Genomic DNA, 144179 nt, shown 5'->3' with positions numbered 1-144179 from the left:
AGAAGGCAATTCTGCCATTTGCAGCAACATGAATGACTCTTGAAGACATTTTGCTAAATGAAATAAGCCAGACACAGAAAAACCACAGGATCTCACTTAAATATGAAATCAAAAGAATCCTCAAATGCATAGCAATAGAGAGTAGAAAGGTGGTTACCAAGAGCTGAGGGGTGGAGAGATTGGCAAAATGTTGGTAAAAGGGTAGAAACCTTCAGCTGTGAGACCAATAATTACTGGGGCCTGATCTTCAGCATGGTGAGTATAATCTAGTATGTACTTGAAATCTGCTAGAGAATGATCTTGAGTGTTTCTCTCTCTCTCTCTCTCTCTCTCTCTCTCTCTCTCTCTCACACACACACACACACACACACACACACACACACACAGAGCAAATCATCCCATTGTATACCTTAAATGTATATAATTTGCATTTGTCAACTATACTTCAATAAAGCTGGGGGAATAATAGTAATCTATCATTCTACATTTTTGTGCGTACAGAGAATTTTTTCCTAAAATATTTTATTTTTAAAAGGTGTTTTTTTAACCAAGAGTTTCTAGATAAAGCAATGCATCATAACTGGTTTTTTTGGATGCTTGGCTAAGGTATGCATGTATCGATACCCAGGAGCAATATTTTTAGTTTTAGATACTATTGTTTTCATAGCTTTTTGGTAAAATAAGCAAGCAAGTAAATGTGCAAGCCAATCGAGATCTCCTTTTCTAAGTGTTAAATAATCATGGAATTATAACTTGTAACTAAGGTAGAGTGGGGTCTGGGTGATGGGCTGAAGCCAATACATAATTGGTTGACAAAATCCAGTTGCATACATCCCCTTTCAATCCCTTTAGCAATAGAAAGCTGGAAGCGTCAAATTAGTCATAATAGGGAGTATTTACACCTCAGACATTGCTGAATGTTTGTGCTCCCTCTGCTCACTTCCCCAGAGATGGATGTTGAACATTTGCCAGCATACCACAAGTACAGCAGAATCATGGTCTAGCCTAGAACCCCAAGACTGGTAAAGACTATTTCTAGAATTCTAATCATCAAGAATCATTAAACACTTAATATTCTCATGCTCATTCCTTAAATAGATATGAATGAATGAGGCAATACAGAGAAGGGGAGAATTGCAAATGATTGTGCTTATTAAACTAGTTTTAATAAATCTATCTTTTCATTAAACATAAAAAAGAATACCATTACATAGGATAAATTGAATGTCACATGACAACTGATACCCAGAACCACTTGAGAAGTGTGGAAAAATGGACAGTAAGGAATCTTCTAAAAATAGCCTTCTTAAATCAAAGGAAAACTATCTCCACAACATGGGTTTGTTCTTTTTTTACTTCTGAAGAAAAAAATTACCTCACACATTAGGAAAATAAAAATAAACATCAAGAATTTTCTGGTATGTTTTCCATTAATAGACAACTTCCTCTCAGGAGAAGGTTGCTGAATAATGTAGGTTGAACTTTTCCTCCTCATTGTTGGGCCTGCCTCCTCCCTGTTTGGTAATTCTTGGCTTTCAGTCTGACACATGGTTCCAGAAGGGTTTAGTAGTAAAAATGGAGGGTGGAGAGGTGGGGGTGTTAGCTTTTATTGATTCTGAAAGAACAATATAACAAGATACTGACAATAATAAACAGATACCAAGTTGTTTCAGCCTGGAAACAATCGCAGCCATATAACACTTGGTGGCCTCTTTTATATGAACTTTCAATGACTAACACCCATCCAAGCCTGCAGCTTCTGTAGGTGCTCAGGAAACGGTTAAACTGCTGCAGGTCAGCCCGGTGACCTCGTGGAAATGCTTTGATTTGTCTCCCACATAAACCAATACGAGCCATTTATTTTACTAACAACTCCTGACAGAATCAAGGCACTGGACAAGTCTCTTTTTAAAAGAAAAAATGACCCTCACACTTAAGAGTGTCTTCTCAGAAGGATCCAGACTTCATGAAGTTTTGCAAAGTGTCTGTAGAGCTTTTATGTAATATTGAAGATATGCATGATTTAGCAAATTTTAAAAATTTCACACAATTTCAGTCTGGTTTAATCTAATCCTGTTTCTGACACATTAAAAAAAAGTTGACACAAAAATTCTCTGGGGGAAACAATTCAGATATAGCAGTTATTCCAGATGTTCTCAGCCTCAGAATGGGAGAATGTGTATCTCTGAGTCGTGCATCCAGTGGGTACCCAGTTAGTCAATAAATACATCACCCAACGGTCCTCTGGATAAATAATATTGAAATCAGTGATATATAATTTATTTTTATTTAATCATTGCAAATATTTCTAGATTTTGTTTTCTAAAAGAGTCTGTGAGAGTGGGGGAAGAAAACAGCAATAGTTCTCCAATACTGACTCCTGTTCCCAATATGGGTGATTCATGGTCAAGTCAGCTTCTGCTTGCTGGATGGTCATGGCTAGAGCTGCCCGTGGGGAGGTAAAAGCTCTGGTGATACCACTGCCCCCACCCCACCACCCTTAACCTCCACCCCAGGGTTATCCTGTAGCTAATTAACCACTGGAGTCACACCGTGCACATGTGAGTGTGCAAGATAATTTGGTGATAGTTGGAGAAGAGAAAGGAGGAGAAAAAAAATGGAAAAAGGCCAAGAAATTCCTGGACCTTGAGATAGAAAATAAATCATTTCTTTTGTATTCCAATTCCAAAGTGAACTAAGTTTGCCACAAGGCACCCTCAAATAGTAAAGCTTAAAGAACACCAGCCTGCATCAAGTCGTTAACCTTTTAGGACCTACTCAAGGCAATGTAGTGTGACTTTATTAATGAATGCTTTAATGTGGTCTATAAAAGCTAACAAACACAGACACTTGCTATGATTCATCAAATTTAATATTCCATCAAACCTTTCAGTTTAAAGACCAATGGTATTTTTTAATAGCAAAACCTCAAAGTGGAAGTCCTGTGCTCCAATTAAACTTAATGCATCAAAAAAATAAAGTGCACAAGAATTTAACGCTAGGTCAAAAATTTTGAATAAACAAACAATAAGATAAATATTGCTGTGCAACATGAATTATAACTCCAGAAAAATGTTTTATTGAAACTACAATCAAGAAATGTAGCTCTTGAAAACAGACTTACTATTTAAGGCACATGTAGTTTGCTGTGCTGTTAGGAGGCAAAAGACTGGATTGTCAACAGCTAGGCTTCTTGCTCTAGGCAAAGGCAAATTCCACAGCTCAAAATCTAATTAGAAACTTCTAGAAATTTTGCACTGCTTTATTTAATGACTTTCATACCTTGGAAATCTGTACTTATGGGCCTTTCTCTGTAAGATCTCTCCTTGTGTAATTACAACATATACATTTTTCCCATTGATATTTTATAAGCTGTCCTGCAAAGGAACAGCTCAGCTTGCTCACTCTCAGTGCCTATCTGCAAGGATTCTTGGGCAAAATTTTCAAAATATAATGCTTTGCAGTCACTCTTTTCTTATTCTGCTTTTTTTTAAAAAAAATTCTGTGCTGTGATATTTATCAAAAGAAAAAAAAATTAAGCCGGGGAAAATCTGGCTTCCCTCGATTTTGTGTTCAATATCTGGGTCATAGTCAGGTCCTGATACATGCCAAAAAAAAATTAGTACAATACCCTGGAAACACAATCATGGGTCTGTGATTCCATTGTGGACCAAGAAAGGGGCCTATAAATTATGTCACCAGGCCAATCCACTATGTCATCAAAGAATAATCCAAGTGGATTATTATCTTTTTCTCTTCAAATCATTCTGTACATGACTTAAGTGCTTTGCAAACTTTATTCTCTTTATCTGGCTGTCAGATAGGTTATCTCTCATTTTAGGAATGAAGGATCAGACACAATGAAGTTAACTGATGAGCTGGGATTCCGATTAAACTAAACCAGGAGGCTACTGGCATCAAGATTTTCCTATCGCTCAGAATGACATTTCTTAACTCCTAGAGAATACCATGTCATGGAAATTTTACCCAGCTCAGTTACTTTCTCACAAACACATTGTTAACAATGCAAAGTTCTCAAATGTACTCCAAAATGAATAAAATGTGTATATATTCACTAAAAATATCTTTTATGCAGAACATAGGATCTAGGAGATATTTTAACTGACTTGGGAAATGAAAAGTTGCTATGTTTCCACTGTGAAATGTGAATAATTCACTCCCATCATCTGAGATTTTTGCGGCAAATTGGCTCATGAATCACAGGGTAACCATAAAAAATAGTGTCCATATGACAAAAAGTAGATCAATTTTTAAATTTCAGCTATATGTCAATCTCTCTTAGAAAGAAATAAGAAGAATACATTTAATATTTTTAGTGAATATTAGACTCATGTACAGGGAGTCTGTTATGATTCAAAAGTCATAGAATTTATAGTTAACTTTCAAAGATATACATTATAAAACATCCATCTTAGGAGATAAAAATGCTAACTTCTAAGATGTTAGGCAACTTAACTTCTACAGTCCTAATCAGGGCCATGTTTGGCCTAGTCAGGTTCAACCCTCTCATTTCAACTGCAAAATGGGCCTCATTGAGGAGAAAGCATTTGCCTGACCACATTCTGAGGTCCATCCAACACTACTACCTAACAAATCATTCATTCTTCTCAGGGAATATCCAGGCCCCCATTCCCATTTGACGCTCTATCCACTCTCATCTCATTCCATGCACATTGGAAGAAATATATATGTCTATAGTGAGGCACCTCAAAGCCATGTTTTTGTGAACTCTGGGAGTTGTTGGTAGAGGGAACCAGGAGACCCTGAAAATCTAAAGCATGGCTCTAGTACCCAAACGGAAAATCCAAGGACCAAGGGAGCAGCCACTGGACAGCTCTGTGGAGCCTGATGACACAGTAGAGTGAGAGCACTGAACATTTCTGATAGCCCTGGGGACAAGTGTTCCTACTCAGTCTGCCCTGGGAATCAGAGCTGTGGTCCTGAATCCGTTAAGGACACCACTCCCTGTTTTCAACTATCAGTTAACACTTCCCTCTGTAAAGTTCACATTCATTCAACAATTATTTTTCCCCTTAAAAACACCAGACAGAAAAAAAGAAATTGTTTTATAACCCTATAATCACCAGCAGCCAGCAGACACTTCTAAAGCATGTCTATGTGTCTGACTCTTCTGAGCCCCAAGGTAACATGCCAGACCTGGATTTAAAGCACCATACACAAAAGGTCAAGGTTCAGTCGGAAATGTGGAGACTCCTTAGATTCACCCCAGGCTTCACTCCATGCAGCATTTTCTCAGCCCTAGCCCAGGCCCTACCGTACTTCCAACATCTTTAACTTATTCTCTCTGGGCATCAACATTGGACGATAAACTCCTGTGAACTCAGGGACAGTTTCCCAGAGATCACTGTATTCTCCCAAGCAGAGAGTCAGTAAATGTTTATTCAACACTATTTTTAAAAGGCTTAGTGCTATTTGTAAGAGAAAATTGAGAAGGCAAAACCTAGTCCCTGCAGAGAAAGCATGAAAAGTAATTTTAATTCCAAGCAGCAATGCAACAGGAGCATGAAGAAGAAAGTCATTTACCTGGGTGCATGGATGGTAAATGAAGGCTCTGAAGAAGATCGACACCTCAAATTATTCCTGAAAGTGAGTAAGACTTAGACAGGAAGAGGAATGGATGGGCATGCCAGGCAGGACAGTTGGTGTTAGTAATGATGGACATAGAAGGACTGGTTCAAGAGAGCACAGCATCAATGAAGAGAAATTAGAGAAGTAGATGGGAGAAGGTGTTTGAAGTCAAATGGTAGAGGGTCCTCCCTGCCAAGCTCAGGAGTTTGGAGGTTATCGTATATGGAAAAGGGAGCCATTGAAAGTTGTAGGTGAAAATTACAAATATATACTTTACAAATACCATTTGCTATACACTTTGCTGTGAAATCTGAATCTGTCATTGATAATAATGCCAGAGGCTCTACGGCCAGTCAGGAGATGATTGACAGTAAAATTGTCTGATTCAAAATTTCTATCTTCCTGGTGAATAGAAATAGACTGGAAGCCTTCCTATGTATGAACTATCATTTCCTGCTAACAATCATATTTGACTTGAAGGTAAAATTTTTCATTACTCTCCCAGAGATAGAAATTAAAATCATAGTCACTCTTTTATCTTTCCTTTTTGACCTCTGGGTCAGAGTCTATAATAATCCCACACCTCTTTTTATAGCACATCATCACATAACTCCACACACGACACGTCTAGTTTCATTATCTTTTTCTTGTTCACTTTCAGGTCCACATTTGTTTCACCCTTACATAAACATATTGATATTTTTGAAATATGCATATATTCTTGTATATGCACTATTGTTTTGCATTTAACAAGTTTAATTTGTGTTTAAAATGTGGAGAAATGGAATTTTGCTTTAAATCTCATTCTTTTTTTCTTTTAATGCATAAGGTGGCTTTCAGAATTAATTCATATTGCTACATATATATATGAAAATATTGCCTCCACATTCACTGTATGGTATGCCATAGAAAATACCCCCCAGTGCACTTATCAATTCCTCTAGTGGAAGGCATCAAGGATCGATTTCAATCCCCCATCATCATAAATAATGCTAAAAAGGCATTCTTGTATACAGTTCCTTTGTGAAAATTTCTCTGGGTTTGTGTTCAGAAGTGGGATTGCAGAAGTAGAGCAATTAAATAATTTATTCTCCCAAGGGTATTTGGGGACATGAAAGGAGCACTATTCATAATTATACCAGGACTTTAGGTTCCCCTGCTACCCTTGGTAAGAAGGCCTGTCACCTTAGTCTTGGGGCATACTCACACTTATTTTCATTAAGATTGTCAGATTGCTATGTAAAATGATCAGACTCATTTCCTCTCCCTCCATTGATTGAAAAAAAAAAAGATTCTTGCAAACACCTGGCATCATCCAGATTTCCAAATTTTCAGCATTCAGATGTGACTGAAGTAGTCTACGTTGCTGTGACTACCAGTGAGTTTGAGAATCTCTTCAGATTTGGACTTCACATCTTTTGTGTTTTTGGTTGTTTTTTTTTTTTTTCCTATGGAGTTTCCTGTCTTTTTCTGGTCCATTTGAAGGAATTCTTTATACATCCTAGATATTAATTTGGGTTCAGGTTTTTTGTTTGTTTTATACTCAGTTTTAAGTACTATGAATATCTCCTCCCAGTCTTCCATCAGTAAATTAATGTTATGATGTTTATACTTTAAAGTATAAACATCAGGGCCATCATTTTCTCTTTAAATAAACAGATAAAACAATTTTTAAAAACAGATAAGCAATTCTGCTTAAACAAACAAAAGACATGATTATCTTTTCCCCAGACTCTGGCTGACTCTAGCTCTTTGCATATTTTCTTAAAAACAATAGTATGATTTAAGGTTACTTTGGCCAAGCCACTGCCATCCCTCATGGTGTCGGTTCTTAAACTTCAGTGTGCTCCTGAACCACACTGTGTAGGGCCCCGACTCAGGATGTTTAACAAGCTCCTCAGGATTGCTGATACTGAAATCCAAGTGCCACCTATACAGAAACAGGGCGTAGGATCTAAGGAATATTGGGGATCACCTAATTCAACCCTCAGACCTACAGATATAACAGTCCAAGCCACCAGAGGACAATCACCATGACCAGTGTCAGGTAGGAAGACACAGGTCTCTGGCTGGGATTTCCAGCAGGAGACTGCTGTGATCACACCAGACAGGACAGGAAGAGAACTCTCAAGTGTTTTCCTCATTGGCAGCTTCTAATCTGGAATGACCCTTCCATTTTTTTTTTTAATGCAACTAAGTGAGCCCTGGTTTTGTTTCACAGTTGAATTTTTGTCCAAGGCTTGGGATGACAAAAAGATGAAATGCTTTCATTTTTGGATATCATTGTTATCAGCATGGTTGAATTAGGAGAGCAACATGTTTATTTCTTGCATTCTCAACATTTTGGAAGCTAAGAAAAGGATGCAGGAATCCCTCCCCGCCCTCCCACTATGGATAGCCTCCTCTGAAAATAGCCCTCACCAAACCTCCAGAGTCCAAAGCAAACAAAAACTACAAAACTCGGTTCCATGGCGTCTCCTGTTTCGTATTCACACGATGCAAAACACATGGGCCAAATTTATGTCGCTGCAATTTGCCTGGCAGCCGGCATTTAAATCACCAAGATTGCAGCTCCACGTTTTAGGGTGTCGTTTGCAATCCTGTAGCCAAGAGCTCTGAAGGAACAAGCTCACATGAAGGGTCCTTAGCCAACCGGATGTGATGGGACTCTCTAGCAGAGAACTAATTAGTATGCTGTGCCGTATCTGCATATCTCTCAAATAGACATTGTTTGTGTCTTTCCTCAGTGACAGGGGGAGATTGTTCCATAGAACACCTTACCTTTTAATATGCGGGGTTTGTTAGAAGAACAGCTCAATTCATATTTCCCCTGGTTTGATGGTAAGTGAACAGCAGTGGCAATATTAATCTGTAGTAACCTGTCAGTGAACTCTACAGCTAATATGATGTAGTTATGATTTTACCATCAATCAGGACTGAACAGGCTCTGGGCAATCCTTACAGCACAGCCTCAAAAAATCTAATTGTGCAAAAGCTTCATTGGTTTCCAACATTTCTTTTTTATCTGTCACAGGCTTTAGGCCTAGTACACAACCTTTTATTATTGGCCTTATTGCATTAGCTTGTCGGACAAAGAAGAAAAGGCTAGAGCAGAGGGTTCCCCTGCATTCCATCATTTGTTTGCATGCAGGATTTTATTTGACAGTCCTGTATTGTTTTAGATGTAGATAAAAATTATTAGGACATATGGCATCATATGAACTTTTGAACTGCCAATTGCCCATGTATCCTAAAGGACTAGAGGCATTTACAAATTCAACTCTACCTATGGAGATAGAGATGCTGCATGGACGAGCAAATAAGGTGTCCCTGGGGAATTGTATTTTCCAGTCAATGCAATCTAGCATGTTCTCCTTGACCAATTTTTATGCAGGGGAGGAGTAAAATCATTGGGAGATGGAATATTAATGGCTCAGATGATTTTTAGCCAAAACGAAGTTTGAATATGTGTGATAATAACAGAAAAACAGCCCACTTTCTCCAAGACCCTGCACACACAGTGTGAAGTGGCACAGGGCTACATGGTCTCCGTTCGCGTGCAGAACATGTCTCTGGGTGTGGGAGATGCAATCAGATTCAGTTCCAACGAAAGCATGTGTGTAAAACACAAATCCACATCAAAGTAGCTCCATCTCTTGAGTCCATAGGGTTGGAAGGAACTGTAAGACTTAAAGCATATACAAGCATTCAGGAAGATGAACTATTAACTTTATCTACTTAGGCACTTTAATCTTTTGCATCTTAAATGCAATTGGGTCTTTGGAACTGGGAAATTGCTAATCAGCATGTTGGGTAAATGTTTCTATTTTAAAATGTGCACATTTAGAAAATCACAGCTGGCCATAAAGTACATATTTATGTTTGTGATTTAATATATCACAAACTTTATATTTTATTTCACTTAGCGTCACAAAGAGACCATATCTTTTTTTTTTGTGAAAGCATTATGTAACTTCTACAACAACGTTATGACTCAAAAAACATATATGGTAATCAATCAGATATGTATATAATGCCTCTTTTTCAAATTTGAAAAGCCTTTTAATAAAAAATTTTAAGGATTATATCCATCTCTTACATTGTTCTAAGGCATTTAAAGATTCAATTGAAAAATTCCTATTCATTCATCAGGAAAAATCTGCATAGAATTACAGTGATTGTCTTTTGAAACACTGTACCCTTGCATCAAAGGAAACATATTGTGACTAAGGGCACATCAACAGCACAGCTGAGTGTTAACCCTTTCCTCACCAGCGTGCACATTGTTCACACCTAATAAAAATAGCTGCACAGAATGAGGAAATGGCCATGGCATCCTGCAATAAGCGTTCAGGAACGCGCCTTGGAACAACTGAGGTAGCTGCAGGAGGAGAAAGACAAAAACAGGATGTTAGAATTTTTGCAGCACTGGTGGTGGCTTTGAGAGCTCTCTGGCTACGTCATCATTTGTGAAATTTGCTTTTTAAAAAAGGTTGTCCCTAGAGGATTCCTTTTAGATATTTAAATCTAAATGGTCAGGAGGAAGAACAAACCTGAAAACAGCTCAGTTTTGTAAGGCCTCTTAGAAATTTATGGCTCCTAATGCCAGCCTTCCTGACAACGAGGCCACACACCACCAGCTCGAGCCTTTGTCATTATGGAAAAATATTTGTATTTGTCAGAGGAAGCTTAGTTCCAAAGAACCACAGCTAAAAGGAGTACTAGATCTTATTGTGTTGTTATTAACAAACAAGCCATGGCAGAGACTGTCCATATGAGCAGGCTGAAAGACCTAAACTAGGTAAGAATCCCACACTTGAAAATGACTGAAAAATTAGAAATCTGTTCAGTGTAAAACCCAGGCATTGTTCAAAATACATACAAACACATTGATGCAATTTTTTAAAATTAAAAATAAATAACTATAGAGACATGGGCGTTATAATAATAATGTCAAGTGATAGCAACAGTGAAAGTTTTCTTGAAAAGTAGAAAATGCCAAGCAAATGAAAAGTGATATTTCACTAATGTTCTTTTTGGGTGAGCTGGACAAAAGATAACTGGATTCATCATATAAATATTCCCATTGCTAGGAAGTAAGAAAAGATGTCTTTCAAAAAAGGATGCAAAATCAAGGGCATCTGGGCATGGTGGCATAAGCCTGTACTCCCAGCTACTCAGGAGTATGAAGCAGGAGGATCATGTGAACTCAAAAGTTCAAGGCTAGCCTGGGCAACAAAGTAAGACCCCCAGCTCCAGAAAGAAAAACAAAAGAAAAGAAAAACATGGCAAAGGGTTATAGAAGAGAATTGGAAGTGAAAACTTGGGGGGCAGAGGAATGAAGAAATTCTCTTAAAGGGGATCATCAGATCATAGACATAGAAAAAGATAGTTATTGGGAAGATAGGGAGAAAAGTTTACAAAACCCATACACTAATTAGCTGGAAATTTGAAACATAGATAATAAATATTACTATGCAAATTTCCATATATTCAAACATTAATTTATATATGTGATATGCTACATGGAATATATATTACCATTTTGTGCTAACAAAATGTATTTTTCCAATAAAATGTCTTCTAAAGCATATCTTAGGTACATATAAATGTAGGGTATTTTTGTCTCCATTGAGAATATTTTATAGATCCCAGAGAACTTAATATAATTAAATTCGTATAGCTTATGTTTTCTCAAAAATTATACTCATGTTTTGAAAGTATAAAGAGCAGTAATTACTCCAGTAATATTGCAGAGAGGAGAGTAGAAAGAACTGAGAGGTAATGTAAAATCACAGTGGCAAAATGTGTCACGGTCCAGCAACCAATCAGAGTAAAACACATTTATAAGCTCAGCAGGTCAGAACATAATAAAGCTGATAAGAGTACAAAGATTTTAAAATTATTAGAAAACATAAATGATACATAAATCATTGAGGTAGTATCCATCAGGATTTCCTGGTATTTTGCTGTAGAAAAATGAGTGAAATTGAATGGAAGTCTTCAAATAGATTTACTTGCATTCCTTTTTGGGTAGATTTATAGTATCCATACAAAAGTTTAGATCATCAGTGTAGTTGACTTACACTGTAGTTGACTTATATTGCTGATCTAAATTTTTGAAACATGTTATGGGTCAAATGAAAAGCTGTATTTAAAACCAATATTTTGTAAGGAAATGTTAGTTGAAACTTAGCTACTTCACGGGGCTCATCTGTTAAAATGTGTATTGTAATGTAGGCGACTTAGAATAGCTTCTGAAGTCCAGTGAACACATATGGATTCCATCTCAGTTCAACCACCTTACTGGCATTGAAACCTTAAGGCAATTTCATGCTTTAATCTTTCTCAGTTTTAGGGTCCTCTAATATGTCTATACTGTAATATCTACTATTATAGTTTTGTGTGGACCCAGATGAGAAACCACATAAAGTGCTGCAGGCAGGGCTTTGTACCCGTTAAATAAAAGGGCAGTTCCTCAAACATTCATTTTAGGTCAATACTTCAGAACTCACAAAGGAAGGACCCTGAGGTATTCCCAAACCTTCTGAAATTCTCCACGCTTTTAGGTGTTCTGGGCTTCTGTCACCTTCCAGGAAAACCACACCTAACATATGCCAGCTATCTGAATAAGTGAGGGCATCCCACCAGAATATCTCCTTTAAATTAACATCAGCTTTATCTTTGACATCTATCCTGAATCTTGTTTCTATACCTTATTCTGGAAGAGACCCTAGAATTTAAAATGACCAGGAAGACGCAGAGAATAATGCTTTGAAATTCAATAGCTGTTAAATTGGAGTGTGTGGGAGCTTACATCAAGTTCCTCCCTTCATAAGCAACCTGCTAATTCCTAATTGTCCATGGTATTATTCCCATTTGCTTTCCATAGGAGGGCTAATTTCCTTCATGGTATGCTTTCACACACCCCAACCAGCCAGAGAAGTAGGTGCTAAATTAACTCTGGAGGGTGCACACAGATGGTTTCTTCTCATTGGATTGATGATATTGAATACCCACGTTGCACTTCTCAAATAAGCCTGCAGAGCAGTACACTCTACTGTCTATAAGCTTTCTGAATAAAGAACATATATCTTTGAAAGTAGATCCAACAATATGCCGGGGCCTATAGAAATGCTTTCCATATAACATTTCATTCCATTCTTGCAAGGCTAAGGGAGTTACTATAGCCTTTCAGAGATGAGGAAACAAGCTCAGCCTTACCAAACACTAAGTAGCGGGGCATCTGAGTTCACAGAACTGGAGCTCACGCCACTACACTATTGTGTCTCAGAAATTCAAAAATGGCAGATGTATAGATATCTAATACAGAGGGGTTTTAGTTTCTTTTGAGTAGAATTTCTACATCAAATTATCAATTAAAGAGAGACTATTTCCTCATTACAGCTGCCAGCTCATTTCTACTCTCCTTCAAAATGGGTCAAAATCATCCTGTTGACCATCAATGCCTAAACAAGTGTCTTGTCTTCTCTTACATGAGTCCCACTATTTTACTTATCAAGCGAACTCTATGAACTGATGCATTGTTTTCAACTTCAGCATTTTCCCTTCCAATCCTATTTCTGGGTACCTTTCAACTTCAGCAACATTCCCCATACCAACAAGATTTCCTGGTGTTAAAAAAATTTTGGACTTCAGAACGTGGGCAAGCCCAGGATCCCCAGCACAAATCAATATTCAGCATTACAGAAATGCAGGAGTGAGCCAATAGAATTAGCAGAGTAATTTACTGTGCCTCAGCTGCAGCTGGCAGGGACTGCAGAGGGACGCAAGCAGATGTTTGTTTGTTAATGGTGACTTTCTCAGTAGTCAGAGCCCAACACTCCATCCCTCCATTAGCAGCTCTGTCCAGCTTAATAAAAAAGGATAAGGGATATTTTGGTTTTGTTCAGTTGGTAATGCTAATTGAGTTCTTTTTCTACCATTCATTGCAACATCCCATGTTTTTCATGATTATAATAGAGAATAATATTACATGACATTTTAGATGTGTTATAGTGGAAAGGGAAAAGAATTTTACTCAACTACATCAGAAACTGTTATTGGAGTCAAAATTTCATGTGTGTGTGTGTGTGTGCATGTTTTTTATGCCAATATATCTCACCACAAACTTGGTAGAAAATGAAATGGCAGCAAGAAATGCTTGAAAGAATATGCAAGTTTTTCTTTGTTACAGCAATTGGTAATTCTCTCTCTCTCTCTTTCTCTCTCTCTTCTCTCTCTAAAAATAAATAAATTGAATAGACTTGTAGCAAGACATAGAGTCAAGGAAAACAGTTTTCTCTGGACTAATTTCTTACCCTCCTTATACATGGAACCTTCTGGGAGAAAAACAAAGACTTCAAGGGTAAGGATGCCCTCTTTGAAGAGGCCACTGCCCAGATAGTATACTATGAACCCATTGTAAAGCTTGACATCTCCTTTGGTTTGTTTCCTCATCTGGATCTTATCTGTGACCTGGGTTTTCTTTTGTATCACAAAGTATTTATCCAAGATATATTTTCTGAAGGTTACTATGGCCAGTTTCTGAGCCAGATTTATGAGGGAGACAATTTCCTATAAACCATCCAGGAACATTGGCATAGACTAGGTAATGGAGTCAGGAAGGGTGTTTAAAACATGAAAAGATAAAACAGTTTCCTCAAGAGTACTAGTTCAACTTCAAATCTTAGAGGAATTTAGAAGTATGGAGGGAAAGCCTTTGAGGTAGAGGGAATGGCTCACCAAGGGCACAGAGGTGGTAAAGAATAAGATTGTTTATGCTCAGGGAATCAAGATGAGTCATTTTGGCTGGATGTCAGTGGGGAAGTAGTCAAAAATTGGCCTGGAAAAGAAAAGATTCCGCAGCTTGGAACACTTTAAGTATTGGAGGATTATGGACTCAGTATTATCTGCCTCCAAGGTCTACTTCTACTCTAGAGGTTTACCATCCATGTTCTGAAGATTTCTAGTGATCCTCACAAGCCTGAGGTTAATTTGGAGGAGCATGATGGAAGTCCCTGGGCTCAACCTGAAGTCATCTTGGCTTCAACCTGACTTAAGAATTTTTTTGATGGAGTTTTCCTTCTAGCAAAATTAGTAGTTCTACTCCACCCTCAGAAGAGAAGGGGCTTTCAGACATGCTGAATCTGGGGAGTAAATAGGACAAGCAGAGGTATCCAAGTGCTAATATGAAGAATTGATCTTGGGATGAAGATACAGGTTCAGCAGCATGTGTGTAGAAGAAATCAATGAAAGGGGCTGCCTACTTCTGTGTGGGTATTAGCTTTCCGGTATCAGTAACTTCATTCTAGTATGTCTAACATCAGTAATTAAATTCCACTGGCATGTGTATAAAGGCTAAAAGTTTCTAATTGCTCTGCAATGCTGGATGTCCACCCACCTCTGTACCCACCAGTTGTGTGTCCACTATTAAAGCACTTGTGTTTATTCTTGAGCCAGTTGTTGCAAGCTTCATTTGGTTTTGTGATTCATAATTTTATTGGATAATATATAAGCCAGTGTAATATGAATGCAAAAGGAAGTAAAGTTGTTGTTTCCATGAAAAATAAGTCGAATTGTTTGGAAAGACTAAGTCAAATCATTTGCCTTCCAATAAGGTGGGAATGAGACAGTGGTGGTGTATTAGAAGAAAATATACAAACTGGGCAGGTTTGGGCTTCAAGTTGTTTTCCAAGTGTCTTTAAATTCCTACAATTCAAAGAAATGGAAACTAGAAGCTGTAGGTGATAATTTTAAGAATGCAGTATATACAAGAACAGTAATATAGATTCTCAGCCTCAGATGTTGGCCCTATCTCAAAAGAGTGGGAGATTAATATATATGATGATTAACATTTACTTGTAAGTTTTAAGTGAAAAGAAAATGTTACATGGATTTGTCTGTATTGCTTTTTATGAGACTTCACTGTAAATGACATCTTTGTTAAACTATAGCCACTTGTTCTGACCAAAAGAAGTGATAATGTGCCTCCCATGTATCTCCAGTCCATGAACAGAAAAGGAATTCTTACCACTAGGAACAGAAATCAATCACTTTGGTCAAACCAACTAGAAAAATCTGGCAAGAAACAAAATGATTGTTGAACTTGGATAAAGCTTCCCAGAACTCATAAGTACAGAAGAGGGGAGAAGAGAGAGAGAGGGTTGAAATTCTGAATGAGTTGACTGTGATTTCCTTTGTAAAATCATGTGGGAAGAACTCTCTTCTTCCTACAAACACATGTACATTCAGTTATTACTAATACACACAATTCTGCCAATCCTTGTGATGACATTAAATAAGGTTTCCAGCTCCCAGGGCAAGGACTACTGTGAAGGTGCTTTAACTGTGTGTCAAGGTCAGATTTTACTTTGCTGCCCTGGAGAAATATGAGGAGCTTGGAGCAAGCAGAAGAGGCTGCCCTGCTCCCCAGCAGCTGCTGCACCGTGACCCGGAAGCCCTGAGTGCTTTGCATTCAGAGGCCTGCGTCTCTAATTGGCACTGCAGCCAGGACAGGCTCCTCCCTGAAAGAGAGAGAGAGAGAGAGAGAGAGAGAGAGAGAGAGAGAGAGAGAGAGAGAGAGAGAGAGAGAGAGAATTGTGTGTGTGTGTGTGTGAGTGTGTGTGCGAGGGCGCACACTCACCTGCTTCTCTTCTCTTGTTGCCATGGGTTACAGAGCCCACAGCCTGATAGTAGGGCCAAGCACTCAGGCTGGAAATAACAGTGTCAGCCTCTGAAAACAAGAATTAGAAATAGGGAGCAGGGAAACAATAGCAAAAGAACAAAAATCAGCATCCTGAAGCAGCCTGACTGTGAGCCTGGAAGCCAGGCAGTCTAAAGGAGAGCAGCTCTTCATAAATCTAGCCCTCACCAGACAGGCTGTTCTAAACAGCGATGAGGAGGAAAGAATGAGAGCAATCTCCACCACTGCCGTGCCTCCACCCGCCTGGGCCTAAGGTGTGGGTGGATGAGCCAACTTGGAGAAGAATAAGCAAGTGTGTTAAGAGTTAAGTCAAGAGCTGGCAGGGAGCCCAGGGTCTGCACGGCATTGCAGTGTACCAGGCACTGAGGGGCTGGATGCCACCAACAGGAAAGAGGCTGTGACCTTGAGGAGGTCACCATTGAATTAAGGATTTTGAGTCTAAAAGTCAGCCTTGTTGTGCACCCTGCATCCACATACTCATTATTCTCTTTATTGGATGGACCATCAGAGAAAACAGTGTGTGAAAATATTTTGTATGAAATGTGTAGAAGTAGCAGAGTATTTTGCAGGTGAGAAAAACAGGTTCAGATCAGATAGGTCATCTACTTGGTGTGCATTTGTTTATTTTCTTTTGTTGCAGAGTGAAAAAGAGGAGAAAGGAAAACTCAAATGAAATAGCTAATGTTTGCTGGTGTCCATCTCAGATTGAACGGCCAGAGGTGGTGAGAATCCCAGACGGAACTATCAAGAGAATTAATAACTAAGATGGCTGCTTTTCTGATGGGCCACACTCTGCCTTTGGATGGGAGTACAAGGGCTGGCTTCCCTGGGCCTCATGGATGGCAGTATATTTGGAATCATATTTGAAAGGACCCTGTTGTAGAGTATGTGTGTCCTGTAAGCACCAATGCGAGCTTCCAAGAGCAATTTCTTCCTTCTTTGACCCCCAACAAAATAAAGGTGAATGCCAGGTTCTTGCCTTGCATGTTGACCTTGACCATCTCCTCCCTGGATGTCACAAGACTATGTCCTGTGGTCACCATCTGTTATTGGCAGGAAAGGTTCCATTAGAGGTTGTGGCCTAAAGAAGATGAGTTTCTTGATGTCACTTACTGACTAGCTATCTGCTAGCTCCCTTTCCTCCTCTGTCTCCCACTTGCTAAACACATGGCGGCTGTTCTCCTTTTAACTCCCAGCATATCTCACCACTTCAAAAATTTCTGCTCACATTGAAACACATATGGGATGGTGTCACTTGTACACTTCAGGCGGCTTTTGTAAAACCTTACTCTTTATCCTACTCCAGTAGGACAGAAATGACAATTATGGCCACTTGCTTCCAGGACCCTCCTAGAGGAGACTAATGTCAGGGAGGGGTGAGCCTGTTTCCCTCACAGAGGTGTGGCAAGATTGTCAGCTCTCTTCTCCCCCCTGAGTTCCAAGGGCAGGACACAAAGAGGAGAGTTCAGGCCAAGTTTCTTAGAGGGCAATAAAATATTCCACATGTCTTTGTAAACCTCCATCAGGAAGCAGGAGGGAGCCCTGCATGCTGGAAACACACAGGGAGTTGTAGGCTGCACCTTGAAATGCAATCCGTCCCAGGAAACCCAAGAAACAGGTGTCCGGGCTCACAGCCCATCAGACGTACCACAGCTATTCCAAATGCTTTAGAAAGGAGTTAACCTCTCTCTGCTAAAGAAATTAATCCAGAGCCTAAATCCTACTGTTGTTAATGGCTAGATGACCTTGAGATGGATCCCGCAGCAAAGTCCTTTGATCTCAGCTTCACCCTCTGGGGCTGCAGATTTCTCTCTGTAATCAAAGTCCAAAGATCTTTTTTCTTCCTTCAGGGGGTCCATGTGCACTCCATGAGTTTTTCAGACATCACACCCTGTCCCTCTCTACCTCACGTTCTCCCTGTCTTCCTTTCTCCATATCACGCTTACATTTGTCTTTCACTTCTGACTCCCACTCAGAAATAATCATTTAGAGTGCCAGAATTCAAAGACACACCAACCAGAAATGCTCACAGAGCACCTGCCGAATACCAGCACAGGCCAGGGACATAACTGCAAACATTGCTGATGGGCTCCCATCCTCATTTGTACCCCTTTGCACCCCTTTGAGGGTGCAGCATGTATGAGAAACTTACGGGAGTTGGATAAGCTGGAATGCAGAGATGGAAGGAAAGGTAATAAAAGACAGTGTAAGAAGAGGCTGGCAGGAGCCAGGCCATGGAAGCCTGTCAAATCTTTAAACCACATCAAGGAAATAGACTATCCTTTGGGCAATGGGAGCCATTGAATGTTATAAACAGGAGGCAGGATAATCAGATGTGTATTATAAACAGATGGAACAAGATTGGAAGGGGCATGGGAAGGTCAACAGGGGACTAGTAAGAGAACAACTGAATAGAAGTAATCATGGCCTTGAGTACAGTAGTGGCCACAGGGACAAGGGAAACTGACCTGGATACTTATCTAGAAATTGAACTTAAGATCTGACAGCTATGTGGGCCTATGGATGAGTACAGCATGTGAGCTGCCTCCAGAGAACTCATTAATTATGGAGCAGGAGTGCAGTCACCTCAGATGTCTATCACTGGGCCTGCCCTGACCACAGCCTAGCTTAAAGGACAGGTCAAGAGGAGCTTGGGTTAAACAATGTAATCCTACTCCAATTGGTCACAGTTGATTAAACCAAGGGTAAGCACCTCACCCCAAGGCAGGCTGGCCACAGGCTGGCCGGCAACCAACAATGGGGCTTGGGCCACACCTGTACTCCAGACTCATTAAGTTTGCTCTCTTTAGGACAGGAACTATGAAAAATGCCAAGAGAGCAACATAGTTAGTAATGAGAGCTAAAGTTTAAAATGGATGATACAGAAAGAGGGTGGAGCAAACAGGAACACGGAGGGCCGAAACTGTAAGGAAGAAGAGGTTATGTCAGCAATAGAAGCCAGCCCAAAGTCAGCATGGAGCAGGTGACAAAAATAAGCATATCAACCAACAGGGGGCAAGGAAGAGCACAGGTGATTTTTAGAACTATCTCTGGCTCTGAGCATTTTCTATTTCTAATGCTGTTCCACAGCATCTTTGCAAATAAATCACTTGCATAGCTTGAGAGCCTATTCATTGCAACAAAAAAGGATAACCAAAATACTCACCTAATACTCAGCCCAGCATCACATGCTTATCTTTGCCCATCTGCTTGTGCCCACTGTGTTCATGATGCCAGCTGCGCTAGATTCCTCATAAGGAATTCTGCCCCCTCTGATGACTTACCGAGAAATGCCTTTGGCCACACTCGGTAGGTACCTTAAAATCAGAAAGAATGTAAGGCCTCATTCCAGAGATTCTGTTCTATGGCAGAATTTTAAACCCATGACTTGTTTCAGTGGGTTGAAAATGTCTTTGAACGTGTGCACCCATCTCCAGAGCTATGATTAATTACTGGCTGTGCTGCTGGTTATGCCTGCAGCTCTCAGCAAGAAAATGAGTAAAAAGTATTTGAGTTTTTATGTTCTCTAGCAAGAAGCCTTTTTTAGAGGAAGGAAGGAAGGGAGGGAGGGAGGGAGAGAAGGAGGGAGGGAGGGAGGGAGGGAAGAAGGGAGGAGAGAGGTAGAGCTGGAAGTAATTTGTAACAAGGTTCCTACGTTTTTTAAGTGTCTCTGGCCATTGTGGCATTGTCCTGAGCCACAACGCAGGCAGGTGAGGTGTGTTGCTTCTTCCCCACACACGAAGTTATCCTCATCACGCTCCGTGCACATTTCTGAATTAGTTCCAGCTAGTTAGTGTCACTGCAGGACAATTTAGACTGCCATTGTTTGAGAATTCAACATACTCTTCGATGATGGATTCCCAGAAAAGGCAAAATCCATTATTTACACACAGTAGGAAAATAAACCTTCTCCTCAGCCTAAGACATGAAGATCGAGAAAGCTTTTCATTTTAGACAGTTGGAAATTTCACATTCAAGTGGCTTTGTCAACTCCTTTAATCAATGTCCTTTGGAAAAACAAATTTAGCAATTCAGCTCCTGTGTTCGGTAGGGGTGAGATGTAACTAAGGATATTAGCTATCAATGGTTCATGGTCTGTTAGCCAGCACCAGCTTGCAATAAAGTACAGCTAAGCTAACTGACAGTTGTGCCTTGAGGTAACATCAAGCATCCCAGTTTAAAAAAAAAAAAAATCCCTCCAGATTTGAAAAATACAGGTAGGGCAGTTGGAAAAAAAAATGGTTCTCCCTAGTTATAAGAAAAATACTTTTTCCATTGGATCAAAGGTGCTTCTATAGTACAGTCATGGTTTCCAAGCCACTATTGCAGGGACAGTGAGGGGAAGAGGATGTGAGCAAAGTGTCCATGTACCCTGTGGATCTGGGAACTGGGAAGGGAAGAACTGTGCCTCATAGCAAGAGCTCTGCCAGGCACCACCTGAGTGGCCAAGGAGATTTCAGGTTTGGTGGTCAATGTAACCCGAAAGAGCTATAAAAGTGTGTTTCCCAAACTATGTTTCTAGAAACAGATTTGATGCAACATAAAGGAGGTAGTGGTGCAAGGTCTAATTAACCGGGGGAAAAAATGTGTTAAGTAAAGCTAAAGAGGTTTGTTTTTGTTTGTTGCAGGGCTCCTTGTTGCTTTTAATAGACTAATGAGTCTGTAGGAAGGGTATAGCTTACAGTCTTCTCAATTTCTTTTCAGCAGAGCTCTTGGGAACCTTCTGATGGAGCAGCTCACCTCCCAGGAGCCTGTGCAGTGGAAATGCTTTTGGAGAGGTGCCGTCCAGTTCTCAGTTCTGGGCTTGCCCAGGAGGTCCTGCTCACTCTCTGTCTGCCTCTAGATACCCTGTGCAAGCTGTTGCTCATAATTGCCTTGAAGTTCTGAATTCTTTTCTGACTCTGTTTTGACACTGACTCTTTGACACTGACATTCCTCTCAGTTGTTCTAAGTACTGCACTAACTGCATCTCACCTCCCCTGGTTCCTAGCTTATGCCGCCTGTTGTGTTCTTCTTCATTGCCTGGAACACAGTGGCCCTGGTTCTCCCAGGCACAAATCCTGGACCACAGTTCACTGAGCAATGCCCTGCTCAGTCCACCCCAGCTCCTCAGCAAGATTTGATTTTCCAGGGGTGGTAGCAAACACTCAGGCATGAACCTGCTTACCTCTGCCCCAAACTCCTGATGGAGAGTCCTTCTGAGCTGTCTCCACCTTCTCCAGAACTCTGAGATGTCCTGAGGGCTTACAGACTACAAGAAGATTCAGAGAAAGGGACAGGGGCAATGTTGCTCCCATCCCCCATATCTTCCCTTCCACAGTCTGTCGCCTTCTCCTCCAATTACAGTCCTGTCTTGTCTTGCATAGACAGGGTTAGCTTGGGGCACAGCAGTGCAGGAGGTGATGCTGTCTTTCCAACAAAAACTCATTCTATTTCTTATGCCCCATCCCCAGCCTCCTCCTTCTGAGTCTCTCCCCTCTCTCCCTCATCTCGCCACCACTGGGGACTTTTTCCCCAGCACAATTGCACTTATCTAATATCAGTCATTTATACATAAGTACAATTTAAAAATCAGGTTTTGCCTCTTTGGAGACTTTAAAAAAATATTAGGGAATTAGGGAATGGAATGAGTGGCCTCAGGAAGTAGGTTAGAGAGTTATACTCCCTGCATGCTAGAAATCATAGAGTGCCTTTGCTGAATGCTGCCACATTGAGTTGGAGAGCAAATGAGGGAGTCTCCAAGTTATTCTGTGCCTCTGGCTTGGCTTCCAGGTGGTAAAGTGGGAGTAAGCAGATCTCATACTTCAAAAAAAGTTCTACCTGGAGCTAACCATTTGGTATTGCAGTTATGCCTCTTACCAGCTGAATTTTCATTTCATTTTTATGTTTTTATTTCTTATACTACAAAATGGCATTATTATTATTTGGCATTGCAATATGAAAGAAGACAAGAAAATGACCCAGGGCTCTTATGATCCTTTTTCTCTTTTAACATTGATGGTCTGTCATTGATGGAGCAGAGAGATGCTAGGAGGTATTGCAGGAGGCGCCAGGGTCCTCTGCCTAGCAAGACTGAGAACTGTGATGAGTATGGTGAATGCAAGAAAGGCAACCGGCCAGCTAAGAGAAAGGCACTGCTGGTTGGGGAATACTCGGTTTTCTCAAAGTTGTAAAAACTCTTTTGTTAACTAAGTTATAAGCCTCTTTGGACCACTTGGTCTGTGGCATTCACCAGAGCTGCCCACAAAAGATGCTCATGGGAAGTCACATGAGCAGTCTCCCTTAATTGGCTAGTGCATACATACTAAGTGGTAGGAAAAAGGACTATTAGGTGTAGCACCATCTCCTTTCTGAGTCCAGTTCTAGGCACTTGATTCTCAGCATGAAACTTTCTTGGTATGGAAACAAAGTTGCATGTTAGGGAACTGGGATCCATCAGCCATCTTTGCATTTCAGACACATCACCCCTTCAGAGCCTCCCTGGACCTCTCCACATGAAACTGCATTCTCTCTCTCTCTCTCTCTCTCTCTCTCTCTCTCTCTCACACACACACACACACACACACACACACACACACACACACACACCCTTCTAATTAATTAACTAATTAACTAAACTTCTTTTTTACTGTTTATTTCTGTGTCCTCTACTCACCCCACAAAATATAAAGCCAAGAAGGCAGGGTTTTAAATATGTTTTGTTTCCTGCTATTTCCCCAATGCCTCTAACACAGTGCCTGGCACACAATATATGCTCGATTAAAATACAGTGGCTGATGGAATGAATCGATTAAAATTGTTAACCCTCTGGAAAGGCACATTATTCTCTCTTACAATGTGGAATCTGTTGTTCTACCCTTATACACCCACATTTCACATATTTTAGAAATGTATTACTCCAAAAGTAAGGCATTCTCAATATTACAATTTAAAAGTAGGTACTAACTTTTGTTGGATAAAATAAATACTTCCAAGTCATTAAGATTATTTTATTTTATGTGTACCATAAATAACACATTTGAGGTTTTTTTCCCTTTTGGGGGGTGTACTGGGCATTGAATTCAGGGGTACTTGACCACTGAGCCACATCCCCAACCTTATTTTGTATTTTATTTAGATACAGGGTCTCACTGAGTTGCTTAGTGCCTTGTTTTTGCTGAGGCTGAATTTGAACTGGTGATACTCGTGCCTCGGCCTCCCAAGCTGCTGGGATTATAGGCCTGTGCCACCATGCCCAGCTCCATGTATTTTTGAGGTAGAATCTGACTACAAAGCTCAGAACTACAAAGCATTTTCCTATATTTTCAACATGATAAGTTTCCTGAAAGATGTCTAATAAAATTTCAATAAATAGCAAACTGAGGTGAAGGAATGTGATTCAATCAGGTCAAGTGGCTCTCTAAGATCACACAGCTGAAAGGAGACAAATTTAAATCAGAAAACAAGGATCACAATTTCCTCACTAGTAAGATTTCTGCTCACCAGAAATATCATATTAGAATGATACCATATTTTAGCACATTATTTACCAATAAATAAAGACATGACGGGGCACGTTTACAAGAATCTCTAGCTCCTAAACCACCTGCTTGGAGATGGAAGCCCATTTTAAGTCCTATAGAACATTTCTAATGACATTTTTTTCTAGTTGTCAATAGACCTTTATTTTATTCAATTATATGTGGTGATAAGAATCCAACCCAGTGCCTCACAGATGCTAGGCAAGTGCTCTACCTCGGAGCTACAACCACGGCCCTCTCTAATGGACTTTTATTGCTTCCTCGATAATTAGGAGTGACTTTTGAGAAATATTTTACCATTTACTTTAGAAAGATAGCACTGAAAGTGGCTTTGGTCATCATCTGCTGAAGCCCCTTATCTTTACACAGGAAATATAACACTCCAAGTTCACATTATAGCCCAAGCAAGTTAGTGGCAAAGGCTGTCTCTGACTCCCAGGTACTCTCTTTATTTTAATGAGGTGCTTGGACAGATGACAGCAATCATCAAATTGCCTTCTAGATTTTCTTACTGTAGAGTAACTACTTCAAATCACATGGGTATTTCAGGATAAGTTAATTTCCCAGCATGTTTTTGCTCTCCAGATTTTAAGGTATTTGAAGATCTAAAATGCCTAAGAAAAAATGAGAAATGTGGAATTAAAAAGATATGTCCAGTTCCCTCTCCATCCTTGTTAGAAGTGAATCTGGGTGAAGTCATTCTGCATGAACAGACAGCAGGGTCTCAGGACAAAACCTGACCTGGGACTGAAGGCTGGAGCTGAGCTGTGCACTTCATGGAATACCCCCCAGTCCTATCACCCTGCTCAGTGACCAATGTTTGTTGAACTGAATCTATCAGATTTTAAACCATTGTTGAAGTAAATTCTATCCCATGTGCTAGAGGGAAAGACTCCAAATGAATTGTCATTTTTCTTTGCTTAATTCTATCCTTTTAAATGAATGCAGCTGTAAACCATAAATAAATAGCACCTACTGCATAAACAATAACACAACACAGACCATAGAGTTCAATAAATGTGTGATGATTATGATGATGACAATGATGGCATCCACATCTTCTGCCTACCATAGACAAGATTTCTGGGTTTAACAATACAGTTTAATATTGTAAAGGAGTAGCATAAGGTCTCTTTGTAGTGATGGAAGAATTTTCTATTTTGTTCGTGGTGATAGCTCATGCTTCTACACGAGTGATAAAATTGCATGAAACTATATACACAAATGAGTGCAAGTAAAACAGGTGAAATCTAAATATAGTCCATGCATTGTGCCAATGCTGATTTCCTGGTCTGACTTTATACTACAGTTCTGCAAGATGTTACCACTGGGAGAAACCAGATGAAGAGTGTACAGGACTTCTTTGTACTATTATGCAACATTTTGTGAATCTATAGTTATTTTCAAATTAAAAGTTAAGAAATGATGCAAGGTTTTCCCTTTTTTTGTAACTTTTAAAACATGTCATTAAAATGTAGATATTTTTAGACTTCCTCAGTTACTGAAAAAAATTCTTTATATAAAATTCTGAACACTTCCTATTCTTTAGATAAAATTCTGAACACTTGCTATTATTAAAATAGAAAGCACTCTTGCCAGTAAATGGGTATCAGAGTTAAAAACTGTTATGCAAATAGCTGATTTGTAGTATCACTCATTTTAAACTGGTACACTTTTAAACATATATTGTAGGTGCCAAAATTTAAAGTATTGACCAGAATATGGCAACTTTAAAAATTATAATAAAATAAAATAAAATTGGGCATTAAGAAAACTGAGCTTTAAGGTCTGTAGAAACTATAGAGAAAAAAATTAAAAGCTCCAGTATGTGCTTAAGAAAAATATATGCACTTACCTTCTCTCCAAAATAATGTATGCTACGTTTACGAGGAAATTTTTCTGAGTCTGCATGCAAAGAAAGAAAGCTCAGTCTTTCATACTCTTCTAGAGGAAATTTTATTTTATGTAAAAAGCTAGTCAACTCAGAATGAAGGAACTAATTTATATTTGACCACTAGGTGTCACTGTTGGTGGTGGCGTGGGCGATGAGGAGGGGGAGGGGAAATAGAAAGCAATCTCAGGGATTTATTTATTTATTTATTATTGTGGCTTTGAGGGTTTTGTTTTTCTATTTTTTTAAAAAAAATTATTATTGTAGTTTTTAGTCGTCAATGGACCTTTCTTTTATTTATTTATATGCAGTGCTGAGAATTGAATCCAGTGCCTCGCACATGCTAGGCAAGCGCTCTACCACCGAGCAATCACCTCAACCTCTATTTTTTTTAACACAAAATTCTCACATGACTGCATTTCTCCTTCTCTGCATTCAGAGGGACAACGTGGAAAGTAAATAGATAAATATGAAGGTACAGCTTTTGGAGATTCCGAACCCACCAACCATCAGAACACCTTAGGAAATGGGAAGTACGGAATACAGTGGAACTGTACTATCCCACAAAAATGGACTATTAAAGACAAGTCCATTTTAATAATTCCCTAATCACTAGCAGGAAAGCAGAAAACGTCAATTACATCGCCTTCAGAGAGGAAAGCATTCCTCAGCCACGTCTGCTTCGTGCTGAAGAAATTAGATGAATAATTTATATGACAAAGCAGACTGAGGGGTCAGCTTGTGTGTGAAGGGATTTGAGTAAGGGCACGTGGGAAACGTCATCCACCAGGCTGCAAACGGATCCCAAAGAGAAGAGTCTCGGCAAGTTGCATAGGGTCTCCCCGCGCCCCCCAGCAATTCTCCGTGAAGCTCAACTTCATCCTGGACTTGGCTATGAGAAACGGGAACTTTTTCAAAGCCCATGTACAATCAAACAATGAAAAAGCGATTTTCCGGGTGTTGTTCTTGGCACGATCGGCCAGGAGAGCAAGATGGGCGGCGCCTGCCTGGCCCGGGGAAGGGGAGCGCGCACACCTTGAGCAGCAGCGCCGGGGCGGGCCGCCCGCCTGGCGGGGAGGGGCTGGGAGGGCGCCCCGGCGTCCCGGGATCCGCGGCGGGCGGGGCGGGTTGGCAGAGCCCTGCAAAGGAGGACGCCGCATGCCAGTGCTATTTCCAGCAGGCGTCTCTAGCTGGAGCTGTTATTCTTTCACTTTCTTAAGTGGGGAAAAACAAAAAATTCTAAGAAAACCAAAGAGCTGTAGTGGAAGGAAGTTTGAAGGAGAAAGTCCAGACCAGGGATTGACACCCCCACCCCCATGAGTACCTAGAGGAGAAGCTTTTTAAACGGAGGGAGAAGTTGAACTAAATTATCCCCAATTTTTATATCTGAAGATATTTCCTTGTTCATTTATGGTATAAACTACAGCATCAAATGATCGTTTCTATGCTGTGTTTTAGACATTCCTTAGAGCAGGATTAACCCATTTACTAGAGGCAAGTTGGTGGAATAATAATTTTTTTAAAAATGAGAAAACGATTGAGGGTTGGGGGAAGGGGAGTAACTAACATGGAGTGCTTACCATACACCAGGTATTATTCTCAGCATGTTAACCCATTTAATCCTCAAACCACCCAACCAACTAAGAACTATTTTTATTCCTATTATAGAGGAGGAAAATGAGTCAGAGAGGTCAAATAACTAGTCCAAGGTCACAAAGGCTGAAAAAGAAGCATTCTGCCCTCAGCAACAAAACCTGGACCAAGACTCAGAGCTCTGACCTGGTCCCTCAGCTCTCCTTGTGACAGTTTAGGCCACCTTGTATCTTGTGAAATGGCTTCCCAGTTCAGATGCTAACCACCAAGATCCACAAAATGTTTGCACATGGGGATTGGTCTACCTGCTACATTCTGGCAAAGTACTACATTCTGCAAACCAAAAGATGGGATGTAACCAAGTATGAGAGGTGTGGGTCCTTGACAGCCATGCCTCTGTGACTGACAGTCCAACCACTAGTTTAGTCAAACCTTGGAGACATCCCTATGGACCATCTTCTGCTCATATTTCTGCATTATCTCTGATCAGAATCAACTGGCTATATGAGACTATCTGTCAACTCTCATTGTGATTTACATATTAACTTCCAGAAAACACTTTTCTGGAAGTGATGGTACTTGGTATGAACACATATTTTCCAGAAGGTCTTTTTTTTTTTTTTTTTTTTGCCCAGGACACAAACATACACTAAAATTTTGCCAAAATAAGTTCAAGCTAATGACGTAAGAGTATTAGAAATAGCTGAAGCTACATAAAATGCTTTTGGGGCACTGATTCCGGGGGGAACCCAAATGTGCTCCCTAATAACCCTAGTAGCTACACTGATTCTAATGGATAGTTTTCTAGTCTGGCCATGGTATTGCAATTTGTCATCAATGGATGTAAGGAGGCCAGTTTCCTTAGTTGGAATGAAGCCACAATTAGTAGATAGCTGAAAAATAACCAAACAACAAAAATAGCGCCAGGCACAGTGGCTCATACCTGTAATCCCAGATACTCAGGAGGCTGAGGCAGGAGGATCCAGAGTTTTACTTAGTGAGATCTTGTCTCAGAAAAACAAAACATAAATAAATCTGGAGAAAGAGTCCCAGGAAATAAATTCAGAGGAAGTTTTTTTTTCCCCCCTGGGGGAAAAATAAGTACCAGAGCACAGTCAAAAGTTCTTGTGCAGATTCTTATTGTTCTACTTTCAGTATAGACACTAAACATGAACAATGGGAGGATCAACCAGATTTCTCATTCTTGTTGTACTGCCAATGGGCTGGGGTTATTTCACTGCCAATGATTTTCCTAGTTGTATTATTTAGGGTTCTCCAAAGAACTAGAACCAATAAAATTACATACACATACATGTAAATAATGGGAACTGGCTTGCATGATTATAGAGGACCATCTCTGGTATTAACAAAAAGGGAGAAGACTAGCAAAGGAGAAAATCAGGAGATGAGAATCTCTGTTTGGAATTGCTGCTGAACGGTTTCTGGGTATGAGCTAATCTTGAGGCTGTGTATGAGACTATTCACTGAGATTTGGGATGTATAAGCATCAGATTCAGTAGGAGATAAGGGTAGAATAACAAAACCACCCAGACCAGTACATTTCCAGACAGACTCCTTGAGTGTAGGTTAGAGCAGACTTGGGCTGGGATCCTCCTGCAAATCAACTTCCAAGAGCAATATCCATAGCTGGACAGGCTTTGGGGGAGGGTTGGGAAAGAAGAGTTTGTAAATTCATCCCACAGAAGGGCTTGACCACATATGAGCTGATCTAATCTGAGCCAAATAGGCTTCAAGAAACCTAAAGGAGGTAACAAGTATACTCCATTTTCTCCAAATCCCTGGACTCAAGAAGGTTCAAGTTGGATTAGGCTCCCTTTGTTCTCTCCTTGCAGACATAGTGCTACCATCACAGTGATCAGTCAGACCTAGATCTGAGGGATTCCCCTGCCAAAATTCTTCAAGAGATGAGACCCTTCCTTAGTCTTCTAAAGGGTCTGGTATTAAGACATGTGTTGCAAATTTGAGAAATGTAACACTTTGTTAACTATTATACTTAACCTTAACAGTTATAGACCTACAGTTATTGCAAGTTGGTTTCCTTCCAATATTCATTCTTTCTTCCCTCCATAGTTATGGGAACACAATTTTTGTGAGAGTTGATGGAAACTTGGACTAGCATTGTGATAGTGTAGATGAAGAGATGTGATGGGCAGAAGAACTATTAAGAGGTAAGTCCAGAAGGGGTTGGTAATCGATGGATATGAGCAATGGGGAGAAAAGGGATCTAAGATGACCCCTAAGTGTCTGGCTTGCAAAAGAGAGCAATTGAGTCTACTACCAGAGAGAGAGAGAGAAAGACAGACCGACCAGGTCTTGGAGTCATGAGCCCCATTTTGGATGAGAAACCGATCTGGAAGAGGCAGCTGGATATACAAGTCTGGGATTGAAGAGAGAGAAATAATAGTTTGTCAGTTGTCTGAGTATAGGAAAGAAGGATCATCTACGGAAAGGTTACTGAGGGAACTGGTGAAAGGGCCCTCTCAAAGGCTGGTAATTCTTGACCAGGCAGTGAAGGATGATCTTTTCTGAAAGCAACTGAATAGAAGAGGTAAAAAGATGAAGGAGTGATATCATGGCAAACTCAGGAAGAAAGCATTTCAAGTAAAAGGGACTGGCTTATGGCACAAAATACTTCTGAGTTTAAGTAAGATTAAGACTGAAAAAATAGCCTCTGAATATAGCCATTGGAGGCCACTCGTGACCCTTGGGGAAACCGTTTCCAGTAGTGAAGGAAGACAAATGAGACCAGGTGGGAGAGTGACTGGCATGTAAGAAATAGAGCCAGAGATGCCTTCTTTTCCTTGCCAGCTCCTCTTCCCCACTCATAATTATTCATTAGTAGATGTCGGAAACTCCTCCTGGGGGCTGAGGCTTGTAGCTCAGTGGTAAAGGGCTCACCTCGCATGCACAGGCCCTGGGTTCAATACCCAGCGTCCTTCCCAGTGAAGTCTTCTTTAAGAAGATCCCTGTCTCCATGAAGAGTAACACCTGGGGTATTTTTGTCAATTCTTCAGTGTTATTTGAAGGTGATGTTCGGTTTTGATGGAATGAGAGTGTGCGTTGTTTTTATGGCAGCTGAGGTAGATGTAGATATTGGTTTGTTCACTCTCTTTCTCACAATCCCTTAAAGTTGAACAAGGTTAAGAGAGCAGCCCATTGCCCTAAAGGTGATGGACGCTTTGACTGGGGTTGGTGCCCGGCAATCTTTCCCATCTGTATTCATCCAACCTGTGGAAATTTCCAGTTGTGGGTAGCAAGTTAATAAGGAGTTAAATAATGGGATCTCGACTCTGTGGGCTGTCATCAGAAGGAGAGGGGCTGTAAAGAAGGACAAATCAAGGAAGCATTCTTTCTCCCAAGGTTAGCAACACAAACCTGTTCAGAATATATTTTTTGAAGTTCAGATTGGAGGCAGGTAGTAAGGATGGGGGTGGCTAGCTGGGTGAATGGAATGTATCTACCAAGGAGAGAGTTCTGAAGAAAAAGTTTTCAAATGAGAATTCTGTAGTTTGGCACAGATTAAACAGGATATTTATAGTTAAGGGGAATGGAATACTTTGAAATGGCTTAGAGATCAGAGGGACAGAAACAAAGACTGAGAAAACAACATTTTTTTTCCCCAAACTCCCATGGCTGTTAATGCCAACTTGACCTGAACACATCTAGTGGCAAAACCTAATTCAAAAAGATGACAATGATCCAACTTTAAGGTGAATATACATACATTTCACTGAAGAAATATCAATGTGTTTGACTATGAAGTGTTGTCCATCCCTCACTGGAGTGTTGAATACCAGAATAAAGAAAGCACCAAATCATTATTACAAAACAGACAATTCTGAACTTGGAAACACATCAGGAAACATATTCCCAAGAAACTGCATTGGGGACCTGTAGTAGGAGGGACCAGACAGACTGCACACCTGAGAATATCAGGACCAACAACACAGAACCACTGGATAGATCACAGCCTGGGCAAGGGGTTCACATATGAGGCTGCAGCCACATCAAGGGAGCCCTAGAATGGTTAACAGAATCCACCAGGGGCTGATCCTAACCCCATGTCTTTGTGAGAGGGGAGTCTAAAGGGCCTTGATGGTCTCTAGCCAGGAAGTTCATGTTCCCAAAAGTCTGCTTAGCATGCCAGGCATGACTCATTGCCTCATTTTATCACTTACACCTGCCCTCTGAGAAGGGAAAATAAGGATCAGACCACAAGGTCAGTGACACCACTGGGATCAAGCCAGGTCTGTACGACTCCAAAGCTCATCCATTGCCCATTACACCATGCAGGTCTCCTGTTGAACATAAGTCAGCTGACTATTGGCTAAAGAGAGCAATTCTAGCAAATACTTGTCGAATGTAATCTTTACACAGGTACTCCTTTTAATTCTCAAAGCAATCAAACTAGTTTGAGGTGCTATGGTTCCCATTTTTTAGAAGGAGAAACTGAGGCTTAAAGAGGAGAGTAACTGGCTCAGTGTCTTACGAGCTTAATAAGAGGTGGAGCTAGATTTCAAATCGACATTTGTTGGTTCTCAGAGCTGGCCTCAACATTCCATATGCCTTTCCCCCTCCTGAATATAGTTTGCTGATGTTTTGGGTGATATTTAAACACATACATATGCATGTTTTCCTAGAGCCACATGATTTCCTAGAGGTAAGTGTCAATGGCCTTCTGGGATCCCTCTGATGGGTGAAAGGGTAAAGGTCATAATGACAACTACAGAAACCTGTTTATTATCAGGAGATAACACTGCCTGTCACTTTAAATGAGCCAGAGACTTCCAGACACTCCAGCAAGTCTCCCATTACACAGGAGAACAGCTTTGACATCAAAAGAGAAAGAGATATAGGCAAAGGCGGTGGCGGGGTGGGGGGTGGGAGAGGCGTGCTTTTCTTTGGCTGTTGAAGATTGGTCAAGTGAGTCTAATGGCTTATTAATAAGAAGCAATTAATTGTGTAGCCAGCCCAGTAGTTCTAAGAAATGAAATCCCAAATCTGATACATGAAGGGCATCAGGGATTGAATAACTGTTAAAATGCAGTTTCTGGCACTGCTTTGCATCAATAAAGATGTAAAGAACAAAGGAATCTCATGCAACTACTGTGCAATCAATAGACGTTTGAAATGCAAAGGCTGAGAAAGCGAAGAAGCATGGAACCTCCTCAAATGTTATTAACTGCTTTCCAGTAAGGAAAGGCATGGAATGGTGGAGACACAGAATTGGAAAGGAGCTCAAGAGGTCCTGGGTCCCACAGCTTGCATCCCTTCCAGCATGGACAGCTAGTCTCTCATTTCCAGAGAATTACACAAGAGACTGTATTCCAGAGAAATAGGAGAGTGTGCATTTCCTTGTTGCAGACATTGGACAGCTGGCCCACTGGGAGTAGTAAATCAGAGCTCAAAGCAATGAAATACAAAGAATTTCTGGACTCACCAGACCTGATCTGATGAACAAGACTGACAGCTGCCTGCATTCCAACAGAAATCATGAGAAATCAAAATTGCAGCCAAAAAAGGTCTGGACCCATTCTGTAATGGGAATTCTTATCATTCTAAAGCCAGAACTCATAAATTTAAGCCATTTAAATGAGGGATCCAGAAGCCACTTAGGGAATACCCTGGTCAATGTGGTAGTTGTGACAGCCTGTGCTTGTTGGCAGAAAATAATGACCACATGGAAAGGATGATCATGGTTTATAGCCATGAATTAAGAGAATTCTAATGCCAGACCAAAATTAAAATACACAGACACATCCACATATACACATTTGGAGACTGCAGAGGTATGATAGTCCTAGGAGAATAACATGTGTTACAGTGCAAATTTATTGACTAAGCCCAAGATGTGTAAGATTGCCATGTTCAGAGAAGTGGTACCAGCAATGTCCCTGTATCCAAAATGTCCTCAGTTCCTATTACTAGAGCTAAGGGAAGATTCTTTATAAAGTGTTTGAAATATTTTGAGATCTCTGAACCCCTTGGGAACACTAGGCATAATAATGGAACAGATTTAATGATCTCTATATCATGCATTGCTGTTGCCTAGAAACATTCCCCAAAGATTAGTAGATGCTGTTTTTGTCGATACTCTTACATTTCTGAGCTTTTTTACACTTGTCCATTTCATCAAAGAGAGGATATGTAAAATTTTTATCTGTGCAGACATTGTTTATTTTATGGGTGCTTTTCAGAGAATTGCTAAAGAATTCAGGGGACCCAGGGAGTCATTTCATGCATTTTCAGAGCATTTCTAAGAGGCTAAATACATTAGGTGGTAAGTACAGTATTGCTGTATCAATACCATAACTGAGGGAGTAGAATCAAAGAATCAGGGCAGAGGCTAACATTTGTACTGATAATCCTTTCAGTTCAGTCTAAGAGGTTCTCTTTTGCTTTTTCTTTTCTTTTCTTTCTTTATTTTTTTTAATGAGACCTGAAGCTACAAAGGCCATTTGTAATGAGACTTTTCTTTAGTTACAAAATCATAGTCTAAATTAGTTGAACCCCATAAGCCATAAATATAAAACTGGCTGACTCAATCTAATTTTAATATGGCCAGGCATTGTTATATGTTTGAAATACACACAAGTGATCAAGTTTTAGTTCTGTTTAAAACAAGTGATTGACAGGTATTAGTACATAGGTAGCCTAGTCTGAAAAGGCCAGTGACTCCCTTTCACTGGGTGATACACCCAATTGGCCCCAGGAAAGGAACTGGTATCTCCTAGAAGGAATAAGGGCACAAGCATGACTGGCAGCTCACCCCTTCTGAGATCCAGCACATTCTCCCATCCCAGGTAATAGAAAGACAGGCCCTGTTTTCTTGGGGAAACCCAGATAATAGGAGTAACTCATCAAAATGCACCATCCCCTGCCTGGATGGTGAAGCCCCCGCATTTCTTTTAGACTATACATTCTACCTTTTATTCTCTAGTGAGTCACAGGAGGGGAAAGCATGGCATTATAATGTGTCCTTGCCTTATCCTGTCTGTGAGTCTTCAGCCCTGGGTTAAGACTTGCTTATTTAAAAGAAGAAAACCCTATTTAAAGTTCCACCTCTGGAACTAGAAAGTTAATCCTTGATTAGATAAATAGCAAGCACTGAGTAACAATTAGAAACTAATCCCCAAATCCTACCAGATTATAAAGTCTTATGAATACACCATGTCTCTTGGGGTGTGTGGGAGGCACATGGAATGACAGACCTACTTACTTCCATTTGGCTTTTTGAGAAGGATCTAGAAAATTATAATGATTTTAAAGGTATTCATATTCTCTCTCTCTCTCTCTCTCTCTCTCTCTCTCTCTCTCTCTCTCTCTCTCTCTCTCTCTCTCCCCCCCCCCGTGTGTTACTCATTTTGTTTGATGTTTATGAGAAATCACAGGGAAGAGTCACTATTAATGAATATACATTGAGTGTCAAAGATGTGCTAAGGGAATTTTGAAGTACAGAAAGAAACATGATACTGTGAGCCAACAGATTAACACAGGCACATATTTTATTGTATGTATGTTATGATGTTTTATGCATTGAGCCTATGTTATAAATCAAGTAAATAAACAAATATACTTGGCACTAGCTCATGTGGATCTTTGGACTATTTAGACAATTACAAATGAGAATGATTTTTTTCCTTTTATATTTTATCAAACTTGTTAATTTTATGATGTGAAATGCTTGCTTTCCACCCAGTGTTTAGAGGTTAAAATTCTTTTAATGAATACAGAATAAATGAATTGTTAAAGTAGAAAAAAAATATGAACTTGAAATACAAAATACACTCTTTGCTCCCTACCCAATGTTATCCTGTGTTTATAACCAGTGAACACCCTGAAGTCACACTATGAGCATGCTAGATTGGAGGAACAGTTAAAACCTGAACAATGGAAAATTTTCCTACTGATTCCCAGAATAAAAATAACAGAAACCCTCTCTGATTTTTAAAAGTATGAGCTGAAGTACTGAAAAGACGAGAAACCACAATTGAAACTTCAGGAAGAGGAAAACATGAGACTGACAACCTCAAACCATAATCTTAAAAATGAGCCAAGCATATACATGATGAGACCTCTGAGTTCTGGCCTGCTCAACTTTCCCTCTCTCTTCTTCAGGTAATCATACCTTTTTATTTCTGTGAGGAACGACCCTCCCATAATCTCAGGAAACACCATGAGGGACACTCCTGCACCTGAAGCAGCTATTTCCAACTTTTACCATCAACATATTCCCTACCTGTGCTCACAGTGATTAGTGCAGGGGGAAGCACATGACCCACTCTGACTCTGATTATCAAGCCCAGAAGTTCTTGGTTGAGCTAAACAAGAATCCAGAAGGATACAAACCTGAAGTCGTTATGGACCATCATAAAAGGGGAACATCTGTGAGTGAAGCCATCAAAAGAGTAAGTGAAGAGTGAGACTGAGTACAGATGAATTTGAACTCCAGAATCCAGCTATGCCTCAAATCAAAATTTTGCATAGCTTTTAAAAAGTGTAATATAATCTATTTTAAATCTTTCTTTTAAATTAATATCAGCTTAGAGGTAGGTTTTCTGTCCTTTATAACCAAGATGATCCTGAGTAGTATACTTCAAAAGAATGAATGTGAACCATAGTGGGACTGCGAATGTAAAATCTGAGTCTATTGTTCTGGTAGGCGACACAGAAGAACTCCCATCTGTGCCCCAGATGAGCTGAGACCCTTTACTCATTGAGTCTATGTGCCAAACACAGAGTCAGTCAGAGGCACAAGGGCACTAAAAAAGACCTCAATGGTGATGTTGGGAACGTCTCCAGGCTGAGAGGATTTGACACAATTGAACTGAAGTATGAGATGACACAGGTAAACTCTAGTTTATCTGCTACCAACAGCAAATGAAGACAGGAGAAAACATAAAATGGAGACCAGCTGGTGAACATGGTTTGGATTTGCAAAGTATCAGCACAGTCTGCACTGGGGGAGCAGGATGCATTGTAGAGCTTCCACGTCTGCAGACCAAGCACAGATTTTCAGGAAGCTCCGTTAGGCAGATTTCCCTAGGTTGCCACCACCATCCCATCAAATTTCCTCTAACCCCTGTCTGATATGATTGACAGGTATTCAGAATTTTAGAGTAGCAGAGAGATGGACCTGTTTTCCTTTTTATCAATCAAATATTATTTTATAACAACGTGTTTGTGTGTGTGTGTGTGTGTGTGTGTGTGTGTGTGTGTGTGTAAGGATCCCTGGTACAAGACCTTGCACATTTTAAGCAAGTACTCTACCACTGAGTTGTATCTCCAGCCCTATAATAACATTTTAAGAAAGAATTACCTTATAAAATACAAGCAGAATTCTAGTTTTAAATACATATATGCATATGCAAAAGAACAAAGATCTTTTTAGGAAGAATTGGAGGCCAGGCTAAGTGCATCAAATAACATCCTATGTAAAGAAATCTAAAATCAATTCTTAAAAGTTAACAATCTACAAAGGAAAAAAATGGAAAGCAAAGTAAAAGACAGATAAAATATAAAAAGAAAAAATTTTAATAGAGGTGAAGGTGATTGAGAACGTGATCTAGAATAATGATAAAAGGAGGCTTGAAAGTCCAGACAGACTCAGGGGGTATCCCTGAATTCTACATTCCCTACAGTAATCATGGAAACTAGATCTTGTGAGGGTCCCTATTTTTATCACCACAACTAGACAAGGCAGAAACTGTAGCTGTAATAGAACAAGAAATAATTCTTATTCATCTTTTTTTGTTACACTTAGGGCCTTCCACAGTGACTACCACATATTTTTGAAATGATTGATTGATTGATTGATTAATTCCAACTGGAAATATAAGCAATGATGACATTTTAAACTAGCCCCAAATTTTACTGTTGAGAAATTAAGATCAATAAGGTGGTGTACTTAGTTCAAAGTCACATAGGTAGCTAGAGAACCATATGAAACCAAAGTCCAGTATTCCTGAGCCAAGGGGAATAAAATGTTTGCGTGCCTGGAAAAGAATGCAGATGATAGTGGCTCTCTTATTCAATTAGCTAACAGTTACCACATGGAAGAGGGCAATGTCTCAATAATTGTAGAGAACCAAATATTCCTTTTATCCAGCTTTGCCCAGAGACAGTCTAAACCAGAATAGCCAGTGAATTGACTGAACAGGGAAGAAGACAGGGCACTGGTGATAAAAAGAGACTTTCGTGCATTTATTGTCAGATTTATATTGGTCTCACTCTTCTGGCAGAAGCATCTAGAAATGTCAACCTGCCAGTCTATCAGTTGTGTTTGTTACTGCCATTAGCCTGTAGGTCCTAGGTTAGGGCCAGAGGAAACCAGAGAAAGACAGATGACAGTTCCGGAGAGAAGGAAATAGTCACATAAACAGGCTTAATTTCACACAGCTCCTTTGTCTGGAAATTGTCAGACCTGGGACTAAGCCTGCCTTCATCACTATCTGACTGTGCAGCCTCTGAAGACCTCAGTTTCCTCATCAGGGCTGAATGATTGCTAAGATGCCTCCTGGCTCTGACATTTCCAAATTCTGAGTCCTGTGGGGATGTGGCATAAAGACAATCAAATTCACTTGAGGTTAATCTAGAATTGTCCATCCTATCCTCTTCTCCTGCCTTTTGCTGAATAATGAATGTAAACCTGAAATTTGTTTTGCTTCCAGAATGCCTGGGATGCTAAAATTATTCATATTTTAATCGGCTTTTTAACAAGAATAGGTAAGAAAGAAAATTAGGACAATTAAGAAATAATGAAACCATTATAAAAACGGTAATGATTTAAAAGCAGGTAGGGGAATACTGTTATTAGAAATGTTGAATACCTGCAAATGAGCAGTCAGATGACAAGCACACCGTGGGAATAAGGGACTTCACTAATGCACAAACTGAACCGTTTATAATAATTTTCTCCCAAAACTGAGGATAATGCAAATGTCTTGATTATTACTGGAAATATATATTCTCTTGAAAATTGACCATTCTGCACCATGCTGGATATTATATCTCAAGATGTTATCAGCGCTTTACACAAATTTATTTTCTTTTTAAAGATAGTAACTTTTTGTGTTTTTCTTTTAAGTCAGAGAACTTTTCTGAAAATTACCAAAATCAGATGTGCTTTATTAAATTTTTTAAAAAAGAATATTATGTATGATGCTGACAGCTATCACAAACAAACCTAAATCCCAGGTTTTTGCTCATCTGGAGTCCAATGTGAATATTCTTTCCTGCTGTCCTGGAAACACCTCTTCCAAGCAGTGAGGTGGGGATCTGGGCCCCTTTCATCATGTGCATCTTCCATCTTCCAACATCTCAAAGATCTCACTTTCAGCCCAAAGACAGAGGTGGTGAGAGCTTGGACAATTGTACAGAGGTGTTTGTGACCAAGTCTGACAGTGGCCAATATAATTTCTGCTGAGGGTTCCATCTCATGGTGCCACCTCCATCCCAGAGGCACAGGAAGGACAGTTTGGCTGTGTGCTCAGGAAGGGGAGAGGGGCTCCCTTCAAGGATTCAGGTATGAGGAATTGCCTGCTACTCCTTCTGGCTGAACAAAAGGCGAACCTTGGACACGAAGAGTGAGTGATGGTTTTCTATAGATGTGAAGAAAATGTGTTTCTTCTTATGCCACCAAGTCCAGAATGTGCTGTTAAAAGGCAGGCAGGGAGATGTGTGCTTCCCTGTGAGATGTCCTCTGTGCCACACATCTCAGAGCCTCTGAGCCTGAGAGAGGATAAGTGGGTGAAGCCAGGCATCATCCCAAAGGCAGCCATGGTGCCTTCTGTAAGGACTGTCTGACGATGCTTTTTAGATAACCTGTAAGGATAAGATGAGGGTCGGGGAAAGAATCCTCAGCACATGGCTCACCAGTCCCTTTTCCAACTTCTTTCAGTTCTCTACCAGTCTCTCTCCTCATTCTCAGTTTCTCTGTTAATCTCTTTCCATCTATGTCTCTGTCTGGGAGGAAGGGAGGGGGCTGTGAGAACCCAGAAACACAGACTTGAAACAAGTGGAGCTGAGAGCAGCCCAATGCCACAAACCCTGGTAACGATAATGATGAAGAAAAGCTGCCGCCAGACGCATCTCGTGATGACGCCAATGATCTAATTCCCTTATTATCAAAAGAAGCAGGTAAAGGCAGCCTTGACAGAGGCTTTAAAAAATCAAAAGAGCACAGCATCGCTGGAACTGTGTTATCTGATTTATGCCTTTTCAAAAACCAGGCTTGTGTCATATGCTGATAATAGACTCTAGCCATCAAAACGTTATTTTATCTGGTATCTTGATTTTAAAGAATTGTGGAAACTAGCAAGTGGAACTGGGTCATTTATATAATGTTTGAAACTATGTTAGTCCCCATGGGAAAAAATGACAACACACACACACAACAAAAGTCAAAACCCAGACCAGATAATAATAGAGTGAATAATAGAGTGAAAAGCAACCATGGTGTTGTAGATGGCCAAGGGAGTAGAATATAATTTCCAAATGTTCTAAAAACACCCATTTTTCTTTCATAATTAATGCAACTATTAATGAGTGATAGATTGACATGTGATCTCCCACCAGATGAGACCATTTCCCACTAGTACTTGGGCACTGTTAGAATGCAAAGCCCTTACTGATGGCAGAAGGAAGTTTTTGCTAAAGAAGAAATATCAAGAAATAAATGGCCCTATCTATTAAGTTAAGGGGGTGGGGGGTATGAGGGTCTCCTTGAAGTAGACTCAGTACAAACTTTTTTAAAAAGTTTTTTTTTAAAAGTTTAAGTAATTGAACATAAAAACTCCCCCCAAAATGACCCAATCATTTTACATTTTATGCAATTTAGAGAAGGCATCTTTTTCCTTAAATGACTAGACATTAATCAAATGGACCTCCAGTCTTGAGAAGATAAATGCCAACCAAAGAAAAGGAAGCCTTCTGTATATTTACCTTTCTTTTTAAAGCACAGACATTCGAAATGAATGGGATTTTTGACCATTTATCATACGTAGAGCCCAATTGTCTGGCAGAAATTTTTATGTCAAACCACACCTGGCCATACATGTTTGTCTCTTGATTCACGAGCTCTAAATATCATATTGCAAGATTGTTGGGCTCAAGCCAAAAGTAATGTGTTTAACAACTCCCCCCTTGGAGTCTCAAATTAGCTGTAATACTTAAAAGGAAAAAAAAATCTGCCTTGAAAAACCAAAACTATGGATAATCTAAGACTTATTTATTTAGCGTTTTAAACATATTATTTAATGGGATTTTGGCAGTATATTGACCTTCCTAATGAGGTTTGACTAAAGCCAATATTAAAATTAATGTGCCCTCCCTGAGCAGCCAGTGACAGAGTATAAGAGGAGCTGGCTCAGAAGAGACTCCTGTGGCAGAGGAAACCAGACTGGCCTTTAAAATTGGCTATGGACAATCCATCTGCAGATGATCAGGACCTGACTCCATAACTGTTGCAGATTCTAGGAACCATCTTTACAGATCATGCACAGTGAACAATGATCAGTATTTGTTGATAGGAAATATTGATTACAATAGTTATAGTTTATGGAAACACAAGAAGAGAGTATAAAAGATCCTGAGAGTGGTTATTAGTGGGAAGGCCAGTACCACTTGCATCAGAACTACATGGTTGCTGGAAAGCACTACAGGGTGGAAATAATGCCCGGGACTGACCTGTCCTGCAGCATCTCTGCATTCTCTTCCACAGCCTGGCTGCTCTCCAGCCTCACATGCATGTCTAAAGTATTCACTTATTAACTGATCTCAAAGAATTCTCATGCCCAAGCATCAGAGAAACATGATGTATACAGTCCCTCATGACAGAACCAGTCCAGCTCAATGGTGACACAGATGTAGTCAATCATTTTTGCCTCTTCACTTCTTTTTTTTTAACCCTTTGTTCATTTCCTCTCTGCAAATCTCCAGGTTGAGTTAACCAGGCAGAACCAGAAGCAGGATGTCTCCTTCTAGTTGCTCCAAGGTAGATTTTAGAGCATGGTCTTCAGTGAGACCAAGCCCGCGTTTCCTGTACATATCCTTCCCTGGTCACTTCACAGCTGTGTGGCTTGGGTTGAGTTCTTTTACCTTTCTCAGATATAGTTCCTTAGCTGAGTAAAGTGAGACCACACATGGAAAGAAATGACATGAACAAAGCTCTTCACCCCAGCAGGCAATTCTTTGTAATAGAAAGGATGGGACAGGGCTTCTCCTCGTGGTTCAAAATCTGGAGATTTGAGGACTGTGTCATGCTCATTTGTTCAGTATAGTTGAACTGGATGTTTCACACATTCCAAAGGGAATTTGAGAGGTCAGATTATCCACTACATCCTTGGAGTCACCATATATACAATACGACTACCCTCCCTGGCACCCCAAACAGGGCAATTTCCATCTCAAATCGACTTTGGTGGAATCCCTTGGCAGTGTTCTCTGAGTTGATGATCATAGGTGCCCTCCTTGTATTTGAACTCCCAGACTGAGTGGCCAAGGCAAGCAGGACAGGGGAGCAATGAACAAGGGTGAGGACTGACTTCCTGGAGGACTGGCCTAACTTCCATATCACAATTAAGATTCCAAAATGGTTCTTTAAATATGCTCACGCACGGTGGCACTGCCCTTGAATGTGCTCCCCTGGCTCCCATCTGAGTCAGTGTAATGAGTCTGCATTTTATAAGAGCTGAGCCTGGTCCAAATGGAACCATGTATCTGTTAGAAAGATTAATGGACTGTATCATCCAGCAGTTGACTATAAACTTCTAATTGTGTGAATCTCAGTGTGGTGTCTGGAGCTAAGCCGGAGCCCACTTCCTCAGAAGCTAATATCCACAGATATTGTTCATTATTTTTCTAATACCAGCCTAGGTACATCAGTCCTGGGCAGATCCCTGAGGAAAACAACAACTTTTGTTGTAGGTATTTGAGAGAAGTCATTATCACTGTTGCCAATTAATTCATCAATCAGTATTTACCGAGCTGCCACCAAGAACAGGGAACAGCACTGTGCCCTGCTGAGCCAAGGAAGGTGGAGGAGCCTATGAAGACAGAGGCTATGCTTCCGAGGATCTGGAGAAGGAAGCAGCTGTAAATAGGAGCTAAGACATCTCCTCCCTGATAGGAATCTCACAACATCTCCTTCCTCTCTGAGCCTGAGAATCATGAAACAGGACGGCAGCCTGTCTGCCTACCTGAGGAACAATGGACACGTGTGTGAGCATGCTTTGGGAAACATTTAGCTGAACATAATGAAACACTTATCATAAACTAGACCTGAGCATAAATAAGGCCACTTGAGTTTACTTGTACCCATTCTCTTTCTTATAAATCCATGCCCCTCTTTCCACATTTCCCAGGCATTTCTAGTGGTTTCTCTGGGTAAGTAGTCCTTGCTCTTCAACTTTGAAATCATCAGCAAAGGCTGCTTTAAGCTGTGCTTGCTTTGGCCTTGACAGAACCACTTTCTATTAAAAGAACCATCAAGCATCGGCTGCTCATTGGGATCACAGGAAAGCTAGAGAGGACTAAATTTTCCTCTTATCCCTACCCACCTGCTCTCCCTACTCCTCCTTTCCTGATTCCCTTATAATTCCTCTTCATGGAAAACGTCTAACTGCTAGCCACATGATTCTTTTCCATGCTCCTGATCCCAGCGACCCCTGGGTCCTTCATCTCAGGCACCTAATTGTGTCAGTTGCTTTTAATCACATGGCAAAAATATCCCTCTCTTCTTCCATGTAGCTGCATTCAATGAACATCTCCCCTTACGTTCCAAACAGCCCTTTCTTTGTAGGAAACAAAGGTGAGAGGAATATTACTTATCTGTATTTCCATGGAACTCTGAATGGCATAGGACTTGTTGGCAAATGAGACTACAAGTCTCCAAAGTTAATCAAGTTGCTGAGGTTTTTTGGGATCTGGATGTTGGCAGAATTTCCCCACCCTCCCATGCCAACTCAGAGATTTAAATATCCAGGGATGGGGAAATATAGAACACACAACTGCAGACAGCAGCAGTAAGAAAGAACCAAGGCTCTGTCCTGTCTAACCAGCATGCCCTGCTCTGTGCTCCAAACTCCCTTTGACAAGATGGGGTATAATAGGTCCGCCTCAGTCCTGAAAAGTGCCATCTTGGGTTTTTTTCCCTCCCCAATTTAGGCCTTTGTCTGCCACCTCATTGATAACCACCTAATTTATAGATCAGAGAAAGGGCTGATTAGGAACAGAGTCATGTAGATTGAGATCTGCACTTTGCATGATGGCAAAACTAAAGCCTGTTGGTTGTGCTGCAGAATTTAGAAATAACATAACTGATTCCATAAACTGTCTTCAAGTTGTTACAATGAGGCCTATAAAAGGACAATCCCAAAGAAGCCTGAAACTAATGAGTAGGCACGAACTGCAGGACCCAGTTTTACTAGCAATATTTTTAAAGTTATTTACCAGAATATGAAAGGTTGTGTGTACTAGCCAAGACTCCTTTTTATATCACTGAAGGAATGATGGCCAAGTTTGGGTCTTAAGACCGATCGCCAAATGTTTTCTGTTGCTTCTCCCAAGGACAAGTGATGGTGTGTTTGTCTGGTCTAGCTGGAGTGACTCCATTGTGTGGTTGGGGAGTTTGGGGAGGTAAAATTAAACAGGAAGAAACAAGAAAATGGAAAGACTCATAATGCCAATGGTATCACACCTGTTGCAGATGTAATTTTCTCTAGTACCTGGATTGTCTGGACATCCGTGTATGTGAATAGGACTCCTGGATGCTCCAGGAATGAGAAGGAAATGGCAAATACTCAGGAGATCCAGGGAAAGAGTCTGTGGAAGCTGAAGGCGCTAGTGTTTTTCCTCTCATCCTTAAGAGTATAAATTGTGGAGCATATACACAAACAAAAAGCCCAATGAGACTATTTATGAGGAGAAGCAATAAAACCCACACAGATAATGTACGACAGAGAAGAGGAAATGAACTTTCCCAAGCAGAGTCTAATGCCCTCTTCATGGGTGCCATGCACAAGATTAACGACGCCACCCTCAGACTCCTCGGTGGCATTTCAGGACCTTGCATTACAGCTTCCTTTCATTTCATTGGGATGTAAATAATTGATAACTTGAAGGGACCCGAGAAAACCACTGCCACTGAATGCAGATATTTTTTATGACATCAATTACAGGGCTAGTGATTTGATGAGAAAAGGAAAATATTTCAAACCACAGTTTAATGAGCTCCACCAAGAACCCCTAGTGTTCCAAATGAAACGTGGGTCTCTGGGCCTTGATTGTTTTTTCTCTCTCTCTCCATTTTTCCTCCTCACAGGGAATATAAGTTACAGCTGAACAGAAGAGATGGCTAATTATTTTCATGTTCATGTCTGTCCTTTGTACTAGTGGATTGCAGACCTTCTTATTCTAATAGAGAAAGAAAGCCTCTGGAGAGCTGAGGCTTTGAGGGTAGATCCCTTGGGTGTGCCACATGTTGTATGACAGAAGGTGTGTGGAGTTAGGTTTGGCTATGATCGTAGTTGAGCTTGTCACTTATGACATTACAACACCAGGGCATGTTACAGTGCTGTGGTGAGCAACACCATTAAGGCTGTTGAAAGGAAGTCAGAGTTCAAGTATTTGTGCATGAGGCACTTTATGTGGTGACGACTTCTAAATTTATAGTTGTCTGGACAGGAGTAGAGATGTTGATTTGGTCTGAGAACTGGTCTGTTCGCGACTATGTCTGGTTGAACGTGAAGTCCATATCATTTTTCTTTTTTTGTGGAAAATTCTTGCAAGGCTGCCACTGCTTCATGAGAAAGGTCCAGAACGGTGGCTGGAAGATTGTCTGAAAGTCCAGATGACACAGTGGAGTGAAGCTGTGCCGAATACTCAGTGTGTGTGGATCCTGCAGGATGTGTGCTTTGGGGTGATGTTGGGAGAAGGCAGAGAAGAGCTGGAAATGTGTCAGAATGAAGAAATTGGGGAGGGGGTACACAACTCCAAGAATAATCAAACCCTATTATTCTATGAGTTGTTACATACATTTCAATCTATCACAAATTGGAAAACATATCTGGAAATATCATTACAGGATACAGGAAAAATGTCTCTGTACTACCTTATAATAAAGGTTTTGTTATGGCTGTTGGATTGTGTGTGTGTGTGTGTGTGTGTGTGTGTGTGTGTGTGTGTGTGTTTTTCTTTGAAGAGGCCTAAACAACTGAAGGGACAACTTGGTCACTTAGTTTAGAACTCCAGAGAAGTGCCAAACTGCTTGTTCTCGAAATGAAAAAGATACAGACTAGCTTTTAGACCAGAATATGGAAGGCTTTGCCCTTTAAAGTAATGTAATGCTAAGCTTCACGTCTTTTAAAGAGCTGTTGACTACTTGGCACAGAAGCAGGAAGGAAGGGGGCAAATGGTTCAGGGAGAAGAATTCTTTTTCTTCCTTCCAGTTTTTGGATGCAAATACACCCTTGTTTTTGCAGTTTCATTTCCTTGCCATTCTTCTTATTTTTCCCATTATTCCACATCATCTGATGATGTCAGAGGATGTAAGATCTTAGAAAATTGTCAGCAGCAAAGTACTGCTTGTAGCCTTCTTTTCTGATGACATCAAGAAAAATCCACCTGTGTTCATAAATCTTCCAACCCAAAATCCGTCTCACTCCAGAGGAAATTTGTTGAGACATTCTTAAAATGCATCCTATTTACCTATCCTAAGGGAAACATTATTCAAAAGTTGGAAGTGGTTTGTGGAGGATTTGAGTCTTTTTCAGTTTGAGGCCGAAAGTATAGTTCACAATGAAAACCTATCAATGGAGCAGGTATTTTATCACATCTGTGTTAATTTGGAGCTGCTGATTTATCATTAATAAAGCATTTGGCTAGAAAACGACGTCCATATTTGATGGTCTGGTAACTTCTTTCTCCCATTTTATGCCACAGTAACTGCCTGGTCTTATTGTTGCCCATTATAAATGCGTAAAGTTTTATGGACTAAGTAATGTCAAATGAGGCGGTGTCAATCAGATCTGGAGACAAGTTGGGAGCGTTTAGGTGGAAAAGGAAGCTGTGTGGTCTATGCCAGCCATCCTTGTCATTTTACTGGTATTGATCCCTTTTATGCACTGAAGCATCCTGAACTATGATGCTTTATTTGAATTTAAATATCAATTGAGAGCTCCTGTCTCAAAGGGTGCTCTAAGTCATAGGCATTTTTGGCTCTGATCATTTCTGCTTCTCTGGAGTGGGTATTTTATTAGAATTGCTCATAAAAGACTGCATGGCAGTTAACTATGCAGTGGAGAGGCTACGTGGTACTCTATAAGTGTCTGGGGTGCTAGGAAGCAAGGAGCAACTTAGAGTAACAAAAAATATTCACAAAATCACAGTCCTGAAAGGAAACTCTAGAGGTCATTCAGCCCAATCTGCTGTCTCTGGGTTGACTTGAACTTAGAATTATCCCTAAAATCTTCAGTAAAGGGGATTCCACAGACTTTCTTAAAGTTCACTATCAGACAAGCCTAACCCTTAGAGGAACTCCCTCCCACCTTCCCAAGCCCTGCGGTTCACTCAACCATCCCCTTTCTCCTGAATGAAGAGCCAAAGAAATCACACATGTTCTACCATAGGAGTAAAAAGAGTATAATGTGTTGGTCACATTTTTTGAAAATTAGGGGTCCACCAATTTTTAATTAGGCACAATGAATTGCATTCCAGGTGTTATTTATATAGCCTCTATATTTTGCATATGTGCCAAACTATTTTTTTGTGAGTGGAAGATGCCTGAAAACCATGCTAGAACCTTCTTTTTAGAATCAGGCTAGCTGGATTGGGTTCTAGGTGTTCTCTCTTCTAAAGAGGTGTCAGTCACCAGTATTGCAAAACATATGTTATGTTCCTATAATATTTAATGTTCAAATATAGGAAAGAAGGAAGAAAATAACAAAAGAAGGAAGGGAGGGAAGGTGGGAAGGAATAAGGCTTAGAAAAGGTGAGGAAATAACATATTTGTCCTATGAATTTAAGTCTGTGTAGGACCCACGCCTGAGATTTTTTGAGTATGCTGGAAGTCATCCCATTTCTTATTTTCCATCACTGAGCCAAGGCAGGGAAAGGAGAAAGGGCAAACATTTGGTGGACCATGGGTTGTACATCTCTGCAGGGTTCTCTGCAAATGAGAGGGAACCCTGAGTTGTTAAGGTTACCCTCTGTTGATGGATCTGGATTCTGAGAAGGCATATAAGGAGCATGGGGGTGGGCAGTGGAAGAACAGAACATGATCTTGTTCATCTAAGATGATTCCTTTCTTGCACACCCTTCTTCTAATGTCTTGTGAAAAATCTATTAATTCTTCCCTTAAAATTTTTGTTATGGTTAGGGTCTGGAACATCACCCAAAGACTCATGTGTTTAAGGCTTGGTCCCCAATGTAGCAGTGTTCAGAGGTAGGGCTTTTGGAAAGTGATTGGATCATGAGAGCTCTGATCTCATTGGTGGATAATCCACTGATGGGTTCATAATTTAGGAGGTAAGACCTTGTTGAAAGAAGTAGGCCACTAAGGGTGTGCTCTAGAAAGATATGTCTTGGCCTTAGTCCCTTCTTTTCTCCTGCTCCTACCCCCCCCCACCTCCCCCGACTTTGTGTCCACCATGAGGAGAGTAGGTGAGCAACTTTACTCTGCCACATCCTCTCCTCCATGACATTTTGCCTCACCACAGACCCAGAATCAACAGAGCCACATGACCATGGACTCAAATCTCAGAAACTGTGAATCAAAATAAATCTCTCCTCCTCTAATTCGATATTTTTTTTTCAGGTATTTTGTCAGTGACCAAAAACTGATACAATGTTGAAAGAACAAGAGACTCAAGACTAAAACAAGTTTAAAGTGTGAATTTTCTCTTTTCTTTATGAAAATGCGTAGATGGCAGAAGTGAAATAGTTTAATTATATCTGGAATCCCCACTGATGTTATTTTATGAAAACGCAGCAATTTATTGGGTTTTATAAAGAGTTAAACATTGAGTCTTTAATAAAGTAAATATAACTTTTTATTTCAATCAAAATGACTGTCTCGCTGTACCATGTGTTTTACACAACTAAGGCATCTGTTCTTCACCAAAAGGGTGAGGCAGTGGTTCTCAAGGCGTGTTGCCTGGACCATGGTATCACGTGGGAACTTGTTAAAAATGCAAATTTCCAGGCTCCATCCTGGACCCACTCTGGATGAAACCAGCCGTTCAGGTTTCAAGAAACCCTCCCTTGGCAGATAGTTTTGATGCACTCAGAATCACTGGATTAAGGAATATTTCCATGTTATAGATAAGAAATCTGAGGCACATCTAGTTTAAGCAATTTTCCCAGCACTTTACAGTTGGAAATTGGTGGAAGTTGCATGGCTCTAAAGCCCTGGCTCATAATCACTAGGCTTGCTGCATGATAGACCTTAGTTTTCTTGGGAACCCAGGGTCAAGAATATAGATAAATAGGAAATACATTATGGAGGAAGAATTTCGATTTTTAAAAATTAACAACATATGGTTTAACATATGTTTTGCTTGGCTGAATTTCTGTCTATAAAACACTTGAACTAAAAAACTTATGACCCAAAATGTTAAACTCAAGTGCCAAGTGAGTAATGGAAAAGAATGACTAGCATCAGAAGTTCCAGAGAGCAGAGGGCTCCTGTCCCATGCAAGGGGACAGCCATTTGATTCTGTGCCAGCACTAGAACAGCACTGGAACAGCACTAGATTGAAAGGATCTCTCAAGAGAAGCCAGGATCCAAATTTGTGAATGAAATATTACAATTTTAAAACATTAGCTATTAATTCACAATTTTTTTGAAACTACACAGATCAAAACCAAAACCAAACAAAATCACACAGATTTCACTTAACAGAGTGCCATTTTGCAACTTCTGGCTGAGAAATCCTCATAGCATTTAATGAGCCCAGATGAAAAGACCAAAAGGATATAAGGTCTATGGAAAACAAGTGTGAGGAAAGGCGTGAGAAATTGAATTTATAGAACCAGACTAAGTGATCACTTTATCAAATGTGTGCCTAAAACTGATGGCTTTTTATGAATTCATAGTTCGGGGTAGTGTTTCATAATATCTCCACACTCGTACAATCATCATTGGGATCGTGTACTGCAGACCCTGGTTTCACGAGCAACTGTTAGAGTAAGTGTTGGAAAATTACCTTTTGTGGTGCATGTCAAGTGTTTATGTGGGCACCATTTTAAATTTTCATTGAGAGAGCCACTCTGTGGACTAAAAAACATTCAGAGGAAGCAGGTTTGGAAAGGTTACTGCAAAATCCATCTCAACTGCAAACAGAAGTGATTTTAATGCCTGTTATTTTGGAAGCAGTTCAAAGTTGTTTTTTCCATTGTAAATAGCATTAAAGTGCTCTGTGGAGGCAAGTATTACTTTTTTCTTGGCCCACTGCACTTCAGTAATGGTTCTTATACACTGAAGGCACAACAATAAGACTCAGGAAGTTATGTACAATATATCGGGTACAGCAGGGGAGAAATGGGAGGGGAGAGGGGGTCATATGGTAAGTATATAGGAGAGAAATTTAGGGGTGGAGATTGTGCATGAGAAAACCAGCCAAGACAGGGAACATCTGGAAAACCTGCTCTGTATTATGTGGTCATTCCACAAACTTTTCCAAGGAATCACATAAGGAGAATATTACATTTTAATTAGAGCTGGGATTGCTCCAGAGAAAAGAGGAAAAAAGAAGGTTGCTTGGTGAACAAGCTGCTTTTTAGCTTGGCTGGGTCCATGAATTGCAGTTAACCACTTAGCTGCCTCTGGATGGGCGCTGCATGCTGCAATTGCTGGTTATTTAATGCACCAGCACACTGGGCTCTGGCCAGGGAATGAAGAGCAGAAGAAATGAGTATCAATCAGAAAAGAGAGGTTAAATCTGGGACAGTTTTTGTGTGGAAGGTACCAGGAAACCAAGATGATATCTTTTCTTGATATGTGACAAGATTATCAGTTATTCTGTAACAGTAAAAAGGGAACAAAAGACGAGAATAAGTATAAAAATATAATAAAGATAAGTAATTTCTTTAAGGTATATTATACTATTTCATTTTCTCATAAAATATGATGCCAAGAAATAAAACAGCTCATATGTCTTGAACCCTCCTTAATAGAAATTAAATGCATTTTTAAAAAGTTAATAATTTGTTATTTAAATTTTTAATTAAGCATCTAGCAAATTAAATAAGTTTAATAAATCTAATACTAATAAAAAGGAACTAAAATATGAAAGGAATGTTTCTTAGAATTTTCATAGTTTTTCATTTTTAGTTTTGTTGTTGTTTGCTAATTCATCATTGCACATTCATAGAACTCCAATTAAGCATTGGGTACTACCCTAGAGACTATGGGGGTTTAAAGACACACAAGACCCAGTCACTGTTTTCAAAGGACTAACAACCAAGTAAGAGAGACAAGATACAGTACCTTGAAATGTCTATAATACTAAAGACAGTGACATATATGATTAATTGCCAAGCTAATGGTTGAAAGAGGAACACCTTTGGCTCTGGTGGTAGAGAAAGCAGGGGTGGCTTCATGGCGGAGGCAGAGTTTGTGCTGCACGTTGAAGGTAACGTAGAATCTGAATGAATGGGGAGGAGGAGGAAAAGGAGAATAAGAATAACAGTGGACTTTGCTCTAGTCAAGAACTCTGGGAGCCTTTTTGAACATTCAGAGGACAAACCAACATGACTGAGCGGAAACTTCTGGAGACTACACAGGGAGAATGACATGTGAAAGGAGCTAGTGGCCAGATGGTATAGAATATTGACAAGTATGGAGGATCTTGCTTGAGGAAGGACCCCTGGTATACAGAAGAAAAGCTTACAGAAAAAGAGTCCCAATTAGTAATCAAATATTTCAAAAGGACACACACCAAACATATACCAGGAGATGTGAAGGTAATATCCTCCCAAATATGCAAGGAATGTTTTTTTTTTTTCCTCAAGTTGAATTTCTGTGGCTTATGACAGTTGGGACATGAGGTCCATTATGGTTTCTAGATTTCCCTTCTCTTAGACCCCCTGACCCAAAATTGTTCTGCCATGTGAAAGAGTCTAAATTCCTGACCCTTTGCATTATTGACCTCATGCCAATGAAATGTCAACTCCTTCTTTTTCCTCTTGCTGTGCATCTCTTCCAGGCCACACCTGCACTTGAATTTGAGCTATAGCCTTTTCAAAAGTTGGGGAAATCTTGCAAAGAAGGAACACGATATCTCATTCTTGGATTCTCAGTCCCTCTACACTCTTCCAGCTGCTGCTTGATTTTATTTAATAAGAAAGCTCAAAATGTTTCCCAGTTCAGAACATAACCCTGCATGCTGTTCCCTCTAGCCTAACCAGAAATCCCATTCTCCTCCTCCTCTAACTCGATAAAGCAAACCTAATTGGAGAATAATTATAAAATACACTGATGTGCAATTTGTTTCACTAACTCAATAATTAATTAATATGCTACTTATGGTTCAGAAAAGCTCTTAAGACACAGCACAAATTCCACTGGATGAAAGAGAATACCAAAGACATAAACCAGGGCCAGCATCTTCACATAAAACAGGCCAGGAGGAAAAGATAAGAGGGAGAAAAAGACAAGATCTCCTTGGCCTTTTGGAATCTATAGTGGGATGTATTTCACCCCCACTTGAATGTTCTCCTCTTGCCCGTTTTTTTATAAGCAAGGTAGATCGTGTGTTTTGCAGATGAATTGTCAGCAACTCATGCAACTCCAGCTGGCAAGTGGAGATTCTCATGTTTAAACTCTTCAACCCACCAGATGCTTTCAGGTGAGAGAATTAGCCCTAATCAATGGAACTCATCTCCTCTCTACAGGTTCCAATACACACATTGTGCATGTCAGGATAAAACACAAATTCCAGTTCCTTTTGCCTATGTACAACTAAATCCTGAAGCAGGAAATGCCTCGAATTTTCCTGTTCATTGTTTAAAACATGCAGTGCACATTGATTGCTCTGGCCATTTCATTTTAAAGTGACTATTAACCCATCTTCTGTCAGCCTTTGGAGAGGTGAGAGTTAAAGTTAAAGCAATTTCTTTGTAATTAATTATATGATCAGTTATTAATTAATCACCGAGTCAGTCAAATTTTTAAAAATATTTTTTTCTATCTGGACAATTTAACTTGTTCCTCATAGCTGGGCACAAGATTCTGGGTGACACCAGGCAATGACCCACTACTGTCCTTCATAAACCAAAGGAAGTTCTTTTTTTATTTGGATCATTTCAGTTCTGTCTTATAAGAATGACTTTCATCTCTAGAGGTCTGGTGAACTCTCTTTTACAGTACCTTCTTAGGGAAAGAAGCAGTGTTACCATCTGATGGCAGAGAGACCTCAGATGATTAGAATAGTTGATGTCTCTGTGCGCCCTTCCCCACGAGGCTCCTGGTGGCCTTTCTTTCAATTGCTTCTTTTCCTTGGCAAAGCATGCTTCAAGTGTTTCCCCTGCTCAGGCGGGGTGTGCCCATGTCAGAAGCCTGTTTTCCTGGAGATCTTGTGTTTGTTCAGCAAAACAGCTCACAGTGGCAGGCTAGTGCAGTACATGAGGAATGGGGATTCAGAATCTACAAGTCCAGCTGATTTCCAGGCTCAGGACTGTCCAGAGGAAATAGTAAATGCATAGCAGTGTAGCTCATTGCTGGAGTCCACTTGTGAACACTGCTTTTTATTTTTATCGCTCTTAACATGAAGTTGAAACTGAGATTTGCCTCATTTTAAAAAAACACAGCTGATGGATTCCCTACCTACTATCTGCAACAGAGGATGTACTTACTATGCTAAGTTTGTGGTTTTAATCGACATTTCTTTCACACAGGGATGTTCTGTGGAGATGTGAGAAGCTTTCTATTCATACATGCATAATTAACTATTCAAATTTCTTCAGTGTGTCCCTTAGTTCTCCATATTCTGCTTTAGAATTTGCCTAAACTTGACAAAAAGAACAATATTTGTGCAAGCTTACTTTTTAGGAACATGGACTTATTTCTTTTTTTTTTCAAATTTCTTTTGCATCTGTGGGACAAAGGGAATTAGTCAGGCCAAATGCTCCAAATTCATCCCGTGTCAATTCATAAAAGGAATTCCGATTCGAAAATTCCATTTTATTATGTGAAGCCATATTGGACCAAGATAAGACAAACTTGCTTAAATGAATTACTATTTCAGACTTGAAGGAATTTCCAAACTACAGAAAACCAAAAGGAAAAACTCCCTTCCCCTCTAACTCTTTAGGTTATGAACTTTACATCATCAGTCATATGTCATATTTCAGAATTTAACTGGAGTTGAGAAGGAAATATTTCTACCTGTTTTTCTCATTTTATAGAAAACTCATGATGGCACAACATGTGTATGGGTGTTTTTAATAAAGATGATTATAGTGATAAGGCAAACAGATGCATTCAACACCAGAAAGCCTTGAACAACCTGATAAAGTAGATTACAAATCTCCTACGGGTCATTTTCATAGAATGGAGACTAAACTATGAAATGAGCAAAGTTTGCTCAAGAAATGTTTGGTGATGGTGATGATAAAGGTCACATAGTGCAGTGTTCCTCACTCTTCTTTGTAACATAGAATCAGCTACTGGGATTCTTGTGTTCATCTAGGAAATGCAGACTCAGCCCTTGTGGGACAGTACCCAGCAAGCTACAGTTTGACCAACACCCCAAGGGATTTGGATATACATGGTTTCAGTCCACGCTTTGAACAATATTGTCATAAGTCATGAATTGTGAAGGAGCATAATTTATTTCCAGCAAGTTAAGAAGCACTTCACAAACAACAGGGTGATAGATGCTCTCTGAAGAGTAGAAGGAAGATGGTTCACTTCTTCTCTCACTCTTCCCTTCCTTCATTCTCAGAAATCCCGCTGGCATCTTTTACCAAGCACTTGTAGAAGGCCTGTTGTCAGATGCAGGATCATCAGGTACAGGAGAGTCTTCTTTTTCTCCTCGAATTTTCCTTTCTTTGAGTCCATTGTCATCATTCTGCAAGAACAACATCCTTGTTTCTAGAAAGTCCCATACAAACACTCACTTTCTGTTCCCCGTTTTATCTTTTTGAATACCCTTTGACTCTAGAGATTTAGGTGACTGGCTTTGAGCTTGAGACCACAATCACTCAACTTCAGGTTGACTCTTTTTTGATGGCAGATGTAGCATACTGCAGCCAGTTTAATACCAATTCAGGCAAAGTGGGGAAATTCTATACTGGAGAAGTGGATACTATTTTTCTTAACCTATTGTTAGTTTTCTACTGGAGGATAAGTTAGTGATGTCAGATAACTCACTTTCAAAACATATTGCTTTTTTTTCCCCTCAAGCTAAAGGCCAATTAAATTTAGCATTTAAAATAACATCCCAAATTCCTTAGATTAATATGAAAACAAATCATATTTTACACTTCATGTGTACTACCTGGTATAGGGCTGAGATAGATATGAGTCTCTTAAAATCTTTAACACAGGATTTTATTAATGGAAAATGGTGGAAAACACATTGTCAGCAGTACTGTGGGAGTAGGGAGCATCTTGTTCCACTTCTCAAAGTCCTGACTTGCTGCAGTGCCTTGAGGGAGGATGTAGCTGACCATCAGATGCTTGGGAGCACTCACCTCAGTTTTGTATCTAGACAATGGTGGGATTGTATCTAGAAATGGTGGGATTGGTTTTATCAACCCAAATATCCTAGAGAAAACAACTAAAAGTATTGGATACAATGTTAACTAAGAGATTTCATCAAAGGATCAACAAGCTAAAAAAGATGTAAGGAAAGGGCCAAAATCTATAGGATAGAGAGGAAATGAAGACCTGAGCACCACAGATGCTTTTATTCAGAAGACATTTGCTAAATTTTGTTAGTGTCATGCAGAAGAGGGCAGAGATCAAGGATCAATGCCAATGCCAGCAAGCAGCCTGAGAGGAAAAACCTTCTCCACATAAGGTGAGGCCAGACATCCTCAAATGTGTGGCAACTAGAAGGTGACTAGGTTCCAGTGTGCCCACAGGTGGAGAAGAGATGTAAGAACAAAAAGAAGAAAACAACTCTGTCTCTGAGACATTGCAGCCATTGGCAAGCCTTCATGTGGATTTGCATCCGGATTTGTATTGCTTAAAGAACCCTGAATTTGATTTAAAGTATTCAACACCTTCCCAAAAGTGCCAAGCAGAAGCAAAAGTCTCTAGAGATATGCACCTTCATGCACCTCAAAGACAATATCAATAAATTCTTAAAGACATGACATGAGGTAGGATGTCACTGACATCCTTGTTTCTGTGTTCTGTGTGCTCTATTTTTTTTTTTTTTTTTTTTGGTACCAGAGATTGAATCCAAGCGCACTTAGAAACTGAGCCACATCACCAGCCCTTTGTGCATTTTTAAAAAATTTTTTTTGTTGTAGATGGACACAATACCTTTATTTTATTTGTTTATTTTTATGTAGTGCAGGGGATCGAACCCAGTGCCTCACACATGCTAGGCAAGCACTCTGCCATTGAGCCACAACCCTGTCCCCCTTTTTGAATTTTATTGAGACACAGGGTCTCACTGAATTGGTTAGGGCCTAGCTAAATTGCTGAAGCTGGCTTTGAACTCTCAATCTCCTGCCTCAGCCTCCAGAGCCACTGGGATTACAGGCGTGTGCCACTGTGCCCAGCTTCTGTGTGCTTTCGTGTGTAAAAGTAACCAAGCACACAGAAACAAGATACCATGAATATTCTGTTAACTACTTGGTGCCCCACTGAGGAAGTACTTTAGGAGAGAAGACACCAGCCTAGGCCCACCAAGGCAATTCACCTTTAAAGCACATAATATTTGATGAAAGTTTCTACAGCTGGAAAAGACTGAATGACAGAGTATCTTGGGAATAAAAACCACTAGGATTTTTAAATCACATATCTCCTAGTGACACCCATCTCCCTGATAATTAAGAAGCTAAATAGAGTAAATATCATCATATTTCTTCAGGTAAGAACCTACTATGCTTGGGAACACACTTTATATTCACCAGGAATTTAAAGAGTGCATAATTTTCTTTAGAATCTTTTTTTAAAAAACTGGTCAAGAGGTAGGATTTAGTGTTTTTATCCATTTCAGGGGCAAAGACTGAGGTGGGAAATGAAATCCCAGATGATAAAAAAGGTTGAGGTGGCATAGGGAAGTGGCCTATGGTCTCTTTGAGATACTATCTGGCAGTTCACCTTAGTCCAACTGCTATAATCTAAGTTCATGAATCCCTTATTTTGTTCATATGTTTTAGATTCAAAAAAATGTATTTTGTCAGAATTCTGCGCCTTTAATTTTTAAAACCATGTGTGTTTTAGGGTCAATTTAATCTGCATGTTTCCTATTTTCCTATAATTAAACCATCAAAATATTGTCCTTTAAAAACTATTTGATGTCCACAAAATCTTCTGAGCCCTTTCAGTAAGCTTCTTAAAAGCATTTTTATCCCACTCAAAAACAGAAGTTGCACTGTGTCATGGGTGACCTGATGCAGAAACCAAGAATCCCCTTCAAATTCCAGAAACCTTGAAGTCTGAATAATTCCTGACTCAGAGAAAATGAGTTCACCCATTGCTAAACTCTGTGTGTTGTTGAAGAAGACATTTGGAGCAAAGATGAGTTCCATAAGAGGGGAAATCAGAGCTGCAGAAGAAATCCAAGGTATGTGAAGTTAGCAATGGCCCCAGAGGAATAGCTGGAAGCCTAACTTGTCACTTTGCCATCTACAGAGCAAGGAAAAACTCAAATGCACGTCAAATGTTTGACAGCACTGAAAAGAAATGTGATGTCCATATGAAATAATATTTGCTCCTAGCTCTAAGAAAACAATGGAGTATAAATGTATGGATTTCAGCACATCCAATTCCCTCTCTAGTCTAATCCTCTGCTGTTGGCAGCCTGTGGAGAATTCTTAGTAAATTTACCAAGATGGAAAAATTAATTTCTCAGAAAGGATAAATAAAATACGTGATTTTAATACTAACTCCTGTTCTATGAAGCTTCAGAATTGAGAAGACAGGGCCAGTGGATGGAGAGGGTCTTTTGTAGACAGGGAAAGGACAGCCATGGAGGACAGTGAGCCAAGCTCTGTGGGAGAATCTCCTGCTTTGCCAGGACTGATGAGCCGAGGAGCCCAGCAGCACGGTGAGGAAAGCTCCCCAGCCCGCCTGCAGGTTCACTAGGCCGGCATTTCCAGAGACCCTATAAATACCTCTGTCCTGGGCAGCTCACAACCTAGCTCTTGGAGAGTACAGGCTGGTTATCATCAAGCATCAAATACTGAATAGACAGGATGCAGGGGCTTCCCCACCAGGGGAGCTGGCACAAGAGCCCTAAGGAAAAGGGATCTGAGTCCATTTCCTGCAATTGTTAGAGAAGGATGGGCGTCTGGCCCTTGGGTATGTTAGAGTTCTGTGTGCGCGTTACTGTCCTCATGTGATTGTTAGGAGCTTAATTTATCTGGACCTTGATCTTCTATGGAGAAACCCCTTCTGCTTAGGCAGAGACAAAAAGTTTGATTTTTCTATGATAGTTAATTTAAAAAAATATGTAGAGTGTGTCACTGCTTGCAAAGTTCTGATGTATGCATTTAGATCTCATTTGCTACTGTTGTTGATTTTAATCACAACAAAAATAGTAACAATAACAAGCATTATCAGAACTAATGTGAGCTTAGTAAAGTTGTACTTCCTGAGATGCTGGGATCACTTGCATGTGTGACAGTGCCAAGCTAGAAATTTCTCTATTTTTTGTGGTGATAGGAATCAAACACAGGGCCTGTACATGCTAGGCAAGCCTCTACCATTGAGTGACATCTCCAGCCTTCTCTATGTTTCAAAATGTGATATATTCAATAGAGTAAGTTAAAATCATCATCAAACAAACTCCCTGAAGCTACCACCCAACCCAAGGACTAGACTGGAGTCCTCCCAGGGATCCTTAATGCTCTGTTTTTGTTTTTCTTTCTCAGTAGTTTTTATCTCTGAGTATTATTTCGGATCATTTCTATTACTTTTCACTTTTCTAGTTTTTTTCTTTTTTTAGTGTCCAGTCTACCATTAATCCTAGTCAGTAAATTTCTCCACCCAGACATTGTAGTTTTCATCACTAGAAGTCCAATTTAGGTCTTTTTTTACATTGTTTCTGTCATACTTAACATTTTCCATCTTTCTCTGGTTTCCTGAATACATGGAATAGTTTTAGGAACTTTTAAAATACCTTTGTTTACCTGGCACAGTGACACACACCTATATATCCCAGCGGCTCCAGAGGCTGAGGGAGGAGGATTATAAGTTCAAACCAGCCTCAACAATTTAGTGAAACACTAAGTAACTCAGTGAGACCCTGTTGCTAAATAAAATGCAAAAAAGGGCTGGGGATGTGGCTCAGTGGTTGAGTGCCCCTGAGTTCAATCCCCAATACCCCTCCCCCTATAAAAAATAATAAAATAAAATACCTTTGTTTGTTAATTCTCATTTTTTATCATTTCTGGGTCCATTTTCAACTGACTGAATTTTCTCCTAATTGAAAGTCACATTTTTCTGCTTCTTTGTATACCTGGTAATTTTTTTATTAAGTGCCAGACTGTGCTGAGCACTTGATATTTTTGTGTTTCCAGTATCTTTTAATTTAGTTCTGAGATGCACTTTTGTTACTTGGAAACATTGTGATCCATTGGTGTCTTGCAATTAATCTTTCTTAGGTGAGACCAAGCAGCAGTGAGCTTAGAGTTCATCTTGCCCTTAACTCTACCTGATATGACTTATGAATTATGAGATTTTTCTACTTGGACTGGTAGAAACAAATACGATTCCTGCACTGTGGTACCTAGAGTTTAGGTGCCAGGTACTGCTTACCCCAAATATCCTGGGTGATTCTTCACCTGGCCTTTGCTTATTTTCTCTCCAGCATTCACTGATCAGGACTTGTTATGATTTAGATATGGGGTGTCCCCCAAAAGCTCATGTGTGAGCCAATTCCAGGTTTAAAGGAGAAAATGATTGGATTATAGGAGCCCTAACCCAATAAGTGAATTAATCCCCTGACAGAGATCCACTGGAGGAGGTGGGTCATTGGGTCATGCCTTGGGTTTTGTATATTGTTCTTGTTGAGCAGAGTTCTCTCTCTCTGCTTCCTGGTGTGATGTTTTAATCCACTTCCCTCCATCACACCTTTCTACCATGATGTTCCGCCTCATCTGGAGCCCCAAGCAAATGGGGCTGCTTATCTATGGACTAAGATCCCTGAAACCATGAGCTCTAAAATAAACTTTTCTTCCTGTAGAATTGTTCTCATCAGATTTTTTGGTCACAGCAGCAAAAATGCTGCCTAAAATAAGGAGTCAGATGCAGACTTATATGTTCTCTGCAGATCCCTGCCTTTCTCTCTGAGCATCTCTATGCTCTCTAGTATTCTGACCTACAAACTCCAGCCAACTCGCCCCCCCCCGGACCCCCAGCCTCTCCTTAACTGCCACCTCTATGTTCTCAACTCAGGATTGCAGCTGGGCTCTGCTTGGGTTGCTGTTCCCTGTTCTGTGGCCTGGAAACCCACCTGGTGATCTGGACCATCACAAGGCTCACCTCATTTCCTCAACCCACTCAGAAATCACTATCTTTCATTGACTGATGTCCCATGACTCAACAATCCAATGTTTTTATTTATTCTGTTTAACTTTTTAGTTGTTTCCATTGAAATGGTTGATTTGGTCCTTGTTACTCCATTTCAGCTGTGACTAAAATTCCCCAATTAGAAAGTGGAATTGAAACAAAATATTCTACTACAATAGCATCAGAAATATAAAATTCTCAGAGAAAAATTCATACAATGTATATAAAACCTATACACTGAAAATTATAATATGTTTCTGAGATAAATTAAAAGTATACCTAAATAAATGGTGAGATGAACTATGTTCATTTATCAGAAGACGCAATATTCTTAAGCTGTCAGTCCTCTCCAGATTGATCTATAGATTCAACACAATTTCAAGAAGATCTTAGCAGGCTTTTTTTTTTTCTAGAAATTGACGAATTAATTCTAAACCAGATACAGAAATGCAAAAGAAGATCTAGACAGTTAAATTGTTCTTAAAAAGAAAACAAATTTGGGGTAATTATGCTAACCAATTTCAAGATGTTATAAAAGTATACTAGTAAAAATGGTGTGATATTGGTATGAATATAGACATGTGGATCAGTTAAATAGAAAAAAAGAATCCAAAAGTAGAACCCCATATCTATGGCCAATTGATTTTTGACTAAGTTGCCAAGATCAATGGGAAGAAGAATAGTCATTTCATAAATGGTCCTAAAAGAATGGATCATCCATATGAAAAATAATAATGCTTGATTAGTGCAAAAAATAATGCAAATGGATTAGATTTGAATGTAATACTTACACTAAAAAACTACCAGAAGAAAACATAGGAAAAATATTTTCATTGGGATTAGGAATATATTTCTTAAATTGAACACTCAAAAATTATGAACCACAAAATGAAAGCTACGAAAACCAGTCTTTATAGACATCAAAATTCTAATAAAGACTCTGACTTTACTTGGTTTGAGTTTGAATGTTGACAGCTGTCAAGCCCCACCACTTCCCCTTCCCCTTTGCCCCACATCTGGGCTAGCTGATAAGAAAACGCAGGTGCTCCCACCTTTGTTGCCAACAGGAAGCTCAAAACACGCAAGCCTTGGCTCTCATGCCAGGAACCCTCACTCCAGCCCTGTTCCCTCATCACAATAAAAACCAAGCTAGGCTCTTTCCCTATTCCCTTAAGCCATTTGTGGACCTGCTTAGGAGACCCAGGCTGCCCTCCCCAGAAAGTCTCAGTGCATGGGTTAGAAACCTCTTCATTCTTTCTTGGTACATGTGTGGTATCGTCAGTCTCTACACCAAGGGGATCCAGCTGCTTTTGATAAAAAGCATGATAAAAACTTTGAGACTCCAAAAGACAACATAAGAAAGTAAAAAACTCAAGCAAGAGTCCAAGAGAAAATATTATACTATCTCCATTTATATATCTAATGAATATACATATATATATATATCAGATAAAGAATTCTTATGCTGCAATATAAAGAAATAAATAATCTCATTTTTAAAAGTTGGCAAAATATTTGAACAGATTCTTCACCAAAGAAGGAGTATGAATGGCAACAAGTCACATGAAAAGATGCTAAACCTCACTCATCATGAGGAAAACAAAAAAATCAAACCACAGTAAGATTTCACTAATCATACACTAGGTTAACTAAAGTTACGAAGACTGAGGGTTACCAAGGGCATGGAACCACTGGAAACTTCATACAGGACAATGCAAATGGTGCAGCCACTCTGGAAAGCAGTTTGACAGTTTCCTGTAAAGTTGAATTAAACGTAGACCTGAAACAATTCACCAATCCTACTTTTATGTATTTACCCAATAAAAATGAAAATACATATCCATATATAGACTGAGCTCAGATGATTATAGCAATTTGTTCATAATTGCCTGAAACTGGAAACCACACAAATGCCTATCATTTTTTTAAATATTTAGTTTTTTAGTTGTAGTTGGACACAATACCTCTTATTTTATTTATTTATTTTCATGTGGTGCTGAGGATCGAACCCAGGTCCTCGAACACGCTAGGCAAGCACTCTATTACTGAGCTACAACCCCAGCCCCAAATGCCCATCTGTGGATAGATAAAATTTTATATATCCACACAATGTCGTACTTACATGTGTCACATCATGAATGAATACTGGAGGCATTATGCCAAGTGAAAGAAGCCACAAATAAAAGTCTCCATACTACACGGATTCCATTTATATAAAAATCAACAGAAAGTGAAAGCAGGTGTACGGGAGAGATTGATTGGGATGGGATACAATAGAACATTTGGGGGTGCTGGAAATATTTTATAACATCATTGCGATGTCAGATACATGACTACATATAGTGTCAAACACAAAGGATTGTACCTTAAAAATGATACATTTCACTGCATGTAAATCATACTGCAGTGAAAAATGTTGAAGTCAGTAGCTAGCATCTATTGACTGATGAAGCACCACCCTGGCCTCTTTAGATGTTCTCTGTTTTATATGCGGTATTTTATTTGATCCTTGCTTGGACCCATTATGATTCTTTGGGACAATTCTACGAAAATGGGCTCAGGGAGGCCAAGGGGCTTTCTCAAGATCACACTATCTGAAGCTAAATTGAAAATTCGGAACTTTTTATTCAATATTCAGGGCTCTTTTACCCATAAAGACTCTTTTTTATGGAAATTCACATTTTTAGATATTGTTTTTATATTTTTAATTCATTACTGTCTCAGTCCATTTGGACTACTAGAACAAAATATCATAGATTAGCTAGCTTTTAAGCAACAGAAGTTTACTGCTAATAATTCTGGAGGCTGGGAAGCCCAAGATGAGGTACTGCCAGATTCAGCATCTCATCAGGGCCTGCTTTCCAGGTCATAGGTGGCTCCTTTTCACTGTGTTATCTCATGGTCAAAGGGACAGACATGCTTCCTTGGGCCTATGCTACAGAGACACTAGACCCATTCATGAGAGCTTTGCCTCATGAAGAGTTCCACACCCTAATACTGTCACTTGTGGGTTAGGATTCCAGGACATGAATGACCAGGGACAGTCCACAAACATTTAGACCATAGCAGTTGTTTTTCCTTACCTGAATTGATCAAGAAAAAAAAAAAAAGGTACTGACCATTTCTATCAATCTCTTTTTAAAGTAAGTGTCAATTACAGAGGTCTTTATAATTATGTATTGTCACCATCTTATTTAGCACCCATCCTAGATTTTAAGATAATTCCTCACCCTGATATACCCTATAAATAAATAAATCACTTTCCTATAACTTAGAAATTAACATTACTTTACTTTTAATGAGAACTTTAGAGAGATTAAACTGTGAAGCTAAAGAGGGAAATATCCCATTGTGGGTTAACTACAATGGAGTAAAAGGCTGTCAGTCTTTAGTCCCAAATAAGCATTGTTTGTCACAGCTGGACAGGAAAGGGGAGAAAGTGCCACCTTAACCCTGCCCTCTCCTATTCAACTCTGACATGTGGCCTAGGAGTATCTCTCTGATGCTTTAGCCATCTCCATGAGCCACTTATTCTATACTATAAAAGTAAAATTCATTTACTTTTTCTTTAAACCTCCTATTTTTTGTATTCACTGTAATCCTAAATAATTCTATGAAATCATAGATTTGATAAATTACATATGGTTTTGAAATGCAGTATAAAAACTATACAACAAAATGTGAAAGGGGGCTTATCCTGTCATCTCAGAATTTTTGTTAAGTCCCAAAATTTAAGTGATGATAAGCAATCTAAAGCAAGGAGCTAGGAGATGGCCTAGCTGGTCCTTTCAGGCTATCAAGAGAAGGCTGTAGACTAATCAGGAGGAGATACACCACTGGAGTACCATGTACATTGGTGTCTTCCCTCTGACCTGTGGGTTCTTTCCTTCAACATTGAGCAAAGTCAGGAGTCCCAAGAAAGTTGCTCATGTGAACTGATGACACTTGCCAGGTAAAGGCTGCCTCCTCCTCCCTGACTGATGCAAGTGCTGGGCTGCTCCAGAGCATTAGGAAATTCTTGAGAGAGTCTCAAACTGGGTTCCCTGGAGTTTCAGGGAACTGAAAAAGTGGGAGGGCAAGAAACCACTTGGTGCTGCTTTAGGCAATAGTACAAGGAGAGAAGGCCAAATGGAGCCAGCTGTCCTCCTACAAATGGCAGGTAGATCCAGGTACATGAACTTTCATGAGCCACATGGATGGTTCCCCAGAAAACAGTAGGGTTAGAAACATCTTACAAGGATTCTGCTCAAGATGTGCCTACTGATTTGAATGAACCCCACAGAGAAAGGCTGACCAGGACAAACCACCACAAGAGAGGGCCCCGGTGGGGAGGTGGGGTCATCCAAAGTCAGAGAGGCCCCTTACCTCTCTTCAGTGGGACCATCTCTCTTTCTCTATCTCTGTCTCTCTCTCATGCGTGCGCACACACACACACACACACACACACACACACACACACACACACATACACACATACATACTCACACACATACACATACACAACAAATATACACTTATTATACTGGGCATGGAGATACATGCCTATAACCCTTGTTACTTGGGAAACTGAGCTAGAGGATTTCAAGCTCAAGGCCAGCCTAGGGCAACTTAATGAGACCCTATGTCAAAATAAAATAAAATGGGAATGCATGGGTTCCTAGCATTTGTGATGCATAGATTGCAATAGCTGGTATCACAAAAGAAAGAATGAAAGACAGAATGGAAAGGACTTTTGAGAGAGTGAGTCCAATACTTCTGCCCCTTCTGCATGGCAACAAGGTACCATGATGGAAGGAGACAGTGAGCCCTCTCCAACACTGAATCTCCTGACACCTTTGCTTGAACTTGTCAGAATCCAGAATGGAGAGAAAGCTATTTCTGCTGTTAAAAATTACCCAACCTAAGGTGTTTTGATACAGTACCATGAAGTGACAAAGGCATCTGAGAATGCCTCCATTTTTTCTCTCCTATTAGAAGGACAATTTTGCTGGCCATAGGACTCTTGGTTTGTCCTTCATCACTTTGAATATGCCAACACACTACCATCTGATGAGGAATTTATGGGAAAATTATGACAAAATTCCCCTTCCACTCAGCCCCATAGATGCAAATAACAAGTCCCGTGATATCTTAAGGAACAGAGAACTTTGCTATAATATCATGATGTGAGTGAAGTGCTACCATCCTTTGACATCATTTTCCTTTGTGTTTAAAGGAATTGAGTGCCTTGAGTATAGTTATGATGACATCTTTAAAACCCAAAAGTTATTACAGATTTTTGGACTCAAAAAGGCCATTGAAGCATCCTCCCAGGTTTTAGTTTCTAAACAAGTAAATACTATTCTCTTCCTTTCTTACTCTTATTATTAAAGGAGAAAAGGTCCTGGAGGTCAAAAAAGGGAGACAATCACTGTGGGTTCTGCCCAGATGTGACTAGGCCATTTGTTACTCTGAACTTACAAGGAACCACTGAGAAGAAATTTCAAACAGCACCTATATAAGGCCCAGGAAGTCCTTGGTGGTGATCTCTCGTACTCCCATTTCATTTATTTGGTGGTTTGGTGGTTCTGGTTCTGGTATTTTAATATCGTTTTTTTGGTTTTTTTTAATTTGGGCTTTTTTTTCTTTGTTTTATTTTAATTTTGTATTTTTCTTAGCTAGTATCCTTAATTGGTGTGGCTGCTTAGGTTGGGTACTGAAAGTTCTCAGAGTAATGAGGTTATGAAATGTGGCAGGGCCTCTCAGCCACCTCCTCCTTTGAGGATGCCCTCGTGTATCATTATTGTTTTCTGAGGTTCACTAGGAAGGGCAGCTTTGCACAGATGAAACTGGCCTGACATTTTCTCACAGGGACAGAAATGACTGTGAAAGTCCTGAGAAAGGTAGAGTAAAATTTACCCTTCAATATTTCTAAAGTGGGTGTCAGAAGAAAGCTCTCCAAAGTGGATATAATGAAGACTGTATTGGGGCTGGGTCTGTGGCTCAGTGGTAGAGTGCTCGCCTCACATGGGCGAGACCCTGGGTTCGATCCTCAGCATCACATAAAAATAAATAAGTGAAATAAAGATGATATTGTGTCCAACTATGACTAAAAAATAAATATTAAAAAAATAAATACTGTGGAAAAATCCAAGTGTGATTCAATTGTTCCATATTATTGAAACCATCAGAAATATCCATCTCATGATGGAGCATCCAGGTGAAAACATCTACTGCATCACATCCCAGAGTCCATTGGCACACAGGAAGAGAAGGCCTGGAGAGGGTTCAGGCAGATCACATGCACTGTGCACTACTGTCACAGAAGGGCATTATGCACAGAGATCTGAAGATGGAGAACATCCTGTTTGAAGCCAGGGGAAATGTCAAACTCTGCAACTTCAGCCTGGGTGGCAGGTTCACAGCTGGGCAGAAGCTGGACACCATCTGTGGCACTCTCATGAACCATGCCCCAGAGCTGTACTGGTGGGAAGAATATGATGTCCCTGTGGTGGACATCTGGAGCCTGGCTGCTCTTCCACACTTCATGGTCATGAGGTGCCTCCCATTTAGTAGAACCATCTATGTGCTTCTGAAGGAGCAGGTTCTCTTCATAAGGTCTGTATTCCTGCTCATGTTTCCACCAAAGTGTGAAGCATCATCAGTCAATTTCTGACTGTTGACCCCATGCAGAGGCCCGCAGTAGACCAAATCCTGAGGCACCTGTAGCTGAGCCACAGTGAGGAATATTCACTGAGCCATTCTAGTGAGCCACTTCCCAAACACGTGGACCCCTCAGTAATGAGGGTCATGTTCTATATAGGTGACTGCCTGGTGATACCTGGGAGCAGGCTGCACGGTCCAAGGTAAGCCTGTACTTTCGGGGATTGAGCCTCGCCAATCCCCATCAGATCCTTCCAGCTTCACTCTCTACCCAAGGAGGAGGGCTTGCTCTTTGCACCTTCCTGTTCTTGCTCCCTGAGCATCAGCTGAGAAGCAGTCAGGCCAGAAAGGCAGCAGAAGAGCCAGCCTGCCTACCATTCCCCTCTACAACCTGCACCTAAGGACACCCACTCCTTGTATAACCCCCAGCATATTCTCACCGCCCCACCCCACCCCTTCCAGTCCCTAGATGAACAACAGTGGGCCAGAGGCAGAGAGAAGTGATTTCTCCCAGGGCATGTTGTCAAAAGAAAGCTCCCTCTCCCCTGAGCCACTTCATGGTGAAACCCCTCCTAGACCTGTGATAACAGCAAGGGCTAGAAGTAGGTGACTAGGAGGATTGTTGCCTGTGTTCTCTAAATATATTGCTGCATGCCAGACCCAAAGACAGGCCCTGGATCCAGAAATAAAGTGGCTCTAATGAAAGTGGACAGCTGAGACATGGACAAAACCAAGTGGGCAGGGTGATCCAGCATTTTATTTTATTTTATTTTAAATACACATTTACTAATGTAATTTCAATTGACAAATCATAACTGTATACATTCACGTGGTACAATGATGTTGAGAGAAATCTATACTCCGTGGAATGATTAACTCATGCTAATTAACTTATCTATCTCTTCAAAAGGGCTGATCCCACAGGATCTCACTTACTGGAACAGCTGCTACAGGGAGGTGCCCAACATACATCGTCTTCCCCCACAGATTCCAATCATGAGGGCATCTGGAGCCACCTGGAAGAGGGGGCCCCACCACCCCACCTTGAAGAGACATCAGAGATTGTTTTGCGTGAGATGTTTTCCCCTGCCCTGCTCTTCTCTGTTCTTTCTCCCATGTTTCTGGGATATTAGAGATGGTTCTTAGTAAATTTGTTTCCCACCAATCTTATAATAAAATTGATGTTATAAATAAACAAACGAAAATCCACCAGAAAGTAATCTCTTTCCATGGTTTTGCACACAAAGAAAGCAAAAATGCACAAGGAAATTATGTAGAGCCTTTGATAAGCAAAATAATCACTCAGAAGATGTCCATGTTTTATTCCCCAGGACCCATGAATATGTTGCATTACATGACAAAACAGACTTTGCAGATGTCATGAAGATTAAGGACTTCCAGACTGAAAGAGTAGCCTGGACTGACCAGGTGGGCCAATCTTCTCACAGAGGTCTTTAACAGTGGGGAGGAAATCAGTCAGAGAAGGGAAGGATGGGTGACAGCCAAGAAACTGGGGCTGCTTCCAGGAGCTGGGAAGCATGGGACCCCCCATTACTGGGCCACACTTGGATTTTAGCCTAGTGAAACCACATAGCACCTCCAACCTACAGAACTGTGGGAGAAAGATTTTGTATTATTTAAGTCACTAAATTTGCAGTACATTGTTACAGAAGTGAGAGAAAACAAGTACAGAGCCTGTGACTCCTCACTGGAGTGAGTTGGAAGATAGGTTGAAAGGTGGTTCCAGAAAAACTAATGCACACAAATGTCCAAAGTAACCCAGTGAAGAGGTCTGTGTGTGAGTGTGTGTTGGTAGTGTGGTGTTTAAAGCTATTTTAGTTATTAAAGAAAAGCATTTTTATGAGGGGAAATGTTCCTTGAGGAAGATGTAATATTCTGGAAATGGTGGGTTGACATGAAGGGTCTGGCCAAACATTCACTGGTGGCCTGAATGGCCAGTGGGCAGAGAGCAGCCACAGGGAGATGTGGCCTGGGAGTGGGTGTGAGCATTGATTCTCTTTCCAGGGCTCTGTGCTGCTAAGAATATACTAGAGGAGACAGATAGGTTACGGGGGCAATAAAAACCAGAGATATGTGGTGTGAGACTCATTACTTGCTTTTACTGTCCAAACAATAAGCAAGAGTAATTTGTAAGTACTCTTTCACAGTGATGTGGGAAAGGGATTCGTCTTCCTTCCTAGCTGTGCAAAGGCACCCAAGAGGATATGTGGAATTGCATCATGAATTTTTCCTTTGTCCTCAGCAGGATCCTGCTTCTGCATTTGCTAAAAGTGGGATTTATGTGAAATAGACTCCATTCTCTCTACAACTTCACCTAGGAGCTCAGATCAAGCAAAGTCCCCTGTCCTTATGATGTCATGGAACTGCCCCAAATGAAAACACTTCAAAGTTCTTTTCCAGCTCTGCTTTCCCTGAAGTACAAATCATTTGCAGTTTTATTTTGTTTTCCTGCCAACTTGCTCTTTGCCCTCTTCTTTATTCATGCTCCTGGTGATTAGGAGTTGGGTTAGAGGAGCTTTAAACATGATCACGAATTCCTAGAATTGGTCAGGTCTTTGAGAGTTCACCTAATCGTCCTCTTCACTCATCTAATCTGGGGCTTCAGCCAAGCCAGCTGAGGTATTAGATATGTCCCATAATCCTAATGATCCCTAAAGATTCCCTGGCCTGGAGACTGGTGTGGGCTGAATTGTGTTCCCTCCAAATTCATATGTTAATGTCCGAACCCCCAGTAACTCAGAATGTGATGATGTATTGGGAGACAGGCCTTTAAAGATACAATTAAACTTAATGAGGCCATTAGGTGGCTCTAATCTAATATTACCCATGTCCATAGAGAAGTTGGGGACACAGACAGGTACAGAGGAAAGACCACCTAAAGACACAAGGAGAAGGCAGCCATCTACAAGCCAAGAAGAGGGACCTCAGGAGAAGACAATCCTACTTACACTTTGATCTCAGACTTCCAGCCTCCAGAACTGTGAAAAAATAAATTTTGTTGTTTGTGCCACTCAGTCTGTGGAACTTGGTTATGGCAGTCCTGATAGAACAAAGCCCTTAGTCTAGTTACTGTTAGGAAAATCCTCCTCAAGTCTAATAAAAATCCCACTTGCTCTAAGTAGTGACCTTTTATTTTGTCTTTCATGCAAAGATCAGCAAGTTCTTTAGAAAACACCCTGAATGTATTAAGAGAATTCACAGTATTAGACGTGGAGAAATAAAGAGATTGCTATTTCAGCCACTTCTTTTTAAGGCTGAAGAAACTAAAAACCCAAAGAGGGAAAGTGACTCATTCTTCCCAGGTCACACTGCAGATTGGCAGTCAAGCCCAGATGATGGACTCAGGTCCTGGATCCCTGGAGCACTGCCCTCTCCTTCATGCCAGAATGACTCCAAGAGTTCCAGAGACCCCAGTTCTGGAAGGTGCAGGGGTGTCAGGTAGGTGGGGAGCAGAGGCTGGGGGCAGAGGTCACTTGGACAGAGTATCCAATTATGGGTTCTTATTTTCTATGACAAAAAAAAAAAAACTGTGTAAAATGTAAAATGGTTCCACACCAAGCAGTGTGGAAATTACAGTTCTAATAAATTTGAATTTCAGTTCTAATAAATTCAGAGAATTCCCTGTACCTTTGACATCTGCTATTATCTGACATGGCAATGCCTCTTCTCTGGTAAGTCAGAGGGCACTGTTCCACCTCGCCCTTCTCTGATGCTTCTTGTAATGGGGACATCACTTTGAGTAAGCCCAGGCATGCTTCCTCACATGTCTCACATGGCCTCAGCACTCCAAATCACCCTCTTTTGCCCCAAACCCTTTCATCTCTCATGCATCTTTTTCTAGAAGTTCTTTGAAGGTCAGGAAGTTCTCTGTAAATTATAAAGTTAAAAAAATATATATATTATCTTACTCTTCTTTGTCCCTTTTCCTCTTTTTCTCACCAACCTTTCCCCCCCTTCTTGGGGTTTGGGGGTGCAGGGTTCACACATAAACTCAAGGAATGAACTTCCACACTCTGGTCCGTTTCTCTTTTACTGGAACACAGCACCTCTCATTACTTCCCTGCACATGGATGACCCCCACTGTCAATCACTGGAAGCCAAATCAAGGGAGAATCAGCTGATGGTCACAAAGGTCACTGTCCTGCAGAGGCTCAGCAGCAAGATGGAGGCAGATGCTGCCAGGACCTGGCAAGATTAAGCCCATTCAGTGGAACTCAAGAGGAGCCACCCTGAGTGGATTAGGAGTCCCAGGCCATCAACTGGGCCAGTTAACTTTATGTTAACCCTCTGATAACTTAGGCCAAGGTTCTTGAAGTGGATCTGCAGGCCAAAGGCAGCAAAGACACATAAGGGCTTGTTAAAAATTCAGATCCCTGAACCCCACTCCAGACTTGCTGTTGTAGCAACTCACCAAAACTAAAGCTGACCATCTTTAGGATACTAGCCCAGTTTTGTTGTCTTCGCTCTTAAAAAATCAATGAGATGAACATTCTGTGAGATCAAGGGACCCTTTATTTAAGGGAAAAAGTAAAACTACCAAGTATTATTTCAATACTACCCAGGTTGTTTTAGTTTAGGAAACCCCCCACCCTACTTTTGACAAGCTAAAGGCGCTAATAAAATCAGAATCTCAGAGCTTGGGCCTTAGGGTACGCATTTTCATTAAGCTCCCAGATGATTCTTCCATTAGCTAAAGCTGAAAACTACTTCCTTTAGTTTTTGTGCCTAATCCTTTTGGTAGATATTTTGGTGGGGTTTTTTGTTTGTTTGTTTGGGTACTGGGGATTAAATCCAGGAGTGCTTTACCACTGAGTCACATCCCCAGTCCTTTTTATTTTTTTATTCTGAGACAGGGTCTCTCTAAGTTGCTTAGGCCCTTACTAAATTGCTGAGGCTGTCTTTGAACTTGCAATCCCCCTGCCCCAGCCTCCTGAGCTGCTGAGATTATTGGAGGGAAGAAAAGGAAGGATGGATGGAAGGAAGGAAGGCAGGCCAGGGGAGGGGAAGGGGAAGGAGAGGCAACTCTCACTTTAGTCTGCTAGGTTATGTTGGGCCTGTAACTACTCCGCTGAGCAAATTCATCTTCACTGCATTTTGGTCTCTACAGCATCCAGCCTTCTTTCCTGCCGGAGGACAAACTATTCCCAGGCATACATACGTGGCATGATACATATCTTACCACAGTGCCCTGCCTCCAGCAGATAACTCAGGCAGAGAGCACTTCTCTGATCCCACCCCAATTAGCCAGAGTTTGAGCAGATGAGCATGCTCAGCCATGATTGCTTCCACGAAGATATTAACTGGCAGATCAGTGATGGGTTTATAGCTATCACAACAGCATCTCACAAGGGCAGGGACAATAACTTTGCCAGATCACAATGCTTGTTATCCATTTAAAAATGGCACCATTCAATGATTAGACAGTTTGTTATGGCAGAAAGCCGTGAGCTAGTCATTGCAAATTTCTGTTCTGATCCCAGCTCTGTCCACTGCTGAGCTGTGACTCCCCATGACTCTCTGCATCCCTACTGGCCTTACTTGAATCATTTATAATAAGGAAAACATTGTCCTCAAGCCACTTCATAGAATTGTAGTAAAATCCAGATCTTCAATATGCTTGTTCTTTAAACTGCAAAATACTATAGAAATATTTGTGGAAGTTGAAGCTTTTAAATTCATACCTGTTCTCACAGATGCAAAAAAGTTTTCACTCAGCAAGAGGTATTTTTAGTAAGAGATTCTTGGTTTTCTTTTGTGACTTTTAAAATTAATATCCAGCTTGCTGACTTTTAACATCATGAGTTTTTATATTTTACTACATCCCTGTTGTTTCATCTGTTATCAAACAGGCAAGTTCCCCAAAGAAATAAAAAGCATTAAATAAAATGCTACACACACTACAGTAAAAACCGATGGCTTTTCTCCTCCTAGGGGGAAAAAACAAAAAGCAAAAAAACTTTCCATCCATTTTCCAACAGCTGTTGCTTTTTAGAGAAACCAAATATTTTTGGAAAAGGCCACAAACATTCTGGATTCAAACCATTATAAGCTTTGTAAATGTAACAGGCAGTCAGCTTGCCAGTCTTAATCTTGCACTTCCATTAAACACACCACAACTGCATCGTAAAACAGAAAAGGGAAGAATTTATAAACAAATAAAGCAGTTAATTGGGGCAATAAAATAGCAGTTCCCTCTCGGGTATGGAATTGGTATATCTCAAGCTGCAGAACGTGGAAATCTGTTTTTCAGGGGTGAGGGATGGCAAGAGGCAAACACAGATCAAAGATTGCAGGTCTGCTCCTGGATCCACTACACTTCCCCCGACATCCACGCTCCTCCCTCTCTGTCCACTTGCCTTGCACTGGCTGCAAATCATTCCATGGGAACAGACTCACTCCCAGCCCAATATTCTCCTGATCTTTGTTCTGGAGCCAAAGTTGATGGAGGAGGGGAACACTAGGAGATCCACAGCTTGGGCTTCCTCTGCAACAGAATACTTAGTTGATGGAGACATTTTTCTCCAGTGCTTCTCTGTCCTGAGCCATACCGGTCTGAGAAAGGGGCAGTGCAGAGACCTAATAGTGCTGGCTCTCTTGTGCACTGTCAATGAAAAAACAGGCTTTGGAGCCACAGGAACTGGGTCTGAGTCCTTCCACTGCTTCTGACTTGCTTTGTGACCATGAGAAAAATCAGGATCTTAGAACTGAGTTGTATGTGTTTATTCATTCAACATGTATTTATTAAATGCCCACTACACCCAAGCTCTGATCTTTAGACTTTTAAGCAGTTAAATGGTGATACTAAGTCCATATCTTAAAGAGTGGCTATGAAAATCACAAGAGAATATGTGTGTGTATATTTCAAACATACATATATGTATATCTCAAACATATTTTGAGATATATCTGTATATGCTAAAACACAGTTTAAGCCCTCAAATATTCACTCCTTTCTAACAGCAGATGGGAATTATAGTAAATGTAGTATAAGTACAACTAAAACATTATGTCCTCCATTATTCAAGAAAGAAATACAGAGAAGCCTTATAGTATTATTCCCCCATCCACCCACTGCCCTGTCATCAGTGAGCCCCAACTCTGCTCATGGGAATTGCAGAATAGTCAGGGTGGGTGTCTGGGCAACAAGGGCTGCCTGTGACCAGGGCTGGAGAAGAGCCAACTGACCATGTGAGGAGTGCACTCATGACCTTTGCCTTCCTAACTCCCAGGACCTGCATTCTCTCCCTCCCCTGAAATGTTTACGGTCCATTTATGTAATCAGATGTACACACACTATCTAACAGGAAATAGCACCTCTTCCTAGAGGTCTGGCTTTTGGTGTGTTTTGTTGAAACTATAGAGATAACTGCTATTTACCTTTGTTTATAGCCCTCATAATATCTAGACTAGTGCTATACACAAAAGATGCTCAACTGATGACTTTTAATACTTAGGAATAATTATTCTCCATTTTTTTTAAGGAAAAGAATGAGAATAGTACATAGTACTCTTGTATGCTATTTATGGGGTCCTAAGTAAACCCAAGGAAAGGAAATGCCTGGTCATCTGATTTTGTGTTTGACTCTGCTTGAAATCTTTCTTAGACATAGTAAGTGCACAGGAGCTGTTGCTTCAGAAAATCTCAACAGGGTCACTAATGACTGGCATTGGACCCAACAGTGGTCCTGAAAGAAGAGCCAGGAGTAGAGGGTGAGAAAAAGGACTTAGTTTCACTTCTAGGTTTGTATTTTGCCTACTTATAATTTAAATGTTCCTTGTCTGTATAGGGAGTATTATGGGTTAACAGACTTCCAAATGGACTGGGTTTGTTCAAACCTAAATGCACCTTTATTTTTGGAAGCATATGTGGCTAGAGAGATGGAACCATGTGTCTAATTCATTTACACATTGGCTATAAAAACATCTGAAGTTCATACTCTAGAAAAGATCGGTAACCCTCAGGCAAGCACACCACTTCTTGCACCTAAACACCAATGGAGAAACTTAATGGGTGGCAGTGCCTTTTTTGTCCCTAAGTCTTGCCAGCTCTTTTCTCCCCTTACATATAAACAAGGCTCGAGTGACCAGGGAAGGCGGTTGGAGTGCTGTCCTTTCATCAGTTCACCTGGTGCTCTGGTAAGCTATCCAAGAGGCCCACATCTGGTAGGTAATAAAACACAGAGCGGAAGGCAGACGCCTGGCTGCTGAAGTGTCTGAGCCACTAGACAAAGCCATCGTGACATTATTTCAACAAGAGCCAATGCCAGGGTTTTAATGGGGCAAAGCCAAGAGCCCTCTTTCTATGTATTTTTCCTCTGCTGGGTTCACTGGCCCTGATGCTCCCATGGCGTATTCCAGCCACAGCATCATCAAACTGGCTCAGAACCTAAACAAGGAAAAGGCTGCTTAACATGACAGAATCAAACACAATAACACTTATCTCATACTCCCATTTCCCCAGGGTAGTGGCATTGAAGGGTGGATCTCCTTTATTCTCCACCTCTTCTCCGTCTTCCAAATAAGAATAAATGTTAGATCTCTTTGCAGGAAGAGACAGCTATGCCAACCACACAGGACATGTTCTGACTGTCAACCATGATGGATGAGATTCTGTACATTTAATAAATATAAATGTCATAATCCAACCATCAAATTTAATAAACAAAAATACCACAAACCATCTTTCCTCTCTGCTCCATGTGCTCCTTTAAAGCTGATAACATTAGAACACATTTTGCCCAAGCTATAACCTCACCATCTGCCTGGCTCCACTTCTAAAGACTTGGTATGGGCTAGAAAGAAAAGCAAATGACTTCACACTGAGAGAGGGGGAAAAAATCAGAGGAGGAGGCAATGGGGGCTGGATGGTTTTTTTTTTTTTCACTCCTCCTTTTCCTTCTGACCCATTTGTTAACTCTAGAACCAGATGTAACTATCTGAGCATAAGTTCAACCCTCAAGAATTATTAGGGAGGCAGGTCATGGGGAACATTTTTTGCATGAGCTACGCAAACTAAACTAAAAAGCATGCTTCACCAGCCGGCTGAGTTGTGCATTTCAATGCTTTGATTTGGAAATGTGTTCGATGAGATGCAGAAACTGATTAAGGATACACTTTCTTTTGATGGAAAATTAATAATAACCATAACCACAACAATAAACACATACCAAAAAAAAAAAAAGAGTTTTGTTCCCAGGGGTAGAGAAAGCAGATTCAAAGCTAGAGTGGGAAGAGAAAGCCTCAGTGGCTAAAGGAATGCTAAAAAGGGTAACCAAGTGCAAAGAATTTTAGAGAATGTCTCACTTGAAGAGGGAGCAAAAGATGAGTTTTGGTTGAAAGCTTGCTATATCCTGCATACTTTATGTGCATTTTTACAATTCAATTTCATTGAGTCCTCTTAAGAATACACACAAAAAGGTATTACTTAGCTCTATTTATTGCTGAAGTGTACAGAGACCACATAATATGCTCAAGTTTATAGCACTAAATATAGTAGAGCTGAAATTTGAGCCCAGGTCCAACTTACCCTGCAACTGCTACCCTTTCCTCTCTGGGATACCCAATCTCCCTTTGGGGGGCAATCTTCCCTTACTGTCAAGGCACATAACTTGACCCCACATCCCAGTTCTGGGCTTCACAATCATGATTCTCTGTCTCTGAGCTCACGTTCACAACTACTATGGTGTGGTGCTGAAGCAATAGGTTCAGATGGTCCAGAGACATTGGTGGCTGGACATTGGTGGTGACATTGGTTACTGCAGGTTGTAAAAAGGAAATTTCTTCACAATTAACAATAAACAAAGTATTCAAATTAAATCAAAGGGGACTATGGATTTCAAGGCATGTCCATTGGCTGCTGCAATTATGGCTTCCATCAAAGGTCTTTGGACAGAACCCTGTTCAAACACCTGCTTAAGAGAAATCATTTGACCTCCTCCAGTTGTGGTAAAAGTTTTCTTCCTCTGGTAATAGATTCACCTGCTTCACTTCTTCCAGAGCGCACTCCAAGCTTCACACCTTACACAGAATTCTCCTTAACTATATTAGACAAGCTGAGGGCTTCTAGTTGATCTTCAAGAGCCCTGCCATTTTGTTCTCCTCCAGGTTCTATGAGTCCAGAAGTAGGCTTGGGTTGTCCAGGTTCTAGAGTTCATGTCTGATAAACAAAGTAACATGTGCCTGGTGATACATGTTAAATTAAATCAGCAGAAAGAGGAGATGCAGTGGGGTAGGAGGCGGTATCTCCACAGAGGTGGAGGACGTGTCTCAGTGGAGACCATGAGTTAAAGAATTCCAAGTCCTTTAACATATAAACCCCAGATGACTGCAGTGCTGGGCAGTGGGAAGCAGGAGGATGGCGACAGAGAAGAGTATTTGTTTTCCTTGAGCCCAAGTCTCCCTACATTCCCTTGCTCCACTTTGGAGAAGAACAGAAATGGAAAGATCTCACAGAAATTTTGCTACCAAATTATTACTGGGAAATCACAATGTGATTTAAAACAAAATATTTGAAACTAGGAATGATCTCTGAATACAAAGGGTGCTCTTGCCTTCTTAGTTTGATTATAATACAAAATATTTTATTAGTATCACTTAAAAAGACAACGATCATTGTCATTTTTACTCCTGAAAGAACTCTCAGACAATGGGAGACAGCAGTACTGGAACAACTTTTGTTGCTTACCAGAGGGATCAGCAGGAGTGGGCAAAATTCTGTAGGGGACAATCCTTACCTTGAGAACTAGGACTCTAATTTACACAAAGGTTATGGTCAATACTATAATTTGGAGACTTCTACAGTTTTCATAGCATAATGAAATAATGCTATCCACTTTGAAGTCAAAGTTCACTATTGTGCTTTTCTTCTCTGCTGAGTCTTTCATGATTAAACATGGGAAACATGGGAACCGAATTTTCTACCCCTAATTCCTCAAAAGACACACATAAATGGTGGAAGCTAAGAGGTGGGGAACTAAAGAAAAAAAAATGATGGAATCCATAGCTCCCTTTCATCTAGACCACTCCTTCCTTACTTGCCTATAAGAAGTGAGAAATGAAGAGAAGCCTGTCTTCCCTTCAAATCTCATATTTACTCCCCAATCAACAGCAGAAGAGTCTGGCATCTAATGTCAACTATCTTTTTAAACTCAGAATACTAAATAATGAACTCAGTACTCTGCCTCCTTAGTTAAACTTGAATATATCCATGTCATTTTAATTGTTTTCTTTGGATGGGGGAATACAGAAAGGTGCAGTGTATTACCCAAAGACACACAGCAAGTACTTAGAAACTAATCCTGGACATCTGGCTTATTTCTAACTCTACAGGGGTTACAATGGCTGACTAAGAGCAGACTTATTTTGAAAGTGCTTTCTAGCTATTTCTCCATCACGAGATATTACCTGGTAGTTTGCCTCATAAATATTGTATCATTATGATTCCTAATATCTCTGTCAGAGTTCTTAAGTTTTATGACAATAGGCAACTTAGAAACACTTTACCAGACATTAGCCCTAATGTATAAAATAAGTGACTTACAAATGGGTTGTAGCTATCTAAAGCATGTCTGGTAAACAAATAACTGATCTTGGACAACAATGAAAATCAAAGCTTAAGTGCTGTCTTTGTGAAATGAAATGAAATCAAATGAGGAGCCACTTTCTGGTTCTTTGACTTAGAACTGCTAGAGCAGCTGCTTTTCGTTCAATTAAAAATAGCTCCTTAGAGTTGGGTGTAGCTCAGTGGTAGAGCACTTGCCTAGCACGTACTGGGCCTGGGTTTGATCCCCAGGATCACAAGAGCAAAACACAATTCACACACTTATACACACACACACACACACACACACACACACACACACACACACACACACAGCTCTTTAAAAGGATAAACCCAGGAAGAAACCATGAGAGGTAAAATTGCAAACACAGCCATTTTCTACTAACGCCTATTACACTGTCTGCTGAATAACTCTATTAGAGTCTAATTTTCAAAATTTTAATGTCTGTAGATTCGAAAAGCAAAGCAGCCCCATGAAGAACAGAGGTCATCCCTTGAGGATAGATACCCAGAAATAAATTACTCTTTGGGTTATTACCACTCATGTTTCCACTGAGAAGGTTTTTACACAGAAAGAAACCAGAATAAATAAATTATTTAAAATAAATAATTTATTTAAAATAAATTTCAAGGCAACCTTGAAGAAAAAAAAGAAACCAAATTTTAAAAATTCGAGCTATGGTGAAATCACAAATCATAGGATAAGAGAGGAATTGTGATTGGGCGATGATGAGCTCTTTTATGGATTCTTATTATATTTTAAAATATATGTATTGATTTTAATCCTCTACTTCATTCTACCAAGGATTGAAGGTGGTTTGCAGAAGTATAATAGGGAAGCATTCTTTAAATCAAAGAGTCTAAACTGGATGTGATGGTGCACACCTGTAATCCCAGCAGCTAGGGAAGCTGAGGCAGGAGGATCATGGGTTCAAAACTAGCCTCAGCAACAGCAAAGCACTGAGCATCTCAGTGAGACCCTGTCTCAGTAAAATATAAAATAGGGCTGAGGATGTGGCTCAGTGGTTAAGTGCCCCTGGGTTCACTCCCCAGTACCAAAATAAAAATAAATTGAAGGAGTCTAAAAATTTGGATGAGGGGGGCTGGGGATGTGGCTCAAGCGGTAGCGCGCTCGCCTAGCATGCGTGCGGCCCGGGTTCGATCCTCAGCAGCACCACATACCAACAAAGATGTTGTGTCCGCCAAGAACTAAGAAAAACTAAATAAATGTTAAAAAAAATTCTCTCTCTCTCTCTGTCCCCCTCTGTCTCTCACTCTCTCTTTAAAAAAAAAAAAAAAAAAATTTAAAAAAAAAAAAAAATAAAAAAAAAAAAATAAAAATAAAAATAAAAATTTGGATGAAAAGGCACTCAGTCCAAAAGTGATAATAAGACAGAGGACTATGGGCCCGGAGGTGGTACGGCTTTGCTCCCAGGCCTCCTGACAGCCCCCAACAAAAAGGGAAACAGTCATTTATAAGACTCAGCATGTCACAAAGCAAAAACAAACCAAATGTTGAAAAGAACCACACTTCCTGAGATAGAGCTGGAAGCATCTCCCCACAGCTTCTCATGAAGAGGATGCTGAGAGATGCCCGGGAGCATCCCTATGACAGACTCAATCATGGATTCCTACAGACAAGCCCATCCTCCAGTGTCTGCAGAGACATCAGGCCAAGGTCCCTTTGAGTGAGCACAATGCTAATGAAGGTGGGGGTACTGTGATCATTTCAGAAAAATCTAATACAGTGACTTCAACCCTGGCTGTGCATTAGACTCTTAATGGGGATCTTTGAAGTACCCCCATACTCAGATCACACTCCTAATCAATGAAATCAAAATCTCTTGGGATAAGTATCAGCTGTCAGTTTTTCAGGTTATTCCAGTGTGCAGCCAGGCCCACAAGCCGTTGTGATCAACACTCACCTCTTTCTCTCCCATAGGCACCTCTCTAAACCAGCCACAGATACAGGACACACACACCCCCTACCTGGCCCCATAGTGAGGCTCCAGGCAAGACATGTAAGAGTCGGTGCAAATTAGAGATATCACTTCTCCTGTCATTGCAAAGGGTGATTTTCACTTTGGCCATCTTCCTTGGAAGACTCTCAGACTGTGCCTCCACTCTGACCTGTCAATCTCCACATATCATCTGTGAACTTAAAGATGATAGGAATTATAGTGTCTGGGTAGGCATTTGTCTCTTTAGTCATAGTTAAATACACAGACACCAATTATAGTTTACCTTTTTTTTAATAATAGAGGACTTGGGCACTTTGACAGGTGCTAGAGAATGCCCACCCTATTTCCTCTGTTTCCACTGGAAGGACTGGGAAATGAACACACCTACCCAGCTCCTATATAACCAGAGGTGGCCAAAGGGTACTTCCTGATCATAGATACAGGCCAGGTCCCCAGGGAAAACTGTGTTCCTAAGTAAAAAGACATGACTTAATGAAGAGAAGAGTTTGCTAATCTCCTATTTTCCTGCCCGAGAGCAGCCAAGTATCAATCACATAGATGAAAGGACACTCCATACATGGTGATGACATGGAATGATGACACTACCCTAAACTGCCTCCCTTGGGCCACTTGTTACATGAGGAAAATTAGCCCATTTGGTATTGAGCCATGGTAGTCAAGTTTCTACCTACCATCACATGCAATCCAGCCCCCAGTGCATAGCATAGTTAGAAAGGTGTCTTAGAAGGTGCACCTTTCAAATAGCAGTTACAGTTCTGTAGCAAGAAAACCTAAGAGAGATATGTAGATGTAGACATAGACTTAAATGATAGATGGACTGATAGATTGATCAATAGATTTTTAGAATGATAAAGGATTTCACTATTCTACCTAACTACTCTTCACCCACTACAAGTTAAAATGATTGTGCCTTTTCCCTAAGAACTAAGGGCTCCTCTTTTACCTGAAGAGGAAAATCTGACTCTTCTTAAATCCAAAAATTGTAGCACAAGTGAGTTACATTGTCTATAATGGGATAGAGCCTCAAGGGTTAGATGAAGCAGAAATGGCCTGATCTAGGGGCACAAAACGACTCTCCCCAAAATAGGACAGGAAACAGTGTGTGGCAAGTTCCTCAAATGGCAGCCTGGATGGTAAGAAAAGGTAAGAACCATGACCTTGAAAGTTGGCAGAGTACCCATGGCTGGTTTGAGGTAGTAAGAAGACAGCATAGGCATAGGCTGCTCCTAGGAACCCCGTGAACCAATGCTGGGCAGTACCTAACTGAGCAAAAGGCTTGTGGTAAAGACGTAAATCACCACTATAAAGATCAAAGCTACAACCTCAGGGTTTCAAGTTTTCCTAATGCCACCTACATTCGGTTAGTTTATTCTTATCTTATTCATTGCAGGAAGAGAGAGCTCTCAAAATAACAGATAATAGAATTGTTCTGATAAGTGGGAAATTAGAATAAATATGACTATGAAAAACAAAGAATCGTAAGGATGATGATTCTTGCGGCTAACCACTGGAAAATTCATTCCTATTGTCCAGCTTGTTGTTAAAAGAGGTATTTATTTGACAGCATAGTCTTTGGGAATGACCCAATAGCTGAGGAAATGTATTCATCAAAGGAGAATTAAAATTTGGAGAAAAGGCTCATATTTGATTGGCATCAAACTTAAGGAAGGGTTAAGAAAGCCAGTTGCCTCTTCAGGTGGATCACAGAGTTTTGGGTAGTAGAAGAAACTTTGAAAATCACCTGGTCCCACTACTCATGTGATACTCAAGTCTCCGTCCCGCACCCCCCTCCCCAGACACCCAACATCCCCCTCAATTGCAATTTGAGTTTGACTTCCCAGATCAAGGTGCCACAGTGGAAAAGCTGGGACAAATAGGAAATGAAGGATTTCAAAACAGAGATGGCAAATGAGTGCATCTGGGTTGTGACAACACTTGTTTTAGTAGGAAATAGGTGAAAAGGCAGGGGAAAGTCAAGTGTGGGCTTATTTATGCCCCCCCAAAAAAGGACATTTAGAGAGAGTCTCCGGGGGTGAGAGTCAGTGAAAAATTGTCCAACAGCCCTTGGAAGGATGGAGACAGAATTTACCATTTTTACAATTTCACATAGATGGTGGCCAGGGGAAGCCATCAAAAGGGCTAGCTCAAGTGGCAACAGGACAAGGAGAAAGGGTAGAAGTCACGTCTGAGCTAGGCAATGCTCTATCCACAATTCCATCCTACTTCCTGCTCTGTTCTGAAGTATTAATTTTCCCCGGGCATAATACTGTATTTCTTCTGGAGTTTTGAAGCCATTAAGAATGCACCCAAGTCCTTCCACCACCCTTGACCTGCTGTAACATAACTGGGTCCAGCAGCAGTCAGCTCTCTGAGCACTACATGGGGGGACTTTTAAATTTTTATGGTCTGAAAAGTGGGTCTTAGCCCTTTAACTTTTATTCTCTCACAGAGCATATAAATCCCTCTTCATTTAGCAGTTTGCAAGAAAGTGACAGCTTTTGTTAGTCAGGCTAAAGTGAGATTAGAAATAAAAATTTTAACCATTAATCCTCACTGATTAAAGTGAAACCAGAAATCAAATTGTTACCAACTGTGTGCTAATTTCAGTTTAATTCTTTGGCAAGAGGCATTGGAAATTTTCAGCTCACTGCACTAATTCATAACGCCTTACTACCGATGGCAGAGAGTCAAGGTCCCCTTCCCTCCTGGGTCCAGGGTGTGAACAATGACTATTTCAAAATCAGTCCAATAAAATATAAACATTAAATCCTTAGCTGTAATGTTTCTCAGCCACCACTTTCCACACACTCCCAAACCCCTCATGCACCACCAACCTCCCCTCATTCCACCAACAGGCCCAGAAAAAAAAAAAAAATTTCCCCAGAGACTTGGAAATCACAGCTGAACGGCTGGCCTTTCAGCTTCAAACAGAAAGGCTGCCGCATCAAAGCAGGTGTCGCCCGCACAAGCCGTTTCCATTACACACAGCTCTGGGAGGGGAGGGGAGTCTTCATGCCAATAAGCCACATCAATTCATCAATCAAAATGAATTCATGCACTAATTAAACTAGCAAAAAAAATAAAAAAGGCATTTGTGTTACAGACGGGGAGAACAGGGTGGGGAGGGAGATGGGGAGGTAAAATTCCGGGGAAATGAAAACTTGACAGGCACAGCATCGCTTAGAAAAGGCAGTAAACACGTGATCCGAATGCATAGCAAGTATCTCCTTACCTTAAAAATAAACAAACATCACACTCACACACACACACACACACACACACACACACACACACACACTCACTCATAAGTATTATCCTGGCAGGGCCATATATTGGATCATGAAGGTCAAGGTCAGGAAAAATCTCTTCCCCATCTCCTTCAGATCCACTTCTATTTCATTACTGACCTCTTTCTCCTTTTGATGACTTTCCTTGTACACTTAGAGGACCGTGTCACCCCAGAAGTGGATGGCGGTCCTTGTCCTTGCTTTATTTCTCGTCTCCTGCTTCCCTGTTTCCTCTTTCTGAACTTTGAACCACATACTTCAGCTGTTTCCATATATCATAAGTATCTGAATGAAAAAGTGAGGAACCCCTCAATTATTCATCCGAGTGTTTCATCTATATGACACCAAGTGCCCACAAAGAGGGGAAACAGCTTAAAGCATGGCATTGTGTAGACAAAACATCTGGCTGATCCTCAGTTCATGTTTCTTTCAGATGCTTGAGTACCAGACAGACACTCTGGTACCCATCACGGGCTGAATCCTCCTGTGCACAGAGCAAGTGCGTTTTTCCTTGGATTCTCAGAGTCCACTTCAATATATTTGGCACTGAGAGGTAATAAAGAGACAAGGGAGCTATTTCCCTCTCCACACTAAGTAACTACCTGTGTGCTAAATACCACCACAAAGAGCTTTTTATCTTTCACCCAGTAGTTCTCTTGTTTCTTGACAATAATATACTTTTATTATCTCCTGTCTGTGTTATAGTGTAGAAAAACTTCAGTATTCACATCAGTGTTTCAGTTTTATAGTCTTTCATGTGCATCTTTTTATTTCAAAGCCTGCTCGAAAGCCAGGAGTCTAGTTGAATGAGCTTCTTAAAACTAATATCAAGGCCAACAATTAACCCAAACTCCATTGTCTTTGTTTGAAAGGATAGATAAAATGATTATAACATATCAAACATTTTATTTAAATCTAGCTTCATCTCCAGGGCACTCCATTCTCCCCATTTCCCAAAGGCTCAGCCATGGCCAGTTAAGTTAAATGGTAGGTTTGTGGTCAGACATTGAGTCCACAGTACAGCACAGAACATTCCAGATCTTCCCCAAACTGGCCCCAAAACAATATAGTTGGTGCTCAGTACACAGGAGGGTGAAAAATAAAACTCCTTTTCTGCTCCTCCAAGGCAGACCATGAAACCATAAAGATGAGCTGGCATTTTGTTTTATTTTGTGTAATAAACTGTTCTTTTCACAGTGGTTGGCCCTGGGGGAGTTTTGAATAGCGCTGCTGGCTGCAGCTGTGGGTGTGGCCCCACTCCTTCCACAGGCAGCTTGGAGACTACAGCTGTGTCAGGCCAAGTGGATCTTAAAATTGACATCTGGGCTGCACACTTTCAAGTTCATCCCCCCACCCTTGCAACAAGTTGAGTCATTTTCACAAGCCAGGACCCCTCATTTGAAGGTTCTACTATTCCTCTGCTTGTGGTTACTTGGGGTGCATCAAATATCACTAAAGATTGACCCCCACATTTGGCCCAATCCACTATCCAAATATCCCCTGGCTATGCAGGAGACCCACTTGACTTTACAGCGGGTCCATGGATGCTAGAAGATGGTAGCTTATGTTTGGTTCTTATTTTAATGATGTCTCAGGTTATTCTTATGTGTATGGCCATCAAATTTTGCTCTGACAATTGGGATAATCCTCAAATCCAATAGATTCTCTGGCTGTCACCAGAGAGCAAGGACACACCCAGGAGCTGCCTGGGCCAGCAACAGCCAACAGCCTTTAGTTTGGGAGGGAATGAGAGAATCTGTCAGGCAGGACAAGCCCACGTCTCCCTTCCCTTGACAGGACAACAGGCCTCTTTGGCAATCTGAATCCCGTTCAGCCTTTCCAGTTGGTTCTCACACTGTCTGGGCTGCTGCCTGGCTCTCAGGCCCACATCCTCGGCTCCGCACCACCAAGCCAGCATAGGACGGCATCTGTAGTCCACTTCCCTAGGCCCCAGCAACCTTTCTGTCCCTTGCTGCCCCTGGGTAGAGACATGAAGGATAGAGACAGCACTTGGGTAGGGAAATCCCAAAGCCAGCCTGTGTAGACGGTGAGGGTGAGGACAAACTGAAGATGCAGGGAGGAGAGAGTGATGGAGAGAGATGCTCCAGCCAGCTGGCTCCTGAGTGCAAAGCCAAGCGATGCACCCTGGGAAAGATACCAGTCATCTTTCAGGAGGTATTCCCTGAAGACAAAAGTAAACCCCTTATTTTAAGAGAATACAGAACAGGCTCCATAGGTATCATTAAAATGCAGAATATAGGCACTAGTCTTCCCAGAGAGCCTCCTTCCTAGAAGAGAGGGCAAACCTTCCCTTAATAGCCTTACTATAGAAGGCCAGCCACTCCCAGGAGAGACCCATTGATCTCAGGCTCAAGGAAAAGCGACAGAACACAGGTAAAATTCCTTTCTGGCTAGCACCTCAGCAAGTTCCTAGGGCCATGACCACTCTCTTCTCCTGTTGCTCCTTCTGTTCCACCTCAACCTGCCCTGACTACCAAGGGTTCATGGAGACTGCCTGCATCTCTCTGCAGCCAAAGCCCAAGCCAGGCAGAGGAACCTTTTTCTGATTGTGGCAGTTAATGCCACAAAGAGGGAGAGCCTGGAGTAGATGAAGGTGCCTGGGAATATTGTCAGACCTACTTCCCTTACCCTGGAATGGGGGAGCAACTCAGGTTTTAACCCAGGCTTTGAACTTTAACCTCCCTTCAGTACACAATAGGAAACAAATCAAGGGCCTGGCTGGTGAGGTCATTTTATTTTGCTTTGGATGTTGAGCCCTTAACTCTTATATTAAACCATTTCTTTCATATCAGCACAGGTGAGCCACATGGTCTCTTTGTGGAATTCTTTCCCTCCTTTGTAAAATTTAGGGGTTGAATCCAGGTTTCTGCCAGCTTCAAACTTAGGGGAAAAAATTTTTAATGTCTATGCAGGAATTTGCAGAAGAGTATCCCTTATACAAATGCATAATGAAGTCACGGAGCAAGGAACATAAAACATAAATTTTCAAAAGGAGAATGTAGCATAGCATTTTCTCCAGCTGAACCTCCATTTCCAGATTCTGCGCTTCTACTTATGATAATTTACTGTTAAGTGAGGTCACATCCAAAAAATTTGAATGGTCCTTAGGGAGCAGGCAATGGGATCTCTGAGACTCAGGGCAGAAACCAACCAGGGAGAGTGGTGGAAGAGAAGATCTGCTGCTCAGGAGGAAGTCATTGTCTTCCCCACAGGAGAGTCTTCATCACCTGGACTTCAGAATCCTCAGCTTTTCAACACCAAACCCTGGTGGGATAGAGCCAGTTTGTCAGAGCATTCAGTTCTTTGTTTCATACTTTGCTCTCTTCTCATTGTTAAATTTTAGGGGCTCAAAGAGAATAGAAAGACACCAATCCAACACTGAATTAAGAATATCCCCCCAGTATACATGTCAAATGTTAATGGTTGTGAGAAAGTCAATGATTAAGGCTGTTTCGCCTAACATTTTTCTAAGCTGAGAAGGTTCCAACAGGAAAATTTAAAGTCTGTGGCTAATGAGCAGCACTAATTTTTTTTTTTAACTTCATGTTTATAGGGCAACTCTTTAGCCTCCCTGTTGGAAATATGACAATGTGCGTCTGATAAAATATGATTCAGTTTCAAACTATCAAATAGCATTATAAAGTATTTGGACTCGATTTAGTTCTCCTAAAAGGTGGCAGATTGATAGAGCATGGATAAAGCCAGGAAGCTCCCAGGAATGATTGCATCGTGAGAATCAGAGCCCTGCTTTCTCCAGAGAGACGTGACATTCCCACACAGTCCTAACTGGCTAAGGTCTCAAAGCACAGACCTCAGTTTTCTTCCCTGCTGAGGCCTCTGGCAAGAGTGGGAATTTCTGTAGGAATTCTGTAATGAAATGATATGATTCTGAAACTCTAGGTCATCAGGTCACTGAATTCTGATCATTCAGAAGCAAATGGGACTATTGTCTATGCAATGTTTTCTCAGAGTCCTCTGGTCCTCTAGATCTGCCACCCACTCCTGTGGCTGCCTCCTCCTGGCCCCTTCTTCTCATTCCAATCACAGCATCACCTTGGTTACCTGGGCCTCCTGATATTACACGTTGGCACTTTCCCTTTCTGCCATCCCCTTTCACCACTGTTCTAGATGTACATGCATCTCATTTGTCTGACTGTACTGCATGGTAGGAGTACTGCAGAGGAGTAGTACTTTGTAGACCATCACTGTACAGGCGTGTTGAAGTTGGGCCAAATATTTCGACAATAAATGTTGGTTGACTGCAAGTCATTTAGGTATCACTTCTTCAAAATAACAAAAGTTGTTTTAACTCCAGACTTTTAAGGACATCAAAAAGTATATAAGATTAGCTGAGACAAATAAACAAAAACCCTCACTATGGAATAAATAATGCACAGTTTGCTAAAAAAGACGATTAACACATACATACATATGCTCATCGATGTAAATATAATGCCCAAACATACTTTAGATTCTCCCAAATGTTTGGTCAAATCTCTGGCCAAATCTCCAAATCTGTTTGGAGCCCTTAACAATGACTGATCAAAGAAAATGAGTTTTGTTTACCTGTCATTGGGGGAATATTTCCTTCCATGTTTCATTGCTGATTCACTGATTACAAAAAGTTCTGTGTGAATCTACATGTTCTGAGCTTGTGCTTTACAAAGAATTCCATTCTCTTCTTCCCTTTCTGTCCCTTCTACTTTCCCCCTCCCTCCCTTCCTCTCTCCTGCGGTAATGGGAGAAATTTTACCACCTACTTTGGCTTTTACTAGATAGAGACATTTATGGGCTAAACCCTGGCCCACCCCTCAGAAGCTAATCCCCCTATGGTTATTTCCTGGGTTGACTATAAATGGCCCTTGCTTTCCCATGGTAGCTGCTATAATTTTGACTGTCCAACAGCTGTGCCCCTGGGGGGACTGTTGGTTAATCACATCAAGGCTTGTTAGAAAAAGCCCAGGAGCATCTGCACTGAGCAGACTTAAAGTCACAAGCCAAATTATCAGCTGGCCACCTGATTGCCACTTGAACATGGTCTCTATTACTTTTCTTTCCACAGGAAGCAAAACTATTTGCCCCACCCTCCGACTGGCCATAGAGTCTTCCACACTTGTAAAAATAAAAGCCCACATCTATCAATTAAGCTTTCTTAACAAGGCACTCTGCTAGGCACTAAGTAATCAGATCCAGGATCAGGGGATGCTGCTAACAACAGTCAGAATTTCTGAACATAGCAAATGGAACTACAGGAAAGGGAAAGAGCTCTGGAGGCCAAGCCGCAATGAATCCTGGAAAGCGTGCCTCACACCAGAGGTCCAGATGACCCAATGACTTCAGCAAAGCAGCCTATTTTTACAGAGTTCATTTAAACCATTATGCCGTGTACATTCCCTTTTTAAAAAAAAAAAAAATGATACATCACTGCTGACAGTTGGCATGTACTGTTTTCCTAGCTAAGCCTTTATAAATATTACGAGCACATATCACAGCAGTATTGTTATAACGAGTTACGATGATGTGTTCTTTGAGAGAGTGCCAGTGACTGGTTTATATCCTTGGTGATGTTGCAGCATCATAATAAAAATGTGGGATAAATCTTGTCCAAGGTTCAACTGTTCCTTTAAGCCAAGAATGCTGCATGTGGGTTGCTGGCTTCCCCGCGTCGCCTCCATTCCAACCTTTGAAACCCCTACTTTCACAATACTTTGAAATGGGGTCCCCAGTTTTGAGGGGATAGAGTGTTAATGTGGCCAGTGTTCTAACCTCTCCTCTAATAATGGTCTTTATTATAATCTGGAAATAATTTTCATTGAAATATCACCAAACATAATCAAATATGTATGAGTCAAGTAACACTGCACAGAGGCCCTGGCAGCTCCTGCCGAGTCAGCATGGCCACTGCAGAGCATGGATTTCAGGAGGGAGAGGGCGGGAGGGAGAATGGGGGACTCGCGGTTTGTTTTTATGTGTACACTGTCATTGCTGGGAGTATATGGGAGAAAGCAGTCATCCGCTCCAAAGACAGACAGCTCTGCAGAGGAAGGCCCCTGGGTTTTCTCTGTATCAGAGCCAAATGTGAGGCCAGGGGCTATGAAACAACCACAAGCTGGACACAGAGTTGGGAAGGTTCATCTCTTCCCACTGTGAACCAACTTTTTTGATTTGGACATGAGGCATGTCCTGGTTCCCTTCTTTCTATCGTAAAGGGACAAGAATAAGGGCTGGGAAATAGGACCTTTTACAAAGGGTCCTTTGAGATTACAAATTATTTATTATTATTTATTATTACTACACCCTCCCATCTGGGGATAAGTAACAATAACCCTGCTAGGATGATTACTTTCACCAGCCCCTGAGTCACCTCCTATAGAATGGCATCTTTAGCTCTTGACCCCCTTAATTGTGCTACAAAAATCAACTACCAGGTACCTGCTCTCTTCAAGGGAAAGTGCATCGGGATGACTAGTTGGAACTCATAGAAAACTAAACAGCTGAATCCCAGGTCTCTAAATCTTCATTTAACACTGCTAATCACATACCTGAGCCAAGAGTTGCCTGATTCAGATAATCAAGCACAACAGAAATTGGATGCGGAAGCAGAATTGATCTAGAGTCAAGGGTCCCAAGTTTGAGGTGGTAATTCTTTTTGCCAAGCATTAATCTATTCTGTATCATCAATGAAACCACATTTGAATCGGTGAAAACAAACCCAAGAGAAACACGTTTCAGGGAGATGCATCCAGGCTATGGAGAAAAATCCCTGCTAAGAGGCGTCCTTCATTAAGGTTCCAAATCCTTCCCACTCCTGACCAGGCTGAGGTTACTTTTTTCCTGTGAATTATTCATATTCAAACACTGAGCCTTGTGGTTAGGGTTGGAGAAAACTTCACGCACTAGGAAATGGACCCCGCCTATTTTGAAGTGCTTCTCCTTTCAGTTGTTCCCTGGAATTTCCTCTGTTTCCCACAGCCCCCGGCTTAAGTGTTTGTGTATTTGAAATAGTTGGTGTTTGGGTCATTAGTGGATCTCGTGCTTTTGCTGGAGTTTGCTTATTCTTGAGGAATATATTCTTTAAAAGAAAAACTAGTTCCTGTAACTTTTTCACACTGTGTGTCCCAAGTCCCAAGTGACCCATGAGGACGTGAGTTCTGAGAAAATTTTTCTACCCACTTCTTCCTTTGGTATGAGAATAAACTGGTATGAGGAAAATGACTTCCATCAGCAAAGCCTTCCTGTTGCAACAATAATCTGTAATCTCAAAGGACAGATGTGTGACTCAGGGGACAAGGACTCCTCTCTCTCTCTCTAAAACACACAGGTCACTCTCCCCTGTGTTCTCCTAGGCTTCCTCTTGGACCATTCCCTCCTAAGCCTCGGTGCCCCAGAACTACCCTCTCTCTATTCTGGCCTCTCTGGGAGGGCATTTGGCCTCATGACCTTCAACTTGCCCACTTGTCCCCTCACCTGCTCTCTGGTCCTATGATACTAATAGGCCACAGGTACCTTCTCTTAACTAGCCAGCGATTGTGAAAAAAAAAAATCTTGTTAAAAATTAACTGTATCTGCTGGATGTGGTAGTACATGCCTGTAATCCCAGCGGTTAAGGAGGCTGAGGCAGGAGGATCACAAGTTCAAAGCCAGCCTCAGCAATTTAGTGAGCCCCTAAGCAACCTAACAAAACCCTGTCTCTAAATAAAATACAGAAAGGGCTAGGGATGTGGCTCAATGGTTAAGAGCCCCTGGGTTCAATTCCCAGTGTATGTGTGTATGTGTGTGTGCGTGTGTGTGTGTGTGTGTGTGTGTGTGTGTGTGTGAGAGAGAGAGAGAGAGAGTGTATAAAACTTAATCATATTCTACATCCACCAAAGACCTATCTCAGCAGTGGATGGACCTATAGGAGATGCTAAATAAATCTTTGTAAGTTGATTGGAAGCAGAAATATTAAGTCAGAAGAAAATCTGCATGTGTGTGTTTAATATACTCTAAACACACAAACAAAAGGAGATTTAGAAAACTGGAGATTGGAAGAAAACTGTGAATATTTTTTTAGACCATAATTCCTGAAGTATACCTAGTTTAGAAGAAAACTTCAATGATCAACTTATGATCCGTGGTTGAAGTGGACTTCTAAGCCCAAGAAAGGAGTTGGCTAAAGGGGAAGAGGTTCATGAGGCTTCTGGAACCTCAACCAAGTTTCAGAAAATTACCTCTTGAGGAATTAGGGATAAATAAAATCAGAAACATGTGGAATATATTTCCCTGCGAATACATATGAGGCTAGAAATTAGGGGGAAAGTGTTCAGCTAAAGCTATTTAGGGTTTGGCTTCACCCACAAGATTTGAAAATCAGTTCAAGATGTTAGTTGAACCCAAAGTGCAGCTATGTTCACCTTTTCCTACTGAAAGGAGAGCGTGCAGAGCAGCTGAGGGAAGGCATGGTCAATGTCAAGTTAATAGAGAGAGAAAAAGCTATGTTGGAGCTGAAAGTATCAGGGAATATTCAAATATATATGAAGAAAATATTTTTTAAAAAGCTAGAGGGGCCTTAGCTGGAAAAAAGGGGGAAAGAAACCTGAGATCTTGGTTCTGGTCTCTGAGTCATATATCTCCACAGAGCATATGGTTCCCTGTCCAAATGTCACTTTCTGTAAGACTCTTTGGTCACAAGACATCCTCTCAAAACTTAAAGCTACTACACCTTGAATAATAGAGGGATCCTGTGGGCACAAGGATTAGGTTTGAAATGTGATTGGTGGGTCTTTATGCCTGAGAGGTTAAACTCCTAGGTTGTCCCTGCTGGGACTCAGTGGATGGTGAGCTGTCCCTCCACTGACCAGATGCAAAAGAACCAGTTTTATTCAGAACCCATAGGCTGTACCCCTACCACACTTAACTGTTGTTTCTACTTGGTCTAGATTGATGGGAACCATGAGTGACCCTGAATTCTCTTTTGAGGAAATTAGAAATAATTCATTTCTTTTTCATTGGATCTCAAGAGGTAAGAGACAGCAAAAACCTTGACCCATAGCCTGTCAATATTTATGAAGTCTGCAACTTTTTAAAGGGGGGAAAAACTCTGTTTCTTGCTCCACCTATAGAGAACTAGGAAAAATGTTTTAAATTAGGCCAAAAATAATCAGTAAGATTTAGAAATGTAAGGATAGGACCATATGACCATACCCCTTAGGATGCCTTTGGATTTGGGGCCATTAACTTGGCTAAGTCTCTGGTTATCTTTTTGTTTCAATTTACACTTATGAGATACTGGATAACATATCTGTTCTGCAGACTTCATAAAGAGATAGCAATAGATTAAATAAGATATAACTCATATAAGCACTTTAAAAGGCATAAGATGCCCTGAAGTGTTAATCTCTATACTTCTCTTTTAAACTCTGGGCAGTTTGACATTCCCTCTTTACTGGTGGCATCTTAAACTTACAGGTCCAAAATGGACCTCTTGATTGTCTCCTACCAATTTCCACCTATTCCAATTTTTCCCATTTCTACAAATGGCTCCATCATCCAACTAGATGTTTAACCCAGATACCTTGAGACCTCTCTCTCCCTTGCTCATACTGTCAATTAATCACCATGTCCTAAAGATTGAACCCTCCTTCTTCTGGAAACTCAGGCACCTCTCTAGCTAAGATTCTATCATGCTTCACCCAAACCCCTTGCAAGAGCCAATTTCCCTGCTTCCTCTCTTGCCCCAGCACCCATCTTCCTCCCCACCCCCATCTCCACCTCTCCCCACCCTCCACCAAGTCCTTTCTTTTCACTGCAACCAGAACAGTCTTCCACTTGATCATGTCACTCTCCTCCTCAACATGCCTCAAGAGGTTTTCTGAAAGCTTCTAAGGGGCTTGAAGAAATATTCAAGAACATAGGGATTCAGAGAAGCTTCCACTATGTTAGGACTTTGGATGTGTAAATTACCAATTTAAGATCTGACCTTTAACTGCAAGACACACATACAGAGCTAATACATCCATCCCAAAGCCCTTCCTTCATAATAGCTCTGACAAAGGACTGATACTTGGGTCCTCCATAGTCTTTACTGGATACCCTAACAAGCAGGAGCCTTGTTAGAGAATGTGTGTGTGTGCGTGTGACTGTTAATTGGTGCAATATTTGTGTCTGCCATCTGTTAACCAGCTGAATTTCAAGAAGGGCAAAAGGGAGGGAGCTAAGTATAATGCCATGAATAACAACATGAGTTTTTTTTCTATTTGTATTTCTTATTGATACGCAATGTTTTTAATGGTCCAAAATGTCTCTCCAAATTTTGAGTATTAATGACTTAAAAATGTTATATCTGGAAAAGCCTCTAACTAGTTCACTAAGCACCTGAATAGTTTCTAAATAACAAATGTCTTTGAAATTTGGAATACAAGCAACTCTGTAGCATCTGTATGCAAATTCTCGACTCAATAGATTATCTAAGACAAATTTTTAATTCAAAACTGACTTCCTCTACCACCCACTATTAGTGATCTGTGCTCAGGAAAGACAAACTAATCTCAAACATTTTTCTAAATAAGATATATTTAGGAAAGATAAATCTACTGCCAGATATGTTCTGTAAAGTTTTACAAAGCTAAATATAAATGCTTTCTGAATTATCTGCTATTTTAGATTATCAGCTCATAATTTTAATGCTTTGGGCCAAAAAAACCATTTCAAAACCTTCAGAGTAAAAATAAAATATAATGTAATTTTGAGAAACACACCATATATTATAAAACAGGATGGAGCTATAATATTTCTAAGCACTCAAAGTTTTTTTTTCAGTTACCTGTATTTTCATTCTAATCCAGAGACCCCAATAATCAAGACTTAACTATCTTTAATTTTTCACTTTCTCTCTTGATATCCAAAAATTTTATAGACATGACCTGGTGTCAGGCATGACCATCAAGCTCTCAGATACAGAGAGCTTGGTGAGTTGGGCAAACTGATAAGCACAGAAAAGGGAGAACCATGGCAGGGTTGTGGCATTAGAATGTTGTCCCTTCCTCTCTACCTGCCATATCCCTAATAATCGGTGCTGTCACCTAATTTCTTACATGTTCAACAGCAAAGCAAGAATACAAAGGCAGGTGGTTTCCTGAAAATGCTTTCCAAATTCTAAAATGGCACAATCCATCATTGTATGATTTCATCTACAGGATGATGTGTATTAAGGAAGAGCTTCTTGAAGGGATTCCATTGGAAGCAGAAACTAAAACTCAGGGTAAATAATTGGAGCCAGAGGATAAAGGTTTGAATGGAAATTCACTTTCAAAAACAAAACTAAAAATCCTTAAAGAAGCTTATTTTATCATAGTTTTAAATGGGAGTTATAATTGCAACTATAAATTTCTTTTTGGAACCAAAGAAGAAATAAGTAGATTTCTTCACATAATTTGTCTACCAAATTTTTATGATACTATAATATCACATTATGATATCCCTTACTATCATAAAAATAATGAAATCTTTTAGAACTTCATCATCTTCTCAAGGGTCCCCTTAATCATTTGATTTTTCACACATTTCTGATGAATTTCATTTCATCATCATTTTTCTCTTTTACTTAATGTCCATTTTTCTAATTCTTCCATTCCTATCTGTCAACGGCTTTGCATGTGATTCAAACAGTTGTCAACATCTCTTTTATCAACTTTACAAAATCTTCCATCTTTTACCAGATTCCCAACTCCACTTTGCAGTAGATTTATATTATTTTGGCAAACCTAGTGTTAAGCGAGAAATTTTTGATTGTATGAGGAGGAAATTTTATAAATCATAAATAACATTATTAGTGAATATTTTCCCATTACTGTGTTCCTCTGAGTAATTTGCAATGCAAGGGACTCAGATAAAGAAATCTTGTTTTGGTGAGCTCTAGCACGCATTTCTCTTTTGGTTTCTATGAATCCATCTTTACAAACTCAAAAGTGTTTCCTGATTACTGACCCCTAGGAAAATTCCTATGGGAAAATACTACATTTTAGAAACACAGAACTGACAATAATGGAATTCTTCTCATTTGAATAATTAATAAATAAAAGACTTGACAAAATAATGCTGTATCAACTCCAAAACAGCTGCTTACTATGACAGTTCTGTTATGGTTTGGACATGGTTTGCCCCCCCAAGGGACATTGTGATTGAAGGCTTGGCTGGCAGAGTGGTGCCATTGGGAGATGGTAGAACTTTTGGGAGGCATGACCTCGTAGGAGTCCTTATATTATTGGGGACATGGGATACTTCTCCTGCAACCCCTTGGTAATTCTTCTGAAACCCCCTTATGCTCTCCTGCGAGTATTATTATAAAAGGAGCCAGTTGGCCCTACCTGTCCTTCTTTCTCTGTGCCCCTGATCTAGATATTACACTTGTTTCTACTCACACTCCCAACATCATGTATTAACTACCATCTACTACACTCACCAGAGGCCAAATAAATGAGGCAACCAAGTCCCAGACTTTGAACCTCCAAGACTGTGAGCTAAATAAACCTTTTCTCTTTTTAAGTTGACTGCCTTGGATATTTTGTTACAGTAATGCAAAGCAGACTAACACAAACTCACAGCAAAATTGTGATAACTTCCTTCACAGAATATTTCATAATGAGAAATATTCCTGTTTGTGAAATGGCATTTATCATGTAGTAAGACAGAAGATCACCCCATAAGGATTCTCAGTTTGGGATCATTTCTTTCTGAATAAAATATGGTCCTACTGGGGCTTGTGTCCATCATGTGGAAGAAAGAAATGGGTTGGCCTACTGAAGCTGGAATAGGCAATGAAAACAAATTTCAGAATAGGCAATGAAAACAAATCCTATTATAGAAGGTGTTCGACCAGCCATGCCTGTGACTGTGCTTCTCATGCACTGCTCCTTTTCTCTATTTTGTTTGTAGATATGCTATTTTTCTCCACAACAGAGCCATAATGTCCAGCTGACTTAATGGTACCAAGCCTGGGTTTCTAAGCTAGGTTCCCTCACTCACTACCCCTTCCTCAATGCTACCACTTCCAGGAACAGTATAAGACAGTGGGTTGCACCAGCTTGGGAGGCAAAGCCAGAAAATGGGAATGAGCCACTGCAAACCATGGAACAGGAAAGAAGGGAAAGCAGAGAGAAGCGTGTTTCATGTGACCAGTCAGTGCCGTGGGTGACTGAAGTTCGTGCTCCCGGAACCTTCCAAGAAACTGTAGCATGTGCCCTAGAATTACCTGCCTGGGGAACAGCTGAGAAACATTTTGCCCCAGCTCCATTCCCACTGGTCAGGGTCTACCTGGAAGGACTTGCCCTCATTTACTTCCCTGTTGCCAATGCCAGTGTGTTTCTATGGGCATCTCTCTCTCTCACCCTTGATGTCAGAGGGGTCTTGAAGCAGGAAGCAGGAGGCCCTGAAGCTGAGGAGAGGCACTGTCAAACCTCACCAGCATGAGGCTAATTACAGTAGCGGCAGCTGGAGCGAATGAAAGGTCGGTGGAGGGTGGGAGGCAATGCAGATACAGTGTTGAACACAGAGATAAAATCACTTAGGGGAAGACTAAAAAGTGAATTGCAAAGGGCCCCCAGCTGCCATGTTGATTCTAAATTCTGCTGGTGAGTAGCTGTCTTTGTTGAACTTGAGTATGATGGCCCATGGGCACAGGCAAGGGAACCCCCAACACTCTCTCTCACACACACACACACACTCAGTCCTTTGTACTATTTTTATACTCTTTCTCAAATGCCATTGTTGGTGTGTTTGTTACTTCTGTCTGTTTTGGAAGATGGACAGTTTGGGGGGAGCTTATTGTGTTAGTCCATTTGGGATGCTATGACCAAATACTCTGCACTGGGGGTTTATAACAACAGAAATTTATTTCTCACAGTCCAAGAGGCTGGAAAGTCAAGACACTGTGCCCATGTGTTTAGGGTCTGGTGAGGGCTGGCTTCCTTCATAGATGGGTGTCGTCTCACTGCTGGTAGACCAGACATGTCATCTCACAAGCATGGCAGGACAGGCAAACAAGCTGCCTTGGACCTTTTCCATAAGGGCATTGATCCCATCCATGACGGCTCTTCCCTCATGATCTCACCTTCCGAAGGCCCCACCTCTTAATACCTCCACCTGAGGACTTAGTATTTCAACTATGTATTAGTTGGGGGGCAAGACCATAGCCCTTGTTTCAAAAGTACACTCAACTGGCCTTCCACATAAGTCTACTAGTACCTCTAGTAGCTCAGAGTAGACACTGGATTGGCAACTTTTCCTCCATACCTGCTAACTCTTCACTCCTTTTGCCTATTCTGGTGTCTTTCTTCTTATTTGTCAGCTAGTTTTGTTTAAACCCCATCATACGCTAAAAACTTCCTGAAGTGGCAATGCCTATGTTCTAGAATTAAATCTCACTTCTGCCTTCGTTCATGTCTGTCACCTCACAGAGAAGGCTTCTCTTGGCTTCTCTATCGCCTAGGGAAGCAGGAGTTCGAGGCCAAGCACAGATGGCAAATATATTCCCCTGTGACACAATATGCATTGGGCACCTCTTATGTGCCAAGCACTGGTTCAAACAAGAACAAAACACGATTCCTTCTTCAAGGAGTTCACAGTCCAGTGTAGGGAAGCAAACAGACTAGTAAAGAAATGGTTGTCACACAAAGGGATGAGATAAGAGCAGGATGCTGGAAAATTGCCCACCCAGATTTGGGAGAGGGAAGACGGGACTGGGCTGTGCCTTGGAGAAGGAGCAGGGGGCTCCAGGAACAGGGGACCCTGTGCAAAGCCCCCTGGAGCACCTGAGGGATACTGAGAAGGCAGATCATGCTGGAACACATGTAATCTGCTGCACAGTTGAAATTTTCTCTTGAGAGGCAGACAACTGTGCAAAAGAGAACCAGAATCTGTCCACTTCTTACCTCCCAGTCTAAGCCAGCTGAGCTGCTGTCCGAGTAAAAATCAAAGTCTCTCAATGGCCAGCAGCCCCCCACGGCTCACACATATGGCCATGCTGTTGCCACCTCCCCACTGCCACTCAGCTGCAGCCCTCTGTGCCCCTGCAGCACACCAGCAGGCTTCCTCTCCTGAAATGCTCTTCTGTGGGCCCATGTGGCTCATCACCCCCCCGCCCCCGTGCTAATTTCTGCCCACCTACTCTTTCCCAATGAGTCCTTCCCTAGCCAGGCTACATTTAAAGTAGCCAAGTCCCTCCCTCTGCTCCTGGTTCGCTCTATCTCCCTTACTCTGATTTCTTTTCCTCCCTATGATTTATCATTCTCTGACATATTTTTGTTCTGATTGTACATACATTCATATTTTTCAACTTAATATTGCCAAATGAGAAACATAATTTATCATCCGTCTGCCCCTACTAGAAGGTGAGTTCCATGAGGGCAGGAATTTTGTTATCCACTGCATCCCCATTTTGAGCAGGTCAAAGTAGAATCTCAATAATGGACTTAATAGATGATTATGATATTCACCTTGCCATTGCTGTGGCAAAATACCTGAGAAAATCCACTTAGAATGAGGGAAGGTTTATTTGGGTTCATGGTTTCAGAGGTTTCACTCCCTAGTCACTTGGCTCTGTTGCTTTGGGCCTGTGATGAGGCAGTACATCATGGCAGGCAGCATGTGGTGGAGAGGAAACTGCTTACTTCATAGTGTCAGGGAAGCCAAGAAAGAGAGAGAGGAAAGGGCCAGAGTCCCAGGGTCCCCTTCAGAGGTCTTCCCCCAGTGATGTCACTTCCACCCACTGGGCCCTACCTCCTGAAGGTCGCATCACCTCCCAAGAGCACCATGCAAGGGCTGGAGACCAGCGTTCAACACACAAGCTTTTGAGGGACATTTAAGATCCAAACCATAAGAACGATGTGATGTGAACCATTTTAAACAGGACAGAAACAGGATCAGATACATGTTCAGATGGCAGCATCAGTCAGGACAGACCCAAAAAGACCAAGAAGGCCAAATAATAGACCATCAAGTTAATCCAGGAAGGAGCATAGTTGATGATGGGAGAGCAGGGATGGCGAGAGACCAAGGGGAGAGGTATCTTGGAGCTAAATTCTATGAGTCTTGCAACTGATGGAACATGGTTTCAGAGAGGAAAACAGAGGAGCATTCTCCACTGAGGTCAGGACACAGGTGGAAGAGGGCAGAGGGAGGACGGGAGAAGGGGAAGGGTTGAGGAAATCTACCACTCACGTGGACGCCTCTGCCATCTACCAAAAATGAGGAGAGAGGGAACAAAATAAGGAAAAAACATCTAGATGGTCTATTAAGACAAAGCTTCCCAGTGTGGTTGAAATGACAGGCATTGAGGACAACCTTGATTAAGGCGGGAAGTCACACTGGAGCAGTCAAGAGGCTTGGGAGCCACTGCCCTGGTGTGAACCCTGGGAGAGGTGAGCCTAGGCTGGCACTTGCCAGTCTCCTCACAAAAGCCAGTAACCTCTCTGTCCCAGTTTTCTTATTAGAAAAAGGGACATGCAACTTCCTTCGTGTCCAGATAGGAGGCAGCTTAAATAAGATGATGCCTGAAAGTAGCACAAAGACAGAACCTGGAATGGAGGGGTCGCAGAGTTCTCCCAGTTTGGAGATCACTCTGTGAGACCAGAATACAAAATGAAAGTGAATGCAGCCTTAGAAGAAAAGGAATCACCACAAGTTACATATTTTTAAGCAGCCAAATGCCACATGCATCACAAAATACAGAAAAATAACCTAATATTTTTATTAATGAATTTCCTGACCTACTGCCATAATGCTTTTTCCTATATTATGTGGCTGCACAGTCTTGATCACTTCTGTGTATGACAATGATTTTGTAATATGATTTTTATAGAGAGAATAAAAAGATAATTCAGTCTTTGCTCTAGATGGTTGAACAAAATTTGTTTTTTATTATTGATAGCCGGGATACATTAAGCATTAAACAGAAACATCTCTCTATATAATATGGTTATGGGTTTGTACCCTAAAAATATTTGAGTTGTGATTCATTTCATTTCACACATGCCTATCAAAGAAGAAGAAGAAGAATGTATGAGAGGTTTCCATATGGTGATAAGTTTCATTTTTGAGTTTATTCCTGGTAGGGACGAACTTCCATTTTCACTTGACATTGATGAGACCAGCCTCTGCCTCTATGTGTCTTAAATCCCCTGTGTCCTTCACCACTTCCTGCTTTAGAGAACAGGCCCTGGGATGTTGTGATGTGACTTCTAGACTCTGAATCATCCCGTCTTGATGCTGGGTAGGGAACAGAGTAGACAGCAGAAGAATTCTGGGAGCTGCTTCTGCACAGGGGTGGTAGCAATGACTTAACTGGACACAGAAGTACCTGGCAACCAGAGAAGTACATCTCAGGAAATCACAACTAAATGTTGTCCCAACCCAATTTTCCTTACCTAAACCCCAAACATCCACTGCCCAAAACTAGGGAAAAGGTCAAGAGGGAAAATTGAAGCTAACAAAAACAGTGATCTTAACCACCTGCATTTAACTATCTTAACATGTCCAGTTTACAAAACACATGGCCATGCGAACATATTACTTAGGTCCTACAGGAAGAAACTATACAAATGAGGGATCCTAAAGCTTGAAGTTCGTTAGAGTCACGGTCAACCTGCATCTAGTTGGAACCCTAACACATATTCAACAAATCACATTCCTCTCTTTCTCTCCCACAAGCTGTTCAAGGACAGTACCTCCTAGGACTCTCCTGCCCACACCCAGGACATGGCTGCCCTTTAGGATGAGTACAGCCCACTCTCCATAACCACTGTGTTCTATTTACCGTGCTCGAGTGACCGAAGTATGCTTTGCATGGGTTTTTCTTTGAAGTACATCCAATTTTTAAAAATAGAAAAATAGACTCCATACTTCTAATTCTCTCTCTAGAACGATTTCTTAATGTAGTGTACAATAACCACATTTCTACTAATAGAAGAGCTAAGAACTGGCTTTTGAAACCTAGATACATCCGAATCAGAATGATGTCTTCTTAACACTAAGGGCTAAGACTTCATTTACATCAATACTGTAGACACAAAGAAATTTATTGTGAATATTTATTGTGAATCTTAGTTGATCCATTATCTTACCAAAGCATGTTGAGTTTGGATTATGGAAGGAAGGAAGGAAGGAAGGAAGGAAGGAAGGAAGGAAGGAAGGGGGGAGAAGAGGGAGGAGAGAAAATGAAAGGCAAAAACTCTCTATAATCATGTATTACATTTGCTTTTTTTAAATAATTAATCTTTTCTCAAAAGATAAAATATGTTTCTACCACCTCTTTAATCTAGTGTGCAGAGGTAGAAGGCTGTTTTTTTCCCAGGGACTTGAAACTCTTTGTTCTAAGCAAGATTCTAATAAATGCACACAATTTATAAGTGATACTTTGAGGACTATCTCACAGAATTTAAAGCAATCCAGGATTTAATAGCAATCAACAGAATCAAGGCAAAGTGAAACTATTACGGCTGAACACACTGGAAAAGTGGAGTTTGAATTGATGCTGCATATTATTCATTTTGACAAGTGCAAACTCACATTGAAGATAGCAAGAGTAGAGACGGGGACTGCAGGAAGGGTAATACAAATGTATTATTAACACAGAAACAAATCTGACTTTAAACCTGGTGCGTCTCCTGGTTAGTAAGAATAATAATAAGGCCTTGAATTCTCATTGTACTTTGCATCAAAAGCAATCAGAGAACATCCAAATTTTCATGAGACAAATGGTGGTCAGTCCACATCCATTATATTTTTCAAAGAAAACTAATTACTGAATTAAATGAGAGCATGTTGGGAGTGGGTGCAGATAGGTAATGTCAAAAATGCACTCAGACACTGTGAAATAAGAAAATCTGAGGCGCAGTGTTCTCCCTCCACCTTCCACCTTCCACCTTCCCCCTCCAAAAAAGGTCTACCAGGCATCTTGTGGTGTTAGGGTCTGTAAACAAGTCTGGATGGGACTGGCATATTGCCAGAGGGAGTGGTTTGTGAAGTAATGCCAGTGAGCCATTAAGTGTGGAGATTCCTTATTGGTTGACTGATGTATCTAGTTTATGCTAATTAAGATAAGCTGTGTGGAATGTATAAATACCGCTCCTGTCCTACAATAAACGGCTCCTACTCCTGCTGTACCAATGTACACAAGTTGCTTGTCACCCTCTCCTCCCCCCCCCCCGGGTTATTTTGCTGCAGCCGGACTGCGGCATTGTGGGAGTTTGACTAGATTCACATTGTTGTGAGGCATTGAGGACACTCTCACAGCAGTGGACCCCAGCAAGTCTCCGACCCTCCACTCTGGACTCATGGGAGGAAGTCCTAACAAAACATCTCAGAAAAATGCAAGTCATTGGTGTGATCCAAGGAACTTCCACAAACACTCCAAGAGGACCAAGACTGTAGAGGTACTGTCACCGGGTACAGACTGTGCTCAGGGACATGTATTGAGCCCACCTGCCACAGGTGTATGTGATACTGTATACATGCATCCATCTCACTCGCTCTCACCGTACCCTTCTGAGGCAAGTCCTGTTGTTATCCCCATTTTCCTTATGAGAAAACCGAAGCACAAAGAGGTTGAGGAGTTCAAGAACTTCACATCTAAGTGACCCCAACACAATGAGAAAAGAAAGAAAGTTAAGCAGACAAACTCTGCCCCTTAGCACATGTTTATATTTTATTTGCTGGATCCACGGACTGCTCCAAGACTTGCAAATACAAAGTCAAATTTTATAGGTTCTAATTTCCCATAGGAGCCCTCTTCTGTCACCTCACTCCATTCCAGTGACTCCTTAGTAAAAAATACATAAATACAATAGCTACCTAATGTTGAAAACAAAACCAAGCAAAAGATAAAGAATGTGGTCTGAATGCACCTCCCACAGAAACAACTCCTGCCAGGGACCTTGCTGTGTCTGTTTTATACAGGAACATCCGTGGCCTACTCAAGAGTTGACATGGTTATGGGGTGACACCATGGCTGTCACAGGTAGCTGTTATTCTTAATACCACTGCTCCTCCTGAATTAGTGTTGAGCATGTAAACCAAAATTTATATTAGCATTAATATTGAGGAATGTTTAACACTACGCTGTATTCTTGATTTATAGGAGGACAAAACAAAACAGATAAATCATTTTCCTCAAGTTCCATAGCAATGCATCTCTAAAAACCAGCTCCAGAGGCCCTGGTTTCTCCTTCACCCACATCTGTAGTTCTCATCAGCATCCAATAGAGTTGTCCCCACAAGGGAAAAAGACAACTCAACCCAGATCTTGCACTTTCATCTTTCAGAGCAACATAACTAAAGTGGATCTTCTGACTTCATCATGGAAAAGTCATGCCACTAAGGCAAGGAATATCATTAACACTGAGTTATGTGAAGTTCAAGAAAAGTAGAGCTCTTACGTAGATGAGTTCCTTATAGAAATGTTAAAGCATGTGAGGAGATAGAGAATGTTTAAATGAAAGCACATCTTTCTTATCAGTCCTAGAAATCTTATTTTTGGATCTACTAGGAGTACCTTGTTCTTTAAGTATTAAAAAGGAGAAGTAATTATCAATAATGTAGTCAGCTTGTGGTTGTCAGACAGATAAAGTTAAGCCACTTTTAAAAAATCAATGAACTACTGAATATGAATTTATATTCTAATGGACAGCCAAATAAAGAAGAGAGGCAGGCACACTCACCATACTAGACCATAATTTTCAATTTAGGTCCAGAATTGTATCTCCAGATACGTCTTAGCATTAAAAATTAGAGTAGAAAAGAATGAAGGGACTGCCAGCTGGGTTAGATCCCTACCAGCTCCTAAGAGCCTTGTGTTAAATATTCAGGAGTTTCCTGAACTAGAACTTAAACTGTTGGTAGCCAAGAGTCAGCTACTGTGGAAGTATTCACACTGTGAAAATCAGCAAATGCTACAAAGCAAGCTCCCTCCACCTCCTGAACCCTATTTTACCAGTTTACCTCTGATCAGGTTCTAAAGTATGTCCAAATGCATGCTTAGCCTGAATCTAAGGTCAGGGACGACTACTCTCCCAAGCTAGACTTGTGCATTAGGTATCAGTGAATAGGAGACCTACCACTTTGATTCAGATGCTGCCCAATAAAATATGACTGTATATAGAATATTTGGTAAGAATAACACTGGCCTGGGAAGCAGAGGGTGTTAGCTTGACCCCCACCTCTACCATTCAACAGCTGGGTGGCCTTGGGCAATTCACTTCACCCTTCTGAGCCTCATTATAATCCTTCCCTGCCTACTTCACAAGATTGCAAGGATGCACATAAAAAAAGCATACTCTAAACTGTGAGACATTGAGAAAAGGTCAGGAAATCCATAAAATTAGCAATGCATTATATTCTGCCTTATTTTTTTCTCCTCTTCCCTCATAATTGACTTGCTATTCTCACAGGTAACCCTACATCCCAGTGTTCTGAGCCTGTGTCTGGACTCCCTAACTCTCCTCTAGCTTTTAAGGGCAGGAAATATGTGATGCACTTCTTTTGAGTATATGATGGTGCCCTGCACAGTTGTACACACATTGCAGTGCCCCAAAAACTGACCTCTCCAGGGGCTTCCCACTACAAGGAACAAGTGAATACCCAAAGGCTCTGCCAAAGGACAGAGAAATTCAGATTCCATCATTTCAGTAGCACCTTAATTGATTCCCCTGATTTCAGGGTGTTTGGTCTTGATCTCCAGCCTCTGCCTCAAATCACTCCTCCAAGTTCACGGTTCTCCTTTGTCTCAAAAGTACAGATTCTTCCCAGTCTATGTTGAATTACATGAGTCTTTTTCAAGTAAGCAGCAGAATAAAAGACGCTGCAGTGTCATAATCAGGTAATATATCGATATTATCACCCGCTACTTCCTACTCACTTTAGTTTCGGGCTGTTCTCCTTTGTGATTTTCTTTTTTTCCTCTCATTTAGATTTTCACAATCCACAAAAAGGACCTCTGTTTTCTCACTATAGAGTAGCATGGAGGAATACAGATAGGATTTAGGGCACAAGAGATTAAGATTGAAATCCCAACTTTACCAGTTAATAGTTACATGATTTTAAGGGAAATTATTTCACTGCTGAGGGCCATTACCAAGTAGGAATGACGCATCGAAATTTCCTTGCCAAGCGTACCCCATGCTGCTTATAGGACATTCGGTGGGACATTGCATGCATGCTTTAATAAGGTGACCTTGCTCAAGGACCAAGGCGGATCCAGGTTTAGAGCTGATCAGGTTTGAGGAAGTAACCGGCTCCTTGAGTTTAAGGCGTTGCCAGTTTAAGATAATGGGTTTTAGGGAAGTTGGAAGTTGAAGATTATTGCTGGGATTAGGATGTTCCTGCTGCTTGTTCCCGTTGAGTTCTCGTGAGATTAAAATGGGATTTGGAGATAGCCTCGTGGAGTAGGTGAATTGTGCGGGAGACGGCAGAACGCGATTGCCCCTGGACCTGTGTGGAGGTGGTGTGAGAGCTGGAATAAAGAATTGCTGTTTGAATCTACAAAGTGTGGGTGCCTCCTGAATCTTGTGCCAAGCCCAGACATTGGCATTTCACCTCTCTGAACTTCAGTTTCTTCATCTACAAAATTGGAGCCATAAGTTGAGATAAGGTGTGAAAGTACAGTGCCAAGCACAAAATCCTGTTATGCTCACTTTCCTGCCCCTGGAGCTGCTCAGGACCCTTACTGCAACCACCTTGGATCCTCTAAGAGAGGCTCAAGCACATTCCCTTTCAGCCTTTGGTCAGCAAGTAAGAACTGAACCTCTAACTGGCTGATTTGATAAAAGTTGCTGTTTGGGAATAACTGGGAACACTGCCCCTGACCCACCCAGGTTGAATCAGAGCCTCTCAGTTTTCACTGGCTTCTTTGGGGATTTGGGGGTTTTTGTTTGTTTGTTTTCTGTAATTTATTAAATCAACAAATATTTATTAGATATCCTTGGGAGGCAGACACAGGTTTTGTAGGGTTTGAAGTATATATTATTTGGGAAACCCTTTTATGAAAAAGAACATAAAACTTCAAATATGAAGATAAGTATAAAAGTGGATATTTGTTGAATGTGAACATTCAGGGACCCTGCAGCTTAAGGGTTATTCATTTGATGGTAAACCTGCATCTGGTGGCTACTGCATGCCAGGCACTGTGCGAGGCTCTGGAGATACGGTGATAAATGAGGTATAGTTCCACTCATATGCATCCTACAGCCTGGTAATTTTCAAACTGTGAGTCTTTCTTGCCTCCTCGGAGGGCTACCCAGTGCCTAGCCTGTCTTGTGGTTGGCAGTCCTTGAACACCAGCACCCTTTCCCATTTCTTCCCTATTCTGGACCAGGAGGAACCCAGACAGACCCTTCTGCATTCATGCCAATCTCTTCTCTCAAATTTCCTCCAGCAGGAGAGAGAAGATTCCTTCCTCTGCAGGTGTCAATAGAGAGATGGAATTTTCATGGGATTTTATTCTCAGAATTTGAAACCTCATTTAGAGAGGAGGATCCAAAAAGTGAAGCAAAATTCTCAAGGCAGAAAGAGAGTTACTGCCCCAGTCAAGATCAAAGCCAGTGTCACACTTCGGCGTTCCTGCCATCTTTGTAATTACACATCCTCTTCCCTGAACTTGTTGCCCAAAGGAGAATAAGAAAAGGCAAATAAAAATGATCCCTCCCTGGAAAGGAATTTTAGCAAGCTTGTTTTCAATGGGCATCATAGATAGTTGTCTTAATTAAATTTCTACCATTGTAACCAACCAGCCTTCAAAACTCCACAGTTGTCATTTTTTGGTTGTGACAATTGTTTTTGTCATCTTTATCTTAAAAAATACCCTGAGGTCTAGAAAAGAGTTGCATCTTTATAAAGGTTAAATATAAATAAAAATTATAACATAGCTTCTGTATTCCTTACTGTTTAACCTTTATTTTTACTTTCTCCCTGAAGGATGAGATAGTATACATCTACACAACAGAATTCAATCTTACCAAATTATCATCTTTTTCTGGTATGAGTATGAGAGTTTGAGTGTGTGTAACAACTGAATCTTTTATCTTAAAGTGACAAGGATTAGTCATGAGATGCTCCTTGAAATATTCATCAATGTCTAATGCATGCGAGATTCTGCTTAACATTCAGGACAATATAATCTTGCTTTTTCTTGAATTTTTGCCTTCTGATTAAATGGCACTGGTATTCAAGAAATAGAAACCATGATCCCTGGAAAACCATATATATAAGATAGATATTGATTCCATTTTAGAGAAACAGCAAACCACAGCCCTGCTGTGAAATTATCAAATTTGAGTTAGAAAGCTTTAAAGAATGAAGGCTGGGGAATTTATTGTACGATCAACATATTGCATCTGTGCAATAGCAGAGAAAAAGCATGTAGCAATTGCGGCTGAAAACATCAATGTAAATGTTATTATGCCTTCCCAGCTCTCAGTCATATCGGCTGCTGACATCTCCCAGCATCGGTTGATTGTCAGTGGCAAGGCACTGCTGTTGTCTATTGGCTCCGCAGTGTCATATGACCACACTGCCTGCGCCCACGTAAATCACCAAGTGAACTGTTGTGTGAAATCGTTCCTACACCCTTTGGTGAATTTGCAGGGCAACAGCTCACACCAGAAATATATATTGGACGCCTTCAGACTACATTCGTACTTCCCACAATCCATCCAGGAATTGAGGTTCCTGAGCACCTCAAAATTCACACTCTTGTTGTCTAACTCAGCTCTCTCACAATCATATCACCCATACCTTCATTTGCTCAGCATCTCTCCACCCTTGTGCGATGTCTCTGTTCCTGGACTGCAGGATAAGCATTGTGCAGCAGCTCAAATGGCCTTTCTAGATCCCCAAATTGGATCAGGAGCTTAGCAATGATTTTCAGTCTTTGGTTTGGATAATACATATGGTAAAGAAGAAACAAAATCAGAATTGGAAAGACGGTGAGACATTTTCTTACCTAAAAGGGAAAAAAAAACTACTACAGACTGCATACCAAATTCTCAATGTGAACATTTTGCTTAACAGGTTTCTTCTTTTCTCAATATATCATAACAATTTCATCTGCTGATAGTGAGGGTGAAAAATAGTATAACCTTTCCATCGGACAATTTGGCTCTATCCTAGATGAATAATTTCAGATGTGTGCAAAAATGTACTTATAAGGATGCCGAATCAGAGATGCTTAATAAGAATGGCTACTTATAATTATGTGTATCAATATGCACATATATGTGTACATATGTGTATTTATTTATAATTAAATAATTATAAAAGCAAAATGAATAAATAAATGACAGATAGGTGGATGATATAATAGATAGAAATGTTGATGGCTAGATAGAAAATAACTCAGATATCTGTAGAAAATATAAAACATTCTTCCATAATTGTTGAAGCATTTTGAGATTATAATTTTAGAGTGCCTTTTAAAACAGTCTACTAATCCCAGGAAACATTAATGATATTTTACTACATATAAATTTAAAATGTCTTTGGTGTAACAAACACAAGAACAAAATAAGATAAAAAAAAGGCAAAAGACAAATGAAGAAAAATATTTGCAACACATAATATAAAGAGATAATTCTTATGGCCAATAAATAAATGTAAAGATTCTTGCTTTTGCTAATGATCAATAAAAAGCAAATGAATGTGATAATTAGATATTTTTCAGCAATCAGACATGGAAAAGGATCACTAATATGCACTTATGGAAAGGTAGCAAGAAATTGATAAATTGATGTACATTTGAAGAGCATTTGTAAACACCTAAAGTAATACATATAACCATAATAACATAACAACTGCTTATATTTATTGACTGCTTAGCACTTGTTCAGACTAATTCTCAAAGCTACCCTCTGAGCAGAGCTGTGTGTGCCCCAGATCTAGAAGTCACAGTTCAGGGACTTGCCTGTGAATGAGGCCTCCTGCATCTGTGCAGAGCAGGCACCCTGACCATGAGTTCAGACTTTAATTGTCTCCATTTCCCACTTGAGACAACAAAGCCTTGGAAAGGTTGTGGAACCTTCCTGTGATCATAGCATTGGCATGAGAGAAAACCAGGGAAAAAAAGAAGGAGAAAGTGGGGGAAGGAGGAAGGAAGGAAGGAAGAAAAGAGAAAGGAAAAGCCCACTTTGTATCATTTGCCAATGTCTGTGGTATAATTACTTGCACCCTGACTGATTTCAAGCTACCAACAGGAAGTCATCAAACTTGGAGTTGAGAGTAGATGGGCATAATTGGCTTTCACAGGCCAGTCTCAGCCCACTATAGTTCATAAAGTCCTAGAACCAGGATATCAGTTCAAACAGTTTGGCTTCCACAGCACATGCTCATGGCTCAAAATTCTAATTCTAGTATTTCACAAAATTTACAAAATGCCCGTGACTAAAATTATATGTAGAATATTTGTAATGGTGAAAAAATAGAACATAAAAATTGTATTTATGCATTATTTTCTGAAAATCTATTATGTACTGTCACCTTGCTGATGCTGGGGATACTATGTGATAAAACTGACATGGTTTCACAGGCTTATAGTCCAATAGGAAGACAGTATTCACTTACCTAAATTATAGTTCATCCAATCAGGGAGTATTATATAAATGCAAAAAAATCATATATGTGTGTGTGAAAAACACAAAGTTAAAAGTTGCATAATTCATCTCCTATGACGCTTTCTTCTTTTTAAAAACTATACATGTTTTACCTTTTAATTAGTATAAAAATAAAATGAACATGATTGCTAGACAATTATGTTTGATATTATAGTTTAAAAGGAAGTAGGTTACAAACAATATGAATACTATGATTCCCTTTTTAAAAAAATTAGCCTCTGTAGGGAAATGCCTATAAAGATACACACTGAATGTTGGCAATGGTTGGTTAAGTAATGCTTTTATCTTCTTCTTTCCTTGTTTTTACTTAATAATTTTTCTATAATGAACATCTATAGCTTTTGCAGTGAGAAAAAGAAACAGCACAAATTAATTTTAATAATTAAAAGAAAAAGTCAAGCCATGATACCCACTGGTTTTGTCATATGAATAAACTCAGAGCCACATTTTTGTGGTACATCCACTGGAAGGCATGAGCTGGTGCAATATCTGCTGTCCCTAAAGAATAACTGGGTGTTCTATGTGGGGAAGGATGGTGCCCACAGGCACATGGCCTCTCCACCTGGGCGTTTGTTTGTATGGAATGACAGAAACTACCAAGAGTATGTCCAACCCCAGGGGAAAAAGAACTGAGAGCTAACTGCGCACACACAAAAAAACTCCCTCTCCCATTGGAAATCACTGTCAGGTTCAAATGAATTCATACATTTTACACATATTCCTCTGCTTTCACTTATCACACCAAAGCTCAACCTATGGTTTACATCCATACTATTGGGACTGGCTCTAAACCATTGTAACTCTTAGAAAAATACAATGCACAACTGCCCTGCCAGCAAAACCACCACCCACATGGGGGGAAATTCAATAGCATTAGGATTGCTCAACAAACCAACAAAAACCAGGAAATTCAAAGTTAAGTTTTACACTCCCTCCTTAACTCCACACTATTGTGAAAGAGAAATAAAAGGCTCAATGGCGTGTGTTAGGGGTGCAATGTCAGCAGTAACAGCACTTCCAGGCTTTTATTGACTTGTGTCATAACCTTAACATTCTATAAACAGGGCGTTTAGCTTAACACCTGGGTCCTTTAAAAGAGAAATATCTTCTGGAAGCCTGGACTAGGGAAATCCAAAGAGGTTTCCGAGTCTCTTAGGTATACACAGTAAATCATTATAGAGAGAGGAAACAGATAAAATTGTTATTACGATTACAGCCTTTCTGGCCTCTTGGGAAAATAAATAATTACAACAAAGAAACACTATTTACTTACTTATGAGACCAGAAGAGACTCCTGAGTAATCTGGTCTACCAGCTAATTATTAGATACATTCTTGTGCAAAGCTTTGCATTTGGGGAATAAAAGTATTGCTCAGTGGTACTTAAAAGTGCTCATAGTTCAACATCTCTTCTTACCATTTGCCAAATACAGCAAAGCTCTTTTTGAATGATCCATGCCTATATGCGTTGAAATTTCAGCCAACTCAATAACAACAGAAGCATTTTTACAAATTTAAAAATAAGCATAATTTCATTATTAGGCATAAAATCCCTTTTTTTAATCTAGTAGGAGAAGTTTATAAAGGAAGCTAAATAAGTGAATCCAAAAATTTTTTGCTTTTATGAATTGGCTTGAGTGAGATTGTAAGGGAGGGGAAGCTCTTCAGAAACCCTGGGCACAAAAAGAAGGTCCTTACAGGGAAGGTTCTGGAAAGAGATGTGGGACAGATTTAAAGCTTCACCCTCCTAGAAGGGGAACAAGCTCTGCTCAATAGTCACATTAAAAGCTGGGGGATCTTTGAGGAGCCTTAGGGTTTTCAGATGCTAAATCCAAAGTCAACTAGAAATTATTTTTGAATTAAGTTTCTTCTTCTTACAACAGAGAATAAAGTTCAATTAGATGAAAACAGTTCCCTATCTTTCTGTCTTTGGTATCTGCATGTTAGTAAACTTCACAGATCAGAATTGTCTCTTCACTGAATAAGTATCATGCTACTTCTAAGCAAATTCTGGTTGTGTCCCTGGGCTAAATGGATAAGGAAATGCATTGGGGCATCTTTCAAAAGGATCATGTGTTGTTCCCTCTTGTAATACTACTATAGTATTAAATAAAAATAGATTTCATAATGTTAAACCATCTTCACATTTTTTAAGTAAACACTGCTCCAATCCTATGGTGTTGGCCAAATATGTATGCACAGATGTGTGAAGATGAAAGTATGTGTGTGCATATAAAACTGAAAAGGAGGCTAGGAAATGTAGATTATTTATGTGCTCAAAAAGAAAAAGAAATGGGTTGGATAGATAGCTACTCACCTCTGCAATACCAGCCAAGACATCTCTGGACCTCCAAGAATATCAGGCTCCTAAGGAGGAGTTTCTGTAGAAATGGTCCTATCAGACCCCCTTCTGGAGATCTCCAATTCAAAATCATCAAAAAATAGGGGTCATCTGAATTTAGTCAAACTTTCTTATCTATTCAAAGTAAGATTATTGTTGGCCTCACACCTCAGAATTCTACAATCCTATTAAGCATGCAGAAGGCCTATATTTTCCATGCCTCTACCAGATGGGTAGATCCATAACCCCTGCTATGTGGGCTGTCATTTTTAGTTTTGCAACTGTAGAATGATACATATTCTCAAATGTGTTTATTTGTCTAGAAAATTAAATGTATGACTGATGCAATAATAAATTTATGCATTTTACTTTTCAAATTAGAAACAGCAAAGGTAAAGCAACAAACATTCAGCTGAAAAAGTGAATGATCTTTATTTTTAGACATATTAAAGTTCCTATTATGGACTCAATGGATGGTGTATCCAAATGCGTGTTCCATCTTCATGTGAGCACAGTGAGTAGGAACATGTCCTTCCACTCCGTCCAGGAATCATTTGCATGTCTGGTTTCTTCAGACTACAAAGGGCACTCAGCACAAGGAGAATTCTGTCAACATGGAATGTAACTTGCCTTGCCTTTCATGCATCATTCGCAATTTGATTGATCAACTAGATCTTGCAGGGCCTTGACAATGTCTAAGTGACTTTGTACAAGGTTAGACTGAAGCCATTGATTGTTGCAGTCCCTAAATCCATTGATACACAAACTCCAGCTAATTTATTTAGTTCAAGTCATTAGGCTATCAGATGAACTAGGATTCCAAAATAATAATAATAATAATCTTGTGTTTTCACACAAAACAGTCTAAGATTTTTGCATTTTCAAGCAGGTGGCAGGAAAGAGACAATTGAGGACAAGACAGGTGGATGTCGAAAGGTGATTCTAAACCAAATATTTTAGAGCTCTTCTTGCCAACTAACTCCTTCTCAAACTGGTCTCTCTTCTCAAGCTCCAAGAAAATCACTATAATGTCTTGAATCTCCCAGCTTGCTCCCACAACAACCCTAGAAATTAGGAATTAGTTCCCTTTTTCAGATAAGAATTTGGGCCATAAAGATCTTAAGGTGTGTGCCCAAAGTGCCCCATACTCACAAAGAGGGAGCCAGGTCGCAAGCTCATTCTCTAAGGCAGAACTATATGGCCACACTCCACACACAGTGCCCTACTGTGCTGTCAAGCACTTGCCCCTCGTATAGATACCACCAAAAAAAAAAAAAAAAGGGACTCCCAGGCTCACCATTCTCCTACATTTGCTTAGTTTGAAACCCAAGTTTCATTCATTCTTTTGCTTCACAGGGGACAGCAGTGAAATCTGTCCTTCCTATCTTGCAAAGAACCTGGAGATCCTACACTTGTTCCAGGAGTTCTTCAGATTCCAAGATTCTGTCACTTCTCACCACCATCTCCCACCTGGATTACTACAATGCCCTCCCTCCTAACCCACGCCTTCCCTTCTCCCCACTAGTCTATTCTTAGCCAGACAGATCTTTTTAAACCCAAGCCAGATTGTGTCACCACAGCGCTCAAAACTCTCCAGATTGGCCATCAAATCAAAACCAAATGAGACTGCACCGCACACCCACTAGGATGGCTATAATCAAAAAGACAGATGATAACACATGTTGGTCAGGATGTGGGGAAATTGGAACCCTCAGAGGCTGCGGATGGGAATGTAAAACGGCGCAGCTGCTTTGGAAAGGGACCTGGCAGTTCCTCAAAATGTCCAAGCTTTTTCACTTCTATTCCTCACCCCGGGATGGAATTTCTGGATCCTCTGACTTGACTCTCCCTGTAGATCCCCCCCATGGCAACTCCAGGAGGTCTGACTCAGCAATTCTACTCCTAATGGGAAATGGAAATAAAAACGTATTTCCACACGAAAACTAGTTCATGGATGTTCATAGTAGCATCATTCATAATCAACAAAAAGTGGAAACAATCCAAATATCTATTGACTGATAAATGAATAAATAAAAAGTGTTACTTACATACAACAGAGAATAAATGGAATATTATTCAGCAATAAAAAGAAATGGAGGACTAATCTAGGCTGCAACTTCCATGAACCTTAAAAACATACCAAGTGAAAGTAGCCAGCGATAAAAATATTACAAATTCTGTGATTTTATTTGTATCCATGTCCAAAGTAGGCAAATCCATAAGGACAGAAAGCAGATTAGTGGCTGCCCAGGACTGAAGAATTTGAGGAGGGATGAGGAATGACTGTGGGGGCTGTGAGATTTTTTTTGTTGGGGTGACGAATATATTCAAAAATTGATAGTCCAAGGACATACTAAAAGCCATTAAATTAAACACTTTAAGTGGACGTATTATATGATATTTGACTTCTATCATTGTATGACATTTAACAATAACAACACATCCTTGAGAGCCAAGCACAGGACCTGGCATGTAGTAGGTGTTCAGTAAATATTTGTTGAATGAATGAATGGAGTTTCAGTGGCAGTTCAAGTTAATATCATAGAGTGGACAAGCAGAGATCAGACATGAAATTTAGATCTTGCCTCAATATTATTATTCCCTGGGAGGCCTTTGCTGAATTCTTGGACTCTGGTGACTCCCCTTGGGGAAGTCTCCTCTTTCCCCTTCTGTTCATTCATGCCCTATAAATTACTCTTTCTTCATAAGGACAGAGGTCACATCCGTATCCCTGCAGCCTCCTGACATAGTTCTCGGTGCTCAACAAACTTGTGAACTTAAGTGCCTGTATAAGAAATCAATTCAGTATTTATCTATACCTACTTTATTCATTAAGCACCTACTTAATGCCAGGCAATATATTGGGGCTCTGGGGAACATAAAGAGATTAAGAGCCTTCTTAGTTGTTTGACTTGTTATTACAACTATGTTTTACTTTTGTTATGCTTTCTAAGTGGTAGTTTTTCAAAGTTCTAAATTCTGGTCTCTTGAATAGTTGAGAGAAAAAGAGTGTAACTAATTTGGAAAGTTTTCCATCAGTAGCTGATAGCCACAGGTTTGAATATAAATAAGTTGGATATAAACCATGATGTGCTAAGTGGCAGAATGGAGTGTATTAAATATGAATGTACTTCCTGGTCTACACCATGGCTCTGCTGCGATAGGCTGCTTGGCTATTGGGACCCTTAGTTTCCTCATCCACACAAGGATTTTGACATTGCTGCCTACTTCATAAGGCTATAGTTAAGATAAAACAAGATAACCAATGCAACCTTCTGCAAATTATCAGTTGCACTACCAGCAGTGGTATAAAGAGGAAGATGTGGTCTCTACAAAGACCTGGGGAGGAGATGCCCCTTAACTAGGGAACTTGTGGTGAAGTTGTGGTCTCTGGAGTCAGACCACCTAGGGTTCTAATCCAGAGATGCTAGTCACTAGCTTTGGGAATTTGGATGAGTTCCTTGTTGTTAAATGCTCATTTTTTCTTACTGACAAATGGGGAAATCAAAATTATTATGGTGGAAATCCAATGAGAAACTGATACATTAACTGATTCAGCATTGAGGAAGCCCTCCATCAATGGCAGCTGTTACTCACATCCTCCTCCTTAAGAGGGAGCTGTGCCAAGCACTTTTCAAAATGAGCAAAAAGATAAGCTGTGAAACACATCTCTCACTAGAGAGAGATGCCTGTATCTACAATGCCCTATGCAAAATTTAAAAAAAAAAAAAAACTATTGCGTCCCACAACTCTTTTGAAAGCTGTTACTGTTATGAAGCCAAGTTTTTCCTTTTTGTAGCTGGTTTGATGTTTATATAGAGCATCAGAAGCTCCCTAGCAAGTTGGAAGCTTCTGGGTTTTCCCGCAAGGAACTGTCAGGAGACTCCACTATAAAGCTGATCATCACTGAGTGAGTTGTACTCTTCCAGAAGATGATGTCAAAGATGGGACAGTATTCCCCTCTGTCCAGATTCAAGAAGTCACCAAAGACATGTGCTAGGTTCCAGAAGAGGAGGAAACCAACAGGCCTTGTACATCAGGAGCATTCATTTGTCCTTGTATTTTACTCTTTTGGGTCACCATGTCACCCACCTCTCCTTGTTCCCATTATGTATCCCTATACTAAGTAAATTATGAATTCCTCACCCATTTTTAAGCTTCTTAAACTTTGGCATACATCAGAAAGACCCAGAAAGTTTGGTCAAGACAGATGACTAGGTCCTGACCTACAGTTTCAATTTCCCAGGTGATAGGATGCCCTGGGCTGAGACACACACTTAGAGAATGAGTTCTCTAGTCTAACAAACAGCTGTTTGGAAAAAAATAAATAAATAAATAAGGCTGCCTTTCCCTTTAAAAGAACTCTGACAGTAGTTGAGCCTCTGGGATCCAGTTCAGTGCACACAGCTTGGGAAGTTCCTAAGGGTGGACCCTCTGAGAGGCACTGAGTCAGGAGCTGATGGGTTGCAGCTGCTCTGATGAAATATCCTATAATCAGCGGCTGCTTGTCTTCGCAGACCTCCCTTAGCACAAAGGGTTCCCAGCCCAGCTGCCTGCTCCCGGCATCCTGGAGCAGAGCCGCAGCTGGCCCCGCTTCCCTCTGTGCGGGGAACCCGTGGGTGTGCTGAGGACCTGAGCAGCCAGGCCTCTCGGGTGGACTTCCTCTCCACTTCCTCCCACCTTCTGACGTCAGCTCTCCTCCCCAACCTCCACTGTCCTGAGGGCAACTGCTGGAGGTTTGGTTGCCATGGCAACGGATCCTCCAAGCACCAAAGAGGAGAGGAACCCTGGTGTGTGATTTGATGGGTGGGCTACACCATTTCCATTTCCCCCAAATGACAGCTATTGCACCACTAGGAACTCCCTCCTTTTGCAAATGAGCACTTTTCCATCCAGGAATCCCTGCTTACAAGGCAAACAGTCCTTGGGAACAGTATGAATTCCCTTATCGGAAGGAGCCTATTCCAGCCTCAAGGAAGAGGTTGCCAGACCTCAATCACAAAGAGATGCTGACAGCAGCAACTTTGCCTCCTATACAATTGCACCCAAGTCCTGCTATGAGGGTAGGGAGGGGACTAACTGCGTCCACAACAAACCCAGTTTAGGACCAGCAGCCCTTCCTGCAGATGGTGATTCTTTAAAAATCTTATGATAAAAAAAACTGAAGACTAGGGTTGATGGCCACACACCTAACCACTTAATCTATTCTAAAATGGAAGAAAAATGAAGACCTGTCCTCTGAGAATGGAATCCTGCTGCACAGCACAGTTTGCTAATGTTTTAGTACAAATGCACCTTCATGGACGAGTATTTCATTTTATATTTTATTTTGCTGTCATCTATTTTAAGATCTTGAGTCGGGTTACACATAAAAGAACTACAGCCAGGATGTTTGGGAAATTAACAGATGATATTTAGCAAACATTTTGACGGGTCATAAAGAAACATCTGCAGAGAGTCTGGGGCTGTGACTTGTGTGTTGGGAAGGAGGCCCCTCTCCAGCAGCTGCATTAAGTTACAGGGTCGATCTGAGTGGTTTGGAGCTCATGGCGGTGCCATTCAATGAGTCTCCAGCAGGGGGAACCCTTTTTCAGTAAACTCTCCGGTTTTTATAGCTTTGCACCCTGCAAACCTTAGACATAATTGACATTTTGATTTCTCTAACCCTCTGTGTCCTCCTTCAAAGCAGACACTCCCCTCTAAGAACGCTTCCTCCCACCTCTTTTGAAAATAGACATTTTGACGGGAGGCAGCTCTTGGGGAGAGGATTAAAAGCAAAATCTGAAGAAGGAAGACAGTCAATGAAATTAAATATAGATTATGAAGAAGGTTGAATCCATGCCCACAAAGTTTAAAGATGGTCTTGCCTGATTTTCATGGCTGACTCAAAGGGCACAAAGAATCCTTAGATTGTCTCATAAAAGTCTGAATCAATGGTGCACATGGACATCAGTATAAAACTGGCCTCCTGTTATTTAATTTCTCAAGGGTAAACAGCATTACTTGACAACTAGTGCCTGTGTGGAAAGGCCCTGGTGTTCTCGTGGCAGTGCATAAATAATCACAACAAATATTCCACTCATTAACCAAAACAATTAGCCCTGTTTTATACAATCTTAAAATGTCTTGGAAGCAAATAATTCAGGAATAGACAACAGTGTTTTCTCAAAACCAGGATCCAGTATCATCAGGCATGGCTATATAATTATTTTAAAGAACTCTTTCTTTTGTCTTTTAAATAAAATTAGACAGCTTAGCTCATTACACTGACATGTCACATCCCTGTAGACACATTTAGGCAGTATTCTCATTTTAAGCTTGTTACGGATTTTGCAGTTTGATGGGTGTTTCTCTCTCTCTCTCTCTCTCTCTCTCTCTCTCTCTCTCTCTCTCTCTCTCTCTCTGTCTCTCTCTCTCATTTTCTCTTAATGATTTTCTTTCTGGAGTATTGTCTAGTAAGTTTCACTCTTCACGCTCTCATCAGCCACATTTGAAAAGCTGATTCACTTATTAACCAAACTCCTGCAGAAGTTAGGTGGTGTCTGTCACTGTTCTTGGCAGTCTGCAAATTTAATGACCTCTAAGTTTCATAAGGGGATACTAATGTTATGTACTATCACAAAGCTGAGGCACAAAGAAATCACGTAACTTGTCAGAATACACAAAAGTAGTACCTAGCCAAGTGAAGATTTGAAGCCAGGAAGTCTGAAGCCAAAATTCAAATACTTAATCACCATGCCATGTTATCTCTTAATTAGACAGTAGCATCTGTGGTTGTATACACACTTGGATGGTCGATGGCTAATCAAATGTGACACCTATGGAAGGCTTCTAGTCTTGTCTCTGTACATAGTAGATGCTCAGTAAGAACTGGGGGTGACAGAGGAAGACTAGTATATGTATGTGTACTGATTAGTCCTCCACTTAGTGAAGTGGTTGAAAGCACTGCGATCAATGGAACTAGGATATTTCCAGCTCTATCATCCCCGCCTGTGTGGCCTTACACAACCACCTCAGTCATGCCAACCTCCATTTCTCCATCTGAGGGAAATACTAGCAGAGTCTACCTCCCAGAGTAGAGGTCAGCAGGATACATGAAATAAGGCCAATAAGAGTTAAGCACAAGCTAGGTGTGGTGGTGCTTGCTTGTACTCCCAGCGTCTTGGGAGGCTGAAGCGGGAGGATCTCAAGTTCAAAACCAGCCTCAGCAAAAGCAAGGTGCTAACTGGGGATGTGACTCAGTGGTTGAGTGCCCCTGAGTTCAATCCCAGGTGAGAGGGAGAGAGAGAGAAAGAGAGAGAGAGAGAGAGAGAGAGAGAGAGAGAGAGAGAGAGAGAGAGAGAGAGAAAGAGCTCAGTACAGTGCCTGGCACAGGATAAAAGGTGACACTCCTTTTGCTTTATCTAGTTACCCAGTTTTATTTAAGGACTTAATTTGTCTGCACTATCATATAAGAGCAAATATTTACTCAAATTTTATTTCCCCAAATGAAGGCAATCAAGATGCAAGTTCAACTCTTTTTGGAGAAATATAGAAGCATGTGATAGTCAATATTGATCGAAGGTTTTGAAAGGAATAAAAGATTAAGAGCACTATTAGAAATCAGTTATGGGCTGAAATTTGCAAGGTTTACAGAGTTACAAGTTCAATACTCCTTCTCTGTAGCCAATACTTTATAATATATGCATGAGAAAACTGGAAACTCTGCCCTTGACAGGGCCAAAGGATAAAGAAATCAGAGAGAAGTTTAGATGGGTAGTGTTCAGGGCAACAGAAGGGACAGTACGCTCATCTCCCTCCTTCCCTTGCTCTGCTCCTTCTCACACCCCCATCCTATCACCTCCTCTTTTTGTCAGGGAGGGGATTGAACTCAGGGGCACTTGACCACTGAGCCACATCCCCAGCCCTATTTTGTATTTTATTTAGAGACAGGGTCTCACTGAGTTGCTTAGTGCCTTGCTTTTGTTGAGGCTGGCTTTGGACACACGATCCTCCTGCCTCAGACTCCCAAACTGCTGGGATTATAGGCGTGAGCCACCACTCCCAGCCTATCACCTCCTCTTATTCCCCTAGACTGGCCCTCCTCCACCTCTACCTCTCCTCCTCGAGCAGCTGCTTAACAGTAACAGAGCTACTTTTGCCCCAAGTGGCTATGACAAGGGCAAAATAGCCTCAGTAAATGACCAGGGGTGACCGTGGCCTGAGATGGATGAATGTGATTTCCCTCAGATGGCCATCCGTAGGTAAGGGCCACAGGCATCTTAACTGAACAGTTGTCTTTGCTACAAGGAAAAGAAGACAGTATTTATCCCTGAGAGTTGTATTTATACCACTCCATGAAACATGATGAATAACTCCACAGCTTCCAGGGTGTGTTTTCCAGTGTCACATATGCTACTGGGACATCAACCTTGTGTGCCATCTTCCCGGGATTCTCATAGACTCCACAGGCAACTTTAGATAAGATTTTAATGTTGCTGTTCCTTTTGCCATTTCTTGATGGTATCCTTCTCATCCAAACAAAACTCTTCAGTGGTAATAATTCACACAATTCCAAAGAAGAAGAACTTGGTGCCAGGGGTTCGGGCAGGGCAGGGTGGGGTTAGCGGGGCCGAGTCAGAAATGTTGAAAAATGCCAGAATTCTCTAAATACTTATGTGAAAATCTGAAACTCTGCTCTGTGATACATGCTCTCCTGATCATACATCCTAAGGGTCCCCATAGAACAGTTGTAGACATTTCATCAAAATGGTAAGAAATAAATCCAAGATTTTACTACACAATGCATGTGTGTGCGTCTACGTATTTTAAGCCCCGGGTATATGCCAACACTGGGCTAGGAGTCCTAGAGAGGAGTGAGGCACAGCTCTTGATTTCAAGGTAACTCTGATCTGATAGGAGGGTAGGTCAACCTTCACACATGGTATGCAGAATGCACACACTAATGGAGGCACACCAAGGATGCTGTGGGGACCAGAGGGGGGTTTAGGAAACGACACTTAATTTAACTGAGGCTGCCCTAGGAAAAGGTTTTGCAAGCCATCAGACCCTTTAACTCAGTGGACCTAGCATAAAGATGGCAAAGGGGCATGATTCTAGGCATCAGGACCTGTACCAAAGTATAAAAGCACACTGCGTAATTGGAAACTGCAAAAAAAAATGAAGCTTATTTGTGGAAAAACCATAACAGATGATGCAAAGATGGACAAGGACCAGACTTTGAAAGGTCTAACAGGTCATGCTATCAAATAAGAATGTTTATCCTTCAAGAGAAAGAAAATCACTAAGATCAAAGATTGAGACTTCCAGTTTTTAAGACTGAAATCTTAGAGAAAAATCATGGCCAGAGAGCAGGAGCTGATTGTCAAGTGTTGATCTGATGCAAAGAAACCTTTATCTGAGCTGGCTCTACTACTCCTTTCCCAAAGCCCAAACTCACTTCCTAGTAAGAAAAGCCCCACAGTCCCAAGCTTATAGGAGGCAAGCTCTTGTGCCACCAGCCTGTGGCCCACAGATTCATTGCAGCCTCACCCAAGAAGTCTATTTTCCTGCCTTGGAATCTGGACTGGCTTTTTTGTGAATACTTCCACCAAAAGAATGTGGCAGAAGTAATGATGTGAGACTTCCAAGTTCAGGCTTCAAGAGGTCTTACGACTACCACCTTCACCCTCTGGGAACACCACTCTCAGCACAGAAGCAAGCCCAGACCAGCCACCATGAGGATGAGACCAAGCAGAGAGAAACCTGAATAGCAAGCTACTCCAACTTTATGCTTACAGGGGAGCAGATCTCAGCAGGCCAGCCTCCCACCCATTCACCAACTGTGGCCACATAGGGGACCCCAGGCAAGACAAACAGAAGAGCCATCTAACTGAACCCAGCGCAAATTATAAAATCAAGAGAAAATTAGTGGTGGTTGTTTTACACCACTTTGTCTAATGGGTTAGTTACACAACAATGGATAACTGGTCCTCCTCTTTACTGCAGTTTGTGAAAACTGGCATCAGAACAACAAGCTGTCCAGAGCTTCACTGGAATTAATACTGTCTGGAGGGTAAATATACTCCATATGCTTTGCAGAGAAAGGGCTTCTGCTGGGATTGTCTGAGTGTCCGTCCCTCCAGAGTGCCAATTAGGATGCCTTTCCCTAACTTATATCTAACTATAAATGCACTGCCCTGATTGATGGGACATCAATATTAATTAATAATTCATAATATGGTCAGACTTTTTCACATGTAATCACAACTGTAAATCTGAAGAAATACTCCTATACATAGTTGGAAGCAGCTTTTCCTTCAAATCCTAACTTGAAAAAAAAAGAAAAGAAAAAGTTAGTCTCCGAGAACAAAATTAAGGAAAAGTGTGTGAAAAAGTCAAAGTTGGTCACAGATGCCATTTTTCTCCTAGGGACAGGATGCCCCTCCTGCGGAATGTGGCTTTCATGTGTGCAGACCCCACAGTGGGGACAGACAAGGAGAAGACAAAATGATTCTTATTCTTGGCCTCTCCCAGAAACCACTCGGATTCCATCTGGTGGGGGGTTAGGGGCGGGGCGCCAAACTAGGCACTTGGAACCGAGTTGATGTTATGAAATTCACGGCATCTAAATTCCTGAATATACATCAAAAGAGAAAGAGTCTTGTTGCCACACACTTGAACTCACTCTGAACTGGCAGGAATTCTCTATAGCATACTACCATGCCTTATTTGTGTTCCATAAATCTAGAGTTAAGTTTCTATCTTTCTTCTGTCACCACACCATACCAAAATGGCTAGATAAATCTTTATCAAATTTAGAGGATATGTTTGGGAAATCCTGACTTTAAAAGAAAAAACAAAACAAAACAGGCAGTGGGTCTTGCAAGCATGAAAATCAAAGTAGGAAGCCCAGAACACAGGTAAAAAAGAGACATGAGAGGCACGGGTACTGCCCATCAGGGACATGGCAAGGTGTTGCAATACTGGGTCCAGAGCAAGCAGGACAGCTGAACGTGAGTCCAAGCTAGAAGCCCATCATGGCTCCCAACGGTGAGCCCCAGCTTGAGACAGAGCTCCAGCTCAAGAAGCATGTGTCATATTCTCCAGCACAAGCAGCAGGGATGTATTTATTTCACATGGGCCAAAGAGTCTTCCCAGCAACACAAGGCAGGCCAGTGAGGGTAGTAAATACGTGTGGGCAGCACCCCTTGGGAGATGTGCTTTTTGGAAACAAGGACATATTCAAAGGTGAGTTTAACCCTAAAGATGGCACCTCATGCTCTTTCTGGTAAGGCTTTTCTTCACAGTATGAAAAGTCATAACCATGCAAAGGCACACGGGTGGCACAGGGACAATAGATCCATGAGACCTGAGAGGCCACAGGGAGGTTCCCACTGTGCTGTTCTGCAGGGTTGCCCCTGTGTTCAGGGACATGCTGGCCACTCTTCCACAGACGCTGAAGGAATGAAGGGATGTCTGGAGGAGAGAGTGAGTGGCTAAGGGAAGGGCGGTGACCGAGGCACTGCAGACAGCTAAGAATGAAAGCAGGCATGTAGCTGTGCCCTTCACACAAGGCCAGGCTCGTCAGCAGCAGTTCACAGTGAACGGCATTTTTCTTTTCATTATTTAATAGAGTGGTGAGCATTTTCAAACTTTATTTAAAAGATTCAAACATAAAACCATGGCTCTGATAGGCAAAGATTCTACTGCTTCTGTAATACTTTTCCTAAGAACTGTTTACCTCCCGCTTAATATTGGCAATGCCACTGTGGCTGCAATGAATTGACAAAACAGTTCAATACACCTCATTTAGAACCATTATGGGGCATTTCATCAAAGATCTGGTTATGAATGTCTCCAAAGAAAGGATCAATGAGGTTTTTATTATGGTTGGAAAAGATTTCCTTAAGAAAAAAAAAAATCTCTATAAAATGAAGGTGACTGAAATAAAAGTGTGACCAGGGCTAAGGACATGTTCTATTTTATTCCCCTGAAGGAAAACATAATTTTAATTTTACAATAGTCTATTCCCATATACACTATCCATCTAATTGTTTATATTTCAAAACCCACTTGATAGCAGTTTTACAAGCGCAGAGGTAGACTATTCTCAGGAGCTTGTGCTCTGGGACTGCCTTAAAGAGAAAAGGGCCTTGTAATTAGCACATTTGGTACATTAGCAATAAAGTACCCCTTGGAGGGCAAGGCAGGCCTGTAGTTCGCCAAGCTCCTCTGTCTTGGTGGAGCGCTGCACTGAGGTCCTAGCGGCTCGTACATTGCTGCAATCTGGCCAACGTTCCCCGGCACTGTGGTCTTAATGAAAGATGCCCAGAAACGTTGTACATTTAATAACTTATTTGTATATTTTCTGCACACAAAATGCATTAACTTAAGCTTAATGTGGCCCTCTTTAGTCCTAGATAGTTTTATAATTTAATGAGAGAAACATTTCTAATTGGCTTCAATATTTTTTCTTAGTTTGCATCTGCCAAGTCAGTAATTCAAAGAAAATTTTATATTTTCAAAATGCAGTCTGAATAATATTTTCAAAAATGTAGTCTTCTCAGTTTTGTTCAGACTTATTAATAAACCACCTACTTTGTTTCTGTAGACATCGTCAAGGTTCTTTGGGTACAAGCCAGAGAAACTTTGGCGATGTCTACAGAAACAAAGTACTCTAGGTATTGCAAGAAGTGGGGCAGAGGAAGAACATTGAGGAAGCTCATAGAGAGGAGGGAAGAAGAGGCACCCAGACAGAGCCAGAGGCCTCCACATTGGAGTTCCAGACTCGGCTCCACCAACCTTCAACCTTTCTGGATACAGAGACTTATTGGCCCAACTTGGGTCTAGGATCTCTACTTAGACCCAATCAGACGCAGACTGAGGGCACCATGAGCTAGTGGTACACAGCCATCCTCCCTCGTATCCCCTACTCTCTAGACTTGTATCTTATAAATATTCCCTAAGTGGCTTTGGTTATATTATATCTGACATTGGTAACAGCTTATATTTTTCAGAATAGGTTCAACAGTGGTAACACTGGATATTTGTGCAGAGTTATACCATTTTAAAATACTTGGTATGCATTATTATTCATACCACATTCTTATAAATAGCAAACACTATCATGTATTGAACACTCACTAGCTTTCTGAAAGCAGAGTACCGCTTACAGTGTACTTACGGTATTCTGGGCAGGTGCTAAGCATTTTGAATAGATTAGTTCTAATCCTCACAACAAACTAGCAGGTTGATATGATTTTCAAGTCTTTCAGATGATTTTAAAAATAAAGTGACAATAAATTCAAAACTTGAGTGATGTCTTACATACAGACTCATTTGACCTTCCCAAGACCCTGATGAAACCATAATTTTTCACAGTACACAGAAGAGAATATCAAGACCAGAGAGACAGTATCCACCTCTTCATATGTATAAATGATAGAATCCTCATCCAGCTGCTTGTCCAGTTCTCTTTACAATATAAGGCCTGCAGAGCTTGAATGAACCTTTTGATAAGGATAAGCACTTTTGCTTAGACAAACTCAAAATTAGTTAATAGATGGATCAGGGATAATTATAGAGATCAACTCTGAGTTAAGTTTTTGTATAGTTTCTTTCACACGCAAGAGGGGAAAATGGGTATAATCTAAATTGCAATTATTAAGAGATTCCAAAATTAAGTGATTGAATTTCTCTCCTACCTGAGAGCCTGGAGTGAGCAGGCAGGACAGGAGGGACAGTGCCACCATCCCACAGGTGAGGGCACAAGTCATTGCATCTTCCACTCTGTGAGAAGGAAGGAGAGGAAAGTTTAAGGAAGGTGGCCAGAGCTTTAAGACCCAGAACCTGCACATTCTCACTTTAACTTTCATCCTATGGACCCATGGTCATCACACAGCCACACCTACCTGCAAGGGAAGCTGGGAAATATACTCTGTAGCTAAGCCCACACATGCTCACCTAAAACTCAGGGAAAATGAGCCATTTCTGACCCAAGAAATATATTTTGTATTCCTTCCATGAGCAATCAGAATTTGAAAGGAAAAAAAAAATACTTACCCATAATCAAGGGCAGATTTAGGTTTTCCTGGGCCTGAAGTTTATTCAATCAGGATGCAGTTGAGGATAGAAATCTTTTTTCAAGAAAAATAATACAGAACTATCTTTAACTTTGAAAATGCTACAAAAACACATGATCATAGGGACACACTACTAGGGCTTGGCTTCGGGAACTCTACAAAGGGGGTTGCTCAGAAACTTAAGCTCCTTAGCTCCAGGGTAAACAGTTTAGACCTGTAATAGTTGCCTTCTTCTAACTTCTTAGTCCTGCAAACTTTTGATCACATGAAAGTCCTTACTTTATATCTGAGATAAATAGCAGGTCAATGATAGAAGCTGTGTGGATTCTACAGTATCCAGCTCAGCTGATCTCACCACCTGGCAACCCAGCTGGTGGCTAAGAGGCCCTTAGTAAGATACATCAACCACTTGGTCTCTGCAGGCCATAAACAAACACAACCAAATAGTGGCCAATACAAAGCAAATGGTAATGTTCGATTGTTTGCTTTATTTTGTTTGAGCTGAGCTGCATGAACTGGATCTAACTCCTGACCAACACTGTGGCCTAGATCAGATGGAACAGGTATCCTTTATGGGCCACAGGTCCTCAATCAACAGAGCTGTATCCTCCTGTGCATCCTCCCTGGAGGGAAGATTCTGGTGGAATCTTAGTGAAATGTGTTCTGTCGTGCTCCATCCCATGGGCCTGAGGTCAAAGAAAAACTATTTTTTCATTACAATGGTCACTTAACCATTTTTTTCTAGTGCAAATAACAAAATATGGTGGGCACAATTTTACTAAAAATGTACCTTGAATGGGAGAAAGAAAGCTGGTTATAAGGGTTTCTCCCCTAGAATGTACTTTTCCATGCAACACTTCCAACATGTACAGTTCTCAGCACAGCTCAAATGCTCACTCATTTCATTCATCCATTCTGTGACCATTTATTTTTATCTACTCTCTGAAGGTAGGCCTAATGGATGCAGGAGTATGTAAGGGTAAGGCATTGCCATCAAGAGTGTAAACACACACACACACACACACACCAGGCAAGAGGGGCTGTGCCTGAGTTATCCATAAGCCCATGGGGACTCATATATAATCTGGATCCAGGGGGGCATAGAGTTGCCCTAACAAGGGAGGATGTTTGAAATTAGTCACCATACAGTTCCTCTCTCTCCCTGGCTCACCAGGTTAGGGTGGTCTCTCCCTTTTAAGAGTGCTGAGTCTTTATCTCCTATGACACCCATCATGTGTCCTCACATAGTACTCCACGGGCCCTTCTCTCTCTCAATGCAACATAAGCTGTGGAGGAAGCTGGAGGCATGAGTAGGTTGTATGTTATAAGAACACTAATATTTATTCAGTATCTATTTTGGGTCTGGCAATTTACATATTCTGTTTCATTTCAATCCTTTTTTAAAGAAAAACTCAATGAGGAAGGTTGTATCCCTGTTTTACAAATAAGAAAACTGACACTAGAAACAAACAACCAAACAAAACAAACAGGGAATTTTATCCAGGCTTATGTAACTAGTCATGGCAGAATGAGGATTTGAGATTGGTTATCTCTGACTGCAAAGCCAATATACTTCCCAGGTATCAGACTTACTCATCTTTCTTTCACCCCACAGTACAGAGCACACTTGATCACGAATTGTCAGTAAGGGAACCTTTGTGCTGAAACGTCAGTCTCACCAGTCCTTTCCTTGTGGGCCTTACTTAGATTAGCAACAAGAAAACCTACCACAGCTGATTTCTCCTGACAGAGACATCTGCCAGTGCAGGATGAGGATATGGAACACTGGCTACTTTAGCAGCAGTCTTTAAATAACGATGGCTTGGCAATAACTTTGACCTCAATGACAAAAGGAATTGTCAATGAAACACTCCAGAATAGTATGTCACCAAACCTGTTGATAAACCTGTGCACTTTCAGTTCTTAAAACACACATACCACCACACCACCCCCAAAAAAGAAGAAAGGAAAACCAAGGGCATGATTATTAAAAGTGTTTTTTCCCCACATGACACTGATTTCTGCATTGACTGGTAGACATATGATTTCATTTGGCTAGTGTAGTCACACCAAAAGCAAATTTTCTTTTTACCAAATCTTTTTTTTTTTAAGAGAGAGTGAGAGAGAGAGGGAGAGAGAGAGAGAGAGAATTTTCGTATTTATTTTTTAGTTTTCGGCGGACACTAAACATCTTTGTTTGTATGTGGTGCTGAGGATCGAACCAGGGCTGCACACATGCCAGGCGAGCACGCTACCGCTTGAGCCACATCTCCAGCCCCTACCAAATCTTATTATTAGTTCTACTGAGGGAAGCATGGGGAAATATTACTTACTATGTCCTATTAAATATTCTTAGAGCTAGGTGTGGTGGCACACGTCTGTAATTCTAGCAACTCAGGAAGCTGAGGTAAGAGGATAGCAAATTCAAGATCAGCCTCAGCAACTTAGCAAGATCTGTCTCAAAATAAAAATAGAAAGACCTGGGGATGTAGCTCAGCACCCATGGATTTAATCCCCAATATCAATAAAATAAAAAATAAATGAGTAAAATTTTAAAGTATTCTTAGAAGATAATCAACTATCTCCCTCTAAACAAAAAGTAACTAGATATGTTTTTTTAGTTAGTATTAATATCCTACCTACAAAGTTTTATATGGTTATCATAGAAATAATATATTATTGAGATTAAAAAAAACCTTTGGTCACTGCACACATGTTATACATTGTTCTGTGATGTTCAACAAATTCAGTGACTCTAAACTGACAGGATTTTGTGTCTGCACAAAATATCAGAAGTTGTCCTCTAAGGTTCCTTCTAAACTCTTATCTCAACTCCAGAAAGATTGAACTATGCATTAAATGTTTGAAATAACTTATTGTAATAGACACACTCCTTTTGGAACCCTGCTTATTAAAAATAAAATCCTAAGCACATTGTAAGAGAAGATTCAAGACCCTTTAAACAGTACAACAGAAAGCAAATATAGACTAAGAAATGTAAATTGTTCTCTGAAAATTACACTGTATATGCATAACTGTTGGCCACTCATAGCAGAACAGGTGAATTAAAGTAGTTAGCTGGGAAGAGAGGACCAGCTATCCAAAAAACAACCTGGGCAAAATAAGAAGTCCTATTAGTTCATTTAATGTGAATAGAACATTTTAAGCTCAGCTCTAATGTATTTTAATAATTGCCAGATTGTTAGAGTCTGTAAACAAGTCAAAATAACACCTGGTATTTTGCCAGGGGAATGTTAGAGTTTGTAAACAAGTCTGGATGGTGCCTGGCAAAATGCCAGAGGGAGTGGTTTGTGAAGTAACAAAAGTGAGCCATTAAGTGTGGAGATTCCTTTTTGGTTGACTGATGAATCTAGTTTACGCTAATTAAGATAAGCTGTGCAAAATGTATAAATACCTCTGTTGTCCTACAATAAACGGCTCCCTCTCCTGCTGTATCAATCTACACAAGTTATTCGTCACACCCCGGTTATTCTGCTGCAGCCAGACTGTGGCACCAGATTTGGTGACAAGCAGAATCACCTCATTTTTGTGTTTTCTTTAAATCAGAAATTAATATATTTAATTGCTTTCTTTAATGAACTCTAGAATTACAGAATTCATTAATCTCTGCAAACATTGCATTTTACAGATCACTGATGCTCAGTTGAAGACACTGAATCAGAGAGAAGCCTAGTGACAAATCCAAGTTCACAACCCTTTGGTAAAGCAAATTAGAGAAATCAGCCCTTTAGACCACAGTTTCTCAATCTCAGTATTATCAACATTATAGACCAGATAGTTCTTTGTTATGGGGGCTTTGTTTTATCTTCTTGTCAACTGAACAATAAACATCCATCTTATTATAAGCTTGTTATTTTGAGTGAATTGATCCCAGCCTCTAAATTATCTCTATTCTTCTTCTTCTCTTTACAATATTAAGTTATATATTGTATAATGCTTATCAGCATCCCTGACCTCCATCCCCTAGATGCTAGTACCACCCATCTCCCCAGTTGTGACAATGAAATATATCTCCAGATTTTTTTCAAATGTTCATTTGGGCCAAAATCAATCCAGGTGAGATCCAACACTCTAGAGCTACTTTGATTTGCCTAGTGATTCCTTAGGCCAAAACCAGCATCCAATATGCCCACACTAGCTTATGAGCATCCATCGTAGTTGAGTTTATGGGGGGTTTTGGGGGGGGAGGAAGAATTGTGATATACTAGAAAGAGCCATAGGCTTGAGCACTTGGTAGATTTAGCTTTAAATTGTGTCTGTGCCACTCACTCATTGGGGCCCTTGTACAATGTGTCCAATTTTTTGAACCCCATTTTTTCAATTGTAAGTGGGAATTACAACCTTGTTTCCAGGTGAAATATTAAGTAAGTAATCTATGAAAATCATGACATAATGTCAGGTAAATTGGAAGAGCAAAATAATGTTAACTCTATCTCATTAATCAAAGAACCAAAACTACCAGAAAAGGGGAAAGCTTTAATCAGTGGATAAATAGTAGAACTGTAATGTAGATCTCAGAGTTAAGAAAGCTCATCTATATTGGAGAGCCTTATGACCAAGCTTTGCAGAAATCCCAGGCCTCTCCAAAGAACCAAGAGTCCTGAGTTCTAGATAGTCAAGAAGCTAAGCCAAATAGCTGGGACCCAGCTGGACACCTAAGGACAGAGACACACATGCAGTAGGATACAGGCCTTGAGTCAGAGGCCTAGAAATGAGATCTGGGTGAGTTTGTCAGAGGTAATAGGGTCAGAGATGGAGGAACTATCCTGCTCCAATTTCTAAAGATCTTATTTCTCAATCAAACCTTTCCAAAGTAGAAGTTTATTTCTTTGGAAGCCTTTAGCAATGTTAGAAACTCAAAATATGCTGAAAACATGACTGGCAATTATCTTCCATGGAAAACTATTTGGAAAAACTATCACATGTGTAAAAGCAACATGATTCTCAGAATAACTCTAGGAAAAAAAGGGATTAATGTTTAGTTAAAACTTTCCAGTTTTCAAACCTTTATTTTGCCCAGGATGCCTTGTTATCTCTCAAACAATCTTCACCTCATTCTGAGTCTATTATTTATGAATGAACTAATTCTAACCCCTGAAAAATTTTTATTTTATTTCTGATTACAGAATCCATTTAAAATGCGTCAAAAAAAATCAATCATTTAAGTTGAAAATGTTTATTTCCCACCCTCCTTTAATTGTTTCCAAACTTTAACATTCTATTTCAACAGAATAAAGTGCTAGGTATTTGAAGATATCTATAGCAGCTTTATCTCCAATAATGCTTTGACCACCACCATCAAAACCTAGAAACAACCTAAACATTTGTTAAGAATTGAATTGTGCACCCCAAATAAAAGATTATAATGAAGTTCTAATCCCAGGTATCTCAGAATGTGAGCTCATTTAGAAACAGGTCTTTGCAGATATCATCAAGAGGTCTCTTGGGTGGATTTTAATCCAGTGCCACTGATTTCTTTTAAAGAGGAAACTTGGACAACTTGGACATGATACAGACAATGCTCTTGGGGAAGATCACATGAGGAGACACAAGGAGAATGTTAACTCCATCTCATTAATCAAAGAACCAAAAACTACCAGAAAAGCCTTTTCTGGTAGAATACCATGTGAATACTGAGAACTGGAGAAATGTGTCTTCAAGCCAAAGAACACCAAAAAGTATCCAAAACTATGAGATAATAAATTTTGTTCTTTTAAGCCATTCAATTTGTGGTACTTTGTTATAGCAGTCCTAGCAAACTACCAATAATGCCCAACCAGAGAGAGCTGCTTAATTAAGGTATGGTATATCAAATTCATGAAATAGTTTATAACCACCCCAAATGATATTTTTAAATGATTTTATGAAGACATGGATAAATATTATAGTGTAAAAGAAATATAAGTGATCAATTAACATTAAAAATGATATGCACCCTGTAATAATATATTTCTGTTCCTGGGATGATACATTGCAAATATTAAACCCATGTATTCATAAGTTCTACTTTAAATCATGTCTATTTGCAACCTTTTACTTCTGGGCTAAATCAATAGGGTTTTTGTTCAAGCAAAGATATGCAGATAAGTTGTACAGTGGGATAAAATCAGCACAAAGAAGCTAAAGATTAACTTTGTGTCTGAGAACCAGTTTTCCTCTTCTTTAATGAAATTGGTCTTGAAACCCAAACATGATTGAGGGTAAAACATGTCTAAATAACAAAGTGCCCTTGTTAAAATTTCAAAGATGAGGCTTTGCCAACTAGAGTATATTTTAGTTGAGGAATGTTCCTGCCCAATGACATGAGCAGATGCTTGTGGTCAGGTGAGAAGAAAGGCTAAAGAGAAGAACGCTTTGGCTCCACCTCACATTTGGCCTCTGGATCAAAAAAAAAAAAAAAAAAAAAAAAACTGGACCAAAAGTAAAAACTGTGACATAGCATAGACAGCAACAGAAGGTTTTTCTGAGACATCCTGGATCCTCTGTGGCTTGGATAGGACCCAGAAGTTCTTGCATGCCCCTGAAAACAGACACAGATGAAAATTGAGCAAGAGTCAGCCTCAGGGTAAGGAACAAAAAGGAAGGACAAGGACAAGGACAATGCCAGATGATGAAGTATGTGGCACAGACTCAAAGGGCTTGTGGCACCAGTGAGAGTCCAGGTGAGGAATGCCTACTCCCTAGGGGAGAGCTCCAGACTTTCCTAAGCAGGCTACAGATGATCTCAGCAGAGATCTTCAGCCTTGGCTGCCAGCCACAGCACTGAGGAACTGGTGGAACTCCAGTGGTCATCTTTCCAGAGGAACACCAGACCAACAATTTTATAACATGGACTAATACAGGTCCCCAAGAAATCTCTAAAGATTCAAGACCGCCCTCCATCTCCTTCCATCTCATCTCTCATATACCCTCCTTCTAAGAGAGAAACAGAGTAGGGGCAGGCATGAGTCACAGCCCATGTTATCCAAAGCATCTGAACAGCTAGAAAGACTTGAACTGATTGAATCAGACTAAATTTGCCTGTTAGCAAAAAAGCTAGTGTTTAACTTTTTTTTTTTTAATTGCTACCAAGGTACAGATGGGAATTAACAAGGAAGATCCAATTGATTTTATGTAAACAAAAGCCCATATTTTTTACACATCTGAAAATATTATGAGAATATTTGTGATGCTACAACATGGGTATATAGACAACGATTAAAAGGAAATATACATAATGAAAACAATTTATTTTTTAATTTTTACATTATTCCAAAAAAAGGCATCTCTCTTAGTCCCTGTCACTAATGAAGAAAGCCCTATAACTGCTGCATAGCAGCCAATTTACAATGAGACTCTCCAAATTCTAGGCAAGTAAACATCTTTTCAGCCAAAGCCTGGTTCCCATACAAAAACCTAAAGATACAAAAAAAAAAAAATTGTTTCTGTTTTTAGTTCTCAATCCACCCAGCTTTCTGGAATTTCTAAGAGTAAAAAAGGGATAGCGAAATACAAATGGATCAGAAAACCTTCCCCACATCGTTTATTTCACTAATCTGCTAATAATCTTCTGGTTCATTTGTGACCATCAGCCTTTTATTAGCTACCCAGAGCCAAAGTCACCCCAAAGAGCCTGGAGAGCTGCCACCCTGGTCCTGTTCCACATCTGTGACCACTTTTCCATTCACACACTTTTCAGAACTCATATAATGTCTCCCAAAAGTAATTCAAAACTTAAGTGAAAGAACTGCCTGGTTTGGTTTTCTTACTTCTCTCCTTTTGAGCAGGAAGGCCAGCTGTCCCTTCCAGGTTGCCTGAGAATGGGGTCATTCTCATGACTGGGAAGGCCCAGGGCCTGCAGATTGAAGGATGCAATGACATGGAAGTCTTCTTTCCTGCTCTCTCTGCAGGGCCAGTGCCAGGAGTCCTAGCACCTGTGACTCATACCGTTGGTTTTCAAGATGACTCTGCCTCCAAGAATGGCCTCCAAACATGCAGCCACTCTCTGGTGGGAATGACACTTCGCTCTCTGACAACCACCACTCACCCAAGCTCGATGGACCAGTAACATGCAGGGTCTAAGAAGACAGAAACCATGGTAAGTTCTGGAAGGCAAGCAGACACACAAAAGTGGGAGAAAGAGTAGGGAAAAGAAATCTGAGTACGTTTGCCTCACTCTCAACAATAATGATAAGAATGATAGTTAGCTTTTAAATGGCCACTGTGTGTTTAGCACTTTAATACTATATCCACTGAATTCTCATAGCAATCCTTTGAGGTAACTATTATAAACATCAGTTTGCAGATGATTAAAATGACATTCAGAGAGTCTAAGTAATTTGCTCAAGGTCATGCAAATTATGGAACTGGGAGCATACAAAACTTCAGACTCCAAAGTATACTCTCTGTCCTGTATTGTGTGTGTGTGTGTGTGTGTGTGTGTGTGTGTGTGTGTATCTATACACAGACATTGTCAGATACTTCTAGCAGAGGATAGTTTGAGGATATCTGCTAATTGCACTAAAAATAATTCAAGCACTTCTACATTTTGAATCATAGGAAGTTACCTTGAGAAATAAACCATAGTTATGCACAAAGATTTCACTGTAAGTTTATTCATTAAAAGATTTAGCTAGAAGGCAAACTAATCTAATATTCAAAATGGGGAAATAATTTTAAAATAGATGTTTTCCATATATTAAAATACTATGAAACCATTAAATGATATAGAAAAAAACAGAAGGACATGGACGAAGAGTTCATAATATTTTTGCTAATTTTTTTTTGTCTGTTTCTTTTAAGTACTTGTTCTGGCAACTATCGTTGCATGACAAATTATTTTAGTGACTCCATTTTGTTTTTCTTAAAAATGTGTCAGTCCAGGAACTCAAGAAGGGCTCAGCTGAGCAGGTCCTTATGTGCGTCTTTCAAGCAATTGAAGTAAGATGGACTCTGGGGCTAAGGTCCTCTGCAGGTTCTCCTGGACCAGTGGAGAGTTGAGCTGGGTGCTGACTGCTGCACATACACACTGGTGTGAGTTCTCTTGTATGGGTGCTTCCAGTAGTTGAACTTGCATGGGGTGAATGGGGGCTTGAGTCCAAGAACAAGGGAGAACAAGCCAGAAACTGAAACAATTGGCACTGTGAGTAATCAAAAACATTTAGAGGTACAACCATATGTTTCCTGACCTAGTCCCATAGAGTCTCCTGGGCCACATTCTATTGGTAACAAGCAAGTCACACACCTGTGCAGATACAAGGATGACAATGAAAAGAGTGTCCAAAAGTTTACAACTCTTTTTAAAGCCATCTCAGCATGTTATTGAAGAATTATTTGCATAGCTACAGTCTTGTTAAGAAGACATGTAACCAGAGGGTGGGGAGTAGGGGGCACACTGAAAAAACCTCTCTGGAATTTGGATGAGGTTTGGGGGGTTTGTTTTGGGTTTTTATTTTCATTTTTTTCTTTTAGTTGTTGAGGCCTTTTATTTATATTTACTTATTTATATGCAGTGCTGAGAATTGAATCCAGTGCCTCACACATGCTAGGCAAGTGCTCTACCACTGAGCCACCACCCCAACCCTGGATGAGTTATATCGGCATCTTTTTTACCTGAATTTTTTACACTGAGTCTCTATTAATTTTGTGATCAAATAAAAACATTTAATATCTGAAGTTTGGAAAGAACACTTACATAATATTTTATCCATATCTATATTCTGCACTAGTTAGGGACACTTCCCACATTTCCATCACCCCAAACCACCATGGAGCAATCTCCCTTACTCTCAGATACAAATTTCACATAAGTTCATCCTTGTTTTCTCTCATATTCATGGCAATAAATGTCCTCAATGTCTTAGACCACTGGTCGCCTGCCATGCCTCACAGTCCCTCATGGGCATGGGAATAATTAGTGTGGAAATGACATGGCCACAGCCTTCTCAGGCAAACCCACAAGCCCATAAGGCTGCCATCATACTCCCCTGAATATGGCAATTTTTTGGCAACTAGTAGTATTTTTTTTTCATAGAAAGTCAAAAGGGATCTAAATCGGTCAGTAATTCAGCTTTTGAAAACGTTACTCTAAGAAGAACAAAATTTAAAAATCAGTTCAGTTGTCTAAATCTACCAAGGCAGGCTGACTTAAACAAATGGGTAGACCACAATGGAGACGACCCATTCATTTAGACTCTGATGACAATATCAACTACAGACAGAAAGAGCAGATGTCCTTCACTCAGTGGGTGGGGGCATACACCAAACCAAAATATTCACAAAAGTCTCAGAGGCTAGACCATATTAATGACCCTCTCTTTCTCTTTCCTCTTTCCCTGGAAACACTATTAAAAACTAAGGTCACCAGCTGTTGCATGCCATCAAGAACTAAAGAATTTATGGCAAGTCCTATTTAATTACAGCTCATGAAACTGATCCTATGGTATTGCAGACCTTATATATAAATATTATTTATATCCCCAACTTTCAGGAAAGCAAGGTCTATTTCACAGCCTTGCCAGAGGTCAGGGATCTGCCCCTGATGTTAAACATTAAAGGTGTTGTATAACATAGCTAAACAGATTACAGGCTGGTTTGCAGACATGGCTTTCTTCTCCATAGAACTTTAGCTCTCCTTCTCTGAAAATGGAAAAAAGAACTCCATTCAATACATGTTTCCTTAAGGCCAAGAGTACCTGTCTGAAGAGTGTGTACTTAATTCAGAGGGCCACAGGGAGCTCTAGAGGGCTTACCAAGAAAGGAATGACGCAATCTGAACTATACCTTAGGGGGATTAAAGCTGAAATTAGTAAAATTAAAAACAAAACTATATAAATTTAAAACCTGGTTCTTTGAAAAGACCAAGAGAATGGGTAATCCTTCCCAAGCTTGATTATGGAAAAAAGGACCAAACAGTGAAATTAGGAATGTGAAAAGGGCATAATTACAAGTTCTAGAGATGATTAAAGGACTATAATAGAATATTACATACAATTTATGTGACACATTTGAAATCTAAAGGAAACAGATGGTTTCCTAGAAAAACACAATTTTTCACAGTTGATCCAAAAAGAAGTACTAAATGTGAATAGACAAAGGTAATGAGGGACAACCTATTAGAAGAATCCAAGAGACACTGTAGGATTGGAGGTAATTTGTTTGTAAAAGGTAAAAAAAGAGGTGTGTAAAGGTAGCTGTTATTAGCCTGGCTTAATTGAGTGAAAAGATTGATTTTAAGCACAAGGAAATCAGGAAAATAGGTTGAATTTAGGGGAAAGATAATGCATCCATTTGGAGGCATCTCCCAAATGCAAATGTATATCCAAGTGTCATAAAATAATGGCCACAAACTGTGTACTCTCAGCTACTAGTCAGGATGATGTACTAGCATGCAAAAAGAAAATAAGTTATCTTTATTTTTATCTTATCTTTCCTTAACTTTTAGATGTTTGTGTCATTTTATAATGTATAAAATATATTAGTGCCATATATAATATTAATTTCCTAGATATATATAGAGAGAGGTAAATGCTCAAAAAAATGAGTAAAACAGATGTATAATCAAAAACATTTAGAGGTATATCCATACAGTAAAATACTACTCAGCAATGAAAAGCCAAAAGTTACTAATACACATGACAAGAAAACCTGGGTGAACCTCAAAATCATTATATTGAACGAGAGACTTATTACACAGAAGAATATTGTTTTAGTCAGCTTTTGCACTGCTGTGATCAAAATACTTGATAAGAACAACTTAAAGGAGGAAAAAAATTTATTTTGGCTCATGGTTTCAAAGGTTCAGTCCATAAGCAGCCAACTCGACATCTCTGGGCCCAACATGAAGCAAATATCATGGTGAAAGGACATAGCGGAGGAAAGTAGCTCAGGACATGGGAACCAGGAAGCTAAAAGAGAGCTCCCCTCACCCAGGACAAAATATAAACCCCAAAGGTGCACCCCCTCAGTGACCTACTTCCTCCATCCACACCCTATAGTTACCACCCAGCTAATCCATATCAGTGGATTAATTCACAGATTAGGTTACATCTTCCATAATATAATCATTTCACCTCTGAGAATTCTTGCATTGTCTCATGAGCTTTCAAGGGACACCTCATATCTTATCCATAACAAGTACATACTATAATGATTCCATTTATGTAAAAGGATCGGAAATGCAATCTACTCTACAGTGACAAAAAGCAAATCAATGGTGACCTGGGGACAGAGGGAAGAGTGTATGGTAAAGAGACGTGAGGAATATTTCGGGTATTGGGAATTTTCTGCATCATGATTAAGGAAGTGGCTTCACAGGTGTACATGTCCATCAAACTCATGATGTTGTACATTTTAAATGCGTGCAACTTATTAAATATAAATTATGCCTCAATAGAATTGATTGTTTTAAAAATCTTGTAGCAGAAAAGGCCCTAGAACCCTTTGTGTTCCTCAACTGTGTTATGTTTTGGAGTTACAAAGAACACCCAGTCTTAGAGACTTAAAATAATCAAGGCTTATGTCTTGCTTGTGTTGTGTGGTGAGGAGTCAGCTGTGAGTCTGCTCCACAGAACTCATTTGTTTCAGCATCAGTCCACATGCCTCACACATGTGCCTGGAGGTTTTTCTACCCTAGTCTTAAAATGAGCAGAAAGCCAAGAAGCACAGACTCAGGATGAAAGCCTGTGAAATGAAAAAAGGAGGCAAAGCAAGCAAGCTGAGAAAGTTAGAGGAAACAGAGATCTTATAAGGAGGAAAGAGAAAAAAAACAGGCTTTGCTCTAATAAACACTTTTAAATGAGTTTTTCATTGCTAGATTAATTTAAAATGTGATCGTAGAAATGGGAAAATAATAACAAAACATTCGGAAATTAGAAATTAAAACAAAAATTAGAGCAGAAAGGAAATGTGAAATAAAAGAGAACATATGAGAAAATTAGAAGAGCAGGCTAGGAAATTCAAAATCTAAATAACGGGAAAGAAAGAAAAAGAGGAAACTAAGAAGAAATCAAAGTAATAATTTAAGAAAGAATTTTGATAAGCTAAAGACATGAATTTCCAGCATGAAAAGTCTTTCTAAAGACACAGAAAATAGATTCAGATCCAGGTACATTATCATGTTATTTCAGAACACTAAAGACCAAAGATCCCCAGAATATTCCAGAGAGATAAAACATGACCTTTATGAAGGATCAAGTAGTAGAACAGCATCTGAATGCTCAAGAGCAACACCAAAATCCAGAAAGCAACAAAATTATCCCTTCAAAATTCTGAATGAAAGATATTTCCCACTCAGCATTTTGTTTAGCCAAACTCTCATTTCAGTATAAGAAGAGAATTAAAGATATTTTTTTTTCAAACCAACAAGGTCTCAAGTGTTACTTCTCATGAACCTTTTCTCAAGAAGCTTCTGGAGGGTGTGTTCGGCCAAGGTAAAGGAATAAACCAAGAAAGAGGAGAAATGTGGGATCCAAGAAACAAATAAACCAATACAAAAGAGACTTGAGGTATGCGACGGCAGATAACAACCAGACAGCAGGCCTACAGTAGAACAGTCCCATTAGAGCACAACAGAAGTCTTGCTTTCTTCTAGAAGATATTACTTATGCCTAATGTGTTTAAATATATTAGAAGATTTGTGCAATTTGGGAAAAATTTGGATTACATTCAGGGCTAACTCTATAGATACTAAATAACAGCAATGATTTGTTAAAAACAAGTGTAAACCTAAACTCCAGGGAAATTAAAATAATGAACTGGGTAGGGAAAATTATTTTATTATACCATATGGCTCAATGCATGAACAAGTATTTACATAGTCATAATTATTTAAACACAACATAAAGTTGACGTGATAAAATTATTATAGAGTAGGGTGAAGACATAGGAAGGGTGTGTGTGTCATGGGAGGAGGATGAGAGTTAAAGCTGTATCCATTTCCCAGGGGAAATTTAATGAGAAAGATGATGTCTGATGCTGGAAAATAAGGAGGGTACATACATAAGGATGAAATAAGAAAGCAAATTCCAAGAAGAAGGAAAAACTATGCTCATCATCAAGAAGAACAGACTCAAGAGAGAAAAAGATGTGCAAAAATAATTTACCATAAATATGAGGCTCTGAGGAGAGAAAAGCCAATTCTGCCCAAGGACCTCAGAGAAAATGAGACAGATAATGAGGAAACCTCACTGCCCATTCTGCTGTTTTCCACATGGGTTTTAACTGAGCATAACTCATCACCAGAGATTCTACTTCCCAGTCCCTTTTCTTATCAATGAGGACCATTTGCTAAATTCAAAAGGGAGCAAACAGGATTCTGGAAGATCTAAGCCTGTAGTTCTCCCTTGCCTCTTTTGGCTCTTCCCATGAGGAGCAGATGTTGGTAGCCAAAGACAAAGACAAACCCTCAGGGGTTGGTAAGGCAACAAAAGAGAAGGCCCATTGGCCCTGCATGACTCAGTGGAACACAGCAGCCTGTCCCCAGCCCCACCAGCTCTTGTTTTCTTGTTTTTTAATCCCACTCAGGTTTTTAAGAAACAGAAATAAACCATCTCCCTTGTTTCAGTCACTATTAAATGATCTCTGCTAAAGCAGCCAAAGGAATATCCTAAGTCACTCAGGGAATCCTGTCTGGCAGGAGTTCATGAGCCAAGTGCAAAAAGAACAGAGGAGGCTGGGCATGGTGGCACACGCCTATAATCCCAGCAGCTCAGGAGGCTAAAACAGGAGGATTTCGTGTTCAAAGCCAGCCTCAGCAACAGCAAGGCACTAAGCAACTCAGTGAGACCCTGTCTCTAAATAAAATATAAAATAGGCTGGGGATGTGGCTCCGTGGTTGAGTGCCCCTGAGTTCAATCCCCAGTACCAAAAAAAAAAAAAAAAAAAAACAGAGAGACACATGTCCCAGGGATAATGACCACAGAGTTGGACAGAAGATGCCAAGGGAGCTGAGTGGGAAGATGGAACTCAGTGGTGAACATGCTGTGGAATTTTTACATTATCTTATAATAAAAGGAAGCTATTAAAGGTTCCTTCATATCAATAGTGCAACTCTGGCACTAAAATACCTATGTAATTATCTGAAAATAATATGTAATCTAATTAATGCACTTTAAAAACTATGTGATTACACAGAAACTGTGCACAATGGGTGGCAGACACTACTGGCTAGCTCTGCAAGTGTGCTAGTTGGAACTAATAGCTTTTCTACTATATCCAAACTGGTCTTTCCCCATTCAAACCTATCACTTCGGGGTCTTGGGAAATAATTTCTTATTCACTACAGCACAAAAATTACATCACTAATGATAAACTTTGTCTCCCCAGTGTTTAAAAGTTCTTACAAAAATACTCTTGACTTTCTAAGCAACATTTCTGAATATCCTGACATTGAATAGAAAGTTTAAAACTAAAAAAAAAATGGAAAAAAATATTTAATAACTGCTGATGGAAAAAGTAGCTGAAAATAAAAATTAAAAAGAAAAGCTAGGTTCACTGTATATATAACAATTCATTTCAGATAAGTTAAAGTATTAAGTTTAAAAGTAAAAATTTTAAAAACACAATTCTCCTAATCATAGTAGAAAGGAAACTATAGCAATTTAAAAACATCATTGATAACATAGTGGACATCAACTAAAGGAAAAATGAAAATACATACAAAATAGGAAGAAGACAAAAGAAGAGAAGAAATAAATAATTTCCATTGCAAGTGAATAAAGTATTTTATATCTTTTAAAATGGATATAAATTCATAAGACTTTCTACTTTTTATGAGGTAAATTTATAAAATAATAAGATACAGATGAGAAGATGTAAATAAAAGTCAATGCTTAGAATATATTCAGATTTGCTAATATTAAACTGCAAATTGAAATAACTGACCTAGTTCATACTATAGTATTGTCATTTTTTTTTATTTGCACGTGTCCTGTGACAGTAGTATTATATATTAGTTGCCTTTTTTTTTTTCAGTCCTGGGGATTGAACTCAGAGCCCTGCACATGCTAGGTGAGCTACATGCCAGCCCTGGTGATAACTTTATTAAAGAGCTACTTAGAATATGAGAGTCCTATAATTGATATATATACAGTAGCTCCCTTTGATTAGCATATGCCTAGGGAAATATTCAAAAGGGAAAAATTTTACTTGTATAAAGATGTTTCTAGTAATTACATTGTATGAGTTTTTAAATAACAATTAGGAAATGAGTAAGTAAATTATGATGTATTGGTATTGTTATAGACTCATGTAGTCACTAAATAACAGTGATATATCACATTAAATAACTGTTTTATGTACAATTGTATGCAAAAATGTTTAAATGACACTCAAAATTGTAAATAGAACTAAATTATTGTGTCTGTTATGCTTATGTAAAAAGGCAGGTCTCATCACTGAAAGCATCAGAAAATATATGTAATGAACTAAAGTTTAACATTAAGGGGTTCTTTATTGGTTTATTCTGTGAAATTCGGAAATGAACAATAAAACAATTAAAAATTATTTGGCAAAGTAAAAGAAAATACTCTCACCATCTTGTAACCACCTCTAATCCAGAGTAATAATTATAAGTGCAATCTATTGACTGTCTAATGTGTGCCAGCAATTCTGCCTGACTACTTAAATTGTATCTTGTTTAAGTATCACAGCTTCCCTGCAGATTGGATGACATCGTACCCCATTTTACACACACTGAATATAAATTGAGGTTCAGAGAGATTTATAATTTACAAATATCACACAATTGATATAGGACAGAGTCTAAATTAAAATCTAATTTCGTTCTGCCTCCAAGTCTTTTATACAAACACTTTTTGTTCATATGGATTAAAATAATCCATTGGAGAAGATACAGAAAGATACAAATATGATTCAAGGGAAAAAAGTCTAAATTCCACTATCAGACACAATCAATCAATATTATCCCAAAATCTTTCCAATATTTTCCCAGCATATTTTTCTTCTCACAGTTAAATTCATAGTCCATATATAATTTCATATCCTGCATTTTATTTAACATTACATCATACTCATAAGTCTTAATGGTGGCATAACGTGCCATTAAATGGATATTCTATCATTTATTTAACAACTAATGTACATTTGAGTGCTGCCAGTTTTTCACTATGACAAAAAGCACCATTACACACCTCTTCATATGCAAATCATGTGTGATCATAAAATCAAATAAAAGGTGAAAAACTGTAATAAAAGGTATGGGAATTTTTAAGATCCTGGTTACACTTTACCAAATTCCTTTCCAGGAAGGTTGTGTCAATTCACTCCAGCAATGAATGTGTTACCACAGTTCTACCCTACTAATATTTTCTGATCTTTGCTAACGGATAGATGAAAAATTAGGCAAACCATTTTGTTTGAACTTACAGATGCAAGTTTCTTTTTCACATGTTTTTAAAACTTTAATATTCTTCTTCAGAGGTTATGCTAATAGTCCTGGATTGTTCCCGTTTTAGACATGTCATAAGTCTCCCAGCTTTCTCTTACAACACGCTGCCTCCCCAAATAAAGTGAATCTGCCATCTTTATTTCATTTATTCACCCACCCATCCATGCAATTCTTAAACAACTTTTGTGGAAAGC

General features: G+C 40.3%; 1 long non-coding RNA gene across 1 annotated transcript; it reads right to left on the bottom strand.

The window, feature by feature from the left end:
• Window positions 1-54150: 54150 nt before the first annotated feature.
• Window positions 54151-134664, bottom strand: LOC144365330 (uncharacterized). Its single transcript, XR_013423639.1, has 3 exons — window positions 134348-134664; window positions 126201-126285; window positions 54151-54408 (listed from the first exon to the last, which is right to left on the bottom strand). It is a non-coding gene; the product is annotated as an uncharacterized LOC144365330 (long non-coding RNA).
• Between the last annotated feature and the right edge of the window lie 9515 nt (window positions 134665-144179).

The sequence above is a fragment of the Ictidomys tridecemlineatus genome, chromosome 7, assembly GCF_052094955.1.
Source record: "Ictidomys tridecemlineatus isolate mIctTri1 chromosome 7, mIctTri1.hap1, whole genome shotgun sequence".
Taxonomy (NCBI): Eukaryota; Metazoa; Chordata; class Mammalia; order Rodentia; family Sciuridae; genus Ictidomys; species Ictidomys tridecemlineatus.
Note: the sequence above shows the minus strand (reverse complement) of the source record. Positions and strands in the feature narration are given on the sequence as shown.